General features: G+C 37.0%; 2 protein-coding genes across 7 annotated transcripts; one reads left to right on the forward strand and one right to left on the reverse strand.

Annotated features, from left to right (window-relative positions):
- Window positions 1–32157: 32157 nt before the first annotated feature.
- Window positions 32158–55985, reverse strand: trip13 (thyroid hormone receptor interactor 13). The gene is made up of 14 exons (XM_028817342.2): window positions 55821–55985; window positions 53770–53860; window positions 52181–52334; window positions 47525–47654; window positions 47066–47121; window positions 46303–46393; window positions 44842–44914; window positions 44398–44461; window positions 40027–40113; window positions 39144–39250; window positions 35653–35806; window positions 34496–34608; window positions 33404–33473; window positions 32158–32481 (listed from the first exon to the last, which is right to left on the reverse strand). The coding sequence occupies exons 2-14, from the start codon at window positions 53850–53852 to the stop codon at window positions 32386–32388; spliced, it is 1278 nt and encodes a 425-aa protein (XP_028673175.1). The 5' UTR covers window positions 53853–53860; window positions 55821–55985; the 3' UTR covers window positions 32158–32385.
- A 59-nt stretch (window positions 55986–56044) lies between these two features.
- On the forward strand, window positions 56045–93106 carry brd9 (bromodomain containing 9). Of its 6 annotated transcripts, none has more exons than XM_028817336.2 (17): window positions 56045–56205; window positions 58751–58977; window positions 60518–60601; window positions 65122–65254; window positions 68633–68690; window positions 69224–69368; window positions 75886–75996; window positions 76578–76762; window positions 77395–77527; window positions 78063–78138; window positions 78472–78567; window positions 79087–79219; window positions 80982–81093; window positions 81421–81480; window positions 84529–84637; window positions 86028–86219; window positions 91004–93106. In XM_028817336.2, exons 1-17 carry the CDS (start codon window positions 56157–56159, stop codon window positions 91102–91104), a joined length of 2004 nt encoding a protein of 667 aa, XP_028673169.1. In that variant the 5' UTR covers window positions 56045–56156; the 3' UTR covers window positions 91105–93106. The 6 variants fall into 6 exon arrangements, with proteins under 6 accessions (XP_028673169.1, XP_028673170.1, XP_028673171.1 ...); XM_028817337.2 differs by having other exon boundaries at window positions 86028–86198; XM_028817338.2 differs by having other exon boundaries at window positions 56046–56205; window positions 76638–76762.
- The last annotated feature ends 12320 nt before the right edge of the window (window positions 93107–105426 follow it).

The raw sequence follows: 105426 nt of genomic DNA on the forward strand, positions 1-105426 counted from the left end.
CTAAAATCCACTATAATAGGAACCATCTGCATAATGATTGCATTTTCTGATGTTATCCAAAGTACATTTTTTATCCCTGCTTGCATGTGAAGGCCAATCTGTTTTGTACTTAAAAGAAAGTATTCCTGACTTTTAGTTTTTTATTTAATCCAGTAAACATTGTAGAGGGGAATCTGGTAAGACGGGAACTGCAGGCGAGAAAAAATAATATGATGAAAGGCAAGACTTTACAAGGCAGTAACAACAACACAGAAATATACACTGACAATATATAAGCATGTGATTATGCCAGTCTGATAACAGGGGCACTGCCAGAAAGAGGTAGACCATGGGGTGGGTGTTTCAGAAGGGCACTAGAAATATAGTCAGACTGGGTCAGAAACATGTCAGGTTCCTACAATACTCTAAAAGTAAGATGACTCATCATATGTAAGGGTGTCCTGACACAGACAGAGTGAAAACAAAAAGGAAATGAAGGACACTTGTGTCCATATTTATCAAATGTCTCAGAGAGGGAAAACAGTTGTATCTGGCTTAAAATTCTCAGAGTGATGCAAATGAGTAGAAGTAAAAGCATTTTATCAGTTTCTCTAATTTAGGAAACTGCTTCTAACTTCACTGGGGTTTAGGAGAGCTTGTGAGTTGTCCTGACTTGCTAGAAGCTACCAGAACATGGCCTTCAGGTGGAGATTGGCACACACATCCTGAGAATATTTGTATGTGATGTGTTCAAACCATCTACGTGGAGAAACCATGCACTGTCAGCTGAAGTAAAAAGTGTTGGTAACATTATTTTTCTGCCCACAGGGAAAATGCAGCTTTGCAAAACTGATGATTTTTATGTGTCACAACCAACCATTTCTCAAATTTTGCTCCAAACTTTGAATGTCCTAACAAGGCATGAGGTAATACACAAATGCATACATTTCTGAGTCCACACAGCAGTTAATATTAAAGTAAGCTGTAATTATGAAAAGACACATAAAGATCATTGTCCCAAGTGTGGATGAGCACCCACATGTGAACCTCAAGTGGTATCACGGTATCAACACATAAGGGCTCATGCAGGGCTGCTGCTGGCCAAATGGGTGCCCTAAGCAGAAATTTACTTTTGTGCCCCCTCCCCCAAATATTACGGAAGTAAAAATAAAATAATAAAAAAAACACCTACTATAGGGGCCAAAATAGAACTTTATTCAAATAAAAGTAAAAACATAAATAAATTGTATCATTTATAAATTACAATTGTAGCTCTACAGCAAAAAATACAAACTAAAATTACACTTTAAATAAAAAATTTATAATAAATAAAATAAACAATAATAAACTGAAATAAAATCAACATGACACCATATAGTCATTATTAATCAATAATCACTATTGCCTCTGTGTTTTAATATAATGCATTTTAAGTCATTTTGTTTATTTAGATCTGCTTGTATTCATATTAAGAAAGATGCGTTAGTCGTGAAATTATTACCGACATTAAAACACATTATTAACGTTGACAGAATAAAATAAAGTTTCACAGGATTATGAACGTACCTGAAAGTGATGCACGGGCTTTATCTTGGGCTTTTTTTTTCTTTCGTTTCTCGGCGCCGGACTGTTGATGTCTCTTTCCAGGACCAGGCATATTGTTCAATTATTATCATTTTTGGCCAAATAGGCAGCCGTAACAGAGGTGAGGGCACGCGCGTCATCACGTGTGCTTAGCCTACTCTGCGTTCACCGTAAAATGCAATATATACGTTTATATTTTTGTTTATTTGTATATGTATATTATTAATATTAATTTATTATTATAATATATAAAAACGATTTTTTTTTGAGCAGCTGGGATGGTGCCCCCCTGGGAGTTGGTGCCCTACGCAGACTGCGTACTCTGCGTATAGGGAGCGGCGGTACTGGGCTCATGGATGTAAATGTACTGTGGTAGTCAGCTTATTACCCTGTAACTAGGTGGGGTAGGAAGAGTGATTAACATCAAAATATCACACAGTTTTGCAGAGCTGTGCATTCCATGATCCCCTGGAAGATTCGTGTCACACTTTACAAGCCTGAGAAGATTCAAGAAGCCCAGTGGAGATTCTTGGGGCATTAGATAAATAATGTCTCACCAAAGGTAAGCAGAGATCATGGAGAGAGCAACTGCATGCAAGACTGGAAGATGTCTGGGAATACTAGATGAGTGAATCCAACTTATAGCTGTGCTAGTTTCAGTAACTATTACTTTATTGAGCAATGTCAGGAGTGGAATGCTTCCTTATACGTCAACTTCAAAAAGGCCTTTGACAGCCTACATCATGACACCATATGGAAGACTCTGCATGCTTACAGAATCCCTCAGAACGTGGTTAACCTGATTGAATTATTCTATCTGCAGTCCGAGTGTAGTGTCATCCTTGATGGCAACCTATCATCTCACCAATCCTTTTCCTGGTAGCCATTGACTGGATCATGAAACAGACAACATCAGACAAGCTTAGAGGCATAAAGTGGACTCTCTTCCAATAGCTTGAAGACCTTGATTTCACAGATGACGTAGCTCATAGTAATAATAAAAATAATTAATTACATTTATATAGCGCTTTTCTCAGTACTCAAAGCGCTATCCACACAGGGAGGAACTGAACCCAAAATCTTCCACAGTCTCCTTACTGCAAAGCAGCAGCACTACCACTGCGCTACCTGTGAGGACAAAGTATTCATACATGCATGTCCACCTACAAGAGAAGAACAATAGACTGGAATGTCATCAAGACTGACATGAAAAAGATTAAGGTATTCCATAATAATTGCCTCGATAGAATTTGTTGTATCTTCTGGCCAGAGAAGGTCTCATATGTAGAGTTACATGAGAAGACCAATTAACATAATGTGGTAATGGAGATCAAGCAGTATAGAATGAAATGGCTTAGGCATGTGCTCCAGATGGACCAGAACCACATCCCAAATGTAGCTATGAATTGGACACTACTTGGGAAAAGGAAGTAAAGAAGACCAAAAACAACCTGGAGGAGGACTGTAGAAGCTGAACTGAAAGAATTACACCTCTCATAGGGTGAAGCTTAACATGCTGCCAATGATAGAACAAGATGGAAGGAGATTGTCACAACCTCATGATCTGTAGGGAATTAGGAGACATAAGTAAGTAGTACTTTATGAGGCGCTTCCTGTGGCCATAACAGCGGGAAGGTGATTCTTCTGAAAGTATGGCTGTGAATCATTCATTGTTAAATAAACATGCATCTCCATATAAAGAGCACCATCACAGTATTATTATTGATGTTGTTGCAATCAAGGAGCAACAGTTACATAAAGCTTAGCTCAAAATCCTTTTGCTATATTTTCCTTCATTTTTTTTCTTCTTCTTACTCCGATTATTATTACTATTACTATTATTATTTCCTATGTGGTAAAGCTTTAGCATTAGTATCAGAAAACTACAAAAAGTCATCTTGAGTGGCATTGTGCAGGAATGGGTTCTATAAAATTGTGACATCACGCATTCTCAAACATGGCCTCCAACTACATGCTGGAACAGGGAGTAGAATGCTTTGTAATATTACTTCTCATGTGCTAGCAGGACAAATTCTTATCCTAGTCTGACTTTTAGTGCAATTCCTAGAAGTACTGTTCTTCTGAGGTGCTTGGAAAATATGAGCACTGAAATTTTTAAGGTAACAGAAGCCACCACAGTAGCCTAGTGTCAATGGACCAATTCTAACCCTGGAAGTAATTCTCGTGTTTACCCAGAAGCAACCCTGGGCTGCCTCATGGCCAGTTTGAATATTCGAGTTATGAGATGTGTCACTGTTAACAGTGTGCAAAATGACCTGTGGTAATCAGGGGGTCCTGTTAGTCCAGCTGGCTAAACACAGACATATTATGCTGATGCTATTAACTATGTGGAATGCTATCTGTTAGGATATGAATATCTTAAACAGAGTAACAGCATTGTACACAAAACAAAAGCCATGAGACGTCATACTATGTTTTGCTAAAGAGAAAGCTGAGCAAAGGAAAGGAAGCTTACAAAGCTAAAATAGAATACAAATTCACTCAGAATAACATGAAGGATGTTTGGAATGGACTGGATATAATTATAGGACTCAAGCAATCCAGGGCTCAGGTGCTAGAAGGGGATGTGGACAAAGCTAATGCCCTGAACCCATTTTCCCACCTTCTTCCAATGACCAGTCTCCCCACACCATCTGTATTACATCAGCAACTCCTACCACATCAACTGGAATGGCCAGTGACAAGTCCACCATTCACCATCAGTGTGGACTACCCATGACTTAAGACCAAATAAGGAGACATCTAAGGAAGCCCCACACAGGAAAAGCTGCAGGACCAGATGGAGTCAGTCTTCAAGTTCACCAACTTTGTGGTCACCTGTTCATTCTGTCTGTAAGGTTTCAGAAAGTGCCACTGTTATGGAAAACATCTGCATTGTTCCTGTTCCAAAGAAGACAGGCACTTCTTCACTTAATGACTCCAGACCTGAGGCACATACATTTCACATGATAAAGACCATTGAGAGACTGGTTCTAGACTAGATGAGCCCTCTTATGGGAGAGGCTGCAGTTTGCCTATTAGACAAATACTGGAGTGGAGAATGCAATTATTTTTCTACTCAACAAGACTTATTCTCGTCTGGACAAAGCTGGTGGCACTGTGTGAATGATGTTTTTTTATTTCTCTAGTGCTTTCAATACCATCCAGCCATCTCTGTTAAGAGGTAACTCAAAGATATGCAGGTGGATGAAGCCGTGGTGCCTTGAATAATGGACTATCTGTCAGGCAGACCATAGTTTATGAGACTCAAGGACTGTGTTTCTGATACAGATGTGAGTAACACTGGAACATCACAAGGAACAGCCCTGTCTCTGTTTATCTTTACTCTGTACACCTCAGACTATAAATATAACAGCAGAACATGTCACTTGCAGAAATTGTCAGCTGATTCCGCATTTATTGGGGTGTATATTGGGGTGTGTTGATAAAGGGGATGAGACCGAGGAGAAGAGTCGGGTGGAAAAGTTTGCTTCTTGGTGCAAAGAGAATTGTCTGCATCTTAACATCAGCAAAACCAAGGAACTTGTTCTTGACTTTCACTGCACCAAAGAGCCTCTATGTCCAGTCACTATTCAAGAAGTGTGTATGGAGGTGGTCCACTCCTACAAATACTTAGGGTCCACATTAATGATAGATTTGACTGGTCTCTGAACACAGAGGAACTATATAAGAAAGGGCAGAGCAGGCTCTTTATCCTTAGGGGACTGCATTTTGTTTAATTTGGGGGGGGGGGCATCCGTCACATATTCTATAATTCTGTGATGGGCAGTGTGATTTTCTAAGCTGTGGCCTGGTAATATCACTTCAAGAGAGGTCCTCCAAATCAACAAGATAATTAAAAGCTCAGTTAAAGGACACACTCTTGAAACCCTAGGGGTAGCAGCAAAGGAGAGGATTAAAATTATGAACATTATGAACAAAGCTGCACATCCTGTCTCTGACACACTAACACTGAGGACTTTCAGCCAACAATTTAATCAGCAGAAGTGTGTCAAGAAACACTATGGGGGCAAAACATCTGCATAATGCCACATAGTGACTATGACTGCCAAGTCAGAGCTTTTTTTCCGTTGAATCATTTCAGGGTGTGTACAGACCAAAATGTATGTGTGTGTATATTTATGTATTTACTTATCGATGTATGTATTCATTTATTTAAAGAGTTTCTATAAAAAGCCTAAAGTTGTCCCGGGGACAAATAAAGTTCTATCTATCTATCTATCTATCTATCTATCTATCTATCTATCTATCTATCTATCTATCTATCTATCTATCTATCTATCTATCTATCTATCTATCTATCTATCTATCTATCTATCTATCTATCTATCTATCTATCTATCTATCTATCTATCTATCTATCTATCTATCTATTTTTTTCATGTATTACCCCATGCAGTTCTTAGAAATGACTGAGAAAAAATTGTCATCTCATGTTCTCAGTAGCTGCTCTATTTTGGGAACTTGGAAAACAAGCTGCAAACACATTATAACAAGTGACATCTATAAACCACCTTTTTTTTGTTTAATCATATTTGCACTCATTTACAAGTCTGCTGCTGATCACTTGACAAGATGTTGCATTTTCTTGATGTCATGTCCATTTCTCTATTAAAGATGGCAGCACCTTAGGCTCAGTGTCCAAGCTTTTGGATAAATTCTAAAGACTTTGCTCATGGTTATTTACTTGTTTTGTTACATCTAGCCATCTGGGGACAAATCAGCTCAACTTAGTGCCAGTCCCGAACCCAAATAAATAGAAATGAGTAGTGTCAGGAAGAACATCAAGCAGTAAAACTGTAGCCAAATTCTTTAATGCATGAATCAGTCCAATCAGCTTCAGAAACGAAAATGGAAGTACAGAGGAAGAGAAAGTGAGGTGAGGCCGAAGTGGAGGTGGACGGATAAAGTAAAAATAGATTTGAAGGAAAAAGGGTCTGACTGAGGCAGAAGTGCAGGACTGAGCTATTTGGAGGAGGCTGACCAGGCACATCAACCCACACAGAAGAAGTAAAAGAAGAAGAAGAAGAAGAAGAAGAAGAAGAAGAAGAAGAAGAAGAAGAAGAAGAAGAAGAAGAAGAAGAAGCTGGTCTTTTGACTTCAGATTCTCTTCCTTAGATTTTTGATTTGGCCCCTAGGTTTAACCAATTTTTGGACATTGACAATTAAGGGAACAAACTCCATGAGGAAATGTGAAACAAAAACCTGGTAGAAGAAAGTTAAGGATTTTAAACAGAAATAATACACTAGAATACTTTTCTGAATGCCAAATAAGAGAAGAAGAAATAATTAAACAATAAGATAAATTAGAAATAAGACTGATTTATTGGTGAAAGAGGCCGAAACGAACACCTTCAGGCACAGGAACACACCAGGACCGAACTAAAGAGTCACTGTTTTACACCAGGCAATTAAAAACAAAGAAAGAAAATAGATTAATTTAAAACAAAACTTGTTCCATATTTTTACAGTTGGAACCTTAGAAGGTTAAACAACTCTCTTAGGATTACACCTTGTGTTAGAGGTGAGGAATGAATAAGTAACTTCATGTTTTACAGTCTGGTACCTCAGTCATTTGGCCACAAGTGAAACACTACACTACAGTGCTGCTTTTTGTGAACATTTACTGATTAATTTAATACATTTATTCTTAGATGGCACTCTTAATGCAAGACCAGGTTTAGAGCATTGAGAGAAATTTCCAAACTTAAAACAATAATACAAAAAGACATCATATTGTAACATATATATATATATATATATATATATATATATATATATATATATATATATATATATATATATATATACTAATAAAAGGCAAAGCCCTCACTGACTCACTGACTGACTGACTGACTCATCACTAATTGTCCAACTTCCCGTGTAGGTGGAAGGCTGAAATTTGGCAGGCTCATTCCTTACAGCTTACTTACAAAAGTTAGGCAGGTTTCATTTCGAAATTCAAAGCGTAACGGTCATAACTGGAACCTCTTTTTTGTCCATATACTGTAATGGACTGCAGCTCGCTGGCCGTGGGAGGCGGAGTTGCGTATCGCGTCATCACACCTCCCACGTAATCATGTGAACTGACTGTGAACGCAGTACGTACCCAAAGAGCTCTGAAGAAAACATTCATTACACCAGGGGTTCTCAATGTCGGTCCTGGGGGCCCACTGTGCTGCAGGTTTTTGTTCCAACCAGCTTCTATTTTTAATTGGACTCCTGGGCTAATTAAGTGAACTGTTAATTTGTCAAATTCTGTGTTTTGGGAAAAATGTAGAAATTAGAAAACTAAGTTTGGTATATTAAAATGTACCAAGCAGTTTTATTGGAATAATGTATTTTGTTTTCTTTTTAACAATATTTTCATCTTGATTTTCATTCTGTTTTTTGCAGAGTGTTCTAATTGTTTAATTAATTCATTATTTTCTAATTAGTGGGTCTAACGCTGAAGTAGTTGCAGCCTTTTTGTTTGCCTGGCTGTCTGCTCCGCTGGTTGTCATTATTAGGATACAATGAAGGAAGGGAGCAAACTGCACAGAGAAAGGGCAAAATAGAATGAAATCAACAAAAGGTTGTTAAGCATTTAAATCAAAAGCAGAAATATTCCTAAATGTCTTATAAATGTAAAACTTACTGCGGTGCTTTGTTAATGAAGAATAAGTGAAGAGAAAAAAAATGTCTGCTAATTAATTGAGCTCAGTGTTATCAGATGTTGTCACTGATTAGGAATATGGTTGGAACAAAAACCTGAAGCCACATTGGGCCCCCAGGACCGACATTGAGAACCCCTGCATTACACAATTGAGAAGGCAGCGAAACAATAAGAAGCGAAGCACGGTGTAAACCGTAAGTTTAAATTAAGTTTATAGAAACGCTCCTGCTGCCGTTTGCAATACTATATTCGCGAGATACAAGTTTAATGAGAAGACACGAGGTATAAATGAGATTTGGATCACTTTGTAACGGAGTTAAAATTGCTGTAGTGAGAAACTTTGAAGTGCCGGGTCTTAGCTAACATTAAATAAAGCCGTGGACATCGCAACATCACACAAGAGAGCGGCTCACGTGAACTGACTGAACGCAGCACGTCAGAAACAAAGCACCATTTAAACCTAAAGTTTAAATTAAGTTCATAGACCTACAAAAGGTTGCCATTGATTTGAGGCAAGACTGCTTTTCTCCTGTACAACTATACGCTGCATTCTCAAGAGTGTGCTTGCACAGCTTGGTCATATTACTACCGGAGTGCTGAACTGACAACGTGGTATAGAAAGAGAACTATAACAATCGTAATATGTATATATATATATATATATATATATATATATATATATATATATATATATATATATATATATGTAGATATGTATAGATATGTGTATATATACTGTATATATATAGATATGTATATATATATATATGTGTATATATATGTAGATATGTATATATATATGTAGATATGTAAATATATATATGTATATATATATATGTGTCTGTGTGTGTATATATATATATATGTGTGTATGTATGTATGTGTATATGTTGTCACGCACGTGCGCATGGGGAGTCGCAGAACGACCCGGGAAGTAGCGCGAAAACCAAAAGCCATACGGGACGGACAGGCAACTAACCTTTCTCTCTCTATTTTCCCAGAAAGAAGGAAACGCCGACACCCTGAGCCGACTCCCGTTCCTCCACTTCCGCATCATCCTTCCCTCTGATGACGTCAGGATCCCAGAATACACCACAGCTCATTACCCAACATTCCTCTGTTTATTTCCGGTCCCCCCTATAAATGTTCCCCCATCACGCCATCTTGTCGTTCAGTAGTGGCTATCGAATGTACTCTGGACTGTATAACTCTTTTGCATTTTCTGTACAGTATACAGGGCCGGAAAATCCCCAACCCTTTATGTGCAGTTTTGTCTCTTTATTTTTACAATGTATATATGTATATGTGTGTGTGTATGTATGTGTGTATATGTATGTGTATATATATACACATATCAACATATATATGTATATATGTGGATGTGTATATGTATATATATATATATATATATATATATATATATATATATATATATATATATGTATATATGTGTATATGTAGATATGTATATAAACATGTATAAACATATATCTATAATAATAAAAGGCAAAGCCCTCACTGACTGACTGACTGACTGACTGACTGACTCACTCACTCACTGACTGACTGACTCACTCATCACTAATTCTCCAACTTCCCGTGTAGGTGGAAGGGTGAAATTTGGCAGGCTCATTCCTTACAGCTTACTTACAAAAGTTAGGCAGTTTTCATTTCAAAATTATACGCGTAATGGTCATAACTGGAACCTCTTTTTTGTCCATATACTGTAATGGTAGGCAGCAAGATGGCCGTAGGAGACTGAGTTGCGTGTCGCGTCATCACGCCTCCCACGTAATCACGTGAACTGACTGTGAACTCAGTACGTAGAAAAGAAGGAGGAGCCCCAAAGAGCGCAGAAGAAAACATTCATTACACAATTGACAAGGCAGCGAAACAATAAGAAGCGAGTGAGTGACGCATACAAGCATCTTCATAAGACACGAGGTATAAAAAAGCACGGTGTAAACCGTAAGTCTAAATTAACTTTATAGAAACGCTCCCGCTGCCGTTTGCAATACCATATTCGCGAGATACAACTTTAATGAGAAGACACGAGGTATAAAAAAGCACGGTGTAAACCGTAACCTTAACTTTATAGAAACGCTCCCGCTGCCGTTTGCAATGCCATATTCGCGAGATACAAGTTTAATGAGAAGACACAACGTATAAAAAAGCACGGTGTAAACTGTAACCTTAACTTTATAGAAACGCTCCCGCTGCCGTTTGCAATGCCATATTCGCGAGATACAAGTTTAATGAGAAGACACGAGGTATAAACGACAGTTTGCATCACTTTGTAACAGAGTTAAAATTGCTGTAGCGAGAAACTTTTAACTGCCGGGTCTTAGTTAACATTAAATAAACCCGTGGACATCGCAACATCACACAAGACAGTGGCTCACGTGAAGTGACTGAACGCAGCAGGAGTGATCACTTCCATGAATCAAACGTCTTCAAAAAACACATTACACAATTGATAAGGTAGGAAAAGAATATGAAACAAGGCACGGTATAAACCGTAACTTTAAGTTTATAGAAACGCTGCCGTTTGCAATACCATATTCGCCCCTGCGAAGCGCGGTGATTTTGCTATATATATTAAACTATTTCATCCATTGTATGATCTGCTTCTCGCAACTGAAAGAGGGCACCGTGGCAGAAGTTAGCCGACTTGCTGACCAACCACAAGCGTTACCTGGTAGGTAACCACCCATACAATCAGATTGTGAATCAGACTACGAATGCCTGCAATGTAATTACCCCGATCTACATGCTGTCAAATGAACGAACTTCACGCCGTGGCACAACGTTAGGGGCTTCGCCTCTACGTCCGAGGATCGATTCCCGTAAGGGAGTGCAGTGACTGTGTACTCCTGATGAGCCCACAATTACGGCGAAACACATGTCGCATACTATGCATCTTCAAAGCACGGTGTAAACAGTAAGTTTAAATTGAGTTTATAGAAACGCTCCCGCTGCCGTTTGCAATACCATATTAGATGACTTTGTAACAGAGTTAAAATTGCTGGAGCGATACATTTTTAACTGCCGGGTCATGTCGCGTGTTCTTGGGTAGGTACACCAAAAAATGTATACATTTATGCATGTAATGGGCAAACAAAAAATGTACTATACCCGAAAGCACTACAGTAGTACTCAATGTATCTTTACTTCTTAAATGTTAATGTTTTACTGTTTAATAATTTATACGCTTCTTATATGTTATTCAGATTCTTTTATCAAAATACCAGTAACAGCGCACTGCACGATAACGTGGAGTGAATACACTTCACATGACCATTCATAGTATTTATCCTCTTTCTCTGTACGTTTACCATTCGTTTGCTCAGAGGTTGATGCGCTTGCTGCTTAATGAGCAGCTGTTGACCCTAGCGTCCCGCTGCTTCTCTTCTTTCGTCGGCATCTTTTCCCGTTAAAACTCATTTTTTTTAAAACTTAGTATGTTTTCTTTAATTTTTCAGTTAAGCTGGCACTTAAGTCTTCAATCTGCCTCAAGAATGATTAGCGAAGGTGGTAGACAATGAAAACGTCAGCCGTACGCATCCGCCACGCACGCACTGGTGCGCGCAGCTGTGAGTTGATTCTACAATAAAATCAAATAAACATAAAAAGAGTAATAACTTGCAGCACCGCTATTCAATTACACTTGCCTAACGCCTCTCCTAAGGGGAAATACTGTGGGATCTGGGCATCCGTCAAAGCAGCAATCACAAGCCCGATTAGAAAGCGGGAAGCTGTGATTTGTCGTCTCCCTCCCATGTAACAATCACAGCCCGTGTTGCAACGCACTATGTATGTATATGTATATATGTGTATGTGTGTGTATATGTATGTGTGTATATATATATATATATATATATATATATATATATATATATATATATATATATATGTTCATATGTGTGGGAAAGCGAATAGTAGACGTGACGTAGTATCTGTGTACCAAATTTCAAGTCAATAGGTGAAACGGTTTGCGAGCTACAGCTGATTTAAAATCCTGGACAGACAAACGAATAGCCACGGTAGCGTTTTATAGAAGAACATTTTAATGTTTAATAATTTATATTTATATGCAATGTGCTTCTTATATATTACTTCATATTCTCAAATGATAATGATGTTAATGTTGTTTATATTGATTTCTATGTTATTGTAAGTGCTCTTTATTTGTGGAAAAATAAATTTGGCAATTAAACTTATTTTATACATACATTTTATTTTTTTCTCTTGCACTCAGTGAGCGAATCCACTGGGTAATCAGCTATATATATATATATATATATATATATATATATATATATATATAGATAGATAGATAGATATGTATGTATGTGTATATATATATATAGATAGATAGATATATGTGTATGTATGTAGATAGATATGTATGTATATGTATATATGTGTATATATATGTAGATATACAAATATGTATATGTATATATGTGTATATATATGTAGATATACAAATAAGTATATATATATATGTGTATATATATGTAGATATACAAATATGTATATGTATATATGTGTCTGTATGTGTATATATATGTTGATATATGTATATATATATGTGGATGTGTATATGTATATATATATATGTATATATGTTTATGTATATATATGTTTACATAACCTCTTTAACACACTACTTCTCCGCTGCGAAGCGCGGGTATTTTGCTAGTATATATATATATATATATATATATATATATGTATTGTGTCAGGCGGCCACAGCCATTTTCTAGCTGGGACAGCAACGGAATGGAAGGACCGGGGGAGAGAGCATCACTGAGGCAATATCTCCCCTGGCCTGCTAGAGGACAGCCCTCTCCTGGGTGGCTGTGGCACCACCGACTCCCTCAGGGTATGCTGAGAGTTGGGATTTGGTGCAGTCCTGTTGGGTTCCGTGGTGGCTGTCAGGGGCAGCTGCAGAGCCTTATCGTGGACTTCTACCACACCTGGGAGTGATTCCAGGTAATACTGATGAGCCACCTGGAATCTCTTCCAGGACTTGAATAAAAGGAGCCGCCTCGCTCCATTCGGGGAGCCAGAGTCGGGTGGGAGAAGGTAAAGCTTGTCAGGAGGAAAGGAGAGAAAGAATTGAAGAAAAGGTTGTGTGATGAATTGTATTTAGTACTTGTGGCTCTGGTGTACTGGTGTGGAACAGGTGAAGGTGTTTCCCATGGGAAGAAAAGGGAAAATGAAAACTGTATCTGCTTGCTCTTGTGTCTGGCATCTGTCTCTGTTGGTTTGGGGTGGCAGGTGCGCCCCCTGGTGGTCCACTATATATATTTATACAGATGTATGTATCTGCGGTGGGTTGGCACCCTGCCCAGGATTGGTTCCTGCCTTGTGCCCTGTGTTGGCTGGGATTGGCTCCAGCAGACCCCCGTGCCCCTGTGTTCGGATTCAGCGGGTTGGAAAATGGATGGATGGATGGATGTATGTATGTATGCAGGGGGTTACCGCCCTGGTGACTTTGGGGACCACAGGAACTGAGCTTGGAAGCTCAACCCTATAGGGGTCCGTGGTCACCACCAGGGGGAGTCCAGATGCCTAGAGAGCCCTGGTCCTCAGCACTTCCCCCACACCCGGAAGTGCTGGGGGGAAGACGACCAGGGACACCCGGAGTGCTTCCGGGCGCGCGGCCGGTACTTCCGCCACACTGGGGAGTGCCGGCGGAAGTTAATCGGGAGGCACCTGGAGCACATCCGGGTGTGCATAAAAGGGGTTGCTTCCCTCCGTTCGATGGTTTGAGTCGGAAGTGGAGAAGGACGGAGCTCGGGAGGAGAGGAAAGGAGGCATCCTGAAGAGACAGGCATCATTGTGTATAGAGGCTTGGACTGTGGGGGAGTTTTGGGGTTGTGTGTGCACTGTAAATAATAGAATGTACAATAAACGTGTGTTGGTGTTTGAACCATCGGAATCTGCCTATCTGTGTCCGGGCCATGCTCCACAATATGTGTATATATATATATATATACTAGCAAAATACCCGCGCTTCGCAGCTGAGAAGTAGTGTGTTAAAGAGGTTATGAAAAAGAAAAGGAAACATTTTAAAATAACGTAACATGATTGTCAATGTAATTGTGTTATCATTGTTATGAGTGTTGCTGTCATATATATATATATATATATATATATATATATATATATATATATATATATATATATATACACACTGACACACATAAATATATATATACATATATATGTATACTAGCAAAATACCCGCGCTTCGCAGCGGAGAAGTAGTGTGTTAAAGAGGTTATGTAAACATATATATACATAAACATATATACATATATATATATACATATACACATCCACATATATATATACATATATCAACATATATATACACATACAGACACATATATACATATACATATTTGTATATCTACATATATATACACATATATACATATACTTATTTGTATATCTACATATATATACACATATATACATATACATATTTGTATATTTACATATATATACACATATATACATATACATACATATCTATCTACATACATACACATATATCTATCTATCTATATATATATATACACATACATATATATCTATATATATATATATATATATATATATATATATATATATATATATATATATATATAGCTGATTACCCAGTGGATTCGCTCACTGAGTGCAAGAGAAAAAAATAAAATGTATGTATAAAATAAGTTTAATTGCCAAATTTATTTTTCCACAAATAAAGAGCACTTACAATAACATAGAAATCAATATAAACAACATTAACATCATTATCATTTGAGAATATGAAGTAATATATAAGAAGCACATTGCATATAAATATAAATTATTAAACATTAAAATGTTCTTCTATAAAACGCTACCGTGGCTATTCGTTTGTCTGTCCAGGATTTTAAATCACCTGTAGCTCGCAAACCGTTTCACCTATTGACTTGAAATTTGGTACACAGATACTACGTCACGTCTACTATTCGCTTTCCCACACATCCATCCATCCATCCATTTTCCAACCCGCTGAATCTGAACACAGGGTCACGGGGGTCTGCTGGAGCCAATCCCAGCCAACACAGGGCACAAGGCAGGAACCAATCCCGGGCAGGGTGCCAACCCACCGCAGGACACACACAAACACACCCACACACCAAGCACACACTAGGGCCAATTTAGAATCGCCAATCCACCTAACTGCATGTCTTTGGACTGTGGGAGGAAACCGGAGCGCCCGGAGGAAACCCACGCAGACATGGGGAGAACATGCAAACTCCACGCAGGGAGGACCCGGGAAGCGAACCCAGGTCCCCAGGTCTCCCAACTGCGAGGCAGCAGCGCTACCCACTGCGCCACCGTGCCGCCCTTTCCCACACATATGAACACATATATATATATATATATATATATACACACATACATATACACACACATACACATATATACATATACATACATAGTGCGTTGCAACACGGGCTGTGATTGTTACATGGGAGGGAGACGACAAATCACAGCTTCCCGCTTTCTAATCGGGCTTGTGATTGCTGCTTTGACGGATGCCCAGATCCCACAGTATTTCCCCTTAGGAGAGGCGTTAGGCAAGTGTAATTGAATAGCGGTGCTGCAAGTTATTACTCTTTTTATGTTTATTTGATTTTATTGTAGAATCAACTCACAGCTGCGCGCACCAGTGCGTGCGTGGCGGATGCGTACGGCTGACGTTTTCATTGTCTACCACCTTCGCTAATCATTCTTGAGGCAGATTGAAGACTTAAGTGCCAGCTTAACTGAAAAATTAAAGAAAACATACTAAGTTTTAAAAAAAATGAGTTTTAACGGGAAAAGATGCCGACGAAAGAAGAGAAGCAGCGGGACGCTAGGGTCAACAGCTGCTCATTAAGCAGCAAGCGCATCAACCTCTGAGCAAACGAATGGTAAACGTACAGAGAAAGAGGATAAATACTATGAATGGTCATGTGAAGTGTATTCACTCCACGTTATCGTGCAGTGCGCTGTTACTGGTATTTTGATAAAAGAATCTGAATAACATATAAGAAGCGTATAAATTATTAAACAGTAAAACATTAACATTTAAGAAGTAAAGATACATTGAGTACTACTGTAGTGCTTTCGGGTATAGTACATTTTTTGTTTGCCCATTACATGCATAAATGTATACATTTTTTGGTGTACCTACCCAAGAACACGCGACATGACCCGGCAGTTAAAAATGTATCGCTCCAGCAATTTTAACTCTGTTACAAAGTCATCTAATATGGTATTGCAAACGGCAGCGGGAGCGTTTCTATAAACTCAATTTAAACTTACTGTTTACACCGTGCTTTGAAGATGCATAGTATGCGACATGTGTTTCGCCGTAATTGTGGGCTCATCAGGAGTACACAGTCACTGCACTCCCTTACGGGAATCGATCCTCGGACGTAGAGGCGAAGCCCCTAACGTTGTGCCACGGCGTGAAGTTCGTTCATTTGACAGCATGTAGATCGGGGTAATTACATTGCAGGCATTCGTAGTCTGATTCACAATCTGATTGTATGGGTGGTTACCTACCAGGTAACGCTTGTGGTTGGTCAGCAAGTCGGCTAACTTCTGCCACGGTGCCCTCTTTCAGTTGCGAGAAGCAGATCATACAATGGTTGAAATAGTTTAATATATATAGCAAAATCACCGCGCTTCGCAGGGGCGAATATGGTATTGCAAACGGCAGCGTTTCTATAAACTTAAAGTTACGGTTTATACCGTGCCTTGTTTCATATTCTTTTCCTACCTTATCAATTGTGTAATGTGTTTTTTGAAGACGTTTGATTCATGGAAGTGATCACTCCTGCTGCGTTCAGTCACTTCACGTGAGCCACTGTCTTGTGTGATGTTGCGATGTCCACGGGTTTATTTAATGTTAACTAAGACCCGGCAGTTAAAAGTTTCTCGCTACAGCAATTTTAACTCTGTTACAAAGTGATGCAAACTGTCGTTTATACCTCGTGTCTTCTCATTAAACTTGTATCTCGCGAATATGGCATTGCAAACGGCAGCGGGAGCGTTTCTATAAAGTTAAGGTTACAGTTTACACCGTGCTTTTTTATACGTTGTGTCTTCTCATTAAACTTGTATCTCGCGAATATGGCATTGCAAACGGCAGCGGGAGCGTTTCTATAAAGTTAAGGTTACGGTTTACACCGTGCTTTTTTATACCTCGTGTCTTCTCATTAAAGTTGTATCTCGCGAATATGGTATTGCAAACGGCAGCGGGAGCGTTTCTATAAAGTTAATTTAGACTTACGGTTTACACCGTGCTTTTTTATACCTCGTGTCTTATGAAGATGCTTGTATGCGTCACTCACTCGCTTCTTATTGTTTCGCTGCCTTGTCAATTGTGTAATGAATGTTTTCTTCTGCGCTCTTTGGGGCTCCTCCTTCTTTTCTACGTACTGAGTTCACAGTCAGTTCACGTGATTACGTGGGAGGCGTGATGACGCGACACGCAACTCAGTCTCCTACGGCCATCTTGCTGCCTACCATTACAGTATATGGACAAAAAAGAGGTTCCAGTTATGACCATTACGCGTATAATTTTGAAATGAAAACTGCCTAACTTTTGTAAGTAAGCTGTAAGGAATGAGCCTGCCAAATTTCACCCTTCCACCTACACGGGAAGTTGGAGAATTAGTGATGAGTGAGTCAGTCAGTCAGTGAGTGAGTGAGTGAGTCAGTCAGTCAGTCAGTCAGTGAGGGCTTTGCCTTTTATTATTATATATATATATATATATATATATATATATATATATATATGTAGTGGAAAGCCAGCCCCCGGACACCGACAGACAGACACCAGAATGTCCAAAACACACACGTTTTATTTTTAAACAGTACCACAATGCCTTAGTCACCAACAAACTCGTCTCTCTCTCTCTCTCTCTTTCACTGTCTCTGTCTCTGTCGCCTCTACTCCCTCCTCACAAGCTTCATCTCCTTCCTCCCAACTCTGGCTCGTCTACTGGAGGGAGGCGACCCCTTTTATAATTTCCAAGAGAAGCCCAAGGTGCTCTGTCCAATGACACTTCCTGGTGTGGCAGAAGTGTCACATGAGCACCCGGAAGCACTCTGGGTTCCCCTGGAATTTCTTCCGGCAGCACTTCCTGGTGTGGCGGAAGTGCTGCCATCCAGGGTTCCAGAAATGTTTGTGCACCCCCTGGCAGTGGCCACATCCTCCCACAGGGATGAGCTTCACAGCTCTGTTCCGGTGGCCCCCAAGCAGACTAGGGCAGCTGCCCTCTCATGGCCCAGGGAAGATATTGTCCCTCTCGTGGACCGTCCAGAGGTCCCGGCTGAGTAGGGTCCCCAGCCACCTGCCACACTATGACAACAATGACAAAAACACATGATAAAGAATTGGGGCAGCCACCCATATAATGTATCCTGGCTACAAAAGTTTTTTAATGATTGAACAGAGGTGTTCACAAGACTGAGTTCAAAACAGAACTGATCATAGACAAGAAAGATGGCGGCTTTCAAGCCCAGTTCAGGAAGTGACATCCTCTTTGGGCCAGGAACCGGAAGTGATGTCCTCGAGGACCAGAAGTGACATTGTCTCTGGGGCCTGGATTGAAAGTGATGTCATCATGACCGGAAGTGACATCATCAGGGAGGGGGGTGGGTGGGTGGGACCTGGCACGATTTCCCGGGAATGGTCTACAAGTAACTGAGAAAGACAGTCAACACACTCCACCACCCCCTGGTCGGAGGTGGTATTACAATTACTCAAGCCCTTTAGCTGCCTCCTAATCGCATGTATGTGACAATATATATAAATGAATGAAGAAGTTCAATGTAATATTATTACTATTATTTTCATCGTAAGGAGATCTTTACCTATGGAGGAATATTTAGAACAAAAATTAAATAAGTAAAACTTAATACATAATTCGCTTGCCTCCTCACTCACTCACTCACTCACTCACTCACTCACTCACTCACTCACTCACTCACTCACTCACTCACTCACTCACTCACGTCCGTCTGAAGCCGAATGCGCAGTCGCCTTCTGCACAGCTGCCCGAAAAACCTTACAAGACCGACATCCAACCCCAACATCACGGCAGGCGGCGGATTTACGGCCACAAAAATTCAAAGAGAAAGGCGACTTCGATTAAAGCTCTAGAGGCCTGAAAGGCAATTTTGACTACAGCTCGAGGCCTAATTACGCATTCTGATTCAATTACGCATTCATTCAATACACCTATATCAGGTTTGTGGTGCTTATACTTATTACTATTCCATATTGTGCTGGAACATTCATCATTCAATATTATGCTATAGGCCTGGAAAATTCATCAACTAACAGTACAAGCCTGTACAAGTAATGAGTAAAGCGGACTACAATCATTACAAAACAACTTCTTCATTACTTATCATTTGTTCTTCATACACTGCTGACACAAAATTGTGCCCGTTTCATCTTACGTTGTCAAAACGGGCTCTTTGTCTAGTAAACAAATAAATAAATGTATCGTGAAATATGACAATAAATAATCCATCTTTTTAATCCAGTTATTCATGGAAGCTGGTGTCTACATATGTCAGCAAGCATTGGGTGCAAGGCAGGAATAATCCCTGGATGGGGCACCCATCCATAAAAAACTAAATAATACATAAACGTAAATAATTAAACAACAACATTTATTTATATACAGTAGACACATTTTCATACAAATAATGCAGCTCAAAGTGCTTTACATGATGAAGAAAGAGAAAAAAGACAAAATAAATAAGAATTAAAATAAGGGAACACTAATTAACATAGAATAAAAGTAAGGTCCAATGGCCAGGGAGAACAGAAAAATCAAAAAATCTCCAGACGGCTGGAGAAAAAAAATAAAATCTGCAGAGGTTCCAGGCCACAAGACGGCACGAAGCAGCTACTTTAGTTCAAGAAGCTTCTCAGGCATTTGAATTTGATGTGTGAGGTCTGACTACAAATTCAGTGTTTGATGGCCAAGCTTTATGGACACGTTACTGACAATCCACCAATCAGGGCACAGTACTCATTAGAGCCCTAAACTTTGACAGGTGAGTATGACACTTTTCATTTCAAGGTTCATTTCAGTGTTGTTTTTTTCCCAAACATAAGAATAACATTTGGCAATACATTTTTGCAATGGTTTTTCCATCATTGTAATGAGCTGGTGAAACCTCTCACCATGTCTGTCACTGACTGCATCATGATTAGCAGGGAAGAAGTCCAAGTGTGAATGCAGAAACTGAATGTTTAGGGACATGTACTTCATGATATTGTATGCTTGAAGCTTGTTGTCAGCCAGCTAGATGTAGTTTGGTGCTCTGTAGTTGCCAATAAAATTCTCAACAACATCCTTAAATTCCTTTATTGCAATTTTTCTCCTGCCCCAGCAGCAGATTTTTGAACAGCTTGTCATTGATGACATGTCTGATTTGTTGAACAACAAAATTGTCATCCTAAATCTTGGCACCAGTTATCCGTGGAAACATCTTCCTCAAATATTGAAATCCTTCACCTTCCTCGCTCTTTGCTTTTATTAAATTTCTCATCAGTCCAATCGACAAGTGGCTTATGTGCCACAGTTTTCTGCTCTTGAAATGCTTACGGAGCAGACAGTTCTTTTTAATATAATGAGACGGTTTAGCCTGGCAATTCACATCAGCAAATCCATGCTTTATTTCTAGTGGCAGTGCCACCATTCGTAGATCAATACGGACGACCCAGTTGTAGTTGCTGTGCTGTATATTGTTGGTTTGGTTTGGTTTGGTTTGTTTTAGGTTTATTTGTCATATATAGGTTAACACAGGGTCAACATACAATGAAATGTGTATGTTGTATACTAATAATACAAGAGGGAATAACAAAAAAATAGATTTTTGCAATAAAATGGTATGTCATAAAAAAGTAAAGGTGATTTTTGTATGTTATATCATAAATTATGTAATTTGTTCAGGCATTTCCTTTAGTACTGAATTTAGTGTTATACTTGGGTTTATTATATTTAATGCTTTTGTATATCCTGTGTTTATTTGTTCATTGTTCTATGCAGCAACTGTTTGCATCATTTTGTTTTATGAGCCTTGAGCATGGCAAAGGCGCTATATAAATAAAATGCATCGTTATTATTATGATTTTTATGATCAGCAGGGCAAAATCCTTAAGATACACCAAGAAGTGCAGCAAAAGCGTCATTGTCCAATATAACCTGATGCAGCATTGCCCCCTAGTGGAATTAAATGTACAGAATAACAACAAAGGAGGACTGGATGCATCATAATAACCGAGAAAGGGTTTGCTGTAAAATATTTACTCTTGAAGAACATTATTGAATTAAAAGCCTGTTACACCTAAAGGAATTTATGGACTGTGCTATATTTACTTTGCAAGTATTTATTTGTGTCATGCTTTTATGAAATCCTCCTTAAAACCATAAACTGATGTATTTCCATAGTTCCCAAAGTAGTTTTAAGTCAGAAATAAATGAAAGATAAAAGCATACATAACCATTGGAAGCCATATGTTGATGCTATACAGTGGATTCATAAAGTATTCAGACCCCTTCACTTTCTGCACTCTTTATTGTGTTGTAGATTTAATTTTAAAAGGATACATTTGCCATTTTTGCCTATTCATCTTCACTCAATAACCCATAATGTCAAAGTGAAAATATCTTCAGAAAGGTCAGCAATTGTGTAAAAATCAAAATTTGACATCTCTTATTCATATAAGTAGTCAGACCCTTTGCTGTGGCAATCCACGTTGTGGTTGGGTGTTTCCTTTTTTGCTTTAATTATCCTTGTGAGGCCAAGAACTTGATTGGTCCAAGAGGTGTAGTAAGGAAGCACTCCTTCAATCGAGGGCAGAAACCACGCCAGGTCAAAGACTTGTCAGCTCACAACTGCAACGCAAAGACACATTGAGTGCCTAGACTTCTAGAAAGAAGGGCTGCTATCCATCCCAGCTGAAGACTTTTGAGATATGACATCCATTTGGTTTGTGTCAAGAAATCGATCTGGAGAAGGTTAAAAAATGCTCTGTATCATTGAAGTTTCCTAAGTAATGTTCTTACTAAAGCCTGATGTTTTATCTTGGTAGAGTAATATATTACTGTACTTTCCCATTTTGTATTATTAATATGTAGCCTTTGTCAGAATGCCTCAAATCTCACGGACTTACCACTGTTTATAAGGTATTGTACCAGATAACTTCTTCCCACCTTCTCCTCTACATCTATAACCTCAGGTAATTAGGTGTAGTAAAAGACAAGCAGGATTTAAACTACACGTTAAACAATGTATTATTGATAACATTCATAAATAATAACTAGGGGGCTTTGCTTCCTGCTCGCTTTGCTCACCAACCCCCGGGCCTGCACTTCACGCTAGCCTCTTTGCAGTTCTGCCGCTCTTGTATGGAGAAGCGGATGTACAATTTAAACAGATTGTAATTTTCATGGGAATTGTTGCATATGCATAATAGAACTAACTATTTTACATTACAGCAAGTAATTCACAAATACTTTTTACACTTACACTTTTACTGTAACACTTCAAGAAAAAACAATTATTGAATTAAATTTTCATCAATATCGCTTTGAATTTTGATTCTGTGTTTGGACTTTCATCATGACAATGCAATGTATAACTGCCCATGATTGAATTTCGTTTCTTTCTCTCTAATAAATAAAAAGACTTTTACAAATGTTTGGCTCTGAGCTTTGTTAATTGTCTTTACAAAAGCTATTCTAATGGGAAACTGTTAACGCTTTAATACGAATGGCATATCAAGATCTCCTTTGGTGTCTAATGTTACCCGCGGGAGATGTACTACATTACCTTTCTTGGATACATCCTTCTTTCTACAGTAATTCACGCAGAGCAAGCTTGTAACGGTAGTAGATATTCTTCGGGATATTGTAAGTTGATGTTTTCATCTTCTGCACAATCACCACCAACTGTTTCAGCATAGTCTATTGATATGTATTAAACCAATTTGCTGTGTAACCGATCAACATTTTTGGTGTTAATTCATTTGACTTCATCGTTTTTTGGTGCTAGTGTCAGAGGGGGACACTTTTACATTTTTTTGTGCACTGGGTGGTTCCATTAGGCACCCACTGTTGGGACTGGGGGGTGAGAAGTTAAAAGGCTATCTGTACTTATTAATGGTATTTGCTGTCCTACAAGGGAATCACTGCTTTGAAGTTTGGCCTTAGAGAATGTTTGTATTTACCTGGCTTGGAAATATTGGTTCCTAATCAGCATATCTGTACTTATTAATGTTTGGTAACCATACATTTTGTTAACTTGTGTTTTTATTAATTGTTAAACCCAGGCAATTTAGATGTGCCATTGATTAAACTGTTTGTCCAGGACTGACAACAGAGGGGTGAAGTAAATATAAACTGCTGGCCAGCAGAAGGCAGGAGGGAGAACCCACAGGAAACGCTGCCAAGACACTCGGACAGGGCACAGGGGCTCACAGGCAGACAAGGGTACCTGGCTGGCATGACGTGAGGCACAAGGACGGCAACATTTACTTCCAGGGAGGAAGAGACAGCTCCACAAGGAGACGCCAGTTGTGGGTCCAGCGAAAGAGGGAAGCCGCATGAGAGGACCAAGCGAAGCTGACAGACGAGGAATGAGGCATGCCTAGGTCCCAGCCCAGAGTGGAAGAAAAAGGAACAACGAAGAGACGCTGACAGGGAGTCAACAATTTGCCACAACTTCTGCCGGGGAACAGAGTGCATCCATGAACAATTAAGTGTTGGGGTAACACAGTGCCCAAACTGGACTCTGCACCACTAAAGGTTGTATCCTACAATTCTTGTTTTTACGGACTTTTAGAGTGTGGACTGTGTATTTTCCTTTTAAAAAAAAGGAAATTAATTCCTGATATGTTTAGGTTCTGTTATGTTCGTTTATCTTTTTAATGTACCTTATATTGTCTTGTACAATAGAACTTACTGTTGTTTTTTTCTAAATTACTGTTGTGTCTTTCATTGTGTGTTTACTCACTGCCCAATTTAAAGAAACCTGTGTGCTGTTATTGGTAAATTTCAGGAGTTCCCAGTCTCTTAATAAAACTGGGTGGCGTAGTCGGATATTTTAATGGTATCTAAGTTAGATTACCTATAAGTGTGACCAGACACCTGTGACACTAGGATTGCCCGTGTACTCATTTCTTCTGTTGATAACCCTTCATGATGAAATTCTTCAATAATATTTGGACATAATACCATCCATCCATCCATCCATCCATCCATCCTCTTCCGCTTATCCGAGGTCGGGTCGCGGGGGCAGCAGCTTGAGCAGAGATGCCCAGACTTCCCTCTCCCTGGCCACTTCTTCTAGCTCTTCCGGGGAAATCCCGAGGCGTTCCTAGGCTAGCCAAGAGACATAGTCCCTCCAGTGTGTCCTGGGTGTTCCCCAGGGCCTCTTGCCCGAGCCACCTCATCTGACTCCTCTCAATGCGGAGGAGCAGCGGCTCTACTCTGAGCCCCTCCCGGATGACTGAGATTCTCACCCTATCTTTAAGGGAAAGCCCAGATGCCCTGCGGAGGAAACTCATTTCAGCCGATTGTATTCGCGATCTCATTCTTTCGGTCACTACCCATAGCTCATGACCATAGGTGAGGGTAGGAGTGTAGATCGACTGGTAAATTGAGAGCTTTGCCTTATGGCTCAGCTCCTTTTTCACCACGATAGACCGATGCAGAGCCCGCATCACTGCAGATGCCGCACCGATCCGCCTGTTGATCTCCCGCTCCATTCTTCTCTTACTTGTGAACAAGACCCCAAGATACTTGAACTCCTCCACTTGGGGCAGGATCTCGCTCCCAACCCTGAGAGGGCACTCCACCCTTTTCCAGCTCAGGACCATGGTCTTGGATTTGGAGATGCTGATTCCTATCCCAGCCGCTGCGAACCGATCCAGAGAGAGCTGAAGATCACGGCCTGATGAAGCAAACAGGACAACATCATCTGCAAAAAGGAGTGACCCAATCCTGAGCCCACCAAACTGAACCCCCTCAACACCCTGGCTGCACCTAGAAATTCTGTCCATAAAAGTTATGAACAGAATCGGTGACAAAGGGCAGCCCTGGTGGAATCCAATGATCCAATGGGGATGGCGCACTGCTGACCTCAACTCGGGATGTTGTGGGTCGGTGTGGGGAGTACTTCGAAGACCTCCTCAATCCCACTAACATGCCTTCGAATGAGGAAGCAGAGCCTGGCAACTCAGAGGTGGGCTTCCCCATCTCTGGGACTGAGGTCACCGAGGTGGTCAAAAAACTCCTTGGTGGCAGAGCCCCAGGGGTGGATGAGATACACCCAGAGTTCCTCAAGGCTCTGGATGTTGTAGGACTGTCTTGGTTGACACGTCTCTGCAACATCGCATGGACATCAGGGACAGTGCCTCTGGATTGGCAGACTGGGGTGGTGGTCCCCCTCTTTAAGAAGGGGGACCGGAGGGTGTGTTCCAACTACAGAGGGATCACACTCCTCAGCCTCCCTGGAAAAGTCTATTTGGGGGTGCTGGAGAGGAGGGTCCGTCAGATAGTTGAACCTCGGATTCAAGAGGAACAGTGTGGTTTTCGTCCTGGTCGCGGAACAGTGGACCAGCTCTACACCCTTGGCAGGGACCTGGAGGCTGGAGGGTGCATGGGAGTTTGCCCAAACAGTCTACATGTGTTTTGTGGACTTGGAAAAGGCGTTCAACTGTGTCCCTCGGGGAATCCTGTGGGGGGTGCTCCGAGAGTATGGGGTACCGGCCCCCCTGATAAGGGCTGTTCGTTCCCTGTACAACCGGTGTCAGATCTTGGTCCGCATTGCCGGCAGTAAGTCGAATCCATTTCCAGTGAGAGTTGGACATGATACATCTTCTTTGATTGTGAATTTAAAGTGAGGAAAACGTTAAAATTTATAAGAGCTGAGAGAGCAGGATCTGTGTCTGACAAAATCACACGAATGAGAGGTAAAAGTACCGTGTGTGTGTTTGAATATGGTTGAGATAAGGGAGTGACTTGAAAAAATCTCATGGCCAAAGTCTCGTCTTACGGGACTTGAAAAAATCTCTTGTAAAAAGTCTCTTGAAAAGAGTCTCGTCTCGTCACAGGATTTTTTTTATATAATAGAGACACAATATGCAAAATACATTTGAATATTGGCATCCATACAACCTGGTAAATGCTGATGTGTAGTTTCAGGGGGCACACAGACTTGTTAATTACTTAAAATATCTCTAGTTAAGTTTTCATTTGTGGTCAGCTTTCTTCAGAACAGGCTGCATGCCTGTCTCCATATTGCTGCCGAGTTGTGCCCTTCATGGTGTTGTCCTTTTCGGTTCATGGTGCGATATGCTCCTTTATCCAGGTAAGATAGAGAGAGAGGGGGGGCGGGGGGTAAAGCAAGCAAATTTATAGATTCTCTGTCCACACCCTACAGCCAATAGGGTGTCATATACCTTAAAGGCTTCTGATACAAGCCAATTCCAATCAGCCATACTTCAGACCAATGGGGGGACAGATTACCTTCACATCTGCCCCCAAAACCATTTGTTAAGGTGAAGCTTGCCAGCTAGGCAGTCTGGCTTTCCTGTGGGGGTTTATTGAGAGAGTCCTGCAGAGAATCACTTCCAAAACTTCTTTGAGGCACTGTAAAATTAAAAAGACTCATTCCTAAAAGTGGTAGGGGTACTTAACCATACAAATAAAGACATACAAAATATTGATCAAATTATATGCAGCATTTCACACCACAACACCTGGTTTATACTAATCCCTACATTGACAGACTGAAGGCCAGATGTCCCATTGACTATCATCATCTAATTCTTCCATGTGAAGCCTGAAAACCATGAGGACTGATTTAGATCATTGATGTTAGGTGGAATGCCCAGTGGGGGCTGGGTGGTCTCGTGGCCTCAGAACCCCTGCAGATTTTTTTTTTTTTTTCTCCAGCTCTCTGGATTTTTTTTTTTCTGTCCTCCCGGCCGTCGGACCTTACTTTATTCTTTATTACTTAGTACTGCCTAATCTTATTTTTATATTTTTATTTTTATTAACATTTTTTTCTTCATCATGTAAAGCATTTTGAGCTATATGATTTGTATGAAAACATGCTATATAAATAGATGTTGGTGTTGTTATCACGTGAAGCCGGCATGTGCACAGTGAACGACCAAAACACATTTCTACCCATTCAGTCAGCACGTCGATATTCTCATTGTCAAAAAGTGTTTGGTCAGTTTCAGCAAACAATGTCACAGCACAGGATGTGAGACTCCACTAATGGAAAAGAGCCGTGCCTGCTATTACTGACTTAGGAAGAAAAGGAGCTTGAGTGGAGTGTAATTGATCAAAAGTGGTGAAGGACAGGTGAGTATAATATTCTCATGTGTTTGGGGCCTACATGATGAGCAAATGCCTTTCAAATGTTTTTGCATGTTTTTTTGCATTTTGATGACCTGTTACATCATATTCAGCTCTTAGCTCATTATTCTGACACACACACGACTAGCCTAACTATTTTGGATACAGGGAAGCCGCTCTGCATATGTGGGGTGTGCTTCTAGATCTGATGTCTGTGATGGATGGCCAGGGTCCATGCCTGGCTGGGACGCCCCCTCACCACATCTGCCAGGGGGACAAGGGTGGGAAGCCCAGTATCTCCCCCTGGACGCTAGATGGCACCCTCCCTAGGTTGCAGCAGTGCCTCGAACTCCCCCAGGGGGATTGGAGTTCTGTGCAGCTCTGTTGAGTTCCGCAGGCACCGCCAGGGGGTGCTGCAGCAGGAGCTGCTGCCTCCTTTTGGGCACTGGTTTCGCCTTACCCGGAAATGCAGCCGGATGTCGCCAATCAAGCACCTGGAGTACTTCCGAGTACCCGATAAAAGGGAGTCAGCGACCACCACTCACCGGCCAGAGTCGGAAGGAAGAGGACGAGGTTGCCAGGGAGGAGTGGTGGTAAAAGGAGAAGAGTGTGTTGACTTGTGGTGATTAACTGTACTGTGCTGGAGACTATGTTGTGGCTGGAGGGATTACGGAGAAGATGAGCCCTCCAGCTGAAGAATAATAAACAGTTTATTTATTTTATGAGTGCCTCCGTGTGAATCCTTGTCGGGTCAGGCGCTATATAGCGTCCTTCTTACACGTCATTTTTGGTGTGCGGCCCTCATGGTCAACACGGATGGACCAAGTATAAACAAGGCTTCAGTAGACTGCATGAGCACAGTTTAGTTTAGTTTAGGTGTGTCGTCCACAAAAAGAGACGACTTCCAAATGAAATTAAATAAAAACTAAGTAAACTAAATCAATTACTGACCCGATTTAAACCAGTTCTAAACAAAATTGTGGTACATGAAACAGTCCATTCTGTTGTTTCTTTGTCACATTAACCACATCTAAGTGAAAAGCTGAAGAGAACTCAAGCTGTACATCAAGAAATGGTGTTTAGATTTTAAAGCACAACTGTTTTGCTAAAAAAGGATTACCACATAGCACCGAACAGCATGAGGTTCCGGGAGACGGATGACGTAAGTTGCAAAATATGTTTGAAAGCAAGGTCTTTTAACAAATGAACCCCAGGGAAGGCATGAAGCAAATGGGAAGTGGACCATCTCACATTAAACCAGAAATCTCTCATCAATTTAATCACAAAACTTAAAGGTCAATTGAAAGGTTTGTTGAAAAAAAAATAAAAGAATCAATGCAAGGATGTGAAGACAGAAGAGAATTTAAGCAGCGAAAACAAGTGACAAATGAAGCAAAAGTTTTAATAGGTAACATTTTGTGGCTGTGAAAATAAATTCTACATGACGGTTCAGGATATTCATGATGATGCTGTCAAATTGCACAAAAATATCAAATAGTTGGCAAAGTAGGAATTACACCATTGAATTTATTGAAAGCATACATTACACAATCAAACTAATGTGTTAAATGAAATGACAAAATCAGTCTGCCATACTTAAACATCTTTGAAACTCTTATGTCAATTTTATGTATTAAATTTAGGAGTGAAAGCAGATCTATTCGTAAAACTGTGTTCGCTGGCATAATAAAATTAACAGCATGTAATAGTTTATCTATTTTTGGAGTAATTCAGCAGTTTTAAATGGAAATCAAGTTAAATTTAAACCAGATGGTGATGTTTACCTTGGGGGTACATTACTCATGCACAGTGTGACAATAGATGGCGCTATACCAGCGCTTAACCCGACACAGATAGACGCAGGAGGCACACTTATAAAAACACAAATGTTTTTTATTTATTCTTCTCTCGTGTGGAATGTCGTCCCCGTTCCCATGAGCGCACAACACAGACCCCAATTCATCTCCACTACTCCTCTCCAGCAAGTTTCATCCACTACCACCCGACTCTGACTCCTGGAATAGTGTCTGCTGGTCCCTTATATAGGTCAAAAGGAAGTGCTCCAGGTGCTCGTTGTCCTACTTCCAGGTGTGGCGGAAGAACCGCTCACACGGACTTAGGAATTATTGCAGCACACCCTGGTGGCATCCCCGGATCCCAACCGGGCTGTAATGAACTCCAAATCCCATGAAGCCCTGAGGGAGTCCTAGGTACCCCTGCCATCTAGTGTTCTGGGGGAGGTAATGCTCGGACCACACTTGCTCCCCAGGTCCTTCCAAGGCAGAGGCGTCTTAACCGGGCAAGGGCTCCGGCCATCCATGACATGGCTAATGAAAAGGTGTAGCTGCTGTTTTGCACCAGTCCATTCCACCCTTACCAGAACAACATTGTTTGGCACATTGTGAGGACCTGGGTATGGATGATGCTTGGAAAAGCATTCCTCTGATGACTGCTATTGAGACTTAAGGACTATTAGTACAATTTTCTGCAGGTCATCTGTTAAGAAGGCAATGTTTCAGAGGTACATAAGATGACATTTAAACCACTAAACGAGTTTCAAGATACCCGATTAAGGAAAAACTTGAAAGTGGAACAGTAAAGACATTTTCAGATATGGTTATATGTACTGTACTTAACAACAGGATCACCTCAATGGGTTATTTTCAATTTTGGACATTTGTGGCACAATCCAGGCCTCAAGTGCTGACTGTGAAAGATGATTTAGTCTAATAAGCAATATGAAAACAAAATCTAAAAATCTCAGAGATGCAGAGCATTTAGAAAATTTGATGAGAATTAAACTCTTTTAATATTCTAGACAGTTCATAATCATAAAGTTTACTAATTATGGAAGACAGAAAAAATCAAAAGGGAAACTTTTAGAATATTCAATGAAATTTTGAGTTGAAATTAACTTTTTATAATGTTTAGTACTGCATATCTATGTTTAATATTAGATATGCAATACTATAAATAACCATGTGTTATACAGAAATGTATTACTAATATAAACATATTACTTACATACAAAAAAAAAAATGGACTCCCCAAGCCACTCCTGAATGGGAACATTGTTCTCAAGAGCAGAATGGCTTCCATAATTCTTAAACGGAATAAGCTTGGAACCACCAAGACTTTTTCTAAAGCTGGTCACCTGGCAAAAGTGAACAAACGGGAGAAGGGTCTTGGTAAGAGACATGAGTAAGAATTCAATGGACACTCTGGCTGAGTAACAGAGACTCCATGTGGAGATGGGAGAAACTTCCAGAAGGATAACCATCCTTGCAACACTTCACTGATATGGGCTTGATGACAGGGTGGCCAGACAGAAGTGTTTTCCGGTAAAAGACATTTGTAAAAAGGCATTTTAAGGAGACTCAGACTGTGAGAAACATGATTTAACTGTTTACTCTTAATTCTTCATATTTGGAGAAAACCTGGCACTGCTCATCTCCTGTGCAATATCATTCTAACAGTAAAACATGATGGTGACAGCATCATGCTTGTGGGCAGGGGGAATTGGGAGACGAGCCAAGATTGAGGGAAAGCTGAATGGAGCAAATATACAGATATCCTTAATGAAAACCTACTTCTGAACACTCTGGACCACGGACTGGTTGAAAGTTCACCTTGCAACAGGGCGATGCTTCTAAGTGCAAAGCAAAGACAACATAGAAGTGGCTTAGGGACAACTCTGTGAATGTTCTTGAGTTGCCCGGCCAGAGTTTGGACTTGAATCCAACCAAACATCTCTGGAGAGACATGAAAATAGCTGCCTGCTGACACTCTATCCAACTTGACAGAGCTTAAGAGGATCTGCAGAAAAAATACTTTGTTATTAGTGATTACCTTTCACACCTTCTATAAACTCAATTTGAATTTTACTTTTTATTCTTTCAAATTTTCTAAAGTAGACTGGTGGTGAAAAGCTTCGGCATTTTTATAGGATAGCAACTGAACATCCACAGGGGGAAAAAAAACATTTTTCCTGTGCCAGTGTGAAGTTCTTGGGGATGCTCTTATTCATTTTTACGTGTGCAGTTTAGCTGACCACACAGTAGACAGAAAAATCATACATGGCCAGTAGGATGTAATTAAACAACAGTCCTCTGTCTTTTGTTTAGTGTTTCTTTTAAAATAAACTAAGCTGAAAGCAACTATATTTTGCATTTCAACTGTCAGTATTATTTCTACTTAACCTCAATTATGTTTAAAAAAAAAAAAATGCACGTCTCACAGGCAAAATACCCAAAAGGAAACTAACATATTATGTCTGTAACAAAAATTACACAGTTAAAAAAGAAACATCTTCACAGGAAAAACTAGAGTTCTTAATGTGAACTGACAATAACCATTAATAATGAATCTGGAGTTTTTCCCCCATTTTTGTTAGCATACAGTAACTGAACTTATGAATGTCACATTGAAAAGTATTGCTTTCTTTGAAAATATCAAGAGTGCGAAGTATATATTAAGAACTTTTTTATTTTTGGACATGAGACAATCTGGTAACAAACAATTCTCTCAGGCAAAAAAATATTTGGTCTTTTACAATAAAATATACATATTAAGAACATCGTTGTGTACACTAAAATAAAAATAAACAATTTGAAAAGGTACAAAAAAATGCAGTAATATACAGTTTAAGTGTTACTTTAAGTCTTGTTTATTAACATTTTGATTTATACACTATGTAAAGGAAAAATCTTATCCATCACTTGTCAGATTATTCCTTTCTTCAAACTGCTTATCTACAGCCAGTGACAGGGCATCAAGAAAAACCTCCAGCGTGACTGTGGGAGACTGGAAATGAAACGGATAATACTTTTAAAATCACATCATGCATTTTAAACCAGACAAACAAACTGAGCTATCAAAAAATAAAGGAAATGAGTAAATAAAGGATGAATAATATACTGAAAACAAGGTTCTACGTATACAAGTGTAACCATTAATATACAGTAAATATACAAACTACATCTTGTCATTTTCAAAGTCTGTAATGGTGGTTGCTCAGTTTTTTTAGCTATCATTGATCAAAGAAGAGATCTCAGCAACGTTAAACTGAGCTGATTGTAAACAAGAGATTAGCTTTCAATTCTTTCTGAAAAGAACTTTTTTTTTTTCTTAGCCTATTTAAAAACAACTATAAATTGATATTGTTAGCAATCTATTTTCTCTGGATTGGCGCCCAGTCAGCAGTTGTTTTCTGTGTTACACTAAATGCTGCCAGAGTATTGGACGGCCCTCTTTAACCCTGAAGTTCAGTAAGTAGGTTTAGGAATATTATGTACTTTTAACATTTTTCTAATACATGTTTCAGGAAAGAAAAAGTCTGTCTATGTGTCTCACAGTTTAATCAGTTCAGTTGCAAATGTGTTGGATAGAAGGAGAATGCAGCAAGTTCTTCAGGGCCAGAATACACCAATAACAGATTGACAGCATAAAGCTTTTGGTAGAGGGCAATTCCTCAGGTTTGGAGTGTTGATCTGTTAAGCTATTAGAAACAAATGAAGCAGGAAAGTCGTTTTATTAAATAAAGATGAATGTGAGATTAATTTGCAATTATTTTGTGCATTGGAAAAAAATGCTTAAATTGTATTAAGGATATCAATTCTATTGCTAGAATTCTGTACCAACTCATAAAAGTACTGCTATTTTGAGCCACTTAAGGAATACTTTTATAAAGAAACACCTGACATATAGATAACCAGAAAAAGAATACCTGAATATAAAGAGCATGTGCCAAAAAGGGCAGCTTTCGTAGCACCCTGCCACTGAGTCCTTTGCTTTTTCTAGAAAGAGACAACAAAATAAAAATATTTTTAAAATGTTTAGTCAGCACAGCACTTTTTCTGCATTTAGAAAATCACAGAGACTTGGAAATTTGTACAGTTTAAATAAAGCAAGACAAATACGATAGGATGGGAGTCACTCTTTGTAATAAGTTCCAAGCTTTAAACTGTATAAACAGACATTTTCACATGTCTGAGGTTGGCAAACTCCAGGCATTACAAAAAGCTTTAGATTTTTAGATTCTCTCTTTCTCACTGCCTCCTGGCTTTCATTTTAGTAAGAATGTAGACCCTTCAAAACTGGCACTGATCACAGTATGTTATCATTATAACTTATTCAAGCACTCATGAAAATCTGCCTCTCTTTCACTCCAGAATTATTCCTTTATGGGTCTCCATTATGCACATAATCTCATTTGCCTATTTCTTTTTTGTATTCTATAATCATCATCTGACACTATGTCATTAGCAGCCCAACTATGTCCCAATGGTGATCATGGCTGTGAGTTTTTTAACTTGCTTGATAAGAAAAAAAGAGAGTGATACAAGCCAGGGACAGATTACATTCATAAGAAAACAAGAACCAGTTGTGTAACCTTTAGGCAACAAAATGTCCAATATCTCAAGGCACAAGGATTTTGGCTGTGTGATCCCATGACTTTCTATTCAGCACTATCCATGACATTCAAAGAAAACATTGGAGATCATTTAATAATGTAGTCTTCTTGGAATCTGCATTAATGAATACCTACATTTATATTTTTTTCCTCTATATTTTTTATAAAGATTTAAGCCAAATGTTATATTGGGATAATTTGAAGTTGCCAAACAAGTTGATGTGCATGTGTTTAGGACATAGAAGTAAATAGCAGCACCATTATAAAACCCAAACAAATAAGGAAAGAATGTGAAATTTTCCACAGACTTATACTATTCAAGAATCAAATTTTAATTTAAATGCTAATCACCATGATGGTCTGGCACCCTTATTGAGTTTTATATTCAGAAGAAGATGAGCTTACTGTGAAATTTTGTGCAGGACAATACTGAGATTGGACACTTTATTTTCTTGAAAGCATAACATCTCCAGCTCTCTTAGTGTAAGCAGCTGCTGTCGAGGATAAATTATTTGGCACTGGAAGTAGAATTAATATTAAAATTAACATTTAAGGTTTCATTTCTGTAGGATGTATTTCATATGAAAAACAACAAAGTATGCAATAAAGTTAATTGCCTAAAGGAAAATTAAGGTACACAATTTAAATATTTATAAATTATCCATCACAAAGTGAAAGTCAAGTTATTAAAATGTTTCCAAATCTCTGAGTAACTTCAAAACAAAAATGTGACGAATTTAAAAAAGTGTAAATCACCAATGAAACAAAATTACATAATTTCACTTTTGAAACTCCAATTACTAAAGACCACTAGCTGGAAAATACAATACAAAACAACATTAAGCTGGTTTGTTCAGTTTTAATACAATAATACATCATAATGTTTTTTTTTTCTTTCAGAATTTGCATATGTTTATACACAATACTTACACTGGTTGCTACTGAAATGTCAACTGGATTACTTTTTAGGATGGTACAGGAAATGACAGTTGATAAATAGCAACAAGACATGTAATTTCTTTACAAACATAGACAGTGGCACCAGAATTCATAATGAATGAAACTGAGCAAAATTTACGACAACAATTATCATTTATGTGACCTCCTCTAGCACATAGTGAGGACAGGATACACAAATAGTAAAATCCACCATCTGTTTAAATACATTGTCAGTAAATGTTTGCAATTTAAAAAGAACACTCAAATAATCACATTTTACTTTAATCTAAGGAAAGGAACATTGCGAGAACATAATATGCCTTTATAACACTTCACCATGACTACTCTTTGATCTTTACCAAAGTCTTATGTTTTATTTTTTGCAGTTCTGTTGTATATTTGAGTTGTGTTGTAGATATTGTTTTCTGTTATAATATTTTTGGAGCTTCTGAAAAATGCTAAATTTCCTCTTTGGGACAAATATTTATCTCCCTATAATATATAGTGCCTTGCTTTTCCTTCCTGTCTATCTATCGTTCAGATTATTGCATATTCCATATTCTGTGAAGAGAAAAATACACACTAGCACTGACTACTTCCCATGATAATTCAGTAGGTCTTACCCTCATTAATTCTTCCAGGCAGGACAAATAAATTTTGAAAATTGCTGAAATAGATGGTGGACCAATGTATTGCTTTATGTCTGCTCGGTCTACAAAAGCCAAATCTACTTTTTCTGTGAGATTGGATGTAGTTAGTATTACAACATTTGGGAACCTGAAAATTAAAAAAATAATAATAGTCAGTTACTTTAATATTTATTAATATTTTGTTTCTTGCCATCTATAACATAATATTCTCAAAGCAGCTTAATCCAATTCAGTGCTGAGATAAAAAGCTTACCCTGGCAACACAAAGCAGAAAACTGCACTAGACAGGGCCCAGTCTCTCTCTCTCTCTCTCTCTCACACACACACACGCAAATGCAGAAACACAAATAAACCTAAGCAGCATATCGTTGGGGATGAGGGAATACCTGTTGACAAATTTATGCAGACACAGGGAGAAAATGAAACTCCACATGAGCAATGGCCAGGTGTGGGGGTTAGAGCTTAAGAAACTGGATCTGTAAACTTGGTATCGTTACCAATTGTGCCATCAAGCCACCCTGTTGTTAGGTGTTTTAAATTGCACTGAATCGGGAAAAACAAATATCTACCCACTTAAATTAACCCTGCTCAATAATAACACAAAGACAAATACAAAAAAATTACACATTTCCAAAACAAAACACTGTGAAATTAAATTTTGCAACAATCAAATAATAACAAATTTGAAAAGCAAAAAGAAAAAAATTAAATATGAAATAATCCATAACAATCTACAGAAAAAAAGATTATATACATTATTAAAATTTAAACACCATAAACAAAGAAATTACTCCATGAATATTTCTAACGAGGCAGCAAAATACTATAAATGGAAAGCTGTCCGTCTAAATTGAAACCTAAATGAAGCCACCCTCAGGATATAAACATATACTTTAAGACAATAATTAGGATTAAGTAGTAAGTAAGTAGTAATTAAGTAGCAAAAATGTTTTGATGGACTAACCCCTGCTCATCACAATAACATGAACATGAAACCTCGCTTCACTGCAGAACTATCACTAATAAGGAACCAAAAGTAAATGATGCATTATGTTGGCATGCACTTGTTGGCTGGCTATGTTTTTCTGCTAGTCCAGTTGGAGCCGTACTTTATTGATCTTTAAGCAGTCGTTTATTTCCTGAAGTACACTACATTCAAGTTTCAGTCTGCTCATGTGTATAGCTATTTGCTGATTTTTATCCCTGGTTTCAAAATTATATTTCCCATTGCATGGATTCATTTCTTTGATTATAAAACTATATTTATGATGATTTCAACATTTTCAGTTTTGTTTCTCATTTGCTTATATTAGGGTACTCATTTTTATTTGTTTGTTGCCAAATGTTATTTCAGCAAAGATTTGTATAAATATATACAGTATGTCAAAGCCTATCGAAAAACATTTCACATCCATCGATCAAAGCCACACTGATGTCTCTATTTGTGTTCTTTCACATAGTTTCAAGGAAAACAGAAGAAGCCAAACTCATTATCAGTCTTTGTTCACACATATCTCAAATGACTGCCTAATTTTTTCATTCATCTTCTCTAGTGGCTGCTTTTCACAACTCCTTTTGTCTTTTATTTATTTCATTTCCATCAGTTTTGTTCCCTCCTTCCCCTTGCTATATATGTACCTGATTTTTCCTTTTCAGTTAAACATCTAATTTGTCTGTACCATTCTTTTCCTTTTTCAGTATGGGAATAAACCTTTTCTCCTTCTTCAGCAGATACATCCTGATGCAGTCCTTCAACAACTCAATTTAATATATATTTGTTTCTTTTGTAAAACATTCCCTGATTTGCATGTTTTGTTTATGGTAAATTAGCACGTGACTGGGTTGAAAGACAAATTTAGTATTTGATTATTTGAACATTTTGCAAGTGTTTACTACAATAATATGTCAATACAGATAGATTTTAAAACTAAAATTCAAAATTAAGAATGGTGAAAATCTGTACATACAGTGGATTCAGTAAGTTTTCAAACCCCATAATGACAAAGCAAAGACATGTTTTCAGAAAGGTTTGCAAATTTATTAAAAAAAAATCAACAATTGAAACCTCTCATATAAATGTTCAGAACTTCAGTTCATTACTTTGTAGAAACCCTTTTGACAGCAATTATAGCTTTGAGTCTTTTTGGGTAAGTAAGTCTCTATAAGCTTTGAACCTAGATTTGGGCAGTTTCTCCCATCCTTCCTTACAGATCCTTTCAAGCTCTGTTAGGTTGGATGTGAAGTGTCTGTAAATAAGATAAACAGGTTTTTCCACACATGTTCCATTGAAGTTAAGTCTGGAATTTCCTAAACAAACTCAAGGACAGTCCCAAAGCCACTCCAGTGATGTCTTGGCTGTATTGTTGGGGTCATTATCACACTGAAAGGTGAACCATCACTTCATTGTGCACTCAGGAGCAGGTTTTCTTCAATGACCCCTCAGTATTTGGTTGCATTCATCCTTCCCTCAATTCTGACCAGTCTCTTTGGTCTTGCTCCTCAGAAGCACCCTCATCACCACCCCCAGCATGATGCTGCCACCACAACTGTATGCTTCACCGTTGGAATAATATTAGGCAGGTGATGTGCACTGCCTGGTCTTTGTCAGATATAGCCCTTGGAGTTCAGCCCAGAGGAGTCAATGTTGGTCTCATCAGTCCAGAGAATCATTTTCCTCATGCTCCCACAGTCCTACCATTTACCAAGCTCCATGCAGGAGTTAACCACTCTACCATAAATGCCTGACTGATGGAGTGCTTCTGAGATGGTCGGCCTTCCAATAGATTCTCTCATCCCATTAGAGGACTTCCGAACCTCTGTTAGAGTGAACATTAGGCTCTTGGCCACCAGCCTGACCAAAGCCCTTCTTCCCTGGTTACTCAGTTTGGTTAGACGACTAACTGTAGGAAGAGTCCTGGTGGTTCAAAACTTCTTCCATTTCACAATTATTGAAGCTAAAGTATTTCTAGGAACACTCAAAGCTTTAGAAAGGATTTCATACCCTTGCCCTGGTCTACTGAGAATTCCTTGGACTTCACGCCTTTGTTTCTGGTCCAACACACAGTGTGAATTGTGGACCTTATATACACAGGTGTGTGTCTTTCTAAACTATGTCCAATCAATTCAGTTTGCTACAGGTGGACTTCAATCAGGTTCTACACACATCTCAAAGATAATGAAAACAAACAGGATAGACTTGACCAGAATGTGGAATGCCACAGCAAAGGTTCTGAATTCTTTTATAAAGGAGATATTTCAGTTTTTGATTTTTGACAAATTTGCAAATCTTTCTGAAGAAATTTTCAATTTGTCATTATGGGCTATTGAGTGTAGACTGAGAAGTAAAAAAGGCAAATGTATTTATTTAAAATTAAATCAATAACACAATTAAGTATGTGGAAAGTGAACAGGTCTGAATACTTTCTGAATCCTCTGTAAATTATTGAAATGAAGAGAAGTCATACCTTTTTATTTGGTCTAGCTGTGTTAAGACAGAGTTGACTACACGAATTGCATCTGATGGCTCTGTTCCTGCACGTGAAGCACTGCGAGCTGCAGTCAGACTTTCTACCTAGAGTTAAAAAAACGACAAACTTAGAGATCTTTATTTTAGTATTTATTAGTTTATAAAACAATAATATGAATTAGACCACCTTTATCTAGGTTTAACTAAGCTAGCCAGTTGTATCCCAAATTACATTTGCCAACTTTCCTTTATCTTGCTTATCTTAAAGGTAAGAATTATTCTTCTCATGTCACTCTCCAATACTTTCGTCTAAAATCATTCTGGACTTATCTATTGGGCCTTACCTTCACCTCTATAACAATGTTCCTTTTTTTCACCTTTTGCTTCACACAGTCAAAGCATCCAAGGCAGTATCATCTACATATAGTATCTGTCCTTTCTCTCAACTGCAGAATTGACCTCTTTAGTGAAATTTGATACTTACTTCTGATGCTTCTTTACTTAATTTTCTCCACTTTTAGTTTATGGTCAACTTTAACCTGCCTTATCTCATTTACATGCACCATATAACTCAGCACAAAGCTTGTGCAAACTGTTTATTTCAATTTCAGCCAACCTTTAAGCCTCATATTGATCTACAGCAATACTGGTGAATGGGGTACATTTGTTAATCATTCTTTTTTGATGCTCATTGATGCCCTCATGTAATGTGTCACTCAAGACTAGTTAACATCTTATAAGAAGTGATAAAATTTGTTGCAGATAGTGCTTGTAGTATGGAAAACCACACTTGAAATATAAGAGTGTAGGAATATATTACCGATTGTCCTTATATAACAAAACTCACTGTGTGAGAGTAGTATGTAGGAAGAATAATTTACCTCATCAATGAGAACAAAAATAAGTGCATCTTTATCGTCGATTAACTCTTGAATCTTCTGAAACATTTTTGTCACAAGTTTTCCACTCTAGGAATAAAATACAAAATAGGCAGTCTGAATGATTTTCTCTGGAACATTTTATTGAATTGGCTGTGTTTTTCTGGTTGGATATTTGAAACATCAAAAAGAGGCTGATAAGATTCAGAAGATCAATACAATTTCAATTTAAATTAAAGCAATAAATTAACACATAGTATATATTTTTACCTTATCAGATGTGCCTTCTCAAACTTACACAATAAAATCCAGATGCAACATTATCATACTTAACATTTTCCTGCATTTCAGCTTTTTTTGGGATGTAAGACAAACACGTTAGTCAGTCTACATCCTTATTCTTACCTATAGTCACAAACTCTTGCTAGTGAGTGAAAGAACAAAATCACAAGCACAAGCAGCTAAAATAAGGTCCCAGCACAAGGTCTCATAGCTCACTTTGCATGACAGTATGAGGAAGCTAATAATTCTGAGTAAAACTGCTGCTTATCCAGATTGAGAGGAGCCAGGTGGTTTGGGTATGTAGTTATTTCATTTGGCATCAGGGAAGTGTACAAAGCACAGATCAATGTATGAGAATCAAGAGGAAACACCCAATATTCTGGAGAGATGATATCTTTTGACTGTCCTGGGAGTGTCTAGATATGCCCCAAGAAGGGCTTGAGAAAGTTGTGAGGAGGCCTGGCGAGTCGAATTCAGTGTTACCATTATGACACTCACCAGGAAAAACAGAGTGATAACTATGATAATAAGGTTCACTGACAAAGCTAATCTGCTTGATCAAATGCATTACTTGTTTAAAAACGCACAAAATTGCCTCTGTAACAGTTACACATCATTTTCCCTCTGTTAGGCACTCATCACCAATATTTAACCATGGGACTTTTGTGAGTAGGAGGACAGAAGATTAATAACAAATTATATAGACTTATATACACTTCAATAAAATTGCACTCATGGATGATGTAGCTCTTCTGCAAGAAGCATTTGCATTCTTGTGCAATATTGGCCCATTATATTGAATAATATTGACTAATTTTGGTGGAAAAGGTAGGCAAGACCACTTTGTTTTACTGACCCAGTCTACCAGGCACAGAAAAACATACTAAAATGAATGCTGTAAGCAAATTAAAAAAAAATGTATTTAAGATTTAACTTAGTCATGGTATTTTTAATAAACTAAATCATAAAACCAAAATTCACAATTAACAAAGCATTCTGAGCATTTAATCCATTTTAGGGTGACAGGAGCCCAGAGCATATCTCAACAGTAGTGTCCATAAAGCAAAAATCATCTTATAATAGGGTGCCTGTCAGTCACAGTGCCAGCTCACTCAAAATTTCAGATTACACTGACATGTTCATTTTTGGGAATGTGGAAGTTAAAAACGAGTATGATAGCGAAAAACCTGGCCAACATAGTGAGTGTGCAAACTCCACAGAGGCACAGAATCTGAACAACTGATTCTGACTATGTGAGGCAGCAGTGTCAACTGTTATGCCACAGTAATCTGCAATAAAACAACCCTGCATTTTCTATAACTTAATAGTATGCTGTTAGCTTTTGGTGTCTGTCTTTTAAACACAGAGGTAAACACAATTACTTTGCATTGCAAAGATAATTCCATGAATAAATTACAGTTAGGTCCATAAATATTTGGACAGAGACAACTTTTTTCTAATTTTGGTTCTGTACATTACCACAATGAATTTTAAATGAAACAACTCAGATGCAGTTGAAGTGCAGATTTTCAGCTTTAATTCAGTGGGGTGAACAAAACGATTGCATAAAAATGTGAGGCAACTACAGCATTTTTTTAACACAATCCCTTCATTTTAGGGGCTCAAAAGTAATTGGACAATTGACTCAAAGGCTATTTCATGGGCAGGTGTGGGCAAGTCCGTCATTATGTCATTATCAATTAAGCAGATAAAAGGCCTGGAGTTGATTTGAGGTGTGGTGCTTGCATGTGGAAGATTTTGCTGTGAACAGATAACATGCGGTCAAAGGAGCTCTCCATGCAGGTGAAAGAAGCCATCCTTAAGCTGCGAAAACAGAAAAAACACATCCGAGAAATTGCTACAATATTACGAGTGGCAAAATCTACAGTTTGGTACATCCTGAGAAAGAAAGCAAGCACTGGTGAACTCAGCAACGCAAAAAGACCTGGACGTCCACGGAAGACAACAGTGGTGGATGATTGCAGAATCATTTCCATGGTGAAGAGAAACCCTTTCACAACAGTCAACCAAGTGAACAACACTCTCCAGGGGGTATGCATATCGATATCCAAGTCTACCATAAAGAGAAGACTGCATGAAAGTAAATACAGAGGGTGCACTGCAAGGTGCAAGCCACTCATAAGCCTCAAAAATAGAAAGGCTAGATTGGACTTTGCTAAAGAACACCTAAAAAAGCCAGCACAGTTCTGGAAAAACATTCTTTGGACAGATGAAACAAAGATCAACCTCTACCAGAATGGTGGCAAGAAAAAAGTATGGAGAAGGCGTGGAACAGCTCATCATCCAAAGCATACCACATAATCTGTAAAACACGGTGGAGGCAGTCTGATGGCTTGGGCGTGCATGGCTGCCAGTGGCACTGGGACACTAGTGTTTATTGATGATATGACACAGGACAGAAGCAGCCGAATGAATTCTGAGGTGTTCAGAGACATACTGTCTGCTCAAATCCAGCTAAATGCAGTCAAATTTATTGGGCAGCGTTTCATGATACAGATGGACAATGACCCAAAACATACAGCCAAAGCAACCCTGGAGTTTATTAAAGCAAAGAAGTGGAAAATTCTTGAATGGCCAAGTCAGTCACCTGATCTTAACCCAATTGAGCATGCATTTCACTTGTTGAAGACTAAATTTCAGACAGAAAGGTCCACAAACAAACAACAACTGAAAGCCGCTGCATTAAAGGCCTAGCAGAGCATTAAAAAGGATGAAACCCAGCATCTGGTGATGTCCATGAGTTCAAGACTTCAGGCTGTCATTGCCAGCAAAGGGTTTTCAACCAAGTATTAGAAATGAACATTTTATTTTCAGTTATTTAATTTGTCCAATTACTTTTGAGCCCCTGAAATGAAGGGATTGTGTTAAAAAAATGCTTTAGTTGCCTCACATTTTTATGCAATTGTTTTGTTTACCCCACTGAATTAAAGCTGAAAGTCTGCACTTCAACTGCAGCTGAGTTGTTTCATTTAAAATTCATTGTGGTAATGTACAGAACCAAAATAAGAAAAAAGTTGTCTCTGTCCAAATATTTGTGGACCTAACTGTATATACATCAAAAACAAATCTGTGTATATAAAAGCCAATGTATGTGTGTGTGTATGTATGTATGTATGTATGTTCCAACATCACTTCCGAATGGCTAGAGCGATTCTCATGAAACTTGGTACACGTTTCTCATTGGTCGACTAAAAATACTATAGGGTGAAATCAATCCAAACCCACCCCCTTCTGGGAAGGGTGGGGGGTCATCTTGTGGACTTGTATGCATGTTATCATCCAGTTGACACTCGGAACGACCACCAGACGGCGAACTGGAGGCAACTGCCCCCATTCTTTATATTTGAGCACCAACGCGCCCCTGATGCTTTTGAAATTAAATAGAGTTGGCTGGTTCTAAGCATCAGCTGGATGATAACATACATACAAGACCACAAGACAAGCACATTAGTGAGTCTTCATGGTTCGTTAATTCATTTTTAAAGTTGTGCTTTTTTTTTTTAAATTATATTTTTCTCAAACAATTAAAAAAAAAAAAAACTTTATTTTCCTCCCGGGCAATGCTGGGTATTTCAGCTAGCATCACATAAAACATCCTAAAACCTTCATTTGCTCCAGAGATGATCTCTTTTCAGGACTATGCATTTTCTATTAAATTCACTTATAATTACACACTTTGGCAAGTATTCCATTTTTGTAGTTAGTCAATAATGGTGCGTTATTGTCGTTATTGCAGAAAGACCGTCTCAGCCATGTATAAAACTATGACAGAGATTGCAGACATGTTCAGCAGTCTTGTTAAGGGGTTGTACTATAAACCACTAGTTTGCCACTACAATACCAAAACTGACTCACTAAGCAACTCTAAGAAAGTTACCACATTAAATTATTCCGGTTGTGGAAATATGACAGCAACTGTACTCTGTAGTTGTGATTTTCAAGATACTTTAAATAAATGGATATGAAAAATACATTTAAATAAAATGTTTCACAATATTTTAAACATCTAAGGATGCAGGTTACATATTTGTATATTATTAAAATTAAAACAAGGAAACCAGTTTTCCTTACCTCAGAAAACCATTTGGAAAATAAACTATGGCTGTTTATTTCAACAAACTGTCCATATCTGTACCTATTTTAGAGATACAATATTAATTAAATATAAGTTATTACTAAATATATTGCAATACCTTATACAAGTAAAATGATAATACTAGACAGACATTATATAACTCAGCTTATTATGATAAATGAATAACTTATTTAAATAATTTCAGTTAAACTAAATATAAGTCAGCAAAAACATGGGAAAATATAACTTTTAAAATGTACAATATATATCTTTAAATTTTAAAGTTGAGGATGTCATTTAAATTATATACCAATAGTTAATACATTAAGAGCATAAAAGAACTGTTATCTTCTCAGATAAACCATTTTTATTAACTTCTCAGTAGATCTGACTAAATGACTAACATGAAAAGCTATATTAAAAGTAAACTAAAGGTATACCTCTCAGAGAAACGAATAGAAAGCTTTTGAGATAGAGCTTTGCATAATGATGTTTTTCCAGTCCCTGGTGGTCCTGCGAGAAAGCAAAATATAATTGTTACCAAACCAAAGTATAGAAGAATTCAATTAAAACTCCAAGCTTAATATATGTATATATTTCATTCTGGCTTGCTCTATAACATACCTTCCAATGCACGTCAAAATTGATTAAATGAGATGTAACTTAAAATATACTGCAAGTACTAAGCCAGAAGAGAAGGGACAAATAGTATGTAACTACATAGGCTTGAAACATACAGTAAGCTACAATAAACTATATGTGCATTTAAAGTAACATTACTATCTTGGCAATGCAACATACCATTTCATTCTAACAACTTAAAAGTTTTACAAATAATACTTGCTTCTTGGTAAGTTAATAACTAACTTATGCCAGTATCTCATCCATGTAGTTTTCTCATCATCATATTCGCTGAGGAAATGACTGCATTCTCCTCCAAAGTTAAGATATGTCATCTAGAGGAGTATGCAAATGTCAACCAAGAATGAGTGGGAGGTTGTGTATCTTCAAAAATAAACCACATATATTCTAGCATGAAACCATCCACCACTGACATTTCAAAATGGTGATTTAGAAATATGCAAAAAGTGCTGATATAAGCTCAGAAAAACAATCAAAGTAGCTAAATGGAAGTATGGGTGTAAACTAGAGACTGACCATAGCAACTGTAAGCATGTGCAAACTTTGGCAGGGATTAAAGATGTGTACGGACTACAAAGTAAAGATTTATCCAATTTAATCTCCATTTTCTCACCTTGATGAACTTAATGCATTCTATGCAGACTTTGTTGTGATAACAAGTGGCTCACCATTTGATTACCTGTGGCTCCACATAATTAATCTTTCTCCATTTCTAAACATACCATAAAGAGGACGTTTAAATGGATTAATGTCCAAAAGCCACCCAGTCTGAATAAAACTTCAGGGTGTGTTTTAAAAACCTGTAGAAACCAATTAACTGACATCTTCAGTGATATCTGAGGATAATTTGTATTTTTCCATCTGATCTCATCAACTTCTAGAGGTGCACAGGACAGTCCATCCTTACTGGCTACATCACATCCAGGTATGTTACCTGCTTGACTCAAGAATATAAAACACTGCAGAAGGTAAACATGGCACAGAAATTACGAGCACCAAGATGCCCTTTATTCAGGGCTGCTCTGAGGAGACATGCAAGTAAGGATTTTACTGTATTGTGTAATATGCCTAAGACAATAAACTGGAACTTAAACACATAGAACATACCAGTGCAGTATTGTTTGTACGTCTATTTTAAAACACATAGTGTAAAGTTCAAAATGCAATCTTAAAGAGAACAACACACACGGCACAAAGTTTCCATTAAACATATTTTGTATGTATAAAATATGTTTTGGTTAGGAAAAAACCATACTTGCCATGTAATAATACAACTCTGTTCCAGGTTATAACGTTGCTGTCTACATTCTTATCAGAGAACAACATGGTAGTGGACATGTAATCCAGAAGCTGTAAAACATGAAAGTACAGTTACAAATAAAATTAGGGTTGGATGGTGTTGATATTATTGTATTGTTACACTGCAAGTTTTTCTCAGTATTGGAGTATACTTTCACAAATACATACAATCTTTAGCACGAGTTTAGCCATTATGGTACAGTTAGATCTAATTTTTGAAAAACAAATTATTCATTCACTTCCTTGTATTAACAGCCAGTATCTGTGACAGCAATTTACGTTACAGTGCTTACTGGAGTTATTGCTACATCCAAATGTTAGTTTTCTATAATATTTTGGTTTTTATTAGTGAGACTTTTCCACTCTCAAATCCTTGATAATTATGGTCAAAATATGGTATTTGCCAACTATGATGTTTAATTCATTTATGATGTTGAAGAATGTGTCAAAATGATCTGAAGACAGAAAAATGTTTTTAAATTTTGAACTGCACATTAGTTTTTAATTGTCATATTTGGAATCAGTACAGGCCAGGTTTTAAATTTTCAACTTGTATATGGAGTCACTCAAGACAGACAGGCTAATGGAACAATAATAGAGCACAGTTTTACAAAGGTTCAGTATAATAATACACAATATAAGATGTATGCATAATTAGTTCAAAGTTTTATTGTCAACAACAAATCTTTTAATATAGTCAAACTCGTGAAAATGCATACTTACATGAGACTTTACTTTATCCTCATAGATCAGACTTTCCCAAATGCCATGAAATTCAGCTGCAAAGTAGAGGTACCTGAATTAATTCTCCTACATAATTAAATGAAAATGATAAATAATAATAATAATAATAATCTTTGATTCTCACAACCATCAATAATATATATAGCTACTGTACATTTCTATCAAAGATGAATGTTTGAATTTTTTTTATTTACATAAACAATAATGTTTTCTGAAGAATTCAACACAAATTAAACTTATTCATATCATTCAATTCATGACCATATCCTGGCTTCTAAGGAAAGGTCATTTATATAATTAAGTCAAAGAAGGTTGCATAACAAATTCCAAGGCAGGGACTGGGAGGCTAGATGATTTTTTACATGGATGATAGATATCAAAGGTTACTTGTTGAAGAAATAAAACTGTTGTATAATTTTTGTACATGCTGAACCATACCAGCTGGAAGTAGCCAGTGATTGGCTGCAGTTAAATTTTCATCTTCATTTTCAAGGTTCTCAGTGCTTGGTCCATCATCACTCAGTGTGAAGATGTGAATTAAAAGGCTGCAGCTTTTGAGATCAATAGGCTAGAAAAAAGCAGAAATCAAATTAAAGCAGAACAGCGTACAAGTAGTGTCTATTGTGATGCCCGAGGAGCGTACAGCCCCCCTAACCTCAATACAGACAAGCTGGAGACAAGTTTGCCACACAGCACACAATTTATTTACACATGGGGGGCACTTCCTTCACTCCTCACAGCACAGTACAGCACCAAATGGCACAAAATGCTCAGTCCCTTCTTTCTTTCTTTTCCTGTCCACTTCTACACCTTTTGGCAACCTTTGTCCTCCACCTCCCGACTCTGGCTTGCTGAGTAGTGGCTGCTGACTCCTTTAATACAGCACCTGGAAATGCTCCCGGTGCTCATTGACCTATTACTGGCAGCATTTCTGGTTGTGATGGAAGAGCTGGATCCAAGGGTTCAGCAGCAGCTGCAGCACGCCTTAGCGGCACTCACGGACCCCAACAGGGTTGCATCAAACTCCAGATCCCGTGGAGTCCTGCAGGAGTACGAAGCACTGCTGCAACCCTGGGGGGCTGCCACCTGATGCTCAGGGGGAGGTAATGTTCTGGATAGGCTCCCTCACCCAGTCTTTCCAGCATGGAGGCATCCTGGCCGGGCACCACACTATATACAAAGTACATGATAAGTTTCGTAAAATGAGGAAATGAAACCATTCATGTAAAGGCAGCTGTATTTCCTCCTATATCCAGGCTTTCAGTGCAGCCACTGCAGCTACAGCTATCTAGTTTTTGGTTGAATGATACCTTTTAGTCAGATTTGAAGATATATATGTTAACATTGCATTGCATGGGGTTGCATTGCATGGAAAGCCTTCTTCTTTGATAACTGCTTCCCTGATCGCTTATATCCATTAACAGATCTTACAAAGACTGCTATGGCACCAACCATCTTTCAATCACAACTTTTTGCAGTTATTTGCACCTCCCAAGGTTTGAACAAGATCATTTTAGACTCAATGTCTCTGACTTTTCCTGTGATGGAAGATAAGCTTTTATTGCAGGTAAAAGCTTAAACAAAGACATTATTAGCCAGACCCATTGAGGTATCAGGACTACAAAAAAAGTAGTTTGCACATTTTAAACATTCTACAAAGGTTGAATAATCTAATCAAAAGGTGTAAAGTTCTGCAACAAAAAAAGTATTCTCTATCTATTATAATATTGCATTGTTTAATTTGAGATCTCTTAATGGCAAAGCATTGGTGCTGTCAGAACTCATCACTGACACCAAATTTGATATTCTGTGTCTAACGGAGACTTGGCAAAAACTAAACGAATTTGCGTCTCTCACAGAAGCGACTCCAATTGGTTTCACTTTCCACACAGAGCCTCGCAGCTCTAGACAAGGCAGTGGGCTTGCAGTAATTGTCAGAGCAGACTTAAACATTAAATGAATCCCAATTGAGTGTCCATTGTCTTTTGAGTGCCTGGCTCATAAACTAATAACGAAATCAGGTCCTGTCTCACTCATTGTTCTTTATTGTCCCCCAAAATACAGCGCATCCTTCTTATCCGATCTGATTGAACTTTTGACCCACCTAAGCTCTTACTCTCAGAGAATTATCCTTCTTGGTGATTTCAACATCCATATTGACACCCCCACATCTAAACTGAGAAATGAATTCCTATCCTTACTGGACTGTTTTGACTTGACACAACATGTTGATTTTCCAACCCACTCTGGTGGTCATATATTGGACCTGATCTGCACTTCTGGACTATCTGTTGCCAACATTCACAGCACTGATTTGGGACTCTCTGACCATAAAGCAGTATTTTTCACTGTTTCACTGCCTTTCCCTCCTCTTACCTGTAAATGACAAATTTCTTACATAAACCTTAAAAACATCTGTCCCTCTATCCTTTCTGGATCCATTTCTGATCTTTTACTGTCTTCACCTATTCCGTTAACACTAGATAGTCTTGTTGACCACTATAACTCATTCAGCATTAGATAAAACAGCTCCTTTAAAACATAAGGAGGTTTCCTTTAAACGTTCAGCTCCTTGGTATAATTCAGAATTGCGATCTATGAAAGCAGCTGGCCGACGCCTTGAGAGAATGTCACGTAAGACTGGCCTCACCGTGCACATCCAGGCTTTCTCTGACCACCAAAGAGCTTACAGAGAAGCACTAACTTCTGCCAAGAACACCCATTACGGCAGAATAATAGAAAATGGTCACGATAACCCAAGGGTTTTGTTCTCTGTAGTTAATAAACTACTCAAACCCGCATCTGGCCCAATTACCTCTTCTACTGGAGTCTGTGAGGAATTCCTCCACTTTTTCTGTAACAAAATTAAAGATCTAAATAATTCAACTAACATAAATACATCATATGTTTATATCTCTCCCTGTTTTCCCATTCCATCCAGTTCCTTCTCTAAGTTCTCACCAGTCACATCTGCGTTTGTTAATAACCTGCTTTGTAAGATGAGGGCGACTACTTGTGTACTGGACCCCATCCCCACCACACTACTTAAATCCTGCCTTCATGCCATAATCCCGACTGTTACAACAATACTAAACTTATCTCTTGACACTGGCTCTGTGCCGCTCACTTTTAAAATTGCTTCTGTAACCCCAATGTTAAAAAAGTCTGGTCTTGATGCTGACAATCTTAACAATTTCCGGCCTATTTCCCACTTACCTTTCCTGTCAAAAGTTCTTGAGCGTGTTGTAGCTTCCCAACTCACCAATTACCTAACCTCTAATAATTTGATGGAACCCTTTCAGTCTGGTTTCAGGGCGCAGCACAGCTGTGAAACTGCTCTGCTAAGGGTAACCAATGATTTGCTTATGGCAGCAGACTCTGGACAAACCAGCATATTAATTCTATTAGACCTCAGTGAAGCATTTGACACTGTCAGACATGGCATTCTACTGTCCAGAATGGAGAACATGCTGGGTATCTCTGGCACTGCCCTCCAGTGGTTCAAGTCCTATCTGACTGATAGGCAAGAGTTTGTTAGTCTTGGCAACAGCAGATCCAGCTCAGCGCCAGTCACACAAGGAGTCCCTCAAGGCTCTGTCCTCGGTCATCTGCTTTTCTGTATTTACATGTTTCCCCTTGGCTATATTATTCGTAGCTATGGACTGGGTTATCATTCTTATGCAGATGATACTCAACTCTACTTCAATGTTAAAAGTGGAACTTCGTCAGAGCTTTCTCAGCTCACAACCTGCCTTAGTGAAATTAAAACCTGGATGGAGCAGAACTCTTTAAAATTAAATTGCAATAAAACTGAACTCCTGCAAATTCAGACTAAAATGCAACTTAATAAAATGAGCTCCTTCCTAGTCTATCTTGGCGGTGATTCCATCAGACCTGTCTCTACTGTAAAAAATCTTGATGTCATTTTTGATTCCTTCCTCTCTTATTCCGCCCACATAAATCACATTAGGAAACTTTCTTACTTCCACCTTTGTAACATATCCCATGTTTGCTTCTTCCTCTCCTTCTCTAATGCTGAGAAACTTGTCCATGCTTTTATCACATCCCGCATCGATTACTGTAATTCCCTACTGGCAGGTGCCCCTTCTAATCTTCTATCACAGCTCCAGCTTATTCAAAACTCAGCTGTAAGAGTCCTTACTCGAACCAGCAGCAGCGAGCACATCACACCCATCCTGCTCAGTCTTCACTGGCTCCATGTGTCTTACAGAATCAAATATAAAATCCTACTAATAACCTACAAAGCCTTAAATAACCTCGCGCCAAACTACATCAGTGACCTTCTCCATCACTATGTGCCTGCCTGCCCACCAAGGTCCTCTGATTCTGGCAATCTTGTTGTACCCCACACTAATCTACACTCCACGGGTAAAAGGGCCTTCAGCTGTATAGCGCCCAGACTCTGGAATGACCTACCGAAATTAATCAGGTCAGCTGACTCCATGAATTCTTTTAAAAAACAACTCAAAACTCATCTGTTCAGGAAAGCTTTTAGCTCTACTTGACTTTATTACCCTTTTCTCAGTTTACTTCTCTGTCAAGATGCTCATGTAACCTGTATGTGTGTGTGTGTGAGACCATCAATTATGTTGTCTGTTTTTTTTTCTGAATTCACTGTCTTAATCTTCTTTATTTATTTATCTGGTTTGTACAATGCTATATGCTGTATACCCTGCAGTTCTTTATTATATTCTGTAAGTGCCTTGAGCATGGGAAAGGCGCTATATAAATAAAATGTATTATTATTATTATTATTAAATTATGGGTGGTGAACCCGCATAATGATGTCTGGGTCCATATCTTGACAAGGTTTTCCTGACAAAAACCCCATATACGACTTTTGATTTATTTTTTTTCATCTTGACTCACGTTTAAATGCATTTTGCACTAGTAGGCAAATGAGACTCCAAAAACATTTTAAAGGATGAATGACAGAGAACAAGACCCCACCCCCTTCACAATACAATGGTCATGGTCGTAGCAGTGTTATGCTAAATAAAAAAATAAATTAGCAACTGAGAAAGCAGAACACATTTGAAATTAGGGAAAAAACACATCTCATCGGTGCCTTACTTGTCTCAGGTCTGTATCAACAATGGCCACAGCGTTAACGTTATTTGTCAGAAATATGTCATCAAATTCTGACCAAGTAATATCACCAAATATCATTTGGTGTTTATTCAGCATCTCAAGGACATGGAGCCTCACATCTTGTTTCTTGGCAACACTAAAAAACAAAAATCACACATAGTTGCAAAATTAGATTTCTTTCTTTCTTTAGAGCTCTTTTAAGCAAGCATGGCAGATTGCTTCAAAATATCAGCTCCCCAATTGAGAGAACAGGGTTTAAATGCTCTGATAGTGATTAATATTTATGTACTGTACTCAATTAAACATTTTACTGTTCTGTTTAACAAAACCTGAATTTCTCTACTCCAAGTACATAACAATAATAGAAGCCTAACTACAAAATTTAAAAACACATATTTGCAGAGGTTTTTTTGTATGAATTCTGCCTTAAAATTGTAAGTCTATTTTACAATAAAGAATAAAACCCTTTACTTTTTTTAAATATTAAAGTCTCTAATTTAAGCACTCTCTTGATAACCATTCCCAGGCAGTAATGCTCATTAATTATGCTGCCAGTGCGTTGTATATTGATTAGCACGTTCAAGTAAGAATTACACAGTAGTACTCTGTACATGTAACAATATTGACCCTATGAATCTATGACAAGCAAGCATCACTAGTGTTAAATTAAAACACACAATAGAATATTAAAAATAAAAATAGAAAAAATCGGGTAAACCTCAGTCTTCAAACTAAATAAATAAATATTAATCACCACAATAATAAATACAAATATTCTTCTGAGGTTTGTCTCTTGATTACATGTAATTGTTTTGCCAAGCCATGGTTTGAAAATGAAAAGTCAGTCTCCCAGAAAGTCGCAGAAATCAATTATGGCATCACCAGCAATCACTACTGTGCAGGCATTTTTTATTTATTTATTTTTTTAAGATAAACTTTCTTGAACGTCTAGTTAAACTGGATGCACCCATTGATGAGAAATAGTAAAAGACTTCCAAGTGAGTGTACAGACATAATAAAAATTTAACACCAACTGATGTGTTAAAACAAATGCCTTATTGCCAGAATAAAAAAAAGAAATACTTTACAATTATGTTGCTTACGGTAGTAAGCCGTTGTAGCCTTGGTTGTCTTACTGCTTCAGGAAGCTGAGCTTGACTTCCAATCTACTGTAGATTACATATTGGTGTGGAATTGGTGTTTTTCACCCTGTGTGCACAGGGAATTATTTTTGCCCTGCAGTTTTCCTCCCTCCTGTTACAGTTATGCATATTAGATTTACTAGTGATTCTAAATTGGTCAAGTGTGACTTATGCTCTGCAATAGACTACTGTAATATTCAGAATTGGCTCCATGACTTAAGAATAGAAATAAACTGATTAACTAAATGGACGGATGGGTGTATTATTTGATGGATGAATTATTTAAAACCTTTTTTGGCTTACTTTGTTTTCTGTTGATATATTTTATACTGTAATAGTATTTTCATTTTAAAGCATCCTCTGATGAGCTTTACTATGAAGGCTGCTTTATAAAAGTGCTGACAGGACTATAGTTTTCAGCAAACCTACCTGTTACTCTTAACATTGACCTCAATGTGTATCTGTAGTGGATTTGAGCCCGTTGGTAAACTTGGATCTCCAGTTGCATCCATTTCGATACCTTTAAAATACAAAACATAATAATTAAAAAAGAATGTAATTCCATCTGAACTTTTTCATAAGAAAATGCAATGTATGCATTATTAAAAAGTACTAAAATAAAATAATTATAAAAATCACATGCGTTTATGTTTCTACCTCATGGAAGGCATATTTCATATGTTTTGAGCCTCATTTGAACAGATTAGAAAATACATTCTAAAATTAAAAATTTTAATTTGGATCATCTATGCTAAATTAATTAAGCATCATAAACTGAAGAGTGAATGTGTGTGTAAATGGGCCCTTTGATATCCTGTCATGAATTGGTTCTTGCTGTGCACCAGAAGCTAACAGAGAGAGAGAGAGAGAGAGGTTAGGAGCACGCACTGATATAGCACATTGCTGCACCCACAACATGACAAACCAACTCAGGAACCCAGGAAAGGCTCTAATATACCATTTACATTTATATTTACCTATTTGGATGATGCTTTTATTCAAGGCAATTTACAACATTTCTAATACAAAGGAAGGACAGGCAGGTCAAGTGACTTGCTCTTGGTCGCAGTGTCAGTAGCAAGATTTGAACAAACACCCTCGGGGTCTGAAGCCCAAAGCCTTAACCACTACACCACACTGCCTACAAGTCCCTCAATTATAATAAGAAGATTAAACAAGTAGGATTGGATTGTAGGAAACTGTGATCAGAGATGCAATTATTTTCTCTTGGCACAAATTACATTCATATTTCAAGTAGCAGTTAAAGGAATCAAAACTTAACAATGAGTATGAGCATTCAAATATTATTTCCTCTAAAAAAAAGATAGAAATAAGTGCAACACAACATATTCCAGATAGAATTATGCCACAGAAACAACATGCTGCTTCTCCCTTCTGAACAATACATGTTTCTTGTTTACAGTCAAATGGAAAAAGGCAGGTAGAGAGGCATTAGAATTATGGTTGTCCTTGCAAGTGCCCACAGTCTGCAGATTAAAGGTACACACAAGATATAGCTGCTGCTAGTATTTTATTTTATAAATCGTTTGCTTTTGATAAATGGAGACATCTGACGGATCATTATGCAATTGACGTCATGTACACTTTTAGTAAATTAACTACATAAAACCAGAGTTATACCTAGGATTGATATTATATACCATAACATGGTTTCTGCTATTTGAAAATTGATAATAAATCAAAAGTGCAAATAAAAAAAACAAAAAAGACCTACTGGTAATTCTTTTCATTACTTTTCAACTTATTTTTCTTTTATATCTGGCATTTCTATCTCACTGTCAGCATTAATACCAATGCACTTCTTGACTACATTATACTAGTTACTTTTGTTCCTGAGCCATTAATGGAAACACATCTAAGGTCTGGAACACCAAGCTACAGTATTCTGCCCTCTAGTTGCTCGTGCACTCATAGGTGCTTCCTTTTATTTAAATGTACAAGTGCCCTTACAAAGTTTTAGGCTAACCTCCCTGTCACTGAGAGAATTCAACTGTGTGGTCTTAGTCTGTTTCCTACCGTAACAATTTATAATAAACGATCAAAAAATGTTCATCTAAGCAAACGCACCTATTACATCCTAAGGCAGGAAACAACCCTGGATGGGATACCAGTCAATTCGGACTATTGCACTCATTAATAGTCCTAATAACATAACATATTTGAAACCTGGGAGAAAACCAGAGTATCACAAGAAAATCCTCGAGATTTTCGGAGATTGCTCTAACTAGTGTGTCCCTTTGTCGTCACTAAAGGTGTTTCACCGCTTGTTAAAATAAGATGACACATTCTAACTGCGTTTTTCTTCATTTCCTAAAATGCGTATGCAGGTTTTCGATTTGGGTAGGCAATAGAGTGAAAACACCACCCCGTTGAGTTTTCAATTATACAGATCACAGCATTTATGGAATAATAAAAAACAATCAATTGTTTAAACGGTGAGAAGATCACTAGACACTTACTGAATACAGGATGTTGTTAATCCGTGATATCTGGAAAGAAAACTATTGCACACGTTTTAAAACGTGCAAGGTTTTAGGAAGATCTGTACAATTAGTCAGAGATCTCTGATTTTAAATCGATGCTGTCAAATTTCCTCGGACGAGACAAGGACTTATACTCAGAGACTTGAACAGCGCGCGTAGCGTCTTTAACCCGGAAGTTTCCGCTCCGTGCCTGAGCCCGAGCAGCTTTCACTTCCGTATCAGAGCTCCCGCGGAGTCTGTCGTTTTGTTTTGTACGGATGGTTGCGATCATTTAACAGTATCTGCAAGTATCTACTAAGTACTTCAAATAAAATGGGGAAAAAACACAAAAACCACAAATCCAAGTGGCGAACAGTAGATGGTAAGTGCAAATGTATAATTATGCAAATACCGTTTTTTTAATAGACGTCGGCTATTTGTTTCTATCTGTGAGTGTATTGTTTGTAGCGAAGAAACGCTTCTGTTTTGACACTTAATGTTTAAATGTGCACATTTTCAGAGTGTGTTGTCTGTGAGATTTTAGAATTATAATGACCGTTATAGAAACAAAAAAGTCTTGCCAGTATCATTTTATTAAGAGTTTGCAGAATTGCTAACTGAATCGATTTATTTTCTGAATCCCAACTTTCCAGTGTAGGATTTACCTGCAGAAGGAGCTCGAGGTCGTCAATGAGTTTTTATTTTATGAGATTATGTTTATCGAGCGATAAACTCAAGAGACATATACAGGGTCAGAATGTACTTATTCATACATTAATACATGGAGGAAATTTAAATGTGAATTTTAGAAATAATATTATGACCATCGGGGTCAGCCTAATTTATTTTGCCTTGTGCACTCTCCATTATAAATCTAAACATCTTAATAAAAGTGATGTATGAAATACTGTAGTAAACGCCGTAAATTATTCACTGTGTCATTATTTGCAACTTGTAATTTACAAAAAGTCCTTTAGATAGATAGATACTTTATTAATCCAAGGGGAAATTCACATACTCCAGCAGCAGCATACTGATAAGGAAACAATATTAAATTAAAGAGAGCTAAAAAAAAAAATGCAGGTAAAACAGGCAATAACTTTAAAACTGCTTTGTAACAACATCCAGTTTCAAATCAAGTTTTAAAACAATCAATATCAGAGATATTCATTAAGTTCACAGAATGAATGAAGCGCTTTCTTTCTTCTTCTTTTTTTAATTCAGTTTTTTATTTTTACAAAAGCGAAACATGGGTTGTCAGTAGGTTTTAGAGGGAGACTACAACAACGTAGTTTTAAAATCACAAAGAACATTAACTTGGTGCAAATAATGAAAATATAGAAGTCTGTATAATACTTAATGAAAGACATTAGATCATACATATTTAGAGTTGACTAATATTTGATCTTTTCTTATTTTTATATAAATTTAGTGCCAGACTTTACGTTTTTGATTAGAATTTTTTAAATTTTTAATAGTTTCAAAAGTAAAGCACAGTATACTTCTCACAATTGAACATTAAGTTTCGTTTCATTGAATGTTATTTTAGTCCCCTTTTCTATTATCGTGACGCAAATTGGATTTTCATTTTTAACATTAGGCACCCAAAGGGGGCATTAACATTAGGGACCTATAGGCAACTATGCTCCACCCCCACTAACTTTAAGGTTAGTGGTTGGGGTAGGTCAGTCTAATAATTTAAACTCCAAAACGTAAGCAACCGGGGTGCCTCCCCCACGGAGCCCAACACTAGAATGGGTAGGAACTGCTGTCCGTTTAGTACACAAATGCCATTATTTTTATTCATGACTTGTTTTTCTATTTTGTGGTCTCCATATTAACATATAAATAAGGTCTGAAGAATCTGCTTGTAGCTTACACACATGTCACAATGAGAGATGACTGCTGCAAACCAATAATTGTACTACTTATTTTGACTCTGTTGTATAGAGTTTTGTCGTTAATGCAAAGTTCTCCAAACTGATATACAGTATGAAAGCAAAGATGACAACAGATTTGATAAAAGACTTATTAAAATGTGTCCGTATAGTTTTGTCTGCTTTAATTGAAGTGATTTTCTTTTTAATTTAATTCAGCTGCTTTTTTAGTGCTATATTGAGATCAAAGGTCAATAATTGGTCCATGACTGTTCTCCTTATCTTGTAGCAGACTCACTATGACCACTTGTCATCCACAAGCTTAAGATTTGCCCTGCTTATGTGAACTCGTACTGTTATTTTTATACAAAATTATTATTGTATACTTAGCAATTTTAAGGAAAAGCCACATAAAGATTTCTAAATTTTCTTGAAATATTTGCTTAAATATCCTAGGTGTTATTATTCAAAACAGTTAGTGCCCAACTCTTATATTGTTATCCTTTTGCTAAACTAGTGAGTAGTGGATAAAATGTTATTTTTTAAGTGGTGTGGGTGTCTTTAATTTTGAGAAGAACTGTCTTTGGCATTTGTACATTTCGGCCTTTATAAGGAAATGGTTTGAGGAAAAATATCACTGCAATACACACTGTATCTTAACTATATCAATTTTCATGTGGTTTCAATATAATATATAGAATCGGTTTTTATACCGTTTGACTCCTCATAATTGCATAATGGTGTTCAAATTAGTTAATTATTTTGAATTAAGTTTTTTAGCCTCATTTCTAATTACTGCTTTAAGAGTGGGTCATTTGTTGTCTAAAATAAGACCCCTGTAAGTCTCTACACATCATTTTATAATAGTGCCCCCACCCTTGTCACTTTTTATTACAGTTATCAAGTGTTGTGATTATGTTTTAGTGTATAGTTATATTTTCAATTTGAAAGGAAAATGGTATTTGAAAATGTTTTGTCTGTCTCTAAAAATACCTGAAAGACTGCATTTTCATAAGTTTCCATTTTTCTTTCCTATTTTACATTTATTAGAGCTAGATTATGCAGATAAAACTCTGGAGAAACCAATAAAGCTTGTACTAAAAGTTGGAGGAAGTGAAGTTACAGAGCTTTCAGGTTCTGGGCATGATTCTAGTTATTATGATGATAAATCGGATCATGAGCGTGAACGACATAAAGAGAAGAAGAAAAAGAAGAAAAAAAAGTCTGAAAAAGAAAAAGATAAGCATCTTGATGAAGAAGAAAGAAGACGACGAAAGGTATGTGAACAGAATTGATTGATGGTTATGTCAGGTAACACCATTTTATGAAAAATATGAATAACTTTATGCATATATGACCTGCTTCAATTCTAAACAAAATTTTTAAGCAAAAAAGTAAATAAAACAACACCCACAATTTTTGTGCCTTAGACAAAAAAACGAAAGAAAAAAATAAAAAGTTAAACTTGTCTACTTTAGTTCAGGAGAAGGAAAAAGAAAAAAAAGGAATAGTCCCCCTTGCCTCATATTTAATAATTAATGTGTGTTAGGGGGATGAAGGGTGTGTAATTGTTGTGCTAGTCCTTGCCAAGTGTTAATAGGTGGTTGTAACGATCGGCGAATCCTTGCACCTGAAATTTCAAGTAGGCCAAGCCAGTTTTCCAGTGGACAAAGAAACATTCCTCAGCTTTATTGAGCATACCTTGGTGACTTAAATTATCAAGAAGATGATTTTGAAGATGTCCAAACATGTAACTTGAATGTCAAAAAACTCTACCAATTAATATTTTCTTTTGTCAATATATTAGTAATTCATGTAGTATAGATATCAATTCTTAGTATGTGGTTGAATTACAATTTAATAGTAATGATTCAGAGGTATTGCAAGTGTGTACTGAGTATTTGACATTACTGTTTCCTTTAGGTTTGTATATTTTCTTACATTATAATGAGAACAGTCAAGTTTTGCTATCTTTTAATAGCATAACGTACTGTTTCCATTGAGAACTTTGAAAAAAATCACAGCGACAAACAACGCAACCATTTTCATAAAAATTACAAGTGATTCAAGCACAGAGAGGCAGTAGTGTTATTCTGTATTGTACCCTACATTGTACAGTATAAGACACTGAACAAACATGAGTCTGGGATGAAGTTTTGGCAAGTAATATCTGCAAACAGTATTCAGGCATTTAACTCTGTAGTCTTAGAAAAGTTCTATTAAATTATAAAATTTATTATTTTAATTTCTAGATTTCCGCTGTAATTCTAATTTAATAATCTCAGGGGGGAAAATAAGATTGCACTATAATTTAATACTCATTTTAATACTACTTAGAAAAATTGCAAATGATCAATTTTCTGTAGTTTTTCTTTTCCCCGCTATAATTTTTACAGAGAATAAGTTAATACCAATCAGTATGTGGACATACTCAACCACATATCTATACAAGATCATTTTTGTTTAACTAGAAGCACTTCTAATTAAGCCAAATGTATTCTGAAGAAGTAGTACAAGTAGAATGATGACTTACAAAAATCAAATCATGTGTTTATTGTATTTAATTGTATTTTGCACTTTAGGGCCGATATTCACAAGTATACTGTACATTTATATGTGTATTTTGTAAAACATTATAAAACTGTATTACATTTTCTGTTTGGAAAAGCACAGTTCTATTTGCAGTATACTGAGCAAAATTGTTAATGTAATACTTGTCCACCCAAAATTTTGGTAAGCTGGTTAATGACATATGTTTTGTTAATTAGTTATAATTAATCTCAGAATGGCTTCTTCTGCCTAAATATCATGTTACAGGAAGAAAAGAAACGCAAAAGGGAAAAGGAACAGTGTGATGCGGAGGAAGAAGTTGAAGACTTGGGGACAGCAAAGAAGACTGAGGTCTGTAATGTAATTTGGTTGCAATAAGCACCTCTGATAAATTCACATCAATAAATTAATTCAGTAATGTCTTTATCCTCATAACTACTCATCCCCAAAGCCAACAAGCTGTGGAATACTAGATGGGTGGTTGTGATTTCCTGGTAGCCTGGCCACTTTAATAGGAGGAAAAAAATGCTGTAAATATACATTAACATATACAGTGCATCCAGAAACTATTCACAGCGCATCACTTTTTCCACCTTTTGTTATGTTACAGCCTTATTCCAAAATGGATTAAATTCATTTTTTTCCTCAGAATTCTGCACACAACAACCCATAATGACAATGTGAAAAAAGTTTACTTGAGGTTTTTGCAAATTTATTAAAAATAAAAAAAACTGAGAAATCACATGTACATAAGTATTCACAGCCTTTGCTCAATACTTTGTCGATGCACCTTTGGCAGCAATTACAGCCTCAAGTCTTGTTGAATATTACGCCACAAGCTTGGCACACCTATCCTTGGCCAGTTTCATCTGTTCCTGTTTGCAGCACCTCTCATGCTCCATCAGTTGGGATGGGAAGCGTCAGTGCACAGCCATTTTAAGATCTCTCCAGAGATGTTCAATCGGATTCAAGTCTGGGTTCTGGCTGGGCCACTCAAGGACATTCACAGAGTTGTCCTGAAGCCACTCCTTTGATATCTTGGCTGTGTGCTTAGGGTCGTTGTCCTGCTGAAAGATGAACCGTTGCCCCAGTCTGAGGTCAAGAGTGCTCTGGAGCAGGTTTTCATCCAGGATGTCTCTGTACATTGCTACAGTCATCTTTCCCTTTATCCTGACTAGTCTCCCAGTTCCTGCCGCTGAAAAACATCCCCACAGCATGATGCTGCCACCACCATGCTTCACTGTAGGGATGGTGCCAGGTTTCCTCCAAACGTGACGCCTGGCATTCAAACCAAAGAGTTCAATCTTTGTCTCATCAGACCAGAGAATTTTCTTTCTCGTGGTCTGAGAGTCCTTCAGGTGCCTTTTGGCAAACTCCAGGCGGGCTGCCATGTGCCTTTTACTAAGGAGTGGCTTCCGTCTGGCCACTCAACCATACAGGCCTGATTGGTGGATTGCTGCAGAGATGGTTGTCCTTCTGGAAGGTTCTCCTCTCTCCACAGAGGACCTGTGGAGCTCTGACAGAGTGACCATCGGGTTCTTGGTCACCTCCCTGACTAAGGCCCTTCTCCCCCGATCGCTCAGTTTAGATGGCTGTCCGGCTCTAGGAAGAGTCCTGGTGGTTTCGAACTTCTTCCACTTACGGATGATGGAAGCCACTGTGCTCATTGGGACCTTCAAAGCAGCAGAAATTTTTCTGTAACCTTCCCCAGATATGTGCCTCGAGACAATCGTGTCTCGAGGTCTACAGACAATTCCTTTGACTTCATGCTTGGTTTGTGCTCTGACATGAACTGTCAACTGTGGGACCTTATATAGACAGGTGTGTGTGCCTTTCCAAATCATGTCCAGTCAACTGAATTTACCACAGGTGGACTCCAATTAAGCTGCAGAAACATCTCAAGGATGATCAGGGGAAACAGGATGCACCTGAGCTCAATTTCGAGCTTCACGGCAAAGACTGTGAATACTTATGTACATGTGCTTTCTCAATTTTTTTATTTTTAATAAATTTGCAAAAACCTCAAGTAAACTTTTTTCACGTTGTCATTATGGGGTGTTGTGTGTAGAATTCTGAGGAAAAAAATGAATTTAATCCATTTTGGAATAAGGCTGTAACATAACAAAATGTGGAACAAGTGATGCGCTGTGAATACTTTCCGGATGCACTGTAAATATTTGGACAGAGACAACTTTTTTTCTAATTTTGGTTCTGTACATACATTACCACAATGAATTTTAAATGAAACAACTCAGATGCAGTTGAAGTGCAGCCTTTCAGCTTTAATTCAGTGAGGTGAACAAAACGATTACATAAAAATGTGAGGCAACTAAAGCATTTTTTAACACAATCCCTTCATTTCAGGGGCTCAAAAGTAATTGGACAGTTGACTCAAAGGCTATTTCATGGGCAGGTGTGGGCAAGTCCGTCGTTATGTCATTATCAATTAAGCAGATAAAAGGCCTGGAGTTGATTTAAGGTGTGCTTGCATGTGGAAGATTTTGCTGTGAACAGACAACATGCGGTCAAAGGAGCTCTCCATGCAGGTGAAAGAAGCCATCCTTAAGCTGCGAAAACAGAAAAAACCCATCCGAGAAATTGCTACAATATTATGAGTGACAAAATCTACAGTTTGGTACATCCTGAGAAAGAAAGCAAGCACTGGTGAACTCAGCAATGCAAAAAGACCTGGACGTCCACGGAAGACAACAGTGGTGGATGATCACAGAATCATTTCCATGGTGAAGAGAAACCCCTTCATAACAGCCAACCAAGTGAACAACACTCTCCAGGAGGTAGGCGTATCGATATCCAAGTCTACCATAAAGACAAGACTGCATGAAAGTAAATACAGAGGGTGCACTGCAAGGTGCAAGCCACTCATAAGCCTCAAGAATAGAACGGCTAGATAGGACTTTGCTAAAGAACATCTACAAAAGCCAGCACAGTTCTGGAAAAACATTCTTTGGACAGATGAAACCAAGGTCAACCTCTACCAGAATGATGGCAAGAAAAAAGTATGGAGAAGGCGTGGAACAGCTCATTATCCAAAGCATACCACATCTGTAAAACACGGTGGAGGCAGTGTGATGGCTTGGGCATGCATTGCTGCTAATGGCACTGGGACACTAGTGTTTATTGATGATGTGACACAGGACAGAAGCAGCCAAATGAATTCTGAGGTGTTCAGAGACATATTGTCTGCTCAAATCCAGCTAAATGCAGTCAAATTGATTGGGCGGCGTTTTATGATACAGATGGACAATGACCCAAAACATACAGCCAAAGCAACCCAGGAGTTTATTAAAGCAAAGAAGTGGAACTTTCTTGAATGGCCAAGTCAGTCACCTGATCTTAACCCAATTGAACATGCATTTCACTTGTTGAAGACTAAACTTCGAACAGAAAGGCCCACAAACAAACAGCAACTGAAAGCCGCTGCATTAAAGGCCTAGCAGAGCATTAAAAAGGAGGAAACCCAGCATCTGGTGATGTCCATGAGTTCAAGACTTCAGGCTGTCATTGCCAGCAAAGGGTTTTCAACCAAGTATTAGAAATGAACATTATTTCTAGTTATTTAATTTGTCCAATTACTTTTGAGCCCCTGAAATGAAGGGATTGTGTTAAAAAATGCTTTAGTTGCTTCACATTTTTATGCAATCGTTTTGTTCACCCCACTGAATTAAAGCTGAAAGTCTGCACTTCAACTCCATCTGAGCTGTTTCATTTAAAATTCATTGTGGTAATGTACAGAACCTAAATTAGAAAAAAGTTGTCTCTGTCTAAATATTTATGGACCTAACTGTGTGTGTATATGTATGTATGAATGTGTGTATATGTATGTGTATATATATATATATATATATATATATATAAGCTTCAGCAAATGTAAACAAACTTGATTATTTTCTTGAGACCTCTGAGGATGCATTTGTCTCAAGAAAATAATCAGTTTGCTTGGATATGAATTCTGTACTGTTTTCCTGAGCTAATGACAAGGGGTTGAAATGCCAGCTATGAGGTGAGTGTGTAAGACACAATAATTTAAGCTACATGGTCAGAGATAATGATCACGTTGTGTTTACAAGATTTGATAGTGGGCAAAAAATTATTATCTATGAGGAAATAATAAATTCTTGAGTAACAATGATGTATAGGTAAAAAGTAGGAGTATGCCTTGAGATTAGGATTTAAGAACCTCCATGGGTCAGATAAGTTGCGATCTGTTACAAATTGTGTAATTATCTTTACAGTATTAGATTCTATCGCTGTTGTATCTGAGGATATATCTAGGTCTGGATTTAAAACACAAATCTCCGTCCATTATGATTTTGTGAGTGTTCATATTAAGAGTAGATGCAAATATATTTTGGAAGAAAGCTCTTTCATCCATGTTAGGTGCATAGTTATTAATATTTTGAATCACTGTTTCCCCTTTGTACGTTCTGTGGTTAAAACAAAAGAAAATATTTAGTATGTACCAGAAGCTGCTCCAGCACTTTTTCAATCATTAATAGGAAATGTGAACACAGAAAATTGACAGAGAGCTAAATATAGAATCAGTACTTGATTCCATGTTGAACTCTGTATTAGGTTCAAAAACTGTTCTTATAAACACTCCTAATATACAGTAATTATAGTAAAATTCTGAACTGATATCAAACTGTCTAATAATTTTACATTGAAAATAATATGCCTTATGTACAACTTACTAATCTCTGGGCTTTCTCAGTTTGTGTAAGTAGTAACTGTTTAGCAAGGAAGAGTAAAATAATGTCATTACATATGTAGATTTCAGTAGTGGAATCCAATAGCCATTATGTTCAAAATGTGCTGCTTTTTTTTTTTTTTGTTTTGTTTTTTTTTTTTAGGAAGAAAAAAAAAGGAAAAGAGACAGAGAACAAATGGAGATAGAAACCGAAGCAGATGCCGTTAACCTTGGACTGAAGATGGAGACTGAACAAACAGTTGATAGACCTGTACGAGCATGCAGAACTCAGCAAGGTAATTTATTTTTGCGTCTCATTTACTTTACGTGTTACATTTTTTTGTCTTCTGTACTGTCGGCTCTGGTGAATGAAGTTGTGGGAACCAAGTGAACAATACAAAACCAGCCCAATCCTATGTTTTGTTTTGAGAAATTCCCTTTCAGGATGAAGCATAAGCTTTCTTCAGTCTTTCCTGAGTCCCAGTCACAGATCATATGAACAGATTTCTCTCTCTCTCTCTCTCTCGATCTCAATCTCTCTCTCGAAAGTAGTGGTTCTAATCAGAGGTCCTTATGAATTATTTTGTTTTTCACTGTATCCTAAACATTGAGAGCCACTGTTATGATCAGGACAGGGTTTAAGTTGCTCCCCTCAATCTTGCATTTAATTATCAGCCATAGGATCACTTCTACCCCATTCGCAGAGATCTTCCAGGGAGGTTGAGTTGCATCCTTTATTTTCCATTTTTTGCACAAGACACTGAGAATCAATATTATTCAGCACTTCCCCAGAATTTTTTGCTTCTTCCAGATCCACTACTTCATTTATTACTGTAACCTCAGAAACTCAACTCTTCCCACAGGGAGCTTTGACTACACTGTTCTCTATGGATGGCATGTTTGCTGGACTTATTTTCTCAAACTGCTCCTTTCACTTCCGTACAATATCCTTACCCTTTCTGAAAATGGTGACACACTGTTTAAACTTCTCACACTCCCACTGATACCAGTGGATGTCTTGGCAACATGACACAAAATCCACATCCAACTCTGTTGCAGGAGAAGCTCTAGGAGAGCGTACTTCTAGCATAGGCAAATCAGGTTTTCTGAGGATGCCTAACTATCTGCCAGGTCAGCCTAACTAACACTTCGGCTATCTAACTTAGCTTTCCACCAAATACCATAGTTATTAGGCAATAATCTAGCTTCTTTCTTTTGCTAACATTCAGCCTTACATTAGATGACACAAGAACAGCGTAGATTGTCTTTGTTCCATGGTGCAATGGTACCAGGTTCACTTAGGAGAAGCGTTTTGTTCAAACATAGTCTTCATTATTAACAATTCATAGCTAGCATAGGAATCTAAAAAGGTTTTAACTGGGAGTCCTGACAGGCATGATGACCCCCGTGGAGCCCCAGATCGAGGGAGATTATCAGTGATCTTGTATGTCTTCCATTTTCTAATAATTGCTCCCAGAGTTGATTTCTTCACACCAAGCTGCTTACCTATTGCAGATTCAGTCTTCCCAGCCTGGTGCAGGTCTACAATTTTGTTTCTGGTGTCCTTTGACAGCTCTTTGGTCTTGGCCATAGTGGAGTTTGGAGTGTGACTGTTTGAGGTTGTGGACAGGTGTCTTTTATATTGATAACGAGTTCAAACAGGTGCCATTAATACAGGTAACGAGTGGAGGACAGAGGAGCCTCTTACAGAAGAAGTTACAGGTCTGTGAGAGCCAGAAATCTTGCTTGTTTGTAGGTGACCAAATACTTATTTTTCCACCATAATTTGCAAATAAATTATTTAAAATCAGACAATGTGATTTTCTGGATTTTTTTTCTCATTTTGTCTCTCATAGTTGAGGTATACCTATGATGAAAATTACAGGCCTCTCTCATCTTTTTAATGTGGGAGAACTTGCACAATTGGTGGCTGACTCAATACTTTTTTGCCCCACTGTAGTTAAACCAGTTTTCCTCTCAGCAATTTTAAGGTGACACCAGAATCGTGTGCAACTAAAAAGCTGGGGCCTTTCCTCTGGGCTAATTCAGAATTCCTTTTAAGAGTCTGAAAAATGTTAATTTTTCAGTTCAGTTACTGCATTTTGGGTTAGAGCTGCTTTGAGAAGGGTTTGTGCAGTTTGAAAATTTAAATAACCAGCAAAAAACATTTAAATTGTAAAATTCATGTGAAAACAAATACTGCAGTTCATGTAGATAAAATGTTTTAATATATATCGGCTATAAATATTTAAACCAAAATTTGAAAAAATATATTTAATGTGAATTCCAGTAATCTGTGTTGTGCTAAAATTCCTTTAAATCAATAGTTTATATGGGCATTTAATTATACTTAACATAAAAATAATGCAAAATACAAAAGATTTACTAATTAATCAAAATACGTGAGGTCATTACTGTTAATTCAAAGTTTAATTTAAATTAATATGCATGAACTGAACTAAAATTGAACTAAACTAAATAACTAAAGGCACCTATGGGGGTAGGTTTGTTCTGTTTCATTTCTTTTAGGGAGGAGAACAATGATCTTTCAGCATGCACTTACGTAAAATTATGTGCTTATCTTCAATGATAGGTGTTTGAGACTATACTGTACATTGAAGAAATTTATTACTTTAAATACCACAGTTCTGGAGGATTTTGCTGCATACCTGCATTATGTCCATATTTACACAAGTAACAGTCAAAGCAACATATATGTAAATGGTCTTGAAGCAGCTTTGCCTGAGCAGAAATGTGCCACACTACTACACCCATCAGTAATGTTAAAATGTGTCTTAGAGATTCAATACCATTTGATAATATTAAAATGAACATCCAGGTATTTAATTCTCAGATTGCATTTGCGCAATTATGAAATAAATTAAATATTAATTTTGCTACAGTGTGCCAAATTTTTAATGTTACCTTATAATGACTGACTATCTCTTGATTGGTATTTATTTTATTCATTTTGTCATCATGTTGATCACTTTTACAAAGGTGTGCTTACTTATAATGAAAGAGAAATATCCTAAGACTTTACTGCTTTTTTTTATCGGATTAAAGCAAAAAAAAAAAAAAATCATGTAAAATTTTCTTTTGGCACATTACACAATTTTCTAATTGAGTGAATTGAAGTTGCCTTACTGTTTAAAGGGATGCATCCAAGCTTATTTGTCCAAAATTAAAGTTTCATTCTTGTTTCTACCATAGTTTTAAGCAGTAGATGATTTCAGGGTTTTCTGTATGTGCTTACATGGTAGTTGGTGTATACCTTTAATTGCTGGAAAATTGACAAAATAAATGGAATTCTCAATCTTCTAATATTTGATATTGATGGAGTGTGATGAGTTTAAATAGCATGTCATCAAGACTTCATAACAGATGCATATATCCAAAAAAAAAAAAAAAACTCTTGCTAGATATCACTAAGCGTGGTAATTAGGATAACTTATCAATGAATGAAAAATAAAAATGATCATATTTACCAGTGCTTTTAATATAACTATAATAAGATATTTGCATTTTTATTGTATGGGTAATATTAACAGTTGCTTTCTTACTTAAAGTAAAAACCCAGTACAGTAACATATGCCTTTAAACAAATACATACCTAATGCTGTAAGAAGCAGATGGTTAATTTTTAATTTCTGCCTGCTTTTATGTTAATACAGAGAATGAGTGCACACCTCTGCAACAACTGTTGGAACATTTCTTGCGTCAGCTTCAGAGGTATGAATTTACTTATATACACGTTCTCTTTCAAACCAAGTACACAGGTAAGCATGCATAATTAATGTTTGTTTATTCATGAGGATTGTAATAACCACACTCACTTTAGATTATTTTTATGTCTTGCCATGTTCTTCCATTGGGTCCCATGTTTTTTTTTTCATCCCACCACATATACCATCAGTTGGACTGAAATCTGCTATTTGAGAGGACTGCTGCATTAAAGTTGAACACATGTTCTTGTTGCATTAACATGACAGTAAGAATTTTGACAAATGATAAGAAACTGCAGCCCATCAAATACTTTTTAGCCTTGTTGCTTCTTGCTTTAACCTGTTAGTCTTTGTAGATAGTTATTGCTACTATGAAGTAATACACCTCGATTTTCCATTCCACATTTTCATTTTAGGTGTTACTATTTTTGAGTATATTTGCATCAGTATACATTTTTTTTTTTTTTTTTTTTTTTTCTTCTTCTTACGATTAAAACATTTCAACTGTTTAATTTTGTGCTGATTATGTTTTCCTCTTAGGAAAGATCCTCAAGGATTTTTTGCTAATCCAGTTACAGATGCTATTGCACCTGGTTATTCTATGATCATTAAACATCCCATGGACTTTAGTACAATTAAAGATAAAATAACAACAAACGAATACAAATCTGTTACAGAATTCAAGGTAAATTACATAGTTTATTTACATAATATAAAACTAAGATTCAGAAAAAGTATCTTCTCAATGATTTTTGTAAAAGTGGAATTTTATTTAAGTATTACACTTGCAAAAATGATCAGATTTGTCATGGTGTAATAGTTTTCAAATATGTGATAACATCTGGCAAATAACTGAATATGAAGTCTTTGCTGTAATGTGACTAAGTTAATCATTGAGTCAAGACTGATTGATTCTTTTTAAGTTAAACTGATGCTTAACAGCATAGTTAATTTCGGAACTGAGAAAACTGGTGTGATACAGTAGCCAACAACTTACTTTTTAATGACACATTTTAGTTTCTCTCTCTCTCTCAGTAAATAAAATGTGTTGATTTATTTAGTCAGACCTGGACAGTCTACATGCAACATTAATTCATTCATTTTGCAAGCTCAGTTATTTCATAATTTTGTCCCAGAAAGCCTTATCCTTTGCTGGCCACATCGAGTGCAAAACAGGAAGTCTGGATAAGATTCCATTTGGTCACGGAGAAACTTGGCACTCAGCACCTACTTTGACATATATATATGGCCAGTTTAAAGTTGGCCTTCAATCAATAATGCATATATTTACAATATAGGTGAGACTTGTACCCAGAGAGGTTTTGCAGAAATGAGGGAAATATATGTTCTTTACATAGATGATTCGTGTTGGTCTTGTACTGGAGTGTTACTTGACAGTGAGCTATTTTGCTGGGTATTCTATCCATCACCTTATCACAACATAATTGTTATGTGAGCATACTGCTTTTGAATAAGTATTTTGTCCATTATTGCGATGAAGCTGAGTGACCTGTAACAAGGGCAATATTCTTATTTTTCTATTATAAAAGGAAATCCTGAGACGAGACTCTTCAGAGAGATAATTTCAAGTCCCGCGAGACGAGACTTTTTGCCAAGAGATTTTGAAAAGTCCGGCCCTCCTCTCAGCCATTTACAACTATGCCCACGGTCCCACTCATCTCTCATTCGTGTGAATGCTATTGTCAGACAGTTCTTGTGCTCTCAGCTCTTATAAATTTTTACGTTTTCCTCATTTTAATACAAGACATACAATCTATTTGTTTCCATCGATGTAGTCCTTTTCTGCACAATAATTTTATACGTTCTAGATCAGTGTATCTCAACCTCGGTTCTGGAGACCCACTGTGGCTGCGGGTTTTTGTTCCAACCAGCTTCTGTTTTTAATTGGACTCCTGGGCTAATTAAGTGAACTGTTATTTCCCAAGTTCTGTGTTTTGGGAACAATGTAGAAATTACAAAATTAAGTTTGGTTAAAAAGAAAAAAAAATATATATATATATATATAAAAATGTACCAAGATGTTATATGGGAATAATGTATTTTTTTTCTTTTTAACAATATTTTCATCTTGATTTTCATTTTACTTTTCTAGGTGTTCTAATTGTTTAATTAATCCATTATTTACTAATTAGTGAATCTGATGCTAAAGTAGTTGCAGCCTTTGCTTATAAAGTGTTACTTGCCAGAGTGTCTGCTCTGCTCATTTTTAACTCTCATTAATAAGATACAACAAAAGGTAAAAACTGCACAGAAAAAGGGCAAAATATGATGAAATCAACAAAAGAGAATTAAGCATTTAAATCTCTAGCAAAAGCAGAAATATTTCTAAATGTCTTATAAATGTAAAAGTCATGCTGCTGTGCTTTTCTGAATGTAGGATAAAAGAAAAATAATACCAGCTAATTAAATGAGATCAGTGTTATCAGGTGTTGTCACTGATTAGGAATCTGGTTGGAACAAAAACCTGCAGCCACAGTGGGCCCCCAGGACCGAGGTTGAGAAACACTGTTCTAGATGAAATGTTAAACGTTGGAGAGAAAAGAATTCAAAAAAGAATAAAAATAATCTAAGTGCAAATTCAGAAAATAAGGAAAGTAATGATCAGCCCGGACCAAGTGGAATTGAAAACTTAGCAGGTCCAAGCGGGGTCGGAAATAAAAGACCAAGAGTAAAAGACAAAGTAGAACGTTGTAAAGAGGTTCAAAAACATTGGCGCGGTGCACATGCAGAGCAGGTTAGAGATTATGAAAGTATTAAAATTCGAAAGTCTCAAAAAACTGATAATAAAGATCGCATTAGCGCTAACAAATGGAAATTATTACTTGGTGAAAATAATGTGACATCGAAAAGAGATCGAATATATGGACAGGTGATATGACAGAAGTATGCAGATATTGTTCGGCTTTAAAGTTTAATTTGGAGACTTGTAGATCGTCTAATTCGTGTTGCCATCAGGGAAAAGTAGTGTTTCTTCCCAGTGAAGGGGCATATCTGCGACAATTGAAAGATTTATTTGGTGAAAGTGACATCCACAAACAGTACAGGCAAAATATTTAAATCTACAATAATCTGTTCGTGTTCACGTCATACAATGCTCAAAACGTATATTTACACAATTCAGGAACATACACTATGAGAATCTGTGGTCCCGCAACAATTAAAGCTACTACAAGTTTAATTTCAAAGAAACCACAATTCGGTCAGGTTTTATATTTATGATCATGGAGAAGCGATGCAACATTGAATCAAAAGAGTTAAACGATCTGACATATTAGAAATTCTACAGCCAATGATGGTATTCATATTAAAACGTTTATAGTTTCCCGTTAGAATAGCGTTTGCTATGACAACAAATCACAGGGACAAACATTTGAAAAGTCGGTTTATTTATTGGAGAAACGATATTCACTCACATCCAATTATGCGCTGCGTTGTCACAATTTAAGTCCAAACATGGAATAAAAATTCAGTGCAATATTATCAAAAGGTTAATTCCAAATATTGTGTTTTACTGATGTGTTACAGCAAAAGTGTAACTTTAAAAAGTATTTGCATATTAATTTCAAAGCCAAACAAAACAAAACGTATAACTCAACGGTTACCTCTAACGCAACATGAAACATAGTTTTCTTTCAATTTATTACATTTTTAATATTTTTTACTATAGTTATTTACTCACTCTAATGTAAAATAGTTAGTTCTATTATGCATATGTAACAGTTCCCATGAAAATAACAATCTGTTTAAATTGTACATACGCTTCCCCATACACAAGCGGCAGATCCGGGAAATGACTAGTGCAGCATTTCCCAAACTATGGGTCGCGGTCGCGAGCGAATATTGAGTGGGCCCTGAAACATAAGACGATATTCCGACCGATCGGGCTAACAGCCGGACGTCTTTTGTTTTTGTGACATTCTTTATCGCCTTGTGTTGTGTTCGTTAGCGTACGCCCTTATAATCTTTTTAAAAACAATTATCAACGTTTGAATATAATAATGGAAAAGTGGTTGAAACGGATAGCAAAAACTACATCGCCGCCGCCGGTTGATTGTGATGAAAAGACAGAAGATGTTCTTATAAATGGCAAAAGTGGCACTGAGGCTGACTTCCAAGCTCCCTCAACGAGTTCGCATGAATCGAAACGACGGAAAGTTGTAAGAAAATATGACCCTGAATATCTAAAACTAGGATTCACTTGGAATCATGATACGATAGATCCGCGTCCTCAATGCGTGATTTGCTACGAAATATTAGCGAACGAAAGTATGCGCCCAAGTAAGTTGACGCGTCATATAGAAACGAAGCATTCCCATTTTACGAATAAGCCAGTAGATTTTTTTCAAAGAAAATTGTTGGATATGAAATCTTCAAAAAATATTGTTTCACATTTCATTAATATTAATGAAAATGCTGTATATGCCTCGTACCTCATTAGCTTAAGGATCGCCAGAGCAGGAAAGCCTCATACCATTGGCGAAGATTTAGTGTTACCATCGATTAAAGATGCTGTTGGAGCGATGTTTGGAGAAAAAGAAGTAAAGGAAATCGAGCGCATACCACTGTCCAATAATACTGTTGCACGACGAATCGACGAAATGGCTGAATGGGCAGAGGACGAATTAATCCGGAGGGTAGTTTGTAGTAAATATTATACGCTACAACTAGATGAGTCTACTGACGTGCAAGGCCTATCTCAACTACTTGTTTTTGTGCGTTATATATGGCAAAACGACGCGCATGAAGATATCTTGTTCTGCAAGCCAATTAGTCGTGGAACGGCCGAGGAAATTTTCAATGTAATTGATTCCTATATAAAAGAGAAAGGTTTACAGTGGAAGAACTGTTTCGGTATATGCACTGACAGTGCGCGGGCTATGTGCGGGAAAAATAGCAGTGTCGTTACAAGAGTTCTTAAGCAAAGCCCCTGTGCTTTGTGGACACACTGTAGCCTTCACAGAGAAGCACTGGTTTCAAAAGCATTACCTAATGATTTCAAAACAGTACTAAATACAGCTGTGAAAATTGTAAATTATATTAAAACAAAACCCTTACAAGCACGTTTATTTCAAAAGCTGTGTGAAGAAATGGGTAGTCTTCATACATCTCTTCTTCTGCATACGGAGGTACGTTGGTTATCCAGGGGGAAAGTACTGACACGATTAGTGGAATTACGCAATGAAGTTACAATTTACTTGGAAGGAAAAACTGAATATATTGAATCTCTACTGGACAAAGAATTCATTCTCAAGCTCACATACTTGGCGGATATTTTTTCGAAATTAAACGAACTCAATTTGTATTTGCAAGGTTCAAACGAATCAGACATTTTTGCAGTCCACGATAGAATTCGGGCGTTTATGAAAAAGCTTATGTTGTGGAGAAGTTGTATTGAGGATGGCAAGTATGATTGTTTTGAAACTCTTGAAACTTTTATTATAGAAAACCAAGTGCAGCCAAAGACGAACGTACTGTCTGCAATTTCCACTCATTTATCATTGTTAAAAAATAACTTTGATGCCTATTTCGGGGAAGAGATGAAAAAGCTCGACTCGTTGAATTGGATTTGTAACCCATTTCAAGACCGCCTACCAAGTAGTATGTCAACAAAAGCAAGTGAAGAACTCAATGATTTATCAGAAGATACGTCACTGAAAAATAGTTTCAATCGCAAGCAGTTAACGAAATTCTGGCTCTCAGTTGCTGGGAACTATCCTTGCCTGTTTGATGAAGCTATAAAAGTCCTCCTCCCCTTCAGTACCTCATATCTATGTGAGGCCGGATTTTCGGCTATGATCAGCATTAAAACTAAATACCGAAATAAATTGGACGTATCAAACTCACTGCGATTAAAAGTAACTAAAATTGAAGTTGATGCTAAAGCTGTAATGACAAAAAATAGGAAACAAATACACCCTTCTCATTGAAATAACAGTCCTTGTAGGTATTTAAGTAATAAAAAATTGTAACTTAAAGTTGTTTTTTTTTCTTATTTGAAAAGTCCTTCATTCATATTGGTGACGCTTAAATTTCCATAGTGACTGTTTGTGAGCTAAAGTACAATATATGTTGTCTGTGATGATAACAAATTAATGTCAAATGAAAAAAATACTTTAAACAAAATAAACAGCCCGAACAAATAAGACACCATTAAGTAGTTCCGCGACTCGCTACTAGGGAATCTGAGCATTACCAATATTTTATGCCCCCTTTTTAAGACGGCTAAGAGGTGGGTCCCGAATTTGGCAGTTTTTGTTAGGTGGGTCGGAGCCCAGTCAACTTTGGGAACCACTGGACTAGTGCATAGGGCCCACACGGGGGCTGGCGAGCGAAGAGAGCAGGGGACAGAGCCCCATAGTGTTTGTAAAGATAAAGTATGAATACACCTTTTGGTTACCTAATCAGAAAGTGTACAAAACAATTCAGTACGTTCTAATCTTACATTTTGTTTTTTGTTATGTTCTAGACAATTTCTGGGTACATGTCTGTGTTAGTGTGTATAAGTTGGTACTTCTGAATTTTTTTAACATTGTGTATCACTTTAATAAAATACAATAATTTGACTAAATGAATTTTATCATTTAATTTATCAAATTTGTGTTTTATCATGGTGGTGCAGTAATTATCAATAAAACTTTAGCTTAGTGTTACCTATAATCCACCTATTAGTCACGTACTGTTATGTAAAAAAGCATCATGGTCTCGGTAACACAAAGCATTAAAAACAGTATGTGCTAATAGATGCATTATATTTAGTACTTAATATAAAGTGTTGCTGATAATCTGTTTTGTGTGCGTTTTTGCATGGATTTTTCTCTTAGTAGTGCAGTTTTTTTTACTGTTGTGTTCCAAAAAGATATGTTTCAAGTTGCTTGGAAAGTGGACTGGCTTCCTGAAACTATAAATTGACCAGGTGTGTTTGCCCTGCAACTGGGCAGGTTTATTTCCTGCCATGTACTGATGCTAGCAGAATAGCCTCCAGCTGTTAACTTAGCTTTCTGTTTATGTACTGAATATACAATATTGACACCACTAATTTCCTGGGGTTAATTATGCTTCTTTGAATGTGCCTTTATCTGTTACAAGAATTTAAAGAACTAGTGCTCTTTATTTTGGTTAAATTTTAATATGCATCTCTCAGACACACACAACAACACAATTATTTTGCTTTTGTTTTTTAGGCTGATTTCAAACTGATGTGTGATAATGCAATGATTTATAATCGACCTGAAACTGTATACTACAAGGCTGCGAAGAAATTACTTCATACAGGATTTAAAATGATGAGTAAAGTAAGAGGCATTGGAAGAAAAAAAAATAATTGAAAGTTGTCAAATGTGTATGTTTTCAGTTCCAGTTTCGGAAAGTCAGTATTGGATGCATTTCATTTATTTTTCCAGCACTTCATTTGCCACACATTTAATCCAGTTAAGGACTCTACACTGAGATTAAGTTTTTTGTTTGTAGAACTTGAAAAAGGTTGTCATTTAAACCTTTGTGTTACCATCCTGTCTAAATTTTATTCATCAGAACACTGACCATATCCACATTCTGTTTCTGCAGGGAAATTCTTTTATTGCATTTTGATGGTCTTCACAATTTCAAAATAGACCCCCATTTCATTTTACCATCCTCTTAACTTTACCATTTTTATTCAGAAGAACATTAACTTTCCCACACTCTCTTTCCTTAATGTAATATTATTGTATTGTTTGCTGCATGTTGGTGGTCTTCACAACTTCAAAACAGACCCATTTCGTTTGCAAACTCAAATCAATGAGATGTTTCTCAGTATCCATCCCATTCCATGACCATAGCACTCTTGCTATGAGGAAAAGTAAAGTCCCTCCGGTCCTGTTATTTCTGATTCTAGGAGCGGCTTTTAGCATTGAAGCGCAGCATGTCGTTCATGCAGGACATGGATTTTTCTCAGCAGGCAGCAATTTTGGGAGATGAAGACACAGCAATAGAAGAAACTGTTCCTGATGTTATTCCACTGCCTGTAGAAACTACAAAGAAATCAAAGAAACCAATCAGAGATATGAAAGAAGTCATAAGGTAAAGTGTTAGTAGTAATTCAGCATTAAAATACATTAATAATACATATACATTTTGGTGTGTTACGTTTTTAAACAACCAAATATGCCTCTGATATTAAAAAGTATAAACGCACCATTGCCTGTTTGGGAAAAGTAGTACTGTAATATGACAAACAAAAAATCATTCACTCGGTATAGCTAAAGTTTACACACAACTTTAACTATCATTTTACTATATTAAATCATCAACTTTAGAGTAGGGCTTCATATTGCCAGTATATGGAAATATATTGTGTTAGTTTAGCTCTGAATTGTTACTCTTAATTAGTTAGGAATTTACATCTCTGAACCTTTAATTGCTGTATATGAGTAATGTTCATCAGGAAGGGAATCTTTACATTGTGTTTGTGTGTGTGTGTGTATAATAATTTGTATTTATTCCATTTTAAGTATCAGAAACCATTCATTTGGATTCGGCATATTTATTAAATATTGATTGACAGATAGGCCTATGTATATTACTTAAGTGTGTTAAATGTTTTTCAAATTTTTTCTTAGTATGTTTTTCAAAAAAGAAAAACTTGGTATTTAAGTATTAAAAAACTGCACACATTTTTATAACTGATTTATTTTTTTCTCTCTACCCCTCAGCTCCTTATATGAGCCAGAGGGAACTGCCTGTAGTTTAACAGACAGCACAGCTGAAGAACATGTACTTGCCTTAGTGGAGCATGCTGCAGATGAGGCCAGAGACCGTCTCCAGAGATTCCTGCCGAATAGCAAGGTAGATCTTTTGACAAAAGTGTTTGGGACACTTTTGAAATCCATAGTGACATTTATATTTGCTGCTAAAAGAATCATAATGTTATGCTTTGCCATGGTTTCATTGGTTCGCATTCATATTGTAGGAATCATTTTCATTGTTTTGTCAAGTTTTTTCATTTATTTTTGTAAAATAATTACTTTTCATTTTCATTTGTAAAGGTGTTTTTTGTAATTCTGATGACTATTAGATGTTCTTTGGTTTTAATGTATTTCTGTGTGGGGTAATTTTGAAATATTGAAAAGCTTCCATATTTGATGATGAAAAAATGAAGGCATTATCCAATCTTGGTGATGTACAATATAATCCAATGGAACCATGCAGTGCACTGAATATCCTTTTGTAATCTATGGCATTTTCAGTTTTTGCACTTATTCCTTAAAATCATTATTGTGATTAATTAAGGCACTATTATAACTGTATACTTTGTTACTTTCTAAAAAATATACTCATTTCTTTTGTATTCAATATTTTTTTGTTCTTCTGTTTCTTTTAGATTGGCTACCTAAAGAAAGATGCGGAGGGTTGTGTTGTATACACAGTAGTGAATCAATCTGATCCAGAGGCTGAAGGTATGTTTTACTTTGGTGAAAATGTCAAAGTGCTTTATTAAAATTCTCATCTGTATAGACCCTACATGTTTAATAATGTGAACAAAGTATAAGGGTGGCATTTTGTAGATTTTCTTTGTGCATATTCCAGTGCTTTAGAATGATATCTGACACACCTTTGATTCCGTGGTTGTTAGGTCTACTTTCAAGGACCATGGTAATTAAGATTTTAATTTGGAGAATGTGTTAATATTAAGGTTTATACAGCAACTTATGATGCCTGTAATTGTAAATGTTTGGCTAATGGTGATTGCATTTTTTTAAGTTTAAATTAATATTCAATATTTCTTACAGAGGAGGAAACCCATCCTGTTGACTTAAGTTCACTTTCACATAAACTGCTTCCTGGTTTAACAACATTGGGTTTTAAAGATGATAGAAGGCATAAAGGTCTGTTTTTAAAGTAAATTTATTTGCTCTCCTGCTTAATTTTAAATAAGTTTGGATTTTTATTTTAGTTTTATTGCAAGATTGAAGGTGAAAATTATAACAAGAAATACCGTCCTTGTCAAATATCGGGCATGTTTGGATAGTGCCATTATTGGGATTGGTTAGAAAGACCATATTGATCATGAAATAGTTATGCAAAAGTCACTAAGGTGAATGATTAATTTCTTATTTCTGGACACTGTAATTGTATGTTTTTATTATAAGGAAATTTGAGTTTTGAATTCATATGTTTAGCACCATCATTATATACTGTACAAAGAATTTTAAATGAATGTATTAAAAGAGATCAGAGCCATGTGAAGAATAATGTAGTACCTTTATAGTCCTCTTCATACTTTTATTAGCATTTTTATAATTTTTACGTGTAAATTGGATTGCAACTTGTACTGGAATTAATGATTTTTTTAATACATGGATCCAGTGAACCTATGTGACTGATTATGAATGTACCCTTTGCAGTTACTTATCTGAATAGTGCATATAACACACAGTCCCTTCAGAACAATACAATTTTCCCCGATCTTCAGCCAGAAGAAATGGACCTATTATACTCCGCCTATGGAGATGAAACTGGTGTACAGTGTGCCTTAAGGTATAGTATTAAATAGTTCAGATTGTTGGACGTTTGCTTTTTTGCATTTGAAAAAAATTTTTTATTTTGGAGTATAATTGACATTCAGTACTTAAGCTCCCTCTTTGTTCTAAATGTATCTCTCTTCTGTGTAATGATTAGTGGGGCTAGAACTTGTCAAACCAATATTTGGGCCATGATACAGTAATAATGCAATTTTACATATAAATTTAAATATACAGCAAAAACAAATCATAATAGTACTGTTTGCCAAGTTTAATTTTATTTTTATTTAATTTGAATAATGTTTTAGTATATTACACCTAATAAGAAAAAATTCAGTTCATCCCATTTAAATCTTTTTTTTTTTGTTTTTTTTTTAAATTGGGAATACTAAGTTGTGGTATACTGAGATTACAGTATTTTATTGTTTAAAATAGTATTTGCTTATATAAAAATTGACACTTAAAATTGTTCAAAATACATAAATATCTGTTGGCATGAGGTACATGCAAATCTTTAACATGCTATCATTACAAATTGGATGTGTTGAAAACTAGTGAAGACTTAAGTACTGATGAAAGTTTCTTGTTTATTTACCATAAGGGAAGGGGATCTCTCTCTCTCTCTCTCTCAAAAACACATAACTTAACCAATTTAGGATAAGAGCAACAAAGCATCTACAGGAGCTTTGGAAATGCTTGTGTCTCTGCTTTCTTTTTAAGTAGTTTATTTATTCTAAATTTAATATAACTCAGCATTCAAGTGCTTCTCTCAGCTTTAGTAGGAAGACAGGCCTTGTTTGTACTGTGCCAGAGTACATGATTTTAATATGTGAATGCTTGCAGATTGCATGTTTTTTATAACAATATTCGTTATTTGCAACATTGCAAAAAAAAAAATGACCCCAAATTCTCAGCATACTATTCATACTGCTGTAAAGATTGTTATATCTATACATGATGCAAAAAAGTAACTGTTTCCTCAGTGTATCAGTAGTAGTAGATTAGCATGTTCATCCCCACCACACCCCAAATTAGTCAAAAATGTTAGTTATACACTACTTTGTATGCATTTTACTATTGTTTTTATACAAAGTAATGATCACAGTCATTAAACCTCTCCCTCCTGCTTACTATGATGCATCTGTAAGTGAAGTGGTGGAGTTTCAAACACATTGCTCCCATAAAGCAAACTCCAAACACATTGCTCCCATAAAGCTGAGCAAAAGCTATTGCCTAATTGTTGACCATGCTATTTGAAGTGGACTACCCAATTATGAAGTAATTATTTTATATAGCATGCTTATGTTAAAAGGTTTGCCATAAGTTAGTTGCTGGGTACTTTACAGTATTTTGCCCTGAGAAATTTCTTAATTGATTTTTATCCGGTTCAGGAGTAGCTAGCATATGTGAAAGAACCTTCTGAAATAGTATTTTTGATTGGCATAAAATTATTAATTCAGTATTCAATATGCTTTTGGGTGAAAAGTATTAATGAAATTTGGAATTTTGTAATGGAGTGTTTTTTTGTTTTTTGATCTAATTGACACATTTTCTTTATTTTAGATGCTGTTTTTTATATTTCATTCATAGATTTGTAGTTTGATCACTGAACTGGAATAGATACAGTATTTTCTTCTTAGAAAGTAACTCATCTTTAAACCAAATTGGCATTTTTGTTTTTTTTCACATCTTAGTTTTATTTTACTTTCTTGAAAAATTCAAAATTAAAAAAGAAAAATATATATTATTTACACTTAAGTATTTTTATTTTTTTTTAGTTTACAGGAGTTTGTAAAAGGATGTGGGAGTTTTACAAAAAAATTTGTCGATGACCTCCTTGACCAGATGACCGGAGGGGATCATTCCAAGGCAACTTATCACATTAAACAGGTTTGTCGGAGCATTTACAAATTTCTCGCCAAAACAATCTGTCGTTTTACCCTTGTTTAAAATAAGGAATCAAATTTTTGAATGGATTTGTAGTACTTGTTAGTCATAAATTAATAGAAACTGAAAAGTAAAATGCATGCATCTAAATATTTTTGGAAAGTAACAATTACTTTGTAGACATCAGATATCTGTGAATATGTTAGTCTTGTTGGTATTTGATCTAAAACTTTACATTCTGGTCTTTGCATTTATCTCAGATTCATGCTAATTTTTTTTAATGTTTAAAAAAAAAAAAAAAAAGACAGATTTTTTTTTTTTTCTTTGCAGAAACGAAATATAGCAGTTAAACATCCAGATGAGATTAAAGTGAATCTTTCTGATATTCAGGTAAAAAATGCAATACAGTGTTGACTAAAAAAAACTGCACAGAACTATTGGCTTATTGATTATTTTTAGTAGTTTAGTGTTCTTTTTGCGTTTTCTAAATATATGTTTTCTTTTTGTTTTATAAATGTGCATGCACATAAGTGTATTATATTCTTTTAAGTCTACCAAGTAGTTTACTTTCCTTAAGGGTGGGGAAGTCAGTTCCATGTCAAAACTGTCTACATGGATTATTTTTTTTCCTCCAGTGAAATAGAAACATAGCCATATCTCTTTCAAAGTTTGTCACTTTAGAGTTGATTCTGGGTATATGGTATTGTTTGTTTTTGATGGGTGGTAGAAGCATACCTATTTTAAACTTAATAAATTAAGATGCTCCGATCAATCAGCCACTGATCTAAATTGGACAATCTTTTACTAAAACAAAAGACTTGTTCAATTATTTGGCTGATCACAAAAAATGTTTTTTGTTTTATGAGAGAGACAGAGAGAGAGACAGAGAGAGAGAGAGAGAGAATTGGAATATTAATCTCCACGTTAAAGAAAGTGGAGTAATAAAACTGGAAAAAAAGGAATCTGAGAATTTGTTCTGTGTAATTAGACACATGGCAAGAAAAGCTACTTTAATGAATTCAAATCTTTTTATTTTGTCATTTAAATTAAGTGGACACCATTTGAGTATGGACAGTGAGCTTGTTTTAAGTACAGCAGCTTACATTTTCAATTGAGAACAGAAAAAACAAAGATGACTTTGAAATTGCTGCTTAGTTAACAAAAGTCCTGTTAGCGTAACAGCAAAATTTGTCTTACTTATAAACTGTTAAGCATGTTAGTCTTGTGTCTTCTTGAAAAACAACTTATGAACATTTGACATATTTGTGGCTTTTTTGAAGATTTGTACTGTATTATTTGTTGCTCTCTGTCATACAGTATAAGTTTTGGTAAGAATGCTGCATTATTGAAATGGTCATCCATATTTATAATTGCACCACAATATTTCTGAATGTCTAGCTGATACAATAAAGAAAAAATAGCTGCATAAATGTAGTACTATAGTGCAATTAATGATTACAACCTGTAAGTGCAGGTATATTTACATTTAAGGATTGCTTAATTGGCAATACCAATTAAATGATTATGTGTGTGTGTTTGTGTGTATGTATATGTGTGAAATATATTTAATTTTGTTAGAAAATGGTGAAAACTACTTTCTTTAATAAGCCTTGTTTTAGATAGTTACATTACAGAAAAAAATAAAACAATATCACAGCTTGTAATTATGAGAAGTGTTCTTTTTTTTATGCCATATGTATTATGAATAAATATTTTTGTACATATATATTATTAGTATGTATTTATTATAGTATTTTTAAGGTCAGTGAATAATAAACATATTGTTAATAAAAAGGAAATTAACAGTTAACACTTCTCATCTATAGTTTTAATTATAAAAATACACTTTAATATTGGACATTAGGCTCCCATGCATCTGATTATGCAGGAGCTTAATGTATTTTTTTTTAAAGGGATAAAGAAAAACAAATCTGAATCGGTCAATCAAGTATCATGAAATTGAAGATCAGTATCGACCTTGAAAAACCTGATCAGAGAATCCCTGCTAATAGAGATGTTTTATCCTGTTGATTCTTAGCTATATACGTATTTAATATTTAGAAACAGGAAAATGTGATTCTTAATGTTTAATTATGCAATTTAATATTTTTAATTCTCTCATCCCTTACATAACAGTGTGAATTAAAAATGCTACAGGACTGCTATTATTTGGTAGTCATTTGATTTTATGGCATTGTGTTTAAATTGCAATTATAAGCTTGTATTGTGTAAATCATTATTTCTCTTTCAAAGTTGCCAGTCTGTGTTTGCTTGTTTCAGAGATATTTGCACGTGTATATAGTATATTGATCTGTTTAATTCCTCAGAAGTGATAAGCAAACCTTGCTAAATTTGCTTCACCTTAATTTCAACGAAACTGCAGAAATGTTCACCAAACTCTGTAAAATACACTGAAGTCCATAGGGAAAGATAAACTGAACTATTTTGTGGCTTTTAATGGTGCAATGGTCTTTTAAGTGTACTTAATAGCTAGGGAAATGTCTACCAGCTATGCTGGATTGACTATTGTGGTCAAAAGTGTGCTGAGAGGCAGCAGTGCTAACCACTGTACAGCTGTGCCTCCTTTAGTTAACATTAATAGAATTTAACGTTACAGCACTAAAAGTTTATTGCAGACAGGAAGCATGTTTCTCTTTCACTTCTGCTGCTATCAGATTCACAACACGCATAAGGACTTTTCAGTCCCTCCTGTTTGCACCACCTGCATGGCACTCTGGGTAGTACTGTTAAAAGGGTAGGATTAGTATTATGCACCAGTCACATGCATGCACCGTTTTAAACACATGCTCTATACCCTAAACAACTTAAGCAGTGTTGCAGAAATTATTTCATCGTAACTGGCTCATAGGTGCAGGAAACTGGTTTCAAATAGCAACCAGGGCAATGTGTGGATTTTGCCCATTCCTTCCTTTTTTTGTGCTTGGTGTTTTGGACCAAATACCCCCATCCACCCCTGACACTATGTTTTTCCTTACTATTTTCCAAACATGTGCCTTATGCTGGTCGGTTACTCAAATTTCACTAGTAGTGCTTTATTCTGTATTTTGTCACATGCTACTAGGGTTGCCTCTATCTCCTGCAACATAATAATTTCATTATACAGGATCAAATGTGGATGGGTGGATGGATTACAGTCTCTTAGTAAACTGAAGTACATTTTGCTTTTTCAGCATTATTGAAGGTGTTCCTTTTGTTAATTACTACTGTCAAAAGAAGTCATGAAATGTGTTGTCTTTATCTAAGAACCAAGGGGTAGTCAGACAATTTGTCAGGTGTTAATCACAATATAAGTATATTGATATGGGTTGCTGAAACATGTTTTTTTTTTTTTCTTTTCTTAAATAACTTGTATTTAATATAGAACATTGGTAATGTTTAATTTTTCAGACATTGATTGGAGTATTTTGTTTTATTTAGGTGGGAGATTCATCTTGTTTGGCTGGAGACAACACATCCATGGTAGATTTTATGTCCGTGAAATCCTACTCTGATATGTCTCTTGATATGCCAATGCTAAACACTCTAGGTTTGTGGTCTTTTAAACTTCTTCTATGTCAAAGGTAAATTGCATACTGTTTATGGGTCAGTTGTGATCTCGTTTGAAAACGTCCTGCTTAAAGATTGAACTATACTTTTTAATTCAGTATAATTTTGACAAGGTTTTTTACAAGAGATTAAAAAAGACTTTCTTAATATAAAAAAGAATGAAAAAAATATGCTGCCTTAATTTGTTGTCTCCTACCGTGCCTTGAGCATGGGAAAGGCGCTATATAAATAAAATGTATTATTATTATTATTATTACCTTTATACTCCTTAGTATGCACTGACTTAAATAATTAGAACATTGATAATGAGAGGAAAATCTTCAAAAGCAAGGTAAAAAAAATAATGACAATCTCTGTGTAACGCACAAATGCTTGCTACGTTATTATAAATAATTACTTTAACCAAGTTTCTAACTTGTGGATTTGCACATAAAGGTGTCAACTGGAAAATAACAGTATGTTTGACTCAGGAGGGAGCTCCATTAAAAACAGAAGATGGCTGGAATGAAAACTTGCAGCCACAGTGGACACTTAGGTCTGAACTTAACAAATAGTGCTATGGACTCTGGAAGTCAGAGGAAATAAATTTAAGGAGCAACCAGCCCTCCAAGCATAAATTCTAATAATGATCATTAAATTAGTATGTGCTATTGAGACACCATTTAGCTATATCTTAAATTTGAATCAATACTAGAGTTAAATAAAGGGTAAGGTAAAATGAAGACAGGAGGGCAAATCTAGAAGACCTATAGAATATTTCAAGTTTTCTAGTTTATTTCATTAATGGTGGCATGGATTGTGGACTATCTTACAGACAGACCTCAGTATGTGCGTCTCGGGAACTGCAGTTCTGACATTGTGGTCAGCAACACAGGAGCGCCGCAGGGAACTGTACTTTCTCCGGTCCTGTTCAGCCTATATACATCGGACTTCCAATACAACTCGGGAGTCCTGCCACATGCAAAAGTTCGCTGATGACACTGCTAACGTGGGCTGCATCAGGAGTGGACAGGAAGAGGAGATTAAACGTTAAAATTATACAAAGTTATTGTCTGTCTGCATACCTGCATTGTTATCACTTTTTCATTTAATATTGTTGTTTATCAGTATGCTGCTGCTGCTGGAGTATGTGAATTTCCCCTTGGGATTAATAAAGTATCGATCGTGATTCATTTTACATTTCATTTTAATGCAGAGGTTGGGTACACTATAATATAAAAGGCATTTATACTTTTTATGTCTCCATTTTTATAAATCAGAAATGTAATCAAATTTGTAATCAGATCTTATGAAGTGGGCTTCCTTAAAAATATATCTCTTTGAATTCACTGTCTTTAAAAAGAAGAATGATCATCTTTTTGTATTTATAGGAAAAACTGTGAAGAAAGAGTTGGATCATGATGATGGCCATCTACATTTTGATGAGACCACAAAGATGTTGCAAGACCTTCATGAGGCTCAGAATGATAGAGTGGGGTCAAGGCCCTCTTCTAACCTCAGTTCATTATCCAATGCTTCTGAGAGAGAACAACATCATCTAGGTAAAGGCTCAAATAAAACAAGTAAGCAAAACAGAGGATTTCCTAAATGTATTTGGATTATTCCCCCTATAAACTAAAAAATTTGAAATATTCTATAGGTCTTCTAGATTTGCCCTTCTGTCTTCATTTTACCTTACCCTTTATTTAACTCTAGTATTGATTCAAATTTAAGATATAGCTAAATGGTGTCTCAATAGCACATATTAAAATCAATATTAATTCTCTTTAATAAATTACTTCTGTACAAATGCAGAACTGTTTCACAAAGCTAGTTACCCATCTGTGAATGAGCATTTGTCTTTCACAAAAGTACACTTGTGTGTGCATCCTTTTTTTCTAGAAGTGACAGCAATTGGTTATCTCTTCATTTTTCCATATATATTTGGTAAGGGTTGCAGTGGCAATGTGCTCCACCTGACTTTCTGATCCTTATGGCATCTGCCGCTAGGGAATTGTCAGGTGCTTCAAAGCCAGTTGAGGAATATGATCTGTCTCTGGGACTGCACCCCCAGTGGGTAATGCCTGCCAATAGGGCTTTCTTGTTGTTACTCACCTTAAACAGGCCTCTCAATTTGGAACACTTTTATCTCTGCTGAAAAGTAAACCCTGTGAATGAATCTCATTTTGGCCACTTCTACCAGTGATTGTTTTATCACAACCCATAGTTTATAACTGTAGAAGATGGTGGTTTATCAAACTAATTAGTGCTTTTCTGTGTGGATTTTGTTTTTACTTTATCACCACCAATGTAGTATGGCTGCCATTTCACTAACCCTTTTTTTTAATCTCACAATCGACTTAATGCCAAAAATGTAGGCACAACTCTCATATTAATGGGATGTGACCAAACTGCATATATCCAGGCTCTGAAACCTCATTCTCTTACAGCTCCTCCAATAAGACAGCCCCAGCTGTGATCTCTTTAGCCTCAGCAGAACCTGTGTCAAAATTTCTAAACTCTCAATAGCCATTCAGATTGCCATGCCAGTAAAGAACGAATATTGCTCCTCCTGAATATTGACTTAATCTGTATGTCAGTAGCCTATCAAAGATTTTTCCACTAAAGCTGATCAGTGTGACTAATTTTTAACTGGAACATGCTGTCTTTTTTTTGATCCAAAAATCCTGTCAAGCTAATCTGGAGTTTATCTCACCTTCTGTGGAATATTAAAATTGTACATTATTCAAGATGCACAGCTAGATGATACTTTTCCAGGCTTCTGTATAGATCTCAGTACCCAAAGTCTTCTGAGTGCTGAGCTTGTCAAATCCTTGTGTGACTACAGCCAAAGAAGACAACCAAGGTGCTTGATAGTGCGTGCTGCAGCTACCAGTGTGCTCAGACATAGGAGTGGGTGGTATGGCCCAAAATATCAAATCAAAATATATCAAAAATATAATTAAAAATTCTAACAGTTTTGGTAAATGTCAGTATAATGTATTTGTATATCCTTTCCAGACAAACTTTTTTTTCAGCACATAACAAATGTATTCCTGATTAAGGTAACTAACACAGATGTACCTCTTACCCAGAGAAACTCTTGTTAATGCTCTACTACTCAGATTGATTAGACTGCAGGTGTTCACCTCTCTTGAACTAATAAATGTACAGCTTCTATCTCTTCCACTTCTCCTCTCTTACTTACTCACTCACTCACTGATGGCTTCTTCTTGTCTCATCTTTCACTGACCTACCGAACAGCATAAACCTCATAACACTATGATAAAGGGGGTAGGCCCACTTATTACACACAGTTCAAATCCAAGCACAGAAACATTACCTTAAAGGCAATAATACGCTGATCCAAAATCACATTACCTGTTTCCCTTCAGGGGCACATTTTTATGTTTAGGTGTATTTGCAGACTTTTCTTCAATTTTTAGCCTACTGTTAAAACTGTTTTCTTAAAATCCTTACCAGAAGAAGACTGACTGGCATACTGTATACTGCCCACTTCTACACAGAGGGGGTACCTATAAGGATGGTTTATTTTTTATTCAAACCCACACCCCACCTTGTCAAGTACAGTACAGGATTTATCTCTGCTTCCTCTTTGTAAATCATCAGATTCCCAAAATCATGGATTCCCAAATCTGAAAATCATTCTCAGAAGTCTTAACAAACATGATTAACATCTATACATGTGCTTTGGCTGCTGTTGCATCCAGTATCTTTATTTTTGTTTTTGTTTTTTTATATACATTCTTTGCCACTAGAGCTCTGCAATATGTAACAGGTGGCTTAACACTTTTATGGCTGTTTTTGTTCCCAATATAAAGAAAGATGTCATATTCACAAAAGGCCTGCACTGATGAAAAGTAACTATAATTACTTCTAGGTTATTTACAAATATATAGGTAAAATTATAAATTAGTGCTTACATTCAATGGTAATGAAGAAGGTTTGCCAGCATCCATCAACAAGATAAATTTGCTTTTTAATTGTAGTGGAACATTTTAATTGTGACATTTAAAGATATATAATTCAACCAGGAAACAAACCTGCAGCCCAAGTACTGCTAGATGCATCTTCTGACTATTGTAATACATTATGTCCCATTTTAGGATTGTCATCTTCATTAGTATTGGGAGTTGTAAGTTACATATTAAAGAAGCAGCGTATGTTACACTTTGGTTATCAACACCTGTAAAAATGGCATGCAAATAAACTAATTGTACAGGTTTTTATATCCTTATGCTAGCTAAAGTTTCTGTGGTTTGGGTACATCTCCCTCTGTCAGCTAAATTCAGGCAAATGTACTACTGACTTCTACTTAATTCGAGGTTAAACTGCATAAACTTGCTGGCATACAAAATATCAATGTCCAAGTGAAAGGAAAGAAATATGTGCTCAGATGATCAGTTTATATTGTTAAGTTCATGGGGGCAAAGTGCACTTATAAGAAATATAGGTGCAAAATTAGTGGTAGGGTAGAACTCCAAATGAAATTGTTAGTCATTTAATGCTGTTAGACATTTATAATTTGTATTATCTATTAAATAAAGTGAAGTTTAGTATTTTAATACATTCTTGTTACCATGGTGCCAGAGAGTGATATGTTGCATGTTGGTTTGACATGAAAGTAATAATTAGACAGTACTCTGTACACTTAGCAATTTTAATATTACTACATAAGAAATTTTCCAAACAAGTGGTGAAAATTTAGTACATCAAGCTTGTTCATTTAACGAATAACTTCGCTGTCCCAATACTATTTACAATACTACTAACATTATACTGCCAGGCGCTAGAGCACATAAAATCAGCTTCTGTTTTTCAATTCTTTGAAACTATACATATGCTTGTGAGCTGTGATGCTTCAACAGGACAGACACTCTCACATGCATTCCAATGTGACATTTAATTTACTATGAAGATATCTTGATAGTGCACACAATATTTCTGGTTTACCTAGATCAGCCAAAGTTTGTTTCTGAAGTATAAATGTGACCTTTCAAATGTATACACCTTGCCTATCAAGCCAAGTAGCTCCTCAGTTACACAGGTAATGTTTAACTTCATCTATAGTAAAACATAGCAGAGTATGGTAGTTTTGAAACTTTCAGTTCAATTTAGAATATTGAAACTCCAATAGGAGTATAAGTATAAATCATATTTTGATATGAACGTGATATTTGTAATTGTCATACTCCATTAAATTATATATGTCCTTATTGTTATTTCCTTAATGGAGCTTTCCAAAATACAATCTCTGAGCACTAGGGTATTACAATACTGTACTTAATGACATTTTACTTAATGAAATACATGCTTTCTTTTAAATGTTGCAAACTGTATTGTAAGGTTTTCTCAATGTATATGTCATTTTCTAACCCTTACAATCCAGACCAGGTTTGCTGGTGCCTGTTCCAGCCAGCAGAGAGGACTCAAGGCAAGAACAAACCCTGGAGAAAGAGGGCACCAGTCCTTCACAGGGGGAACATGCACACACACACACACACCAGCCAACACTAGGGCCAATTTTACATAATCTGCATGTGTTTGTGGAGTGGAAGACACTAGGAGGAAACCCACACAGACATGGAGATAACAAGCAAACATCACACAGAGAGGACCCCAGGGTATGAACCATGGTCTCCTAACTGTGAGACAGCAGTGCCACCTTGCCTCCCCTCAAAGCATATTTTTACAGTTTTAATCTTTAATATTACAGTAATGTTAAGGTAATTGTGGTCCAGACAGTATTTAAATAGTCATACTTTATTTATGAATGACAATGGTGTTTTTTAATCCTGCACTGTTTAATGTGTGTGTGTGTGTTTTGTTTTTGTTTTTTTTTTATTATAGAGTTCAGTAAATAGAATTCAAGGTTGGGTATAATGACTGAAAAAATACTATTTCTGATTCCTCTAAAATAAAACTATTTAGCCTCTATTATTGTACTGTACTGCTGTACTGTTCCAGAGTAGTATACATTTTTGTAGTGAAAAACACTGACTTTATCTACAATCTGAGTCCGTTTTCCATCTGTAGGCTCTCCTAATACTTTCCCTAAATTGAATTTATTTAATGTGACATTTCATATCTTAATAATGTGAAAAATGTTTGTAAAGTATTGTATACTGTAATACATACTGTACATGGCTATAATGTGTTTATAAGGAAAATAACTGCTCATCATAGCCCACTTCTTTTATTTGTGCTGTAATCAATTAAAAACATTTGTGTACTGACATTTTCATGACCATTACTGTAACTGTTCCTCCTTGTTTTTTTTAAATAAGAAAACTGAAACTCAGGTACTCATTAGTTTTGTTTGTCCTTTCTTTTTGTTGAACCTTAGGAAGTCCTTCTCGTTTAAGTGTTGGAGAGCAAAATGAGATGGTACATGACCCATATGAATTTCTACAATCTCCTGAGCCTGGTTCTACTGCTAATAGCTAATGTGTGTCAGTGCATATGCTTTTTGTTTGTTAACAAAAAGATTTAAATTAGTCCTTTTTGGGGCACATATGTATATATTTATGAAGTAATGAAACAATCTCTGTGTATTATACTTGTAGATTTTTAATGATGTATATTTACTTTTGGCAAACTGTTAATATAGCTATTTATATAGATAAATATGTTTGTCCTGAGTGATTTGTTTATTTGTTGGATGTTTTACAGTTACATCAGTTACCATCATAATTATATTTTGTATTTTAAGGTCGTTGACAGAACCCAAGTATATTTTCAGAGTTGCACAAATCAAATCTGTGTCTGCATTTTTTCAGTGTACACTATTCTGATAAACATTATATCTCAATGTGGAGATTATTTTGGTGGTGAAATCAGGTATCAATTTACTGATTCACTTATACTACAAACTAGTTTTCAGTTATTTTGTTACTCATTAGTTTCATTTGTATGTATGTTTATACATTGAAGATGATTATGTATAATTCAGTTGGACTGAAAAGTGTGTATTTTATTTATATTTCACATTTTTAATTCTTTTATATGACTTATTTTATATAGTAAATCAATGTCAGTCAAAACAACTCATTTACTGCTAGAGAGTAAGGTTTTGAATAAAGCACACAAGTTCATAAATTTTATCTGTATTTTATCAATATGTGCATTTGTCTTTTTGTTTTATAATTCATTACTAAAGATCTTAACCCAATAGTGACCAGTTCTTCACTAAATTGGCTGTTAATTTGTAATTCCATGTAATGTAAATTGGCCTTTTTATGTAAACTATCTGCTCTATAGCATGTACAACAAATAATGCATCTTTTTAAGCATGTCTATATTGCCCTCCAATAAACATGCTATAAAATGTTAATCCTGAATTATTTGTTGCAATAACTTTGAAGGTCATACATTAATTTTCCAATATATGTAAACATAATTTATCTGTAGGTATACTGTATATACAGTATTACTATTTCCTGACATTATAGAGTATAATAATGTTCAATTCAACAGTGATTAAATTGCCATCGCCACAAGACAATAATAACAGGAGAAAATCATAATGATTTGTGTGTGTGGGTAATACTGGTGGCTAGTTAACTGGCTGCCAAGTAACCAAAAACAATCTAATACTAAATGGTAGCTGGTTACAATGGATACCACAGTCAGCTGTTAAGGCTACTGGCACATTTACAGGAATATTATGGTATTGTACCTCTTGGTGGACTGATATTTTATGAGTTCTTTCACAATTCTGCACATATACACAGTTTTTGAAACATTTAAATATCTGAATGTTAATCATGTGCCTGGAATTCTGCCCAATTTAATTTTTCTTTCACTTTATTTAATCATAAATTGTAATTGTAGTGGGCTATGTAGTTTATCACATACCTGACCACATACATATGACTTTTAAGTTTTAACGTTTTATCTAAAGTATTCACATTTTTTAAATTAGTTTTCAATAAACATTTAAGTTTTCAAATTACAGCATAGTATATGAGACTGCATCATGATCCAAATGCACAGAAAATATATATTTGTACATTGATGCAATTTTGTTTGACTTTTAATATGAAAATAAACAAAACACCATTAAATGTAAGATACAGAAATGTAATTTTTAGTAGCCCCAACGGTGCATGGTCTGTTGCATTACTGGAATGATTGCAATTTAAGTTTTTTGTTTCTTAATGGTGTGTATAGTTTCTGTCATGTGTATAAGTTGTTATTCTTCTTGTTAGACTTCAGTGTGTGCAGCCTACAGAGTTTAGTAAAAGAAAATCAGTAATACAAAATGGGGTAAATAAATCTTGCATTATAGTCATTGAATGCATTATTTCAAATATCCTGTCATTTAAAGCATCCTGTGTTGTGTTTTTAGGCATAAATAATGTAATTGTATAGTGTTTTATAAAAATATTATTTTAAAATGTACATTATTTCAATGCTGTATGCAATAAATTGCTTTCTAATTAAATAATACTTCATATAACATTTGCAAATACTGCATTTATACATATGAACAAATCTTTTATTTATTTATTTTATAAACCCCTTTGTTTTGACAACATAGGGTAGTAGGAAGCCAGAGCTTATTCAGTTTCCAAACATGGCAAGGCAGGAATCAAAAAAAAGTCCAGTTTTTGACTAGAGTGTTTACTAACCCATATTTAAAAGGATCAGTGGAATTCCTTCATATCTCCAGATTACAGGTAGTCTTTGTGACTCCATAATATGTGGTATGAGTGTTTATAAAATCTGTGATAGATTTGCCTTCTAAGTAGTAAGTGCAGGAAAGTTTGCTACTTTGGAAAGATTCAAAATATAGTAAAGTTTTTTGTACTGTATATTTCAAAGGCAGTGGCTTTTCCTGGAGAACTCCTTTGGTTCTATACTTCTATAAAACAATTACTTAATGTTTAATCTGTTTTGTAATCACCAAAGCACCATATGAAATTTACCTTTGTAAGAAATGTTAAAATATTTGTTTTTGTTTTATTTGTTACGCCCCTTGCTAGTGTTCTTACAAACAATAACCTTTGTTTTAAACAACGTCTTTTAATAGTGAGTGTTGTACATTTTATGTATATATTTTTAACTTGCCTCTAGCAGTTGAAGTGACTTGCTCAGGGACAGAAACTGGACCAGAAGCCTTATAGTTTGAAGTCCAGTCCATTAGACATTTTAATGCATTGGTGTTGATTTTTATTTTGTTTTATCCAACTTATGGCAATCAACAATACAAATAATTGTTGACAGTAAAGAGAACAGGATAAATTTCAGAAGAAAGTTTCATCAAGAAAGTTAGAACATTAGAACAATCTAGACCAGAACAGGCCATTCGTCCTAACAAAGCTCACCAGTCCTATCCACTTTATTCTTCTAAAATAAAATCGTCGAGTTTTGAAGGTCCTACTGTCTACCACACTACTTGGTAGATTATTTCAAGTGTCCGTGGTTCTCTATGTAAAGAAAAACTTCCTAATGTTTGTGCGAGATTTACCCATAACAGGTTTGTGTCCCCGTGTTCTTGATGAACTCATTTAAAAAAAAAAAAATACTGTACCAATTCCCTTCATAATTTTAAACACTTCAATAATGTCATCTCTTAATCTTCTTTTGCTTAAACTGAAAAGGCTCAGCTCTTTTAATCTTTTCTTTTACTTCATCCCCTGTAGCCATGGAATCAGCCTAGTCGCTCTTCTCTGGACTTTTTCTAGTGCTACTATGTCCTTTATGTAGCCTGGAGACCAAAACTACACAGTACTCTGATTCAACAGATTCCAGTTTATCTGCCAACCCACCTATCGTGGTATCATCTGCAAAGTTAACCGACTTGTTACTTATACAAATTATTTGGATAGAAATATATCTCTATTATAAAAGAAAATCTTGAGATAAGACTATTTCCAAGAGATTTTTTCAAGTCCTGCAAGATGAGACTATTGCAAAGCGTTTTTTTTTTTTTTTTTTCTTTTCTTCAAGTCCTGCACTCCTCTCAACCATTTACGGTTAATGGCCCACACCCGCGGTCCTCTCACCTCTCGTTCATGCTTTTGTCAGACACAGTTCCTGCGCTCTCAGCTCTTATAAATTTTTACATTTTCCTCACTTTAAGTTTCCAATAAAAGAAGACTTATGTCCAAATGTTAATGAAGAATTTCAAGGGTTAAAAAACAGAAGAAATTATTATGCGGGCAGTCCTAGCACCGAGAAACGATGAAGTCAAATGAATTAATACGAAAATTGTTGATTGGTTACATGGAAAATTGGTTAAATGCGTATCAATAGACTATGCTGAAACAGTTGGTGGTGATTGTGCAGAAGATGAAAACATCAACTTACAATATTCCGTAGAATATCTATAACCATTAACACCGTCCGGCCTTCCACCAGCCGAATTACTGTTGAAAGAAGGATGTATCGTAATGTTATTGCGTAATTTATGTCTGAGTGATGGGCTATGCAATAGGACAAGATTAGTTGTATTCAAAATTGGTCGAAAAATTCTGACATGTAAAATTTTAACAGGTGACAAGAAAGGTAATATAGTACATCTTCAGCGGAAAACAAACACCAAAGGAGATCTTGATATGCCACTCGTATTAAAATGTCTACAGTAGTTTCCCATTTGAATAGCTTTTGCTATGACAATTAAATCACAGTTACAAATAATCGAAAAGTCATTTTATTTATTAGGGAGAAAGAAACGAAGCTCACAGGCAGTTATTTGTTGTGTTGTCACAATATAACTCTAAACATGGAATCAAAATTATTGACGAAGTTAATTCCAAATATTTTTACTGAAGTTTTACAGTAAAAGTGTAAGTTTAAAAAGTGTTTGCGTGTTAATTTCAAAGCCAAACAGAATGAAAATGTATAACACAACAAATACCTCTAATGCAACATGAAGCATAATTTTCTTTCAATTTTTTACTATGGTTAATTGCTCGCCATAATGTAAAATAGTTCTATTATGCATATATAACAATCTCTTAAAATTGTACATCTGCTTCCCCATACGTGAGTGGCAGAGCTGCGAAGTGGTTAGGTCGTAGCACCTGCATGGGGGTTGGCAAGCGATGTGAGCAGGGGGCAGAATCCCCTAGTATTAAAATATAGCAACAGCCCTAGCACTGACTCCTGTGGAACACCACTCGTAACATCAGGCAATTCATTACAGGCAGGTTCATCACACCATCACCATCTGCTTCCTGTGTCTGAGCCAGTTTTGATATTATCCTGACCTCCCACTTCTTTTAGTTTGATGTCCAACCTGTCATGTGGCATCTTATCAAATGCTTTCTGAAAGTTGAGATAAATAATACCATACGCTTCACTTTGATCATATACTTTTGTTGCTTCCTCATAGAATTCCAGCATGTTGCTAAAACATAACCCCTCTCTTCTGAACCCATTCTGATAGGTTAAAAAACAGCTGTTCTTGCCATATGTTTCTCCATCTTGTCCTTCGTAGTTCTTTCCATTAATTTTCCTGTAATGCACATTATGCTTTTTGGCCTATAGTTGCTTGGATCAGCCCACTCACCCTTTTTATATAACCGAATAATATTTGCCATTTTCCAGTGTGCAGTGACTTCCAAAAATGTGTTGAGTGTGTATACATGTACTCGCTAACATCCTTAAGAACTCGAGGGTAAATATTATGCAGTCCTAATGATTTGTTTGATTTCAGCCTGTTTAATCTAAGCAGTACATCTCCCTCTACAATTTCTAAATCACTTGGTACCTTCTTAGTTGTTCCTGTTACTGCTGTGAGGTTATCTACTTCTTCACTTGTGAAGACCTCAGAGAAATGTGAGTTTAGAGCATCTTCTGTTTCACTGTCTGTTTTTAATTCCGCTTAACTATTCCCGATGCACTTCAACCCCTCCTTGACTGTCCTTTTACTACTAAAATACGGGAAGAATCTGTTTGCGGTCATCTTTCCCCTTATTTGCTATATTCCTCTCCAACTATCTTTTAGCCTTCCTAATATCCTTCATAATGGTTGTCCTCATGTTCTCATATGCCCTAAGGTTTATATTGGAGTTATTAGTCTTATATGCCTTATACAGCTGTTTTTTTCCCTTTGCAGCCTTTTTAATTCCTTATTAACCCACTATGAAAATTTTTAAAATTTCCTACAAATTCCAAATTTATGTCTGTATCTGTCCTGCGTTACATGTAAAATATTTTTAAACCTGCTCCTTGACTGTTTTCACGTTTAAAAGCTTATCCCAGTTTATCATCCTTAGACCTTGCCACATCTGCTCAGAATTTGCCTAACAGTAGTTAAACGTAACAGTTTTAGTCTTTGCATCCACAAATCTGCGTTATATTATGGTCACTTATACTTCACCCTAATGGTTCAATCACCACTGCACCCTCAATTCTATCCTAATTATTACAAAATGCTAAATCCCTTTGCATTGGTGCTTTAATATACTGTGTTAAATCTAGTCACCGAATACTTCTTAAAAACTCCTGCTTTTGTTTTTTAATAACAAAAATATTATTGGATCAACAGAAAAACAAACAATAGGAAAGGTTATAAAAACAATTTGACCACAATTTTAAACATTCATGCACTTGTTGATTTAATGTGAAGATCCGGGGGGTATTTTTCGTACGTGGATTACTCGTTTAGCCGGATGTAATTGTTGACGATTTGGTCTGATCCTGGATCTGTCGGTTTTTTGAAACTCTTGCTGGAAGTGTTGTCATAGCAGCACATCCTAATCCTCAGACCGCTCGGAGCAGGTTTGTTCTGCGTAAACAAGGATTAGTTTACACACGTGATCAGTGACGGTGTGGAAGTCATCCAGTCAGGGCTTCGCCGTTCATGAATGAGCGACCAATTGATATTGGTGTGCAAATTATAGGAAGAGAATTTCATACAAAGAGGGTTTTGCGCGATCGGCAAGATCCTTTATTGCCCCCGGAGGAAATTCTGTACGAAAGATACCACTTTAGCCGAGGGGGAATATTGTACCTCAAAGATTTATTAGCTCCGTATATTCGAAGTCAAACTCGGCGAAGTCGGGCTCTCACAACCACACAGACAGTAGGCATTGCTTTGAGGTTTCTTGCAAGCGGCACTTTTTTATATACTGTAGGCGATGCGGAACAGCTATCGAAAAGTGCAGTTTGCCAGGCAATTCGTAAAGTCTGTTTGGCTCTGAAACATTTCCTTCAGGTTTTCATTGTGTTTCCTGGACACCTGCGTGTGCAGACAATAAAAGAGGCGTTTCATGCCATTGCAGGTAGGTAATACACAGGCTAAAACACCCACAGTTCCACGAAGAATCTCAATCAGCCTAACATTCTCATTACCCAGGATTTCCAAATGTGATTGGGTCACATGGGACAGATCACAGTGGAGTTTGATCAAACATTATTTGGGAAGTGTACCTCTCCTCCTGATGAATAATCAGACACAGTGTCTTCATCAAATATTTGACCTTCGTTAATATCTCGTTGGTCAGACACAGGTTCAAGGGATATGACATTCCTTGCAACTGACCCAACAAAAAAGAGGGCTATATGGAACATACCTGTAGCACACATGGAGGACAAATATGCAATGACCATCCTTTACCTGAAATGAGGTGACCACTACTTCCTGCCACTGGTTCTGAGGAGGAGCTTCCCCCTGGAATGCCCTCAGAAACAGGGCGAAGGGCATTTTGCTGGAGAGCCAACTCTTCTGCAGGGGTTAGGTCTGGACCGCGTGGACCTCCACCTGTTTTTTGCTTGTCTGCCTTCTTATTAGCTTTACAATTAATGTTTTATATATTACATATGATTATTAATGTCAACAGTTCTTTAAATAGTTATATACCAATATTTACCAGTTTGAAGTATATTCTTGTACTTCACTTTAACCTGTTCCCATGTTCTCCTTGTGCTCACGTTTGATCTGGAATTATGACATATTAAATAATAATTAATCTGACACATAGGAAATAAAACACTGCATTCAGTAAGTACAATGCACACTACTTAGCATTTAATTTGTCGGCCACTTTTTGCCAGCCGTCTTTTCTGGTCTGGGCTGCTTTTGCAGTGTTACCGCTTGTGCATATTAAATCTTGAAAGGTCTTGCGCCGCTTGTGTGAAAAAAAAATGCGCCCCTTCTTTCGTCATTTTGTTGCAGCCTATCAAAGACTTGCTGATCATGTTTTCTAGACTCAATATATATGGGCTTTTCACTCAGCGCGGGCGCGCGCATTCATCTCGTATGATTAGATCCATCTACACTAATCTAATACACAGCTGCGTTTGAAAAACCGACTTATCTGGATGAGTTTCACTGGCATTAACTCATTCAAGATGAGGCACCTGATCTCGGATGGTTTAAGCAACGTACGAAAAATACCCCCCTGAGCACAAACCTAATCCTTTATTTCCTAATTGCATACTGAATGCAAAAACAAGGAAATCACATGTTTAATTGAGACATTAGTTAGATTAAAAGTAGGAATTGACCTGGGATTAGAGAATTCATTAAACCAAATTCTGCCACCATAGTGTCTGCAGGAGGAGGAAACCTCTTCAACTTGTGTATGCGCTAAACTAAATCACAGGGATTGTGTTCACAGGTAATGTTTAATAATAATAATACATTTTATTTATATAGCGCCTTTCCCATGCTGAAGGCACAATTTTATAGCTGCTTTAAACATCCGTGTAGTTGTTTGGTGAAGCCCCCGCTTCCTTCGTCTTTTGTCTCAGTAATTGGGGCATGAGTCCCTCACAGAACATACCCGCTTATACCAAACCAATTCATAGTTGTCAGGTAACCTAACAAAAATCTTTAGAATGTGGAGGAATGTGTGCAGTCTCGACCCAGACAGTGACCAGATTGGTAATTGTACCATGGTACTTGAAACTGAAAGCAGCAGTGCTAAGTGTTTCGCATTTTATTGTTTGTCGTTTTTGACACTGACTATCAGAAAAGGCTCATTAATATTTAAGTAAAAACAGATATCTTCAGGGTGGTCTAAATTAATTACTACTGAAAAACACAAAACAAACCTTAAGTATTCACCCCTTTTAATAAAGAGTAACCAGTAAATTGCGCCCTGGTACACAAAGTTGGTTTTAGTTTAGTTCAGTGGAGATCACCTGCCTGGGGTTTCAATTGATTGTACTGTAAGTCTGCCCTATTTAGAAGATCCAAGTTATGGTAAGTCAGTGTAGTGGCCTAACCTACCCAATGAAGATAAATGCACACTCCAAGGGGAGGAAGAAGAGAAAATAACCAGTTCACTGAGTGTCTCTTGCAGTCCAGTTAAATCAAACAGTAAAGAAATGGAAAGAGTATGGTACAGCTGTAAATCTGTGTAGAGCAACCTGACCACAGAAAGTGAGTTACAATATGTCACTAACTACAGTGGATTAGATTGGAGACACTGTTACCTGGGTACTTCACCAGTCTCAGCTTTATAGGAGAGGGGCAAAGATAAAGGCACTGTTTGGGGGAAACAAAAAGCACCAAGAGTTTGTCATAAGGCACATGGGAGACTGAAGTCACCTGGCAGAAGGTTCTGTGGAATAATGAGACTAGAATTGAGCCTTTGAGACATCAGACTGAATGCTGGGTTACACTACTAGTGCTGAAGCTGAGCTCACTGAGCTTTGTGACCAACTTAGAGGGGATAATAAACAGCTTCCTCACATAACCGTTGCTGTTATCCAGGTGGATCAGTGTGTAGTGAAGTGCAGTGGAGAATCATCTGTTCAGATGACATGCAAACTGATATGGACCCAATGTGGCAGGATAGACAGGGTATTGAGGTGGATCAGGACCAGCCTCTTGAAGCACTTCACAAAAATATGGGTACGTACAATGGAGGAAAAGTCATTCAGCCCCGTTACAACATGTTGTTTTGTTGCAGGCACTATGATGGTGGCTTTGAGGCATGTGCGGATGACAGGTAGAAAATGTCAGTGAAGACCTCAGCCAGTTGTCCAGTGCAAGCCCTGAGCAGGACCTGGCCAGTCACCCTTCGTGCATTCAAGTACTAAGAGAGAGGCTGGTCATTGTGGGGTGGCTGGACTTTGATTGGTGTCACACTGTTATCCCAGTCAACACAAGCATTAAAGTTACTGAACACATCAGGAAGAAATAAATGGCCAGATGGAGATACTGCGTTATTAGTTTTATGACCTGATTTGGCTTGGATACCATAACACATGTAGCAATGGTCAGAGTTGTTGTAAAATTATTCCTGAATCTTCAATTTGTGGTCATATTTAGCCTTATGGATACCCCCCTTCAGGCTAGGACTGGATGAACCATAGGATTTTGCATCATAGGATCTTAAAGCACAATCATGTTCCTTCAGTAGTAAGAGGACCTCTTTGTTCATCCAAGGCTTTGGATTAGGAAAAAATTCTATATGTTTGAGAATAGTGACAAGAATTGATATAATCCAGCATATGGATCAAGGTCTGTGTACGTCCTTAAAAAATAAAGGTGCCAGAGTGATTCTTCTGAGTAATGCCATAGGGAACGATTTTTGTTCCCCAAAAGACCCACACACATGATGGTTCCAGAAAGAACCTTTATTTATTTAGATTTACAACAGACTCCATAATGTAAGTAACCAGGAATAGAAGGTAACAGATTTGTGAAATACCAATGGTCTGGTGATTTTAAAAAGACTCTCGCTGCATACACATATACAGTGCATCCAGAAAGTATTCACAGCGCATCACTTTTTCCACCTTTTGTTATGTTACAGCCTTATTCCAAAATGGATTAAATTCAGTTTTTTCCTCAGAATTCTGCACACAACACCCCATAATGACAACGTGAAAAAAGTTTTCTTGAGGTTTTTGCAAATTTATTAAAAATAAAAAAACTGAGAAATCCCATGTATATAAGTATTCACAGCCTTTGCTTAATACTTTGTCGATGCACCTTTGGCAGCAATTACAGCCTCAAGTCTTTTTGAATATGATGCCACAAGCTTGGCACACCTATCCTTGGCCAGTTTCACCCATTCCTCTTTACAGCATCTCTCAAGCTCCATCAGGTTGGATGGGAAGCGTCGGTGCACAGCCATTTTAAGATCTCTCCAGAGATGTTCAATCGGATTCAAGTCTGGGCTCTGGCTGGGCCACTCAAGGACATTCACAGAGTTGTCCTGAAGCCACTCCTTTGATATCTTGGTTGTGTGCTTAGGGTCGTTGTCCTGCTGAAAGATGAACCGTCACCCCAGTCTGAGGTCAAGAGCGCTCTGGAGCAGGTTTTCATCCAGGATGTCTCTGTACATTGCTGCAGTCATCTTTCCCTTTATCCTGACTAGTCTCCCAGTTCCTGCCGCTGAAAAACATCCCCACAGCATGATGCTGCCACCACCATGCTTCACTGTAGGGATGGTATTGGCCTGGTGATGAGCAGTGCCTGGTTTCCTCCAAACGTGACGCCTGGCATTCACACCAAAGAGTTCAATCTTTGTCTCATCAGACCAGAGACTTTTCTTTCTCATGGTCTGAGAGTCCTTCAGGTGCCTTTTGGCAAACTCCAGGCAGGCTGCCATGTGCCTTTTACTAAGGAGTGGCTTCCGTCTGGCCACTCTACCATACAGGCCTGATTGGTGGATTGCTGCAGAGATGGTTGTCCTTCTGGAAGGTTCTCCTCTCTCCACAGAGGACCTCTGGAGCTCTGACAGAGTGACCATCGGGTTCTTGGTCACCTCCCTGACTAAGGCCCTTCTCCCCCGATCGCTCAGTTTAGATGGCCGGCCAGCTATAGGAAGAGTCCTGGTGGTTTCGAACTTCTTCCACTTACGGATGATGGAGGCCACTGTGCTCATTGGGACCTTCAAAGCAGCAGAAATTTTTCTGTAACATTCCCCAGATTTGTGCCTCAAGACAATCCTGTCTCGGAGGTCTACAGACAATTCCTTTGACTTCATGCTTGGTTTGTGCGCTGACATGAACTGTCAACTGTTGGACCTTATATAGACAGGTGTGTGCCTTTCCAAATCATGTCCAGTCAACTGACTTTACCACAGGTGGACTCCCATTAAGCTGCAGAAATATCTCAAGGATGATCAGGGGAAACAGGATGCACCTGAGCTCAATTTTGATCTTCATGGCAAAGGCTGTGAATACTTATGTACATGTGCTTTCTCAATTTTTTTATTTTTAATAAATTTTCAAAAACCTCAAGTAAATTTTTTTCACGTTGTCATTATGGGGTGTCTGCGGTGGGTTGGCACCCTGCCCGGGATTGGTTCCTGCCTTGTGCCCTGTGTTGACTGGGATTGGCTCCAGCAGACCCCCGTGACCCTGTGTTCGGATTCAGCGGGTTGGAAAATGGATGGATGGATTATGGGGTGTTGTGTGTAGAATTCTGAAGAAAAAATTGAATTTAATCCATTTTGGAATAAGGCTGTAACATAATAAAATGTGGAAAAAGTGAGGCGCTGTGTATACTTTCCGGATGCACTGTAGTAACCCAGGCTAAGTCCAGCCTTTCTTTATTTGTTAGTGTCCTGCCTGATAGCCTACCATAGACTAAAGATTTCAGTTTTTTGCTACATATGAGAACGTTTTTCAAAGCACCAAGAAATGTTCCCAGAATGAAATGGTGCTTTGTCAAGCAATGGTTCTTTGAGGTACCACACAACCCAGTAAAGAACCATAAAGAACCAGGATTTTTAAGAGGTTAGGCATCCAAAGTAGCCCAAGCAGTGAATGTTCTCCAGTCATTGTATAGAAACGATGTTACATTGTGGGGTCCGTCCTCTCTGATTACACTTTTTCACTGTCCTCACTGATGGTTTCAGACTCTTAGTAACTGGGAAGTACGTTGGGATTACAAACAGAGAGAGGTTTTCAGACATCCTCAAGTAGGGCAGAGGGTTAGTCTTGCAATCCCTGGTAATGTTTATGAAAACAGAAGATTGAAAATTCTGTTTCCTCTTAAAAGAAGGAGACGTTCTGTTGAAATTTGGGTAATACAGTTTTCAGACTGGAGTGATTAAAATACTCTGCAACAATAAAAGCTTCAGTCTGTTGCTTACTAATCTTTTTTTTTCTACAGATCTTTTATTGGGCTGGGGGGTCCTCTACAGCGCATCTTCAACCTGAGCCTGGAACAGGGGAGAGTCTCGAGGCTTTGGAAAACATCTTGCATCACCCCAGTCCCAAAGGTATCACGTCCTAGTGAGCTGAATGACTTTCGGCCTGTTCCTCTGACATCACATGTGATGAAGACCATGGAGAGGCTGCTGCTTCACCACCTTAGGCCACAGGTTCAACACGCCCTTGACCCTCTGCAGTTTGCATATCAGGAGAAGGTGGGAGCGGAGGATGCCATCATCTACATGCTACACCGATCCCTCTCTCACTTGGACAGAGGCAGTGGTGCTGTAAGAATTATGTTTCTAGACTTCTCTAGTGCTTTCAACACCATCCAACCTCTGCTCCTTAGGGACAAGCTGACAGAGATGGGAGTTGATTCATTCCTAGTGGCATGGATCGTGGACTATCTTAAAGACAGACCTCAGTATGTGCGTCTCGGGAACTGCACGTCTGACATTGTGGTCAGCAACACAGGAGCGCCACAGGGGACTGTACTTTCTCCGGTCCTGTTCAGCCTATATACATCGGACTTCCAATACAACTCAGAGTCCTGCCATGTGCAAAAGTTCGCTGATGACACTGCTATCGTGGGCTGCATCAGGAATGGGCTGGAGGAGGAGTATAGGGACCTAATCAATGACTTTGTTAAATGGTGCGACTCAAACCACCTACACCTGAACACCAGCAAAACCAAGGAGCTGGTGGTGGATTTTAGGAGGCCCAGACCCCTCATGGACCCCGTGATCATCAAAGGTGACTGTGTGCAGATGGTGCAGACCTATAAATATCTGGGAGTGCAGCTGGATGATAAATTAGACTGGACTGCCAATACTGATGCGCTGTGCAAGAAAGGACAGAGCCGGTTATACTGCCTTAGAAGGCTGGCGTCCTTCAAAATCTGCAATAAGATGCTGCAGATGTTCTATCAGACAGTTGTGGCGAGCGCCCTCTTCTACGCAGTGGTGTGCTGGGGAGGCAGCATTAAGAAGAAAGACGCCTCACGCCTGGACAAACTGGTGAGGAAGGCAGGCTCTATTGTTGGCATGGAGCTGGACAGTTTGACATCTGTGGCAGAGCGAAGGGCGCTCAGTAGGCTCCTATCAATTATGGAGAATCCACTGCATCCACTAAACAGTGTCATCTCCAGACAGAAGAGCAGCTTCAGCGACAGACTGCTGTCACTGTCCTGCTCCACTGACAGATTGAGGAGATCGTTCCTCCCCCAAACTATGCGACTCTTTAATTCCACCCGGGGGGGTAAACGTTAACATTTAACATTATACAAAGTTATTGTCTGTTTTTCACCTGCATTATTATCATTCTTTAATTTAATATTATTTATTGTATCAGTATGCTGCTGCTGAAGAATGTGAATTTCCCATTGGGATTAATAAAGTATCTATCTATCTATCTATCTATCTATCTATCTATCTATCTATCTATCTATCTATCTATCTATCTATTGCCAACTCAGCATTAACATCCAGCGGGATATAAACTGCAGTTACAGCAAAAGAGGTGGTCTCTCGTGGGAAAGAAAAAGGCCTGTACAGTATTTACCAATTGGGTATTCTAGATTAGCAGATCATTGACTCTCAATCATGGCGGTGTCCGTACGCCAAGCTTTATTTACAGAGATGTGAAGCCCTTACCGCCTTTGTCTTATCAGAGTTCTCTGCCATCCTGTCTGCCCTG

This window comes from Erpetoichthys calabaricus, chromosome 13 (assembly GCF_900747795.2).
Source record: "Erpetoichthys calabaricus chromosome 13, fErpCal1.3, whole genome shotgun sequence".
NCBI lineage: Eukaryota > Metazoa > Chordata > Cladistia > Polypteriformes > Polypteridae > Erpetoichthys > Erpetoichthys calabaricus.

What these genes read in the sequence shown, in the direction of transcription:
- brd9 (XM_028817336.2), top strand. Translation starts at nt 56,157, where the DNA reads ATGGGGAAAAAACACAAAAACCACAAATCCAAGTGGCGAACAGTAGAT. An exon ending in CAAGTGGCGAACAGTAGATG is followed by an intron (nt 56,206 to 58,750) that starts GTAAGTGCAAAT and finishes TACATTTATTAG; the next exon opens with AGCTAGATTATGCAGATAAA. An exon ending in GGACAGCAAAGAAGACTGAG is followed by an intron (nt 60,602 to 65,121) that starts GTCTGTAATGTA and finishes TTTTTTTTTTAG; the next exon opens with GAAGAAAAAAAAAGGAAAAG.
- trip13 (XM_028817342.2), bottom strand. Translation starts at nt 53,852, where the DNA reads ATGGATGCAACTGGAGATCCAAGTTTACCAACGGGCTCAAATCCACTA. An exon ending in GTCAATGTTAAGAGTAACAG is followed by an intron (nt 52,335 to 53,769) that starts GTAGGTTTGCTG and finishes TTTGTTTTTTAG; the next exon opens with TGTTGCCAAGAAACAAGATG. An exon ending in TTGATACAGACCTGAGACAA is followed by an intron (nt 47,655 to 52,180) that starts GTAAGGCACCGA and finishes GCTTTTTTCTAG; the next exon opens with CCTATTGATCTCAAAAGCTG.